Source organism: Pocillopora damicornis, chromosome 8 (genome assembly GCF_964200805.1).
Source record: "Pocillopora damicornis chromosome 8, jaPocDami1.2, whole genome shotgun sequence".
Classification (NCBI taxonomy): Eukaryota; Metazoa; Cnidaria; class Anthozoa; order Scleractinia; family Pocilloporidae; genus Pocillopora; species Pocillopora damicornis.
In genome coordinates this window covers 9,517,961-9,658,917 of record NC_142677.1, presented here as the reverse complement: position 1 = coordinate 9,658,917, position 140,957 = coordinate 9,517,961, and the positions used below count along the sequence as shown (strand labels likewise).

Here is a 140,957-nt window from a genome sequence, read left to right as displayed (position 1 = left end):
TGACACTGGATTGTGTTGTGCAATTGTGACTTGACCTCTGGTGTGAGGCCTGGGTCTGAGACATGGATGCTACATATTTTCTTCCAATCCAGGTTGACACGAGAGAGCCAATTCCTTCCAAAGAGTGATGGTCCAGAGCCTTTAACTACAAGGAGTGGCACAGTGACACGCTGACTTTGATACTTGAGTTGCACTAAGAACTGACCAGAGACTTGGACTGGGTCCCCTGTGTAGGTGTGCAGGCGTGTATCAGAGGGTTGGAGCTTGGTCTCCTTGAAATGCCTGTTGTAAGTCTCCTGGGAGATAATTGAAACTCCAGTGCCGGTGTCCAATTCCATTAAGATTTGGGTTCCGTTCAATTCAACGGGTACTTCTATGCCATGGTTCTGTGCATTGATGCTGAAGATCGAGAGAGAGAATGGATTTGAAGTGGGGTCGAGTTGTGACTCTTCTGGCTCTGCAACCGTGTGGATCTTCTGAGATTTAGACTTGCATGCGTCTGTGATATGACCCGATCGCCCACAGGAATGGCAGGTATAGTTCCTGTATTTGCACTGGGAACGTGCGTGGCCTGTTTTGCCGCAACTAAGACATTCAGAAGTGCTGTTGTTTTGATTCTGGTTAAGTGGCTTTTTGCCTCGGCCCTTGCACGGAGGCCTGCGTGTTCTACGCGGACGATATGTCTGACGGCCAACAGAATCGAGCTTGTTTACCGGAGTGGCGTCTTTTCGAGAGAATGCAGCGACATCTGTCTCGGCAGCCTCAGCGCCGAGCGCCTTTTTGAGAGCTTCGTCAAAGTTGTGTTCTTCGGTTAACAACTTTTTCTGTATTTCCTTGTTGCGAAGTCCACAGACCAAGCGATCACGTAGAGCTTCATTTAGATGTGTGCCGAAGTTGCAGGTAGAAGCGAGGTGTTTGAGCTTAGCGGTGAAAGTGGAAACGCTTTCTCCTTCGAGTTGAATGCAGTTGTGAAACCGGTATCGTTCTGCGATAAGAAGTTTCTTCGGAGCAAAGTGGTCCTTGAGAATGGTTGCGAGATCACCGTAAGTTTTCTCGGAAGGAGCTTCTGGTGAGCACAGGTCCGAAAGGACGTCGTAAGCTTTGGAACCGATGACAGAGATCAGGGTTGCTCTGCGTTTGAATCGTTCGCCTGTATCCGCTGGAACGCCGTTCGCGATAAAATATTGCTCCAAACGCTCCAAATAACGATTAATATTGGTGGAGGTTGGATCGAACTCTTCTATTTTGCCTAAGTTTGGCATGATCCCATCCTCGTCGCCAGATATGTTATGTTTTTGGGGTTTAGAAGAGTGTACACGCACACAAGATGGCGAGTCAACAGCAAGATTATATTGTTAAGAGCACATGGTAACATTACCGCTGCATACTACGCGGGCTCACAACAACGGACAGTCAATACCAAACATCTCCATACTATAACATAACTGAGGCCACCTGACAAAATTTTCTACAAATTAAAAGACTAAGTATCATGGAGGTTGACAGTAATTTTCCAACAAATGACTACAATTCTGTTGCCTTGTATTGTACAGCTTGATTACAAGGATAATTTGTTGGAAACTATTGTTAACCTCCTTGATTTTTATTCGTTAAATTTGTGGAGAATTTTGTCTGGTGGCCTCGGTTGGAGTAGCCACACTGTAAATAAAAGAATACAATACAAGCTTATGTGTATATAAAAAAGTTAAATTAACCATAATTTCATTTATCACTAAGCTTAATTATATAAAATATAGTTTGGTCATTCACACTTTATAAGTTTATGCACCTATCAATGTTAAGCTCCTGGGGGGGTGGGGGAGGTGGGGGGGGCATAAGCAGGGGATTTGAACTCAGATTAGTTTTTCTGTTCAAATGCCAAGCCCTAGGGAAGTCACCCTGGGTCAAAAAAGTGCAAATTCCTCACTCCAGGAGCATTATTGTTGGTCAAAAGAACTCAACGAATGATCAAAAGTCCCTACCACGGGCAGACTTGTGAAGTCAAATCCCCCTCCTATGCCCGGCCTCCCTCCCCCCCTTACCCCAGCGGCTTAACATTGATAGGTGCATTATGTGTCAGGAATGACAGGACCAAAACAAGCAACAGAACACCACAATTACAAATCCGAATAAAAGGTAAAGAGGCACTTCGGCAAATTATTAGATCATATTTACACACCAACCTTTGTCTTCAGCCGGGTTATTCTCCTGTTAATTGTGTTCAGCTCTGTTTTCATTGCTCTAGACTGTTCCACGGCCTTCTGCCCCACATCCTTACATGCCTTCATGAAGTTGCGAGATCGAACCTATTACTCTTCGACGGAGGCATCGCTTATCCGCTTATCCAGCCCGACTATAACCTTGACATTTCTTCCTGGGTGTTATGGTTTGCTTGCAAAGGTAAGACATGAGGTATCTCTCACATTGTCTTCAAAATATTGAGTGCGCTTTCAGTCCTATATCTTTGATACAAAGAGAAATTCAGCAAAACAAAAATCATACGAATTTTACCTGGTCTTCAACACATCTTTGTGTGTTCCTTATATCAGCTTTCACTTCGTCTGTTAAAAACCTATCCAAGTACAATTATCTAGTTCACTTCTTTTTCTTTGAATTTTTCCGATAGCAGGCCAAAAATACTCGAGTTTGGTATCGAAAGAAAGCTCTCGAGTTCAGCTGTCGACCGAACCACGTTTTGAGACCTCATATGTATCCCAGAATGCATTAAGAGCCGTGATTTTATGCAAAAATAATCTAAGCCCCAGTCTTCTTGCGGCAATTTTGGCTTCGGGCGCCATATTTAAAGACAATTTGATGCCTTTTTTGACCACCCGCTGACCCAGCGTGAAGCAGGGTATTCAACAATGCTGAGCATCTTTTGATTCAAGGATAGGCCATATTGTGCATTTGAAGATACTGATAACTGTTCCCACATAATATCTAGTACACTGAAATCACCTGCAAGTACAACACATGGGCATCCATTGGATTAAAGAGAGAGAGCAAAGATTGTTCATGCTCATCAAGGGGCCCTTCTTGGCATCCTGGTGGTCAATAAATAGATGCTAAATAGGGAGGTTTTTGCTTGACAAATTCTATTTTAACCCAGATGGCTTCAGTTTAATTGTCAAGGTTTGGTTGGTGTGTTGCCAGAATAGAATTATGGACAGTGATAAAAACTTCTCCACCAGGATTGTTGCTTGTTCTGTTGATCTTATAATCCTGTGGGAAAACTTCATTGCGGGAAATTGAAGAGTCCAACTTTGAGTCACAGCCCAGAATAATATGAAGTTTCTCAGAGTCAATGAGAGTTTTTAGAAGACCACTTTTGTGTTGACTTCTAATGCTATTACAATTTAGACTCAGAATAGTCTGATAGTTTTAAGATTATTTTTGTTGGAACGTCTCTCCTTATTAGGTTTATCATTTGAGGGTTCAGTAAAAGTTGACTGTTGTAATAATGAAAATTCCTGCAATAATGAATCCAGTAATGAAAAGGAATTGAATAGATCAAGTGATGTTTCAATTAACGAGTTGGAAAAAACTGGGTAGCCCACAGTCCACACATACCCATGTACAAGGCGAGCTAGCAAGGATACGGTACATTTTGTTTGATACCACACATCACAATTATCACACTGGTTCGCCCTCACAGTCTGAATAGAGGGGATCTTCCTCTTGAGTGTCATCATCAGAGGGCATGTCTTTAAATTGGCTTTAAACGACTTAAAAGCCTCTGTAATGGCATTAGTCATATTTGCTGATTTTTTAACAAATCCTTCTTGAATGGCAGTTAAAAAGGCAGTTGAAGGACCTTTGTCATATGAAGGAGAAGCGCCAGTTGTGGTGCCATTTTCCACAACATTGACTTCAATGTGCTTGGACATACATTTAGATTTAGAGCTATGGCTAGCTTTCCTTTTCCTTCTTATAGGTGGAATCTTCATTGTTGTCTGGCATTCTGACGAACTGCTGTGTAGAAAATTACTGCTTATAATTTTCATCAGAACATAAAATAATGTCTGTTTGCTATTTAAGGCGGCAATACACTGAGTTTGTGCAGGCGCAATGCTATTGCATGTGAGCTCTCAGTGCAGTGACGGAATAGAATCACACCTACTTTTTAGATCATTCATACTGTTGGAGGTTTTGTCACAGATAAAATGCATTGCACATACTGTGTGTCATGAGTTGGTTAGCTTCATTAGGAATAATCTTAGGGCTTGAAGAGCCAAAATGTATTAGGGGCTTGGGACATAAGCTGAAGTTACTGGGGGTGAATTTTAAAAAAACAACTGTACAAGTGTCTTGTTGACCGCAGATCATGCTTTGAATGGCTGAACAATAAGTTAGTGCTAATTAATGTCAAAATAAGCTCAGTTATGGAAATGAGAGTCAACAAGACTCAATATCTTTTAATTTATTAACACAAAACACACAAGTACTTTTTCCATGCTGATTGTTTTACTCATGGTGGGACTGTTGGTTGCCATATTGGATGATTATTGCATTTGAGCTGAAGCAAAGGGGCAGAGCCAACCCATTTAAAGTGTGCCTTCGTGTCTAAATGTCATTGACAAGTAAGCATTGTTGGATGCTAAACAACTCTTTTCATATGCTGGGAATCTACAAGTAGGAAAAAAATAATAAAAGGAAATGTATGATCAATCGCAAAGTGTTGTCATGAACAGTAACTAACCGTAACACAAAAGTTTACATTATTAGCTTAACATTAAGACCAAAATAGCAAGAAACTGAACAAGATAAGGAGGTTTCAACTCAGTGCATCATGGCACCCTTCAAGGATGCCTGCCACTGCACATGCACTAAAAAACTTAAAAGTCCCATATGGGTACCTAGGAGAAGGTTGGGCGTTGAGCAGCCACAACATGGCTCCCCAGAATGTTAGTTACATTTTCTCCAAAATAAAAATTATAAATGTCATCACCACAGTGCCTTACTCCTTTCTTAACGTAAGCATTCTTTAAATGTTCTGGCTCCTTCTTGGGAACCCTGGTATCTGTTGTGCTTCTACGAGCAGTATGAGCTTGCTGACATGTCTTTCCAATTTGGAGTAGTTACTTGTTAGCATAGCTACAGATCGGAATTGATCTTGATCATCAGTATGTGTAAATAACACTTTAGTCATTGGCCATCTGTTCCTTGGAGATTGATCTTCTTTCAATAGCACATCATCTCTAACTTTATAATTTCAAGGTTGGGTCCACTTAGCTCTTGCTTGTGACTACTGGAGATATGCTTTACTCCACCTTGACCAAAACTCTTGTGCTAAATGCTGTGTGCATCTCTATTTCTTGCTACAGTTAAGGTCCTCTCTCTTAAACTCTCCAGCTGGAGGCAGCACAAGCCTTGTCTTTCCTGTCAGCAGAATACTTGGTGATAAAGGCAGTCCCAAAAGAGGGTCATTGAGTGTTTCCACAGTCCAGGGCCTGTTGTTGATTGAGGACTCAGCTTCAGACAGGAACGTCCTCAGGGATACTTTATGAAACAGTTGCCATGTTCCTTCATAAGACTGTTCATGATATTTCTTATAGACCTGATTTGCCTTTCCCAGATACCTCTGAATTGGCTGGAAGATACTGGGTTTTTGATCTAGGCAATATTGGCTTTAAGAAGGTCTGCCTTGATCTTTTTATCATCCATTTCTTCTATAGCCCTGTTAAGTTCGGTTTCTGCGCTAGTGAAATTTGTTCCTCTGTTGCAGTGGATTTCTTGGACAGGTCCTCTTTCTTTGACAGATGAATCTTCTCAGTGCTTGAAAGAATCGGTTGGAGGGAATCTGCTACCTCTATATGTACTGCTCTGCTTGCCATGCAAGTGAACAATGCTCCATTTCTCTTCACAACAGATCTTCCGTATTGAACATGCCAAGAACCAAAGAAATCAATACCACAATAGGTAAATGGGGGTGCTGGCTCCACATGCAACTTTGGTTAGTCAGCCATCTTTTGTTCTCCCATGGTACCTTGGAGATAAGGATATGTGACTCATTTTTTCTGATTTTTTCATTTGGAAATAAACCATCTCACCATTGTGCTTCTGCTGATAATCCAATAGCCAATGGCACAAATTTTGTTCAAGGTGATCCCTCTTCCACTTTGGTGCGTTCTTCCACGTGTGTGCCTGATAACCAGTGAAGCGACATTGCTTGACTTTGGCAGGATGACTGGGGTCTTAAGAACCTCTGACAAGTCAGCCTTTAGTATTTGTCCACCAACTCTTATGATGCCATCTTTGTCTAGAAATGGATTCAGTTTCCTTAACACAGTCTTTTTTTCTTAGTCCAATGCATGACTACCATAATGGGCATTTGCTTGAATGTTTTGGAGACTTAATTTCTGAAGGGAAAGCATCTCTTTGCAATTGCCTTATTATCTCTGCTTCAGCTTCCTCTAAGTCGGCAACACTGGGTCCTGCATCAGCAGAGTTGTCAGTTGGCCTACTTTAAGTTCTCTGAGGAAGTCAGGAACCTTAATCCATTCTGATTTTCTACAAAGTCTTTCAGTGACATGCCCCTTGAACCTTTGTCTATAGTATTCGAAGTAGAGTCCACATAGTGCCTCAGTGCTGGGGTAGCGTCATCATGAATGAGTTGAACTCTATTAGCTAAATAGATATGAAAATGACTGGATTCATTGCTTATAAATCCTAGAACAGCCTTACTGTCCATCCAATAGTCCTCATTGTTTCCATATTCCAACTCATTCTTCAAAATATCACCAATCTCAACAGATAGAGTGGCAGTCGCCAATTCCAGCCTCGGGATGCTGACCGTCATCTTTGGTGTCATACCAGCCTTTCCCATAACAAACGAAATGTGCACATTGCCCTTTTCTTCCTTGAGCCTTAAATGCGAGCATTGACCATAGCCATACATTGAAGCATCGGACATGCAATAAAGTTGTACTGAAACAATTGTTCCAAACTCTGATGGCTTAAAACATCTTGGTGTTTTCAAGTTTTCAAGTAAGCAAAGTTCGTTCCTCCATTTTTCTCATGTGCTGCAGATCACGTCGTTGACTGGTTCATCCCAGCTATTAGACTGCCAAATATCTTGCAATATCTTCTTTCTGACAAGTTCCATGGGTGATGAGACCTAAGGGGTCACAAATTGAGCTGACTGTTGAGAGGATTCCTTTACGCATATAAGGCTTGTCCTTAAGCTTGATCCTGAAGTTGAGAGTATCAGTTTTGATGCACCAAATAACTCATAGCACTCTTTCAATGGGTTACTTATCTATCTTGACCCAATTTTAGGCTGTTTACCTTCTCTGCCCAGCATTCTTGAGGAATTGAGCAAATGGTGTTTTCCGTGTTTCCAACAAACTTAGTTAAGTGCTTGCTGTGTTAAGAACATCGTCCTCATAGAAATTCCTTCCAAGGGTGTCAGCTGTTCTAATGCCATACTCATCTTTGTGGTCATCAACTATCAGCTGTATGTCTGAGAGTATAGTTAGCGCATGGAGGGGACGACACTGTGCCAAATAAATGCACAGTCATACAATACTCTACTGCTTTCTTTTTCATGTCTCCATCTGGCCACCATGGAAACCAGAGAAAACTTTGATCTTTCTTTCTCACATTTACTTGAAAAAACATTTTTTTTTATGTCTGCCATAAAGGTGTACTTCTCCTGTTGGAATCTGGTTAGAACACGAACCAAGTTACTGGTAAGATCTGGTCCTTGACGCAATGTTTTATTCAAGGAGTGTCCTTTGAATGTTGCCGAGCAATTGAACACCACCCATACTTTAGTTGGTTTTTGTGGGTGTTAAATTGTGTGGTGCAGTAAGTACCAAGTTCTTCCATCCTGACCTTTGAATTCTCCCACCTTATGAGCATAACCTTTGGAGACGATTTCAGACACAAAGCTGCAGTAATCTGTGTAATATCTGGCATTGGATACCGGGCACTTTTTTAGGCTGTTCAGGCATTTCTCTCGCTTGCAGTTGTTTGGCAGCTGAAGGTCCTGATGTTTAAATGGGAGGGGCATCTCATAGTGCATGTATTCAAAATGGACAACACCATTTTCCATTGTTTGGTAGAACTTGATATCATCAGGTGACAATGCTGTCCCTTTTTCCTTCTTGGAGAAGTCCAAATCAGACTTTTCCTTGACTGCCTGTGGTGTAATCTGTTCCTTAACCATTCTTTGTGGGACCACATATCATTAGAAGGCTGTTGATCAAGATGAATTCTGTTGCACATATTGCTGTCACCCCTTTGGGAAGAGAACAGAGGGCCATTAATGTCCCATCCAAGGAGCGAGTGTACTACATATGGATCCGATTCTTCACTTTAAATAATTTCTCTATTGAGATTCCATTTCCATATTCAGAAACCTTTCACCTTATCTGAGCCATGGAGTTGATCTCTCAATGCTGTATCTGTGGGAGGAGTGTTGAGCAGTGATATAACTAGAAATAATTCTGTATCCATTGAAGACGAATGCGAATGTGACACTTCAAATTTGACCTCTTCAGAATAAGATGTAGATGCCTTGTTTAAGTTTTCCTTATCCGTAGTCAACCTTGAGAACCATAAATCCATTGCAAATCCACAGATGAATTGAGTGAACCACAGTTATCCGTGCAGAGTAAACCACAATCCAGAGAAAAACATCTGTGAGGTCGAGTTGAAACTGTTGCCATGAACAGTGACTAATCATTTTCAATATGAAACATTTAATCCACAAAGGCTTTGAGATAACTCATGCAAAATTTTGCATTATCAGCTTAATATTAAGACCAAAAAATTGGAAAAACTGAACACCATACTGAGGTTTTAACCTGGTGGCCTCATGGCGCCACTCGAGGATGCCAGCCACCACGCATGCACAAAAAAGCTTAAATGTCTCATATGGGTACCCATGCAACAGCTGGGCATCAGCCAGCTGCAACACAAAGTGAAGGTTTCTTTGCTTATACTGTATTGTTCATAAGGGGTTCCTTACTCGTGCATGATGTAATGACAACAGAGATGGGTTTAGTTGTTGTCAATGAATTACTGGAATTAGAAATGTATTAATGGATTGTTAATGTATGGAATTTCAAAGGAGTTAAAACAATTTCTGTTTTGTACTTATAGTTAGAGCTTTTTGTGCTAACAGCTAAAATTTTTCACTTAGTATCACTCTCCATGGAGTGAGAGTTTCCTATTTTCATCATTGCTAGTTGATGTAAAATACTTTTGTGTAGATTAGAGTAAATGAATTTTTCCATTTTTTGGTATTCAGTTTCAGTTACCGTAAATGTTTTAGTTCAAGGGTTAATTGCAAATGATAGACCTCCAAAATGTTACTCTGCTGAATGACACTAATACAATCTGGATTAAGAATGAAGCCTTTAGAATCCAGAGGAGCATGAACAAGATATGGCATAATAATTTGAACCAAAGAAAGCAAGCCTTTTGGAACATGCTGAAAAATAAGAACACTCGTGTCATTTATGTTGATTGGTTTTACAGGGACAATTTCCCAGCAAGCCAGAGGAGCAAAAAGATTTTCATTGGAAAAGATGAAGGCATAAGCCAAACTTCACCATGTGGTAGCAGAACGCAACAAGGCAAAATTCAAAGAAAAGGACAGCAAAATGCTTAATGAGATATAGACAATCTCTTCTGTCCACATTCGCCAACAACTCCAAGAGCTTTGGAGGAGTGACTGTAAAAAGCAAGAGGAAAAATCCCAAAACATGTGGGAAGTAAAGAAAAGTTGGTTTGAGAAATTCAAATGCAACAGAGAAAATATCACCAACTTGGAGGATACGGCACCTAACCCGTCAACAAACCAAGCTCAGAGACGCAGAAAGTCCAAGCAACCGTCAAACAAATGGCGAAACAATAGCTGCCCCAGAAAGAACAACCAATACTTCAATAACACAAGTGGCAGAAACAGAGATACCACTAATAGTTGAAATAGTGGCAACAGAGTCTCACAACAACCAAGAAAGAGGAACCAACAGTGAAACTCATTTCAAAGTAGCTGTCAACAGAGAAGTCGACCACAGGAAAGGAACTCTAACCATAACACTGGAAACAACCGCAGGATTCATAACAGTAATCGCACCAGTAGGAATAATGACAGGAGCACTGGCAGGTCAAATTACAACCAGAGGCCTTTTTTGGGGCAGGGGCGGTACAGCAATCAGAATCAAACATGACTTTGGAGATGTTTAGGGAAATGACAACTGAGGAGTGTTTCTGCAATTTAAAGATAGTGAATCTGTCTTCTAAAGAACTTACAGAAGGGCAGATCAAACTTTTATTGAAGGGTCTCAAGTTTACACCAACTCTGAAAAAAGACATGAGTGAAATCAGTGCCAATATACAGAATTTCTCCACGAACTTATGGAAAAAGGAATTTTTTGAAGATAAATCAGACACTTCAGACACCGATAAAAGTCTGGCAAAAAATATAAGTAACTTCTGCCATTACCCTAGGCAAATATATAGATTTCCTCACAAAATTTCCACTTGAAGAATTACAAGTGAGACATTAAACATTCCAATTTAACCAAAGAGGAGCAGAATGCCCTACAGGAACTCAGAGGGGGTTCTGAAATACTTATATTCAAAGCTGACAAAGGAGGAGCAGTCGTTGTTATGGACCACACACACTATACTAATTAAATACTTGAAATGCTGAATGACTCACTAACATATGAGGAAACTACCGCTAACAAGGACAAAAATGTTATGAAACTTATAAAGGAGTTGGCAAGTAATCACAGTCACAACCTTATGGAGAAAGAGGTGAACTACCTGTGCCACTTTGATTTTAAAACTAGTGGTTTCGATGGCCTTCCAAAGATTCATAAAAGTAAGATCATTTGTCAGGAAGCTAAAGTCTAAAAGAGACCATACATTACAGTTTTTAGGCCAGCAGATCTCAAATTTAGGCCCATAGTAGCTGGTCCTAGATGTCCAACGAGTAGACTCAGTAACTTTGTGGAGATCCTTATCAAGCTGTTTACTTTCCATATCCGAAGTTATCTGAGGGACGCTATCAATTTCCTCAATTATTTACCAAAGACAGTAACTGAAAGTACAATATTAGTCTCATTTGACGTGACCAGCTTGTACACAAACATCAACCATGAACTCGTCGTTAAAGGCCATGGAATACTGGACCAATAAACATCCATTTCAAACTCACATTTCAGCAAAGAAGATTCCTTCAAAAGAAAGGTACTGCAATGGGAACGAAAATGGCTCGCAGTTATGCAACCCTTGTTCTCGGATATTTGGAGAATGAATTATACAGCCAGGTCTCTAATAAAATGGGAGAAGAAATAAGTCATTATGTGTACGCAAACTGGATAAGATTCTTGGATGACTGTTACATAAACTGGCCTTACGGTGAAGATAAATTAAAAGAGCTTCATGATATTCTTAACAGCCTGGATGACGGCATTCAACTTTCTGCTGAAACTAGCTGCAAAGAACTTCCATTCCTTGATGTGATGATAAGAAAAGACAATACTCACTTAACAACTGATATTTATTATAAACTGATGGATTCATTCCAATACCTCCCATCTACATCCAGCCATCCAAGACACATAAAAAATAACATACCATACAACCTGGCTCGAAGGATATGTTTGATTGTTGAGGACCAGGACATAAGGAAACATCGTCTCCATGATCTCAAACAAATCCTGCTGAGAAAACAATATCCAGCTGAGATCATTGATTACAGTGTAAACAAGGCCCTCACCCAAACAACGGAAGAGGTAAGAAGGGTGAGAGCGCAAGCTTCCAAAAATAACCTCCTTTTTCTGGTAACAACTTACAATCCCAACAATCCACAAGTATTTCAGCTGGTCAGGAAAACACTTCTCATGTTGAACCAAAACTCCTTAAAATCCATTATGAGCAAGACTAAAATAATTCACTGTCAGCAACAACCCAGAAACCTAAAACAGATGCTAACAAACTCCTATTTCTCCAAGCAAAAGGACACTATTTCAGAAGTTAAAATCTGCGAAACAAATTGTTGTGGAACATGCCCCTATTTAAAACAGGGTAAAGAATTCACCTTCACCACCATGAATGAAACATTTTGGATGAAACACTCGATGAACTTCACCTCAATGAACTTGATTTATGTAATAACATAAGCAGGATGTGGACATAATTATATAAGAGAAACGGGTGATGTCCTGAGAAATAGAGTGAAAGTTCATAAACAACAAATTAGAGACCCACACACATGTATGCTGGGAGTCAGCAAGCATATTGATAAATGTGCTGCAGGATTGACCCCTCAGCTCGCTATCTTTCTGTTTTACAAGATTCTCAGCCCCTCTGAGGTCACGAGAAATAACAAAAAGAGGTTTTTTATTTCGAAATATCAACCCGTTCTTAATTATCATTATTATTGTAATTACAATTAGATCAGTGACGTAACAAGTCAATACCACTTTGCTTTGCCTGAAGAGCTGCAACAAGGGTGAAATGCATAGCGCAAAAGCAAAGTAAAAGTTAAAAGAAGACTTTCGTTTTTCATTGGTTTTAGTATATATATATGTATAGCATTTATTTGCCACATTGCAGAATTAACAGAATTAAAGGGCTATGAATTAACAATCAACTAATAATTAACACTACTACTACTATAGAGACAATAAAAATATCATAATTATTTACATAATCACATATTTACTATTGAATGAAATAAAGGAACCTGAATGCTAGGTCTTGCATTATTATTGTAATTACTGTTGCAATATGTACGTGATTACATGCGCCATCAATGTCTAACTAGACTGAGATCGAGTTACATCTGTATTGTCTTACAACGCTGTATGCTACCGAATGGTTGATAAAAACAGATCTTGAAACAATTACAATTAGATCAGTGACGTAACAAGTCAATAAACACACTTTGCTATGCCTGAAGAGCCGCAACAGTGGTGAAACGCATAGCACAAAAGCAAAGTAAAAGTTAAAAGAAGACTTTCGTTTTTCATTGGTTTTAGTATATATATATATATATATATATATATATATATATAAATATTTTGAGAGGAAAAAAGGACGTAACTACATTTCCCGACAAGCCTGTTTCGTGAATCGCTTCACTCTTCAGGGGTTTAATTAATTAAGACGAAGGAGTTAATACGCGCACGGACGAGCGCACGGACGAGCGCGAGCAAAGCAGCGAGGACGATGTTACACCATCAGCTAGTTTCATCGAAACAGCGAATCCAGCGAGGAACCCTCAAATAACGGAAAAACCAACAGATCTTGGATGGAAAGTGTACTCCCTAAAAGAAAGAAACATGAGGATGAAACTACACGTTGAATTCCTGAAAACATGCATAGAGGAAGATATTATTCCGAAAGGATTAACCATTGATTTGCGATCGACGACAGGCCGACAAGATGAAACCTTCCAAAACAAATGGAAAGAAATACTAAGCAATTGCTCACGGCAGCTCGCGGAATGTCTCGTGGAACACTACGAGAGGCAGCTGGCACAAAATATTGCCGTGATAGCCGACACTTTCGAGTCACTCGAGAAGATTGAGGACTGGACGGACAGGGACAAGCAACAAGTAGAACAAGAAATAGAATCAATTATTGACACGAAAGAAAAACAGCTAAAGGAGAAAAAAGAAAAGAAGCTGGAAACTGCCCGTAAGAACAAACAACCGGTGCAAGAGGCAGAACATCAACCACTTGATCGGGGCACTGAAACATATGCAGAAGTAGTCAAGAAACACATTCGTCAGAAACTGACCCCAAATAAGTCAGACCCCACAAGAAGAAAAATACCACCTGAAGAACGTGGCCAAAGAAGGTACTATGAAAGATCATCAAGGGACAGAGAGTGGGGCTACAGACGCTACCAACAACAATCACTAGATTACAACCAGCATGAAGGAGGTAAGCGCCAATCACAACGGCGGTATTTTTTAAGCGGTCGCCCACCCGCCAGGAACAGATACAAAGATTGAGATTGAAACCAAACCGAAAAGATATCAACGGAAATTTGACATTGGAACGGAAATGGACAATGAGTAAAGTCAAACCCAAAGAAATGACACGTGAGAAATCCACACAGATAGAGAATATTTTAAATAGACGAACAGTAAACTTATCTGGCATTCAACTTACGCAGTCGGAAACAAACCTTCTACGTAAGGGACTTAACTTTTGCCCAACACCACCGCCACCAGGAAAATATGAAATCAGTAAGGACATTGATGCCTTTGCCCGTAGACTAACCCTTAAGGAATATCACACTCCTGAGAATATAGAAGACGTAATAGACGGCCCTGGATACCAACCATCGATTCTTCAAAAATTGAACCAGAAGGAGCGCAAGGTGTATACTGGACCTTCAAGGGAACCATACCTTAATACATATATTGACAAATTAAGGCAAGAAATCAGTGATGAGACTTTGCACAATCTACGATCTCCACGTAATAATCTAACCAAACGTGAGAGAGCAGCTTTGTTTAGACTAAGCAACAACACGGACATAATCATCAAGCCCGCAGATAAAGGCGGAGCTACGGTCATCATGAATGCAAAGGACTATGTAAAGGAGGCTAAACGCCAACTAGACAATGAAGAATATTACAAGAGAGTAGGAAGAGATCTCACTCTTGAACACGAACAGCTCATAAACCAGTGCTTAGATACACTTATTGACCCTATGCAGAACGAAAAGAGACTGGGAGCGATCAACTTGAAAACGAGGCTAGTTGGGCCTTGTTTACTCGTGTTAGAAATATGGCCGCTCATGGCTCTGTAAGTAGCCGTCTTTCTCAGAGTCTTACGGAGGAAGATATCCCCGGAGCATCGCTTCAGGGAAGAAATCCGACTGCTCTTAAAACAGATGAACTTCGCTTTTGGTTAAAATGTCGTGGCGATCCAACAAAGGGATTAAAAACAAAGGCACAATTGACGAAAAGGTAAGTACAGTATTTGTCAGTCGTTCGTGATACTTTTTAGAATTAAAAGAGACTTTGATATTGTAAATGGAGATCAAAAGATTTAGGAGTTATTTTTCTCGATAAAATGTTTCAAAAATGTAATGATTAATAGTTTTTCTACTTTTCATTTTGAAGAGTTCTTGAATATGTTGCGTCTGGTCGTGATAAAGATGTTGTGGATCCCGATAAAAATCTGATATACACGCGTCGAAAGGCGAGACAAGAACAACTCGCTCAAAGTGATGCGATGCCTGAGGAAAGTACTGTTAAATTTCCATCAGCGGGATGGTCCACAAGTTTGCAACGAATGCCGTTATTCACAAGGGCAGAGATGAATTTACATATTTCTAAATCTGGAAAAAACTTTGACAGAAATAAACAGAACCATGCTGTTCCAACAAGCATGAAAAAGGCAAAAACATTTCTTGATGATGAATACCTGAAAGACTTAACTTGCGCAAGTGATGACCAATATTTCTATTTCAAATGCTTGTGTTACCATAGCTTTAAAAAAAAATGAGCCACCCCATAAATTACAAGTTGCACTTTGTTTAGTGAGTGGAGTTGTTAAATATGCTTTGTGTACATGTGTAGCAGGATCTGTTGGTTTTTGCAATCATGTGCTTGCTGTTATGATGAAACTCTGTCAGTTCAGCTTGTATTGTATACGTCCCAGAATTGAGGATCAGATGTGATCCTCTTTATACTCATGCCTTTGTTAGTATAGATAACAAAGTCACACCAACTTGCTCCTGTAATACCTAGTTGACCCTGTATCTGAAAGTAGTACTGGTGCCCCCTTTTTAGCCTCGGCTTTCCATTTACATTTTCTGCATAAAAAGTTTCATCGGCACATGCTTCTAAAGGACTCACATGAAATTTAGAGTAGGGATATTTAACCTCTACCAGCCCAAAAGGCTTGCTACAGCCTCGGTCAATGACCTTGCCATCTGGTGATGCTGCTAAAAAGGGAGAGGCCATACTGACAACAAGGCCACTTTTGAACACTGAAACTGGGTTCCTTGTTGAAAACATATATTTTTCATATTCTCTTAAGGCTACAGGCTCATAGGTTTTCCCATGTGCAGTTTGTTTAGCAGTGAATGGTTTGGGATGAAGCAGATTATTTACTAGATTGTTATGATTCCTTTGCCTTTTACAATTGTGTGGAAATTAGATGCTGTATACCGAAATTTCCTTTCAGCCTGCCATTCCTGTGAGGCTGCTTGTTCACTTGTTTTCTTCTCTATGGTATTAAGCTTTGCCTCATCAACAATCAAATGATCCAGGAGTACTTCCTGGTTGCTGCTTAAATCATCTGGCTTTTCATACTGCTCAGATTGTTGCAAAGGGAATGGAGGATATACGGAAATAGCATTTTGTTCATCCGATTACAGTCCACTCTAGGCACTGAGTCAATATTACAGAAAACTTGAAAATTAGACTCTGTGAACTGTAACTGGTAACTTGCATATGAGCCACTAGGACATTTTCCAAATTTTGTTTCCTGTAAGTTGGTACCACCAATGGAAATTTAACAGTACTTTCCTCACGCATCGCATCACTTTGAGCGAGTTGTTCTTGTCTCGCCTTTCGACGCGCATATATCAGATTTTTATCGGGATCCACAACATCTTTATCACGACCAGACGCAACATATTCAAGAACTCTTCAAAATGAAAAGTAGAAAAACTATTAATCATTACATTTTTGAAACATTTCATCGAGAAAAATAACTCCTAAATCTTTTGATCTCCATTTACGATATCAAAGTCTCTTTTAATTCTAAAAAGTATCACGAACGACTGACAAATACTGTACTTACCTTTTCGTCAATTGTGCCTTTGTTTTTAACCCCTTTGCTGGATCGCCACGACATTTTAACCAAAAGCGAAGTTCATCTGTTTTAAGAGCAGTCGGATTTCTTCCCTGAAGCGATGCTCCGGGGATATCTTCCTCCGTAAGACTCTGAGAAAGACGGCTACTTACAAAACCATGAGTGGCCATATTTCTAAGACGATTAAACAAGGCCCAACTAACCTCGTTTTCAAGTTGATCGCTCCCAGTCTCTTTTCGTTCTGCATAGGGTCAATGGACGACGGAGAATTAGAAGAAGAAGTAGCTAAACTCTTAAGACCAGCACAATCAAGGACTCCTATATTCTATATGCTCCCCAAAATACACAAAGTTAACAATCCAGGTAGACCAGTAGTATCCTCCGTGAACAGCCACACGGAGAAGCTATCAGCTTATGTGGACGAATTTTTGAGACCTATAGCAGAAAAGCTACCGTCATACATACAAGATACCACACACTTCATTAAGCGAATACGGAGTTTGGGCAAGTTACCCGAAAAGTGTTACTTAGCAACTCTGGACGTATCAAGCCTATATACGAATATAGACACAGACGAAGGACTCACTATTGTGGAGGAAGAGCTAGGCAAAACGAACCAGAACAAGCCATCACCGATGACATTATCGTGTCTCCTCGAGAAGGTTCTTAAGCTTAACAACTTTACCTTTGGCAATGAACACTACATTCAAATCAAAGGAACAGCCATGGGAACCAGAGTCGCTCCCAACTTTGCAAACGTATACATGGGTAGACTTGAAGAAAGATTCGTGTACCAAACAGAGTGGATGGACCATATCATACTCTGGGTACGCTTTATAGATGATATATTCCTTATCTGGAAAAGTGATAAAGACTCTTTGATTAATTTCATAAATTGCCTTAACAGTGTAGCACCCTCAATCAAGTTTACACACGAAATCTCTGCACATTCAGTGAATTTCCTTGATACGACCGTTCTAAAGGACGATCAAGGCAACATCAGTACAGATGTTTATCAGAAACCAACTGATACTCATCCATACCTCCATTGGACATCAGCACATCCACCTCATCTGAAACGGAGCATCCCATACAGTCAAGCCTTGAGGTTGAGGCGAATATGCTCTTCAACAGACACATTGAAGAAACGAATCCTGGAATATTCGGATTTCTTTGTAGCGTGTGGTTATGCACAACGCAAAGTTCTCCACGAAATGCAGAAAGTGCTAACATTGACTCAAGAGGAATGTTTACAGACCAAAGAACGTGAACCAACAGATCGAATTCCTCTGGTTACTACATTCAACCCCCATACCACATTTATTGCAGAAATTGCTAAACGAAATTGGAACTTTCTCAAATCAAAAGAAAGATTATCATTCATCTTCAACAAGCCACCTTTAGTAGCCTACCGACGACCGAAAAGTCTACGAGACAGACTTGTTCGTTCAAGATTTGTAAATGAAACACCTCAGAATTTGATACCAAAGGGATGTAGAGCATGTGAAAGAACGAAGTGTAGTTGGTGTAAAAAGATCAACCAGACCACAACTTTCACCAGTCCCAATAACAACAAGACCTATACCATATTTCATACAGTGGACTGCCAATCGTCATGGATCATTTACATAATCGAGTGCAACATTTGCAAACTTCAATACACTGGCAAAAGCGAAACTGCATTTAACCTACGGTTAAACAATCACAGAAACCATATTAAAAAGGGAGTGAGTAGCTGCGAACTCACGGAACACTTTTTACATAACAAACGAACTCACGACTTTAACAATAATGTTACCATAACCATTATAGAGCAAACCCGAAAAGATCATTTAGAGACTGACAAAAAGAAAGAAGTCCTTAGAGAAAGAGAGATTTTTTGGCAAAGAACATTAAACTCCTTTCAGCCATATGGACTAAACAAAAGAACTGGATAAAGCTTTTACGCGAAAACCTTTATAAAGTTTTAGGTACATAAATTGTTTATAACATACGTTATAAAGGTTTTAAAACTGTTAACCAATTAGAAACACTAATTGTTTACGAGAGATTTTACTCAGCATTTAATTAAGCAACATGCACTGTACTACGTCACACAATTAACCAATTACGACTCTGTAACAATTGCATGTTAAGGCCCCTGAGGAAGGCAAATGCCGAAACGCGTCGGGTCTTGAATAAAGCGTTGAAAACGGAAGCACACTCTCCATTGTGCAAATTATATATATATATATATACCATTTATTTGCCACATTGCAGAATTAACAGAATTAAAGGGCTATGAATTAACAATCAACAAATAATTAACACTACTACTACTATAGAGACAATAAAACTATCATAATTATTTACATATTCACATATTTACTATTGAATGAAGTAAAGGAACCTGAATGTTGGGTCTTGCAACAACTCCTATCAGCATAAATAATATTTCTATTGTTGTTGCTGGCCTGCAAGTTGTAACTATGATGACTAGATGCTGTTCTTGGCTTGAGGAAATTAATGGTGTGGTCCTTTTGACTCATCTTCTAAACATATTTACAGCAGAGCTGAGTTGGATTTCCTTTCAAGCTGCTAAGGTTGGTAGTATTAAGGGCATCTAAGTAACTATGGATGGATAGATAATATGTAGTGCCCTTTTTTTTTAATTGACTCCTGGCTGCTTATATGAAAGACATTCAGGAATATCTTGCCAGACTTGTATGCCATATTCTAGTATAGATCTTATTGTTGTCAAGTAAACTTTGACAATTCCCTCTCTATTGACACCCACTTTTTTAAGAATCTTCAGGGAATACAGGTGTTTCAAACCTTTTTTCGACATGTAATCAATATGCTTGTTCCACTTTAAATCAATACTGATTGTAACACCGAGTAATTTATAAGTTGTTACACATTCAACCATGTTGTTACCTAGGGTAACTGGTCTTGTAGCAAAATTATCAATTTGCATGAAGTTAATTAACATTTCTTTTCATTTTTCTGGTTTAATTTCATATTAAATTTGATTAAAAAAAAACTTGTAAATATCATTGACAGCTACATTTAGTAAGCTGATACCATTTCTTGGCTGGATTTCTAATGCTGTGGTATCATCAACGAATTTAATCCTCAAATGCCATTCACACAAAAGATTGTTGGTCATTACCGAGTATTGGATACAGTATTGGCTATCAAGCTATTTGGTACAGTCATGGACTGGAACTTCGAGGAGTGAATTCTTTTGAGGCCATAGAGCATTGTTCTTTGTTCCTGTGAGGGTTTGCATATCAGTCTTATTGTTCTGTCTATAAACTGGAAGAAATTTTGTAGTGCTGCATTTTTATCGGAAATAGCAACTGTGTAGGTGTTGGATTAATGTGGATTTGGTGAAAAAAGGAAAAGAGGAAAAGGAAACTCCTTTCAGACCATCTCCCACTGAGATGTTATTTGAAACTTACCCAGATCAGCTAGAAGTGATTGAGTACATGTTAGTGTGCCACTGGTCAACAGAAATGATGTCATAGAGTCAGAAAGGAAATGAAATGAAGAGAGTAGTAGATGTTTAAACATTTTATTGATTTTTTTAATGGACATAAGAGAGAAGATCAAGGGATTCAAGACACACTTGCTCATTTACATTTATCAACTACAACAAAATGTTATTCTTTTTCTTCTCGTTTTTATTACAAGAATGATTATTTTTTGATGCTTGAGAAATTTTTGATGTCTTTGGGTGGCAGCTTCTAAAGCCTTTTGGCACCTTATATGATGACTTTTGATACAGCTCCAGCTTCTATGGCTTCTCCACCCTTTATGAGAGCTGGAGTAAGAGCTGCTAATGGGAAAAGACCATCTTTTTACCTTCAGGTTCTTAGGGTTTGTTTTTTACAGCGATTGGTGTCATTTTCTCTTCATGTTGCTTGATGTGCATGAGGGAACAAGTTTGGATGAGGGTTTACGCACATCTCTATATGTAAGTACCTCACTCACTCACTCCATCATTTTTTAGATAAACCCTAATCACATGGATTTTAGAAAAATGAAAATTGTCAAATGGTGTCGGGAAATTGAGATCAATGTGTTTTGAAGGCGGAAGAGTTAAGTTATGAAGACATACTTCTGTCTCAAGCTCTATTGAATGAATCACTTCCAGCTATATTTCTAGTTTTCTCTTCATGACCTCAAGTCCTGTATCCTTTTGAAGTTCAAAATTGATGTGACAACTGACACTCTGCTTTCAAGAGTTTGACATCAGAGATGCAATACTCTTCCATTTCTTGATGTGAATGAACATTTACATCTTGTCTCGTTTGATCATGGCACCAGGTCTCAAATTCTTGTCACTTGTCATGATAAATACCATTAGGATTAAAGTGTCGCACTATGGTATGGGTCCTCCATAACCGTGATGTTCACATGAGTTAAACAAGTGAGGGAGAAATTACCTACCTGAGTTCCATGAGACCAAAGGCTTTAGGAAATGACATGGTAGGACCTAATGTCACAGATACAGTTGATTCTCATCTGCACAATGTTGTCTATAAAGCTCTTATTATACAAACATTGCTTCCTTTCAGATTGTAAAACAGTAGTGCGACACACTATGCAAATCCATCATCGTTCACAGCTACTTCATCTAAGAAGTCAAAATATTACTTGGAACTGTCTTCCCCATAAAATACTTGTGTCTTCATCCTCCTCTTCATTGCCAACACACAAGAGTAGGATGATGTTCTCTTCATCTTGTATGATTTTATAATCAGCATACAGGAAAAGCAGTGGATCTAAAAACACCAAATCTCTCTCCAATTCTAGAGTGTTTCGTCTCTAAAATGTTCTGATCTGATTCTTATTTCTTTTTAAGTTCTGATATGTTTTTTTCTCTTCTGCTGTTTGAATGTTACACTTGTCACATTCAATGTTGACATATTCTTCACAAACTCTACATTTGGCCAAGGATCTTTGATCTCCTCCATTTTCCATTTTCTTGTTGTTTTCAACTACCTTGAAACATTTTGCTTGCCTAAACTGGGTGCCATTTCACTCAGTGCCGAGCTTGACATACTTCTTTATTGTACGTAACCTAGCTGCCTATAAATATCTCCATCTCAATAGCTGGGTATTAGTAAGTCTTGCTTCACTAGCTTTATATCAGAAGCTTTGTAATGGTTGTTCTTTGTCATTAGCTCATATCAGTATCATCTGCATCAGAAGTTCTATATTAAGGAATTGGACTGTGCCTATCATGCATATATCAATTCTAAATGCACTTGGGAAGTTTGTCGAGTGACTCTTATGCTGCTATCATGCTCTCCAAACTTCCCATGAACCAATTATTTTATAACATAGCATGTAGACAAAAGTTGTGTTTAAAAAAAGAGATTATTACAGCTATCTCAGGTCTACCTCGTGTTATACCCAAAACTATGAATAAATGAGAAGGCAAAACCGACCAAAAAATATTTCGTGACCAAATCTTTCTCTAAAAAATGGTAAATTTTCTGGTCAGAAGGGAAAAATGAATAAATTTGTTCCGTGTACCAAACCATGAGGTAGACTCACCATGCCTGAATTGTTGTTAACTAGAATTGACAACCAGTAAATGGCGAGGCTCTGTGTTGAAATTTCTGAGAATTGTACGATTTCAAAACATTCAACAACACTTTTAGGATATATCAACACTTCAATTAATATTTGCTGTTTAATGAAGATTACCCAACATCGCAAAGCCTCAGTTGAAGTCAGAAAGCTTAGTTTTGTTTCCAGCCACAATTTATATTGTGTTTGGGAATGAAATATCATGAACTCCAAAACTAATTTCCTTACTAGAAAGAGCTACATGCTTATTTTACCATGGTATCTCCCAAGGAAATAGATAGGCCTTACATGCTTGCTATGTTATAATAGTAGCTCTATATTACTAGCTCCATATCAATACCTCAGTATCTACAGCTCTTTATCAGGAGCTCCATATTGGTCACTCTAATGTAGGAGATCCATATCGGTAACTCTATTGTAGGAACTCCATGTTAGAGGCTCCTAATCAGTAGCTCTGTATTAGTAGCTTGGAATCAGTGGTTTGCTACCAGTAAAACCATATTAATGTACTCTGTAGCTCCATATATGTAGCTCCATACCATTAGCTTCCTACCAGTAGCTCCATATCAGCAGCACTGTATTAATAGCTTCATATCAATAGCTCCATCACGGTAGCTCTGTACTATAAGCTTTGAATCACAATTGATCAATTAAACTCTTTAGTGGCGAGCTCATTGGTGGAGAGTTGACTGCATACCCTTCTCATTAGTAGCTTGGTATCAGTAGCTCCAAATTCATATCAGTCAGTTGGCCACTGTTGCTCCCTATCAGCATTCCTGTCCTAGCTTGGCATCAGTAACTCTATATTAGAAGGTCCGTATTGTTAACTCCATATTAGTGGCTTTTACTAATTTCTTCTGAATCAGGAGCTTGGTATCAGTAGCCCTGTTTCACTAGCTCCATATCAGTTGCTCCAATATTGTAGCTCTGTATTACAAGCCCCCTATCATCAGCTCTGTATCAGAAGCACCTGCAGCAGCACCTCCTGCATCAGTAGCTCCATCATGGCTTGGCACAAGTAACTCTGTATCAGAAGCTCGACATTAGAAATTTCATATTAGTACTTCCATAATAGTAACTCGGTATTAGGAGTGCCCTAACAGTAGCCTCATATTATAAACCCTGTATCAGTAGCTCTTGATCAGTAACTCCATCTCAGTGGCTCCATATCAATTGCAGTCTGTTAAGTAGTATGCAATATACAGTATATAGTATGGTATATAGTAGCTTCATATCTGTACCAGTGGTAGATGCAGTGGCTCTGTACTAGCAGAGCAGTCATAGCTCAGCATCATCAACTCGGTATTAGTAGGTCCTCATCTGTAGCTTGTTATCAGTAGCTCCATAAGACTAGCTCCCCATTAATAGCTTCTGTGTTAGTAGCTCAGTACCATTAGCTCCTGTATTGGTAGCTTCATGTCAATAGCTCCACAAAAGTAACTCTATGTCAGTAGTAAAAAATCAGTAGTTCAAGTGTCAGTAGCTCCGTATCATTAGCTCCTGTATTAGCAGCTCAGTATCAGTAGTTCCTCAGTTAGTAGCTCCTGTATCAATAGCTTCTGATTGAAAATCCTTATTAGTAGCTCTTTATTAGTCACTTCATGAGAGAGGCTCTGTATTAGTAACTCCTTATCATTTTCTTTACATCAGTAGCTCTGAATCAAAAGCTCCTATCAGTAGCTCCATATAAAAAGCTCCGTTTCGGGTGCTCTGTATCAGTAGCTCAGTGTCAGGCACTTCATATCAGTAGCTTCTGTGATAGTAGCCCTATACCACTTGCACCTGTATCAGTAGCTTCATATCAGTAGCTCCATAAAAGTAATTCTGTATTAGAAGTTAGCTATCAGTAGCTTGGTGTCAGTTACTCTGTATCAGTAGCTTTGTGTCGGTAGCTGCATATCATTAGCTCCTGTACTAATGGCTCTACATCAGTAGTTCCTCAATCAGTAGCTCCTTTTCAGCAGCTCCTTATTAGTAGCTTCATATCAGTCACTCCATGAGAGAGGCTCTATATTTGTAACTCCTTATCATTACCTTTGTATCAGAAGCTCTTATCAGTAGCTCCATATCAGTAGCTCCTGTATTAATAGCTCTGTAACAGTAGCTCCATGCTAGGAGCCCTGTAACAGTAGCTCTGTAACAGTAGCTCCTGTATTTGTACCTTGGTACTAGTAGCTCGGTATCAGTGGCTCCTGTATTAGGAACTCCAAATTAGTAGCCTCACATCAGTGGCTTTCTATCAGTATTTTAGTGTCGGTATCTCCTGATCAGTAGGTCCAGACAAGGAACTATGTCTCAGTAGCTTTCTATTAGTAGTTTTCTGTCATTAGCTCCTGTATCATTAGTTCCTTTATCATTAGCCAGTATCCATAGCTCCTTATGTATAGGTTCATCTAATTAGCTCTGTATCACCCGCCCTTTATTACTATCCAGGTAGTAGTAGCTTTATATCAGTAACTGTGATAGAAGGAGCTTTTTATCAATAGGTCCTGTATTAGTAGCTTTGTAGTAGCTCTTTTTTAACAGCTTGCAGTTAGTAACTATGTAGCTTTTACTCCAAATTAGCGGCTTTTCATTAAAAGCTTTCTATTAGAAGTTTAAGTATGATTTACTAGCTCAGTATTGGTTACTTCTTATCAGTAGCTGTGTATAAGGAGCTCTATATCAGTAACTCCTTTATCAATCATTTTGTAGCAGAACCTCAACATTAGTAACTCCGTAGCAGTAACAGTAACTCCATGTCAGGAGCCCTGCAACAGTAGCTCCTGTATTTGTACCTTGGTACTAGTAGCCCTGTAGCAGTGGCTCCTGTATTAGGAACTCCAAATTAGTAACCTCACATCAGTGTTTCTCTATCAGTATTTTGATGTCAGTATCTCCTGATCAGTTGCTCCATGCAAGGAACTCTGTCTCAGTAGCTAACAATTAGTAGTTCTGTGTCATTAGCTCCTGTATCATTAGTTCCTTTATCATTAGCTCAGTATCCGTAGCTCCTTATGTATAGGTTCATCTAATTAGCTCTGTATCACTAGCCCTTTCTTTACTATGCAGGTTGTAGTAGCTTCATATCAGTAGCTGTTGTACAAGGAGCTTTTTATCAATAGGTCCTGTATTAGTAGCTTTGTAGTAGCTCTTTTTTAACAGCTTGCAGTTAGTAACTATGTAGCTTTTACTCCAAATTAGCGGCTTTTCATTAAAAGCTTTCTATTAGAAGTTTAAGTATGATTTACTAGCTCAGTATTGGTTACTTCTTATCAGTAGCTGTGTATAAGGAGCTCTATATCAGTAACTCCTTTATCAATCATTTTGTAGCAGAACCTCAACATTAGTAACTTCGTAGCAGTAACAGTAACTCCATGTCAGGAGCCCTGCAACAGTAGCTCCTGTATTTGTACCTTGGTACTAGTAGCCCTGTAGCAGTGGCTCCTGTATTAGGAACTCCAAATTAGTAACCTCACATCAGTGTTTCTCTATCAGTATTTTGATGTCAGTATCTCCTGATCAGTTGCTCCATGCAAGGAACTCTGTCTCAGTAGCTTTCTATTAGTAGTTTTCTGTCATTAGCTCCTGTATCATTAGTTCCTTTATCATTAGCCAGTATCCATAGCTCCTTATGTATAGGTTCATCTAATTAGCTCTGTATCACCCGCCCTTTATTACTATCCAGGTAGTAGTAGCTTTATATCAGTAACTGTGATAGAAGGAGCTTTTTATCAATAGGTCCTGTATTAGTAGCTTTGTAGTAGCTCTTTTTTAACAGCTTGCAGTTAGTAACTATGTAGCTTTTACTCCAAATTAGCGGCTTTTCATTAAAAGCTTTCTATTAGAAGTTTAAGTATGATTTACTAGCTCAGTATTGGTTACTTCTTATCAGTAGCTGTGTATAAGGAGCTCTATATCAGTAACTCCTTTATCAATCATTTTGTAGCAGAACCTCAACATTAGTAACTCCGTAGCAGTAACAGTAACTCCATGTCAGGAGCCCTGCAACAGTAGCTCCTGTATTTGTACCTTGGTACTAGTAGCCCTGTAGCAGTGGCTCCTGTATTAGGAACTCCAAATTAGTAACCTCACATCAGTGTTTCTCTATCAGTATTTTGATGTCAGTATCTCCTGATCAGTTGCTCCATGCAAGGAACTCTGTCTCAGTAGCTAACAATTAGTAGTTCTGTGTCATTAGCTCCTGTATCATTAGTTCCTTTATCATTAGCTCAGTATCCGTAGCTCCTTATGTATAGGTTCATCTAATTAGCTCTGTATCACAAGCCCTTTCTTTACTATGTAGGTTGTAGTAGCTTCGTATCAGTAGCTGTTGTACAAGGAGCTTTTTATCAATAGGTCCTGTATTAGTAGCTTTGTAGTAGCTCCTTTTTAACAGCTTGCAGTTGGTAACTCTGTAGCTTTAGCTCCAAATTAGTGGCCTTTTACTAAAAGCTTTCTATTAGAAGTTTAAGTATGATTTATTAGCTCAGTATTGGTTACTTCTTGTCAGTAGCTCCATATCAGTGACTCCTTTATCAATCGTTTGTATCAGAACCTCAACATTTGTAACTCTGTGTTAGTACCTTGTATCAGTAGCCTTGTATCAGTAGCCTTGCATCAGTAGCTCCCTATCAATAGATTCCTACGTGAGGATTAGTATCAATAGCTTTGTATCAATAGGTCTGTATCATTAGGTCTGTATCATTTGCTTTATATCTGTAGCCTTGTATCAGTAGCTCTCTGTCAGTAGGTCTGTATGAGAAGCTCCTTACGGAAAGATCCTTCTGAGAAGATATGCTCTATATCAGAAGTTCTGTATTAGTAGCCGCTTATCACTATGTTGGTATCAATACCCCCACATCAGTAGGAACGTTATTAATAGCTTAATAATAGTAGCTCCATATCAGTATCTGTATGAGTACCTGTGTATCAGTAGCTCTGTATCAGTTGCTCCATATCTGTAGCCTTCTATCAGCAGCTCCCTGTGACTAGCTGCATACCAATAGCTCCCTGTCAGAAGCTTTGTATCAGTAGTTCTACCTAAGTTGTTCATTATCAGTAGATTTATGCTCTACATCAAATATCAGTAGCTGCAAATCACTACCTTCTTAGCAGTACCTCTATATCAGTAAGAACTTTGTAAATAATAGTAGCTCCATTTCAGTATCTCCCTATAAGTAGCTTGGTATCACTAGCTCTGTATCACAAGCTCCGTATCTGTAGCTCTGTATCAGTAACTCTACATAGGATCTCCACATTAGCAGCTCCTGTATCAGCAGCTTCTGTTACAGGACCTCCAAATTAATAGCTCTCCATATTTTTGGAGCTTCTTATTAGTCATGGCATGTAGGAAACATCAAGTCAGTAGCTACCCGTTAGTAGCGCTGTGTCATTAGCTTCATATTACTAGATCTATATTGGTGGCACATCCGTACTCATAGCTGGGTATCAGTAGCCCCTTACCTTTAACTGCATATCTTTACCTCTGTATTAGTAGCCCCTCATCAGTAGTTCCATATCAGATGGTCTGTACCAGTAGTTCAATAGTAGTAGCTCCATATCTTAAGCTCCATATCATTAGATCCATATCTGTTGCTTGGTATCATTAGCTTTATATCAGAGGCTCTATATCAGTAATTCCATATCAGTAGCTCATAATTAATATCTCATGTATTGGTATCTCTTTATCACTAACTCCTGTATCAGTAGCTTCATTTAAGTAGGTTTGTGTAAGTAGCTCGATAATAGTAGCTCTGCATTAGTAGCTCCATATAAGTAGCTTGACACCAATAGCTCGGCATTGGTTGCTTCATCTTATTAGCTTGAGACCAGTAGCTTCTGTATCAGTAGCTCTGTATCACAAGCTCTGTATCAGTGGCTCCTATTAGTAGCTCCACAACAGTAGCTCCACATCAGTAGCTCTGTATTAGGTACTTAACATCATTAGCTTTATATCTGTGGCTTGGTATCATTAGTTCTATATCGGAAGCTCTGCATTAGTAATTCCATATCAGTAGCTCAGTTAATAGCTCATATGTTGGTATCTCTGTATCAGTAACTCCTCTATCGGTAGCTCTCTATAAGTGGGTTTGTATGAGTTACTCTGTATTATTAGCTCCTATTACTAGCTTAACACCAGTAGCTTCTGTATTAGTAGCTCTGTATCAGTTCCTCAGTATCAGTAGCTCTGTGTCAGTAGGTCTGTTCAAGTAGATCCTCGATTGGTAGCTGGATGTTAGTAGCTTTGTACTAGTAGCTCCACATCATTAGTTCCATATCAGTAGCTCCAGTATCATTAGTTTTGTATCAGTAGCTCCATATTATTAGCTCCATGTCTGTTGCTTGGTATCAGTAGCTTTATGTGAGAAGCTCTGTATCAGTAATTGTACAAGTAGCTGCGTATCAGTAGCTCCATGTAAGTAGTTCCGTATCAGTAGCTTTGTACGAGCAGCTCCTGTATCAGTAGCCCTTGCATTGGTATTTCTGGTTGGTTAACTCTGTATTAGTTGCAGGTTTTCAGTACCTCAGTTACTGTACTTCCTTATCAGTAGTCTCAGTATTAGTAGTCTGTATGAGTAGCTTCTGCATCTGTAATTCCTCTATCAATAGTTCCATTTTATAAGTTTGTGTATTAGTAGCTCAATAGCTCTGTTCTAATACTTCGGTAGTAGTAGCCTCACATAAGTGGCTTCTTAGTAGTAGCTTTGTATCAGTACCTCTGACTTTGCTTCTCCGTTTTAGTAGCTCTTTTCTAGTTGCTCTGAACCAGTGGCTCCATATCAGTAGCTCTCTCGTAGTCTTCATCTCAGTATAGCTGGATTATTTCCTCCATATTGGTAGCTCCTTATCAGTTGGTCCATATAAGTAACTCAATGTCAGTAGCTCCATATTACGATCAATAGCTCAGTATGAGTAGCTCTGTATTGGCTGCCTACACTAGTAGCTCTATATCTGAGGCTGTGTAGCAGTACCACTGTATTAGTTGTTACTGAGCAGCTCCATATTACTAACAGTGGCACAGTATCAGCAGATAAATATCAGTAGCTCTGCACTAGTAGTGCCACATTAGTAACCCAAGTTTTTTTAACAGCCTTCTAGCTCTGTATTACTTAATCTGGAAAAGAAGCTCCACATTGGTAGTGTGGTATAAGTAGCTCAGTATCATTGACAAATGTCTCAGGAGCCCCTGTATCAGTAGCTCTTTAGAAGTAGCTTCATATCAGAAGCTCTGTATCAGTAATTCAGAATCAGTGGCTCCTAATTAATAGCTCCTGTATTGGTAGCTCTGTATCAGTAACTCCTGTATCAGTAGCTTCATAAAAGTAGATCCATAGAAGTAGCTGGATAAGAGCAGCTACATGATACTAACAGTTTCTCTATCAATAGCTCCATATTAGTAGCTCTGTATCAGTAACTCCATATTAGTAGCTTGGTATCAGTAGCTCCATATCAGTTGCTCCGTGGCAATAACTTTGTATTAGTAGCTTCTATTTTTAGGGTGTAAACTCAACAAAGAAACAAAACAGAACTTTTTCCCTACTTTAAATCAGAACAAAACTATTGTATAATCAAAGTCGTCTTCAAGTGTTCATTACACTCCGCGCCCAAGGATTCTAATCGTTGCTACTCAAATACATTGGCGTTTACTGTTGGTCTGAACAGACTGGGTGGCTCAGGAGTAGAACTAGCTCCTTGATCGGCTGTAGGTAGGTTTTCCTTTCTCTGTCTCTGACCATATCTACTTTGACTTTCCTGACCCTGCTATTGTCGCTTCTTAGATTGATCGCATCTGAGGAGTTTGGCATGGCCGCATAGTGCGAAGAACCTCCTAAATGAACAGATAAAGGTGCTGAAATCTGTGGCCTCTAAGACTTCAATGTGAATGGTTCTGCTGCTGAGGCACGTGAACACTAGGCCCCACCGCTTAGCGTTCACTTCTCTTCCTCTTGTCTTACGTGTTGGCACCATCCAGGGGCCAAAGATGTCAAATCCAATGTTAGTCAAGGGGGGACAGACTTAGGTCCTCTCAGCTTCTTGCAGAGTATGCAGGCTCCAATCACTTTCGTCACTGTGTCATGACCTTTAATGAGCCAGAATCCTACTTGTCTGATCGCACCTTGTGTAATCTGTTTCTCTTGGTGGTGTGCCTTGTGATGATAGTGCTTAGCCACTAGCTGTGAAACATGGTGGTTTTCGGTAGCGTGATTGGATGTTTCTCTCCGTACTCTATCTCTGCTCTCTTTAATCTGCCTCAGATGTGGGGGATCCCATGGCTGTCCAGAAATGGGTTGAGATGGTACAATTGTGAACCTTTGAGTGCTTTCATGGCACTGCTTTAGATTTGTCTCGGAAGCTGGGGTTCTTTTCTGGTGTCTCTTGTTAGCTTGCTAAAGGTGGCTTTTTGTGTGCTGGGGATTATGACTTGCAGGGCTCGATCCCATTCTTGGACTGTCAGTGGTCTGAGTATACCAGTGTCATGTAACATGTGTATCAGGAAAAGATAGCTTTTCATTTCTTCAAGGACAATACCAGTAAACTAGCTGGGCCAGATGAATTTTTAGCTCTCTCCAAGGTGAATTACATCCAGCAAAGTTAGGAGGGGATAGTTCCATGGGTAGGGTTCCATCCATCACCATTGCGTCCAGTGTTAGCAGTTATTTCTTGTTACACTCTTCAGTATTGGTTACAAGGACAAAAAGGACAAATCTGTCGCACTTTAAGCCCACATTGAGACACTTGTTGCAAGCTTGTAATGAGGGAATATATGACAGGTGGCCTCTTTCTTTACCGTTTGAACAGACCTTACTTTCAAACTGTCATTGCAATTGCCACAGCATAATGAGTTTTGACAGGATACAATGTGGTTGGTTACAGGCTGGTGCTTTAAACATTGCTCCAATGTCTGTAGTAAATCCGACTTTAAAATGGTTAGATGAATTTGTTGAAGGATCACAGAGGTTACAATCTGAAAATGTTTGGAATTCTTTCAATAATCTTCTTTCAGTTCCGAAGAAAGTTCCGAGTTATTCCACCTAGGTACTCAATGATATAAAAAACTGGCACACACCTCTATTCCACACTAAGTCTGATACAGAATGTGGATTGACTGAAGCAAATGCAGCCGTGTTGTTGATAGATTTAAAATATAAACAATCTTTTGGAACCTTTCCTTCTTTTAGAAGATGATTCAATCTAATAGCAACTGGATGGGCATTGTCTAAGCAGCTGAGAAGATAAATTGTAACAGGCATGATTATTTCAAAGCTGGTTTATTGCAAGGAACTTACTTCCTTGGTTATTGAAATTCATCTTTTTGTCTTGTCAAGTATGGTCGCCATCTTGTAGCAAAATTAAAGGATGAATATTTATTTCAAAATCAGCAAATTGATACTAAATTCAGTGATTTTCTCTCAACATCAATGCCATCAACTTGGCACTTTCAATGCTGTTTTTAACTCTTAAATCAAGAGAGAAAATCATCCCCAAAAAAGTCTCTTATGCTTCATTATTAAGACTATCTAACCACTTTAAAGATCAACAAACAAAAATTTGCATCAACAAATTGGGTGAAATCTACCTCATACTAGCAAGACGGACTGGAAACTACTATCTTGAAGCAAGATGGCGGACCGTATCAAAGAGAGTGAACAAAACGGTGTAAAAACATGGGTAAACAGCCAATGGATTTTATTTTTTACCAATTTAGAGGAGCTGTTGAGTGCATACGAACAAAAAAAAATTCAACAAATGACACTGTTTTAAGGAAAGTTTAAGTATTAGTTTGGAAAGTGCTGTGCAAGCTTTGCAAAATTTACCCGTGTTTGTGTAGGGAAGCAGTTCTCTGGTAGTAGTCACATGTTTTGCCCAAAGCAGGGCAAGAAGAACCACAAAATGTGCACTTTCTTTATAGTGAGCCTGAACCTCAGTTGGCATGAAGGATTTTTTCTGTCTGCTGCTGCCAGCTTGAATTTCATTCCCGGTTGGATTTTCCATGTTTTGCTCCTTTGGCCCATCACTTTAATGTGTTCTTTTGAAGCCTCGGATGCTCTTGCAATAGAAATAGCTTTTTCCAGTGTAAGCTTCTCTTCCCTCAGTAATCGTTCCTTCACTTGTAGATCTGGTATACTAAACACGAACTTGTCTTGCACCATGTCATCAACCAGCAATGAGTACTCGCAAGATTTCACCTTGTTTTTCAAAAGTGTGACGAACTGATCCACGGTTTCAGAATCTTTCCGTGTTTTCTGCCAAAACTGATGTCCCTCGAAGACTATGTTCTTCCTGGGGTTACAATGTTAATTTTTTGAAAGACTTCTTTAGAAGTGACTAGTAAAATATGAATGTTGGCCTTCTTAGTGCTCAACACGCATTCTCTTAAGGTCGTGCAACATTAAACTAAATAATTATTCAGCAGAACAGCTGGAAATATATGAAAGAGAAAGAATACTTTAAGATGCCAGACTGCCTGTAAATATTTCAACAGTGACATTTAATTATTTTTCATTTCTTGAAAATGGGGTATAGAATTAAGTTGAATAATAACCTGGATGTCTCTTTTTCTTTCAAGGTTAGTCAACATCCACAAAACTTATGCAGATAAAAGAAAAGACAAATTTTCATCACCATGACAAGTTACTGATATGTGATGTACACATTGGTGATGTACACATTTTTCTCTGATAAAATTAATAAAACTCTAGGAGGAGATTTCTTACAGAGGCCCGAAGCATTTGGTGAAGCTGTGTTCACCACTTGCATCCTGGTTACAAGAATACTGAAAATACAGACAATTTAGCACAGTGCTCAGGCTGTTGTGAATGATGAACCATTGATAACAGTTCTCCAAAATTATACAGCTTTTGACAACAAGTCAAAAGCTGTATAATTTTGGAGATTCTTTGGAAGCTTAAGCACAAGAAGACATGTTGATGAGAAAATACTGTCACCACTATTATAACAATATACTGATATGCGATTGGGCAAAGTGGACTTTAAAACTTCAGATGTGCCTGTGACAAACCTAAGAAATTTCTTCAAATCATCTACAGATAGAGTTGTTATGAAAGTCTTTAGCATTTGGTACACACAGTCATCACTTCCGTCCTTGTCAGATGAATCTTGAAAATACAGGCCGCTGATTACAAAATCATTTGTAAGTCCACCCTGATGAACAAACAATTATTCAAATAATCCTGGATTATGTTCCATCTCTGCTAAAATGCCTAGGGTGGAGAGACCTTTTCTGAACTGATCAAGGATAGACTTTCTTTTTACAAGAATGCCATGAAACATAAGTGACTGTCAGGCTGCAAATGTACACATAAGTAATTGTCAGGCTGCAAATGTAAAGGAATTTCACAGTAAGCTGGAAGATACTACAAGATAAGATAAAGATAAACACTTGAGCTACTTGGGTGTATGTTTAGATCTACCTATTGTCAAAGGCAATAAGGATACATGAATATCATTGAAGGAACAAATTCTTTTTTGTTCTGATATACATTAACGTTAATATGATATAGTTAGGATGACTTACAGCGACAACTCTGGTTTCCCCAGCCTCATACATTAGTTGCACAAACTCTGATTCAAATGCAGTTGCTGCTAGCTCCGTGTCAGATACATCTGATATCTACAAGAGAAAGAGAAAGGAATTTTTGTGGTCATCCTTAAAAAAAAATTCTAAGGGTTGCTGAAAGGACAGGGAAAGTTGAAAAGCAACTTTTATACAGCAAAACGTGGAACTATTGCATAATTGTAAAATATTCAATTTTAACAATCTGTTGTTGCTCTGTCGTAGTTCGCGGTTCGCTCAATCATTCGAGACAGGATAAAGGCTCATTTTCCAAACAAAAAACATTTATAAACAACAACATTACCACGACATCTTGAAGGCGTGCTCATACAGTTTTATCCGTAACACATTAGGGACTTTAAGAACTGAGAACGCGGTGGTCTGGAAAACGTGAGGACCGAGAGTGGGGCTGGGGCGAGCACCGCGTTCTAAGCGCGGGAAATATGTAGTTAAGATCAACAACGCGATCATTTAGACTAATAGTTATGGTCTGGAAAACAGTGAAAACGCTTTTCGCCTTTCCCTATAAGAATGACTCAAAACTCATTTAAGACTTTACAGGAAGCTTTGCTCCTTTCTCTGGAAGAAAAGCTAATAGATGACGAAGAATTTGCCGTGCTGTATGAAGAATTCACTCCCCAAAACCTTCCGTTTCGCCACTGGGATTATGAAAAATTTTCCCTCGAAAACAAAGACCCCGCAGAGTGTAAGGCAGACTTCAGATTTGAAAAGAGTGACATCTCATTGTTGGTGGATGTTTTACAGATGCCTGATACCTTCACATGCCCCGAATGGTACAGAAGGACTTTGTGTTATACTAAAGCGTTTTAGCTATCCATGTAGGTTGTCTGATATGATTTCTACTTTTGGTCGATCAGTACCCGAGCTCAGCATGATTAGCAACGAAGTTACTGAATGGATGTACAATGCTCATGGCCACAGGATTACCGAATGGAATCATTTCATTATGTCTCCTAACCTACTGCAAACTTACTCTGTAGCAATTCATGACAAAGGTGCCGCCTTGGACAACTGTTTCGGCTTTGTTGATGGAACAGTTCGTCCCATATCAAAACCAGGAGTCAATCAAAGAGCTGTTTATAATGGCCACAAGCGTGTTCACGCTCTTAAATTTCAATCCTTGGCCCTACCAAATGGATTGATTGGCAATCTGTTTGGACCAGTAGGTAACGGTATATTCATTCATTTTTTATAGTGGGATAGTGCCGTAGCTGTTTTCACTTGGATAGACATTTTTTATCACTTATGTGAAGTTAAAAGTTAGATTGATTTCTTTTCTCAAAAGGTTAAGCTAACGTTTCTTGATGACTTCCTCCCGGTCTCTCAAATCAGAGGTATTTTCAGTAGCTCCCACTCCCAATTTTTATTAGAGGAACTAGTTTTCCTGTCACCACAGACCAATAAATTCTAAACTCTGACTTACAGGCCATAAGTACCTGGACTGCAAGAATAATAGCCAGCCAATCCTATGTTGTTTTTGGCCTACTCACTTACTAAGCTAATCAATGGTCTACAGAGGTAACAGTTTGTCAGCCAGCCAATGTGTAACTGATTGTGGTTCAAAAATTATTTTTTTTGCCCTTGTTCAGAGGGACGAATGCATGATGCAAGAATGCTGGACACATCTGGCCTTTATGTTGACCTGGCACAGTTCGCCTTTTCTCCTGCTGGACAAGAGATGTGTATCTACGGGGATCTGGCCTATCCTCTACGTACCCATCTGCAGTGCCCCTTCAGACATGGGGTGTTAACAAGACAAATGGAAGAGTTTAATGCATCTATGAGTTCTGTACGCACAAGTGTGGAATGGTTGTTTGGAGACCTTATAAATTATTTCAAGTTTCTCGACTACAAAAAAAATCTCAAAATTGGCCTTAGTCATGTAGGAAAAATGTACATTGTTTGTGCACTTTTGCGGAATGCTTTAACATGTCTTTACTGCAATACGACTGCTGACTACTTTGGCCTTGATCCACCACCACTAATCGATTACTTTAGCTAAAATACTGTAACAAAAACATCTGTCAATGCCTAAGTTTGCATAAAATCTTGCATAAAATCCTGATTGAACAGTCTGTGGGAATGTTACGACAAGCAGATCTAAACAAAGGGGTGGCAAATAACACTTTGAGTTCAACATTTTGTGAAAATGTAAATCTTAAACATGTAAACATCGAGAAATAAAAATTTAATGTCTACTTGTTAAGCATTTTACTCATGACGCCCATGACCTGCTGCATTATGAGCATTTGTTGCTGCTGGAATTGTTGCTGTTGCTGTTGATTTTGCAGTTGTTGCTGCTGGAACTGTTGCTGTTGTTGCTGGAACTGTTGCTGTTGTTGCTGGTGCATTAGCTTCAGCATATCAGCCTGTTGTTGTTGCACTTGAAGTTGTTGTTCCTGTCTTCCCTTTTCCAGCTCAAGTTCCTTTTCTCTAATTTCTGCAGACTTCTGTGCTCTTTCCTTTATAAACTCCATGGCATCTCCAGTTTTTCTTCTTGTTCGTTTTGGTTTGTCCTCACCCTCTTTGGCTCCCTCTGAAGCCCTTTTTTGGCTTTGGGAAAGCCTTTCCATAGCTTTCATTCTTGCATCTTCTGCTTTACCTTTGTCAGCTTTATCCTTACTACATGTATCTGTGGGAGAACTCTCTTCAAGTGCAATAATTTGCTGTATTAGGTCATCTAATTCACTTGGCTCATCTGGGGATATTCCTGATGCTCTTTCTTCAGCTCTGATTTTTTTCTTGTACTTGTTTACCAAGACATTAATGTGGTCCCGGATGGCTCTGTGGTCAACATTAAATTGTGGGGAATCACATTTGTTTAGAACATCTACAATTTTCTTCCAAGTTTCACTGCGCTGGGGAGTCCCCTTTTTGTATACATAGGGATTTTGAAACACTACTTCTCTGCACAGTATAATATTGTACTGTTCAGTCCAGTACATTACATTGCTATGTGAAAATAAAAACAAAGAAAATATTAGAATAAAATTCACTCCAAAAAAACCCTTTCTTTTGAATTGAAACTAAATGTTATTAATCTCAAAGCTAATTTTATGCTTGTTCAAAAAAGTGAGATTTTTCTTTAATGACATCTAAAGCTCACAAATCTAAAGAGCGGCCTTGCTGAGTGAGGGAGACCTCACCCATAACTTTACACTTTCAGGATTAACAGCAGTGGAATAATGCATTCAAAGCCTGACCAAAGATTCACATTATCAAAACTTCATATGAGATAGGCAACAACATCTAACCTCAAATGAAATCTCTTTTTAGTTCTGATTTTTCTTGGTTTGTTTTCAGTTCAGAGTATTATCTAAAACTTGGCTCGTTAGTAACGATTTCAAAGAAATAAAAAAATGGAAATAACACAATGGCAGAAATGTCAGTCTTACCTTTTGAAATGCTACGCTTTATGACAGTGGTCAAGGTAAAGAACTAATTAAACTTATGTTTCCTCTTATAGTCAGTATAGCGGGCGATTTTTGAAAGTTAGCTTTAATAGACTCTGTCTAGTTGAGTTTTAATCACACTCAATATCAGGAAATTCAACTTCAGATCATCATGAATTATCAAGCCTGGATCTGGTAGAGACTCAACTGATAAACAGAAAAGTCTTAGATAAATTAATTATGAAGGTAAAATCGATCATCCGTTGATGGAACAACCGATAAAGCTTTATTCTGATATTTCACATCGGAGCTCTTTGGATTAATCAAAACAAAACGAAGACCAAGTAGTATGATAAGACGCCTGATAACTAAATTGTATCATGCATGAGAATAGCCGCATGAATGTAGTAATAAATTCCTTTAACTGTGAAAGAAAATGAGACTTTGGGAAATATTTCAAGGATAATTAGATGACTTACTTTGAAGATCTGCTAGACGCCATTCACTTCACCACGAGCTTGCTCACCTTGAGGGAAGAAAACGTTTTAAACCATTCAACTTTGGTCCTTTAGTTTCAAAAATGATGCCTAACCCATGAAGAGGCAATAAATTTTAAATTCCAATTGACAGAATAGTTGTGATAGACGGTTAATTATAGTGTTTTGCTTTAAACAACTCACGTTTTCCAGACAACGCCAAATCCCTTCAGGCCGCGTTCTCGAGTTCGGGAGAAAACGCCACGCGCATGCGCTCTTCATCCGAAATTGGAAAAATCACTTCCGGTCGCGTCTCCGACCCACCGCGTCCTCGGTTCTTAAAGTCCCTATTGCGAATATAGTCGTGATGCGATGTCACGACATATGTAACGACATCCGTATCACATAATTTATAGAAGTCTACATCAAATACTGTAACATAAAAATAACACTGTAGATTCAAAATCGTGGAATGTGAGATAAATGGTAAGCAATATTACAGACACATTTTGCTATTATTAATTTTTTTCCATTTTTTTTCCCATAAAGGTCAATTTATGTACATCAAACAATACAGCAATCAATAACTATTTCAAGATAACATTAACACAAATAAAGGAAACAAAGCACAAATTATGTAATCTTAATTGTGACTTGATCTTGAGGGTCTGCTCTCAACTTCTCTCTCATCCCTCTTGGAGGCATTTTTTATTCTCAATCTCTCAAGTACTTTAGCGCAGTTCTCTCCATTTACAGCTTAGGGCCCTCTGTCATCTGATCACCAATTTCCCTCTCTGATGCTGAGCCAGCAAGGTCTCTTGCAGTTGAAGCTGTTGAAAAGTGGCACTTCCAGTCGCTGTAGCTATCTTAAAATCTGTCGATGCTAAAAGTCCCTAATGGAATTTACCAATTCCTGTTAATCAGAAGCTGAAGATTGATCTTCCTGTAGTTCTAAGGGTGTTGATTGACTTTCTTTGTTCACTAGACTATTGAAACAATTGACGTCTAAGTCATCATAATGGTCGGTGACATCGGCATTCACTTCTGTACTTTTGAGCATAGGACGCGACTCAAGTCAGATACATTGTTTGTGCACACTAAGACTGACTAATGTTGCTGAGATTTTCAAAAGGAGAGTGTTACTTAGAGACTCTTTGTATTCCACAGCTGCCAGAACACTAGCATGATATTGCAACAAGTGCAACTTTGATTCAACTTGATAAGTAATTCATGCAAGCAAAAGGTGAACACGATTGGATGCATGACAATGAAATCTTTGTGTAGCAGCATAGCTACTGATTTGTTCCTAAAACCACAAGAAAATAATCTTTTACGTTAACATCCAATGTTATAACATAGCTAGTAAATTTTCCTAATCAAATTCAATTGCACAAGTGTGCTTCCTATTCCTATTGTGCACGCTCATGACGTCAGCAAGCAAATCCCTCTAGGGAAAAATTTTCCATCGGGTTGAAAATGTTATAAAATGATTGGTTCATGTGTCAGCTGTGCGTTCATCGAGATATGAAGCACTTGGGAAGTTTGGAGAGCACTCAAGAAGCTAGAGTTGCTCTCGGCTACGCCTTGAGCAACTCTTACACATCTTTTGTGCTCTCCAAACTTCCCGCATGCTTCATATCTCGATGAACGCACGCTGACGTATGAACCAATTGTTAATTATTACCCTGTTGTCAGTGATCATTGACCCAGTTTCATGAACTTCTTTAAATTAGTGTGTGACTGACTTGCTAGTGAGGGGCAAGGAGTCAGGCAGAAAGATAGGGAAATGCCTTGATTTATCTAATATTCCCTTTTGATTTCTTTGCACATTAAACTGTAAAAAGTTTCTTACTTAAATGTACTTGATGTTGGGCTCACTTGATCCAGAATGTAGTCTATTTCTTTATTTCTTCAGTTGTAAGGGGTGCAAGAACTCTCTGTTTCTGGGCAGTTGTCATGTTTTGGAGGAATCTCACAATCCTGGCACCCACTTGCAACACATGCCACTGCTTGTGTTTGTTGAGCAGCTCACTGAAGGTGTCGCTCTTCTCTGTTTTCTCTGCCACTATGGCAAACAACTTGGACATTTGTTTTACTTCTTCTGCTTTTGATTCCTTAAGTGGATTTTGTTACAAGGTCTGGTGGCCAGTCCTGTGGTTGTGATAACCAGCTTGGTCCCTGCCGCCAAAGAGCTCTCAATCTGTTAACATCTCCTCCCCAACTCCACACATCTGGGAGTCTCTTGGATTCTCTTCTGTTGGTACATGCCTACAGTTGATTTGTTTTACTTGGATATTCCTCACCCAATATCTTACTAGCTGCTTGCATTTTCTGTTTCCATGGATCCAGTGCAGTGTTACTGAGGTATCCAGCCAACCATAAACAGTTCTCACATGAAAACCCTCCAGGACTTCTTTGATGTTTTGTGCTAGGTATGTAGCCATTTTTCCAGCCAATAGTTCTAAAAGGGGAATTGTAAGTTCTTTCTTTGGGAGCCATGACTTTGCCATTACAAGGCCTTGATTTGTGCCTGATGGTTGCTCCAATAATGCGCAAACCGTGGCTGAAACTCCTTCCCTGCTTGCATCTCTGAATGTTTGAAAGTCAGTTGTTAGGATCTTGTGCTCCACTACGTGCATTCACTAGCTCTGAAAGTCATTGTTCCCATTTCCTCCATTTGGCTGGTAAGTCACATGGTAGGGGGTTATTCTATGCAATACATGTGTCACAGGCATCTCTGTAAAGCTTTTTTTCCAGAGAGGGTCACAGGAAGAAGACAAGTTAGACTGTAATCCTCGATAAAGTAATCAAGACCCGCGAATGTTGGTAAGCGATAACTTGTTTTGTGATCATGTTATCTAGCAACACGAAATTTATCGCTCGTTTTTACCTTTCTTTTGGCTCTTTTAATTGTCACATGTTTGTTTCCAAAATTGAGATTATTCTTACGCTATGATCACAATACTTAGGTAATTTCTTCACGTAATGATTTCAGTTGACCGCTTTGATATAATAACGCCCCAAGGAATAGGAAAAAGAATAAAGGAAGAAAAGATCCTATATTGGTTTGGTGTTTATTGCATGCGTGTCTATCAACCTGGGAATCGAGTTTCCACTCTAGCTTGAAAAGAAACATTTACAGATGTTTTTTAATAACTGCAGCTAGGGGGAATGGAGACAATGCTAAACCAAAGGGTACTCGAAAGAATTGCAAGGTTTCTACTGGCTTGCTTGTCAGATCTTTTCACCAACAAAAGTATAAGGCATCTCGGTCTCCTCTTCACGTGCAAATTGGCAAAAATGCTTGCTTCAAATCGCTAGTTTTTGCTAGGGGATAGAACCACGTTCGAAAGCTGGTTCTGTAGCAGAGGGCTAATTTCAAGACACTTGTTGAGTCTGGGGACCCTTGCATTTTCTCCTATGGAAGTATCATAGACAATATGCATCTTTGTAGACTCTGTGTTCGTACGACCTCTTTTTGAGGAATTTAGAGCTCTCTCTGCTTGTTGAATTTTGCACAACATTTGTTTGAACATTCATGATGAAACTGTTGTGGATATCCACATTGGTGGACAGTACCCTGTTCTCCCACTACCATGATGCAAACCATGAAGGCACAAGGTTACCAAGTAGAATAGGAGAACCTTTTTTAGTGTTCTATTTTTTATTGCCAACATTAACAGTGTGTGCTATTAATAAAAAAAAACTTTTTCCCCTTTACATTCGAGAACATTTGAAATTCAATGGAAAACATAGTTAGAACTTTTAACCACTTGGGTTTTTTGTTGAATGCCATCAAAATGATTAAGTACCTTGACCTCAGAATTTTTATTTAGTTGTAAATTGACTGATCTGTGTAGAATTTCTCTCCATATGTATTATTATTTTGTACTTTAACTTGATTTATTAACATGTTACACGCTGTGTTTGTTCATGTATTGAATCCAATTAAAACTAAATATGGTATTGTGAACTTTCACTTAGAAAATACAGCATGAAAAGCTTCAACTGTAACTGATGTCTAGAAATATTTCACCTGACTATACACACTGTCTGTATAGACAAAGCGTATATACACACTGTCTGTATAGACAACAAACCCGCATTCTGCAACTTTCTTAGGTGTTATCCTTGGTTAACAGGCAAGCACTTCAATAATGTTGTCAAAAAATGGGAAGGTTCTTTGATCATTTCTGCTTTTCCTCTTATGATCCTTGATCCTTTTATATTCATGTTCCAAATTTTTATTGTGTGCTTTGTATTGGGGTGCATTATGAATGCAGCAAAGATTTTTGCCCAGCAAGCAGCTTATTTAACTGCTTTGAGATATGTTCCCAAACAGTAGAATTGTTTCTCTTACTGATAAGGAAATATTCCTTCTACTCAGCTTGTGCGTGTGACAAACAGAGCACAAAAATGTAGTTTCATTTTAAATTTTGTTGCATTTAGTAAAGACTAGCAAATATTGTAAATAAATTATTGTGGGAGGACTGAAAGAACGGCCTCCTCAAAGGGGTGAAAATTCTATCATGCTTGATGACAATCACAGAGTGTCAGGGAGAATATTCCAGTCAGACTCTAAATATTATTCAGATGCTAATTAAAACACCTTTTACTTCGCTGCCTGCTTTCCCTGGGAGCATGATTTGTAGCTCTAATTGCCACTGTTTATCTGTGGTTATGCAAAATTTTCAGTTTTTTTTCAAATTCCCTTTGACATCCTGTGGAGCTTTACTTCATAATCCCCAAGCCTATATTTTGTTGCCAGTTCATTCAAGACTAGACCACCAGATGCTTCTTTAAAGACTACAGTCTGCAAATCACCTTTGATAGATATTCAGCTTCTATGATGTTCAAATGCTGTACCGGAATGAATAATAATAATAACAATAGTAATACTAATAATAATGTCTTTATACAGGGAGCTCACATCACTGGAAAGTGGTATTAAGTGAGGCCCTGTGACACAAAATAAAATTCATCATAAATAGATAACAAGTTGAAAATATAAAAACTGTGAAATACACTGAATATGTTTTAAAAAATTGCTTAATTGTGGAGGCTAAAAAATCTTGACACTGAGTTAACTAAATATATAGTTTTTCACTCTGCTTAAAAATAAGCAAAGAGTTGATTTCTTTCAAAGAAGTGCCTAAAAGATTCTATTCTTTTGAGCATATGTATTGAAGTCTTTGTTTTCCATAGTTTCTTTTAACAAGAGGAAGGCGGAAATTGTTCTTTCTTCCTGTATTATAACTGTGGATGTCAGAATTTCTAAAAACGTTAAAGCTATATTCCACAAGCCCATGAATGTATTTATGTATAAAGTGCTGTTGGAGCAGTGTTGGCCAGCCAAGAGTTCTTAAAGTATCAGTGGATGAAGCATAGCTTGGCAAATCGAGGATAACTTTTGCAGCTTTATTTTGCAGTATTTGCAAATACTGTTTTAGATTGAAACAATCCCACTGAGTTTTAGAAGATGATAGAAGCCTTTAATAACAGCAGACATTATGATTCTCCCTGTGGCCAGAGGCATTTGACCTTTAATTAAGGATCAAGCAACAGATAGTATTAGAGTCAAATTGTTAGTGATTAATGTTAACAGACTTAGTAGAAAACTCACTGGGATGGTTTTGGTCTAACACAATCTCACTTGGGCGTAATAACGTAGGCTTTTTATTTGGTGGGGCAGTTTTATTTCATTTTATTTATGTTTATTTAAACTTGCGGGTTTCCAAATACAACTGAAACCATTTTTATGAATTCCCTAATATACCTTAAAGGATGTTGTGATCAGTGGAATCAAAAGCTTCCTTTAGATCTACAAAAATAACTGCATTGATTTTCTCAGCGTCTAGATAACATGGCCAGGAGTCAGTTGCCTCAAGGAAAGCTGTAGCAGTTGAGTGAATAATACCAAAATCCAACTGATATTTGCTTAGTATATCGTGCTCCTCTAAAAACGCATATAAATGTTCATAGACTATTTTCTCCAATACCTTGACCACAACTGGGATAATGAAGATTGGACAGTAATTGTTCACGTCATCTAGATCACCTTGCTTGGACATGGGTGTGACTAACAGATCATCAGTCTTGGGAATTTACCTTATTGACTTACTACTGAGGTTCTCTTCTTTCTTGAGAATTAGGGCCATGTGATGTAACCCCTTGTGGTATAGATTAGAAGAGCCTTTAATTTTTGAGTCTCATTAAAAAAAAAGTTGAGGCCTATTTTGTAAAACGACCATTACCTCAAATATTATGATCAGTGTTAGGAAATATGATTTAAAGGCTACTTTTTGTAACTGGGGAAAAGGACTGTGTGATTTATTGATTTATTTGGCAAACAAAACACATCCACCTCTTGTTTGTGTTACAGATCACAAACCAAGGAATGTTACTGCAAGTTGTATGTTACCATTCAGTGCATTTGTTACACTAGACATACTTAGCTTTGTCATCTGGAAGTTGACGTGTGCAATCGATTTGAAGAGTCTCACTTAAAACTGGGACAATAACAAGTGCCACTCTTTTCTCTGTTGTTGGAAACTCCATTATCTCTAGTACTTCAAGACAGTTTACCAGATGATTACACATGGCTCTCTGGTCATATCTTGTCATGGTGGAGTTTTTACCAGAGCATAAGGTGGTTGCAAAGAGTCCACAACAATTTGAACTTTACTGTTTTTGGACTCTCTGGTATTTTTCCCTTGTGAAGCAACATTCTACATGCCTGCTGAACAGCTTTATTGCTGGTTTTCCGAACAGGCTGGTGGAGACTCTCACGACAGCAACAGGACAGGATAGTGTGCTACTAATGCACAACTACTGTGAGCCAACATGAATTATCTGCCAAATTCACTTGTGGAAGGAGTGACCAAATCGCCAAGTATAGCTGGATCTCCCAAACCATTGTTCAGTGGAAAACTTAGTTCAAGAGGTTTTGTGAAGCCTCTACCTCCGAGTCATTAAGCCATCTTCTAGGGTCCAAGATTAGTTTTTTCTTGCTCTCAGCATAAAGTTTGATGCTATTTTCTGAAGTTTCATCTCTGTGATCTGTCCATACAGCAGGTTCTGGAGAGTTCTCATCTATGATAACTGTATTGTCCTTGGTGGTGGAGGACTAACTTTGGGCAAATGATCCTCTTCGACTTCAGTCTTTAAGTCTGCTTCGGTTAATTTGTATTTTACGTTACATTTGAGTTCTATATCGTGTCCTTTTTTCAAGCGGCTTGCTCCTTGAGTGATTTTGCCTTTATCAGTTGGAAGAGGTCCAGGTATTTGAAGACAATTAGATGATTCTTTGGCTGATCTCTCTGTGTTTTTCTGAGTACAGGGTTTACTCTAACTGAATCTTCAGACTTATCATTTGCCATAGTGGCATCTTCGTTGCTATTTTGGAATGGTGAACTTGGTCGTTTACTTTATTTTGGGATTAGATTGCGATCTTCTGGAAATAAGTTTCTTACTATTTCTATCTCCAGAAACTCCTTTTGCTGCTTAGGATTTTCAGAAGACTCAAAGGGGTCCACATGCCAGCCCTATTTCAGGTTGTTTGCTATCTGTCCAACTCTTCCTTCCTATCTTCCTATTTACTCTTAGGTGTAAAAACTTTGTACCACGCATCCAACATTGCTGTTTGGCTTTGAACTTCAAACTGACCTTCAACTTTGCAGATGACATGATGAGAGGGGATTGATTTTGCTAAATTTACCTTTTCCAAACAGTGCTGTACTATATGGCGTGGTCTTTTGTGTAGGTAGGATGGCATCCCTAGATGAATCCTTTTGTAATTGTTTGACAACCTTGTTTTCCTCAATGTGCCTCTAATTGTAAAATTTTATTGAGTGTCAGGTAACTTATTTTCTATGATCATTTATAATTACAGTGAAGAAGGGACCCTTCTTTAATTAAGAACAGAGGTGTTCTTTTGAGTAAGTTAGAGGTCATATTAAGGATATTTTACAGGTGGGGGTGAAACAATGACAATTTTTCCTAGTATAGAAAGTGTGCTAATTTTAAAGGACCTAGAATTGCGTACCAGCTCTGTGTCCAGGTAAAGGATCCCCAGGTACAAAAGGGGGAGCTTTTATGGTACTATAATATTTCACCACAGTATTGCCAATTATTTTCCAGATACTGTGAAACTGTCACCAAAATCATTGTTGGTTGGAACAGAACTTACTTCATATATTTGTCTGGCAGGAATTGTGCAATCAGAATTTTTACCATGGTAGTAATGTTGGCACTTCTGTTTCCCTTTAGATATTCATACTTGAAGGATTTATTTTTCTTTTCCACTTCATCGGTAGTGTAGATCGCAACGGCTTACATTCTTTTTCGTTTATTGTTCTTGTGCAAGAGTGCTAATTGTAGTAAAATTTTGTGTGCGCTTTCTTTGTGTCATTGTGTAACGTTGCGTAATGTAGTGCGTATTTAACCGTATTGTTCATCGTAGTTTGGGGCAGTTTGGCGTGTGTTTCGTCGAGTGTGGTTTGGTATATTTGTTCTTTCGCTTCATGCTGTTTGTTCGCCACTAGGCAGGACCTTTAACATCGCAACAAATGTAAGTTTTGTATCATGTAGTTTTCTTCGTTGTTCTCGTTGTAGCTTTCCTTGTGTATTTAGTCTAGTTTATATTGTAATAGTTTTCGTTCGCTGTTTTATTTGCAGTTTTAGCCGTACCGTGTACCGTTCGCGTTTAAAATTGTTAGAATTAGTTAATGTAAATCGCCAGTGGTAGTTACAGGTAGTGCTCACAGAACAAATTGACAATCCTTTGTACACCATCTGGGCTGCACAAAATTAATTTGCACTTAGTGCAAATGGTATCTATTCCTAGTATAGGAAACTGGCTTCTACAAGCGTCTACAGGCTTCTACAGGGATTAACATATCTTTTTAAACTTTACAATCGTGTGCGTCATCTCAGCATTTTTTCTTCGCTGCTTATCAGTTGCTTGCCTATCAGTGCCCTAAAGGCAATCATTCACACACTTTTCAGTGATAATAAAAGGAATTCTTGGTTGGGACACCTTAAAAAAATACCTCTTTTCCTTTCATTTCCACATTCTCTGTGACAAATCAAAAGGACATTGGAGAGAAATTCATTCATTCAGTCATTCATTTATTAATTTGGTCTGGTAGTCAGTTAATCAAAAAGTCTGTGCGGAAGGCACGTACTGTAGGTATTGACTTGGATCAGATATGAAATAGGGTATTGAAAACCACATATATACCCCCGTTACTCTTCATGCTAGCCACCACATTTTAGCTAATGTAGTTCTACGATGCTTTCATTCTATTCTAGTCCATTTTTTCAAATTTTTTTTCAGGAAAAAATCATCTATAGTAAGTAAATTACTCATCTGTCTCTCATAATAAAAATAGAGAGATTTAATTTGCAATATTCATGGAGTGCCACAATAGGAAGTTTTTGGATCCCTTCTCCTCTATTGGTCTCCCCATAACCCCTCCACCCAACATCCCCTCACCGAGCACACGAACACTAAAACAAGGAATGACCTAAAATGACCTAAAATGAGTTAAAATGACCAAAAACGAGGCGTTGACAAAATCTGGATCAGACCGGATCGGATCCGTGATCCGGTCCTTGATCCGATCCGTGATGCAATCCGTGATCCACTCCGGACCGATCTGGTCCGATTCAGATTTTGTCGACGTCACAAACTCAAGGTCGTTTTAGGTCGTTTAAGGTCATTTTAGAAATCACTCAAGGTCATTTAAGGTCATTGTAGGTCAATTCCTTGTTTTAGTAACTACCTGTTTCTACTACGTGTTCGTGCTGTAGCTTCTCGGCTGATTTTACGTCGGGCACCAAAGTAGTAGTAGCAGTAGCAGTAGCAGAAGTAGAAGAAGTAGAAGAGGTAGAAGAGGTAGAAGAGGTAGAAGAGGTAGAAGAGGTAGAAGTAGAAGAAGTAGAAGAAGTAGAAGAAGAAGAAGAAGTAGAAGAAATAAAAGAAATAGAAGAAGGAGAGGAGAAGAAGGAGGAGTAGAAGTAGAAGTAGAAGTAGAAGTAAAAAAAGAAGAAGAAGAAGAAGTAGAAGAAGTAGAAGAAGAAGTAGAAGTAGAAGAAGAAGAAGAAGTAGAAGAAATAGAAGAAGGAGAGGAGAAGAAGGAGGAGTAGAAGTAGAAGTAGAAGTAGAAGTAAAAAAAGAAGAAGAAGAAGAAGTAGAAGAAGAAGTAGAAGAAGAAGTAGAAGAAATAGAAGAAATAGAAGAAGGAGAGGAGAAGAAGGAGGAGTAGAAGTAGAAGTAGAAGTAGAAGTAAAAAAAGAAGAAGAAGAAGAAGTAGAAGAAGAAGAAGTAGAAGTAGAAGAAGAAGAAGTAGAAGAAGTAGAAGTAGAAGTAGAAGAAGAAGTAGAAGAAGAAGTAGAAGTAGAAGTAGAAGAAGAAGAAGTAGAAGAAGAAGTAGAAGAAGAAGTAGAAGAAGAAGTAGAAGAAGAAGTAGAAGTAGAAGAAGAAGAAGTAGAAGTAGAAGTAGAAGAAGAAGTAGAAGTAGAAGTAGAAGAAGAAGTAGAAAAAGAAGTAGAAGAAGAAGTAGAAGAAGAAGTAGAAGAAGAAGAAGAAGTAGAAGAAGAAGTAGAAGAAGAAGTAGAAGAAGAAGTAAAAGAAGAAGTAGAAGAAGAAGTAGAAGAAGAAGAAGTAGAAGAAGAAGTAGAAGAAGAAGAAGTAGAAGAAGAAGAAGAAGTAGAAGAAGAAGTAGAAGAAGAAGTAGAAGAAGAAGAAGAAGAAGTAGAAGAAGAAGTAGAAGAAGAAGAAGATCTTTAATTAAACTCGGTTAAGAATCTTCAGGTATACTAATAGTATTTTAATTACAATCATTTACAAGTTTGCCGAGTGGGAATCGAATGTTTCAAGTGCGCGGTTGATTTCCTTCTTAAACTGCCCAATTGATCTAATCGCCTTAATATTCTCAGGAAGAGAATTCCACAGATTCCACAGTAAGCCACCGCTAGAGCCAAAGCTACGTTTCAAATAGTCAGTACGCGGCTTGGGTAAGTTTAACTTACGGAAAGAATCACGCAAGTCATAGTCTGTGTGTTGCTCACTGAATAAATCATGCAAGTACACTGGGGCTAACCCGTTGAGGGATTTAAGAGGCTGTCTCTCTTATTTCCACCCGGTCAATTTTGCGTCAAAAATAATTTTGCCTGAAACTCTGTTAACAGAAAGACTTTACCTAGGAAAGAACTAAATTAGATTTGGTTTGATTCGAAATAATTTTCTGACTGCATTACGGGCCATAATTATTTCCCAGTCCGTAGGGACCGTCGCAACGTCTCTAAAATTGAAAAATAGGCATATTTTGTAACGTTGTAAAATATTTGATTCGCATAGTTAAGCCACAGAATTTATATCAGATTGCTTAAAAACCTTTCTAGTTTGCCAAGAAAGTTAGAATTTGCCCTCTCAACAAATTTGAAAAGGCGAATTTTAGCATATTCTGACCACTAGAAATCGCCATCGGCCGATGGCCGTAAATAACCTTGATTAAGACGCTAAGTTTTGGGATTTGGGACCTGGTTGACGATTCTATCCTACACAGCCGTTAAGTTTAGACCTTTATAGGCAAAAATATGCAAAAACCCCTGTACGTTTTCGATTTTTTAAAAGTTATGACCGTTTGAATCAGCACATGTACGAGCATTCGCGATTTTTTCGCCTACACCAAAATCGAACCACTGGAGCAGATTTCGTCATAAATACAGCTTACCCGCTTTGCAGCCCGGCTTCATGGCTCACTTCAGAATTTTTCTAATAACCAAACTGGTGAAATCCATGATAACTTCAACAAATAGCTAGGTATTGCCTTCGAAAAGTAGGCGGCATCCATCGTGATTAGTGGTATCAAAACAATTGCCGGAATTGGCCACATTTCGCGGTGAATCACCCATTTAACATCGCTGCAGAGCTGAATTTTTTCCAAAATCAGAATACAAACTCTCCATGTCTGGAAGCTGAGGGAGAAATGAAGGTTTTAGGCTTCTGAAGTGAAGAATTAATCGCTTAAATTTAGATCCAGTTCGATGTTATACTGTTCTCACAAAGGTCCGCACAAAAGAGAAGACCGCTGATAGCTTGTGCCGTACGTTGTGCCATGTGGTTTTGTTTTGTATCCCAAAGTAATATTTGGGCAGAAAAATTTTGGATGAAAAGAATAAATGCTTTTACCTGGAGTTTGATATCATATAATGAATAAATCAATTTCAAATATCCTGAGCTTGCTTCTCTCGGTTCCGCGTCGATTGTGTCCACAGAACAGCAACCTGTCAATAGCCGGAGAAATCGGCTACCAACGTGTTAAAAACTTGACACATGCTTCGTATGAATAGATGTTATAAGTTTTGCTTTTGGTAAATTTTCAATCGATTTCATCAAAACATTTCACCGACTACTAGATATTATAATATATTACACTATAACAACGCCGTCAGAAATTGATATCGGAAGTAAAGGTAGTTTGTATCTGTAGAGCATATTCTACACTTTCAGCCACCGTATAAGACATTGTCTACATAAGTCTACTGAGAAACACACTGACAATCACTAATCACGTCCGACAGTTTGTGTATGAGGATCTGTTTTTTGTATCTCAATTTTACAGGGATCTCAAAATGACTACAGATGGCTCTCAACAAAACCACATTGAATTTCTGAAGTGTGTTATTGTGGTAACGTTCACAGAGGTCCTACGTATCGTAGCAGATTGGATGTGAGACTTTGATCTCTTTGTTAACTTTGTCTACCAGATCTTATCTCTCGGAATTTTCCTGGACGCATTGGATATCTTCCTCCTCATCCAGTGATATCCCGATCACACCCTGATCTTTTCGCCGCATTGCTGCTAGCCGGGAGAAAAAGCTCTAAACTTGGTTCTTTGTCAGCTACTGTTCTCTAGTGAACAAACGTGCATTTGATTCATTTTTCGCATTTCGCATGTACACTGCAACTTGGGCGGGGTCGGCCTTTCGCCCAGTTCTTTCTCCAAGTGTAAACCGTGCCGTTAGGTATTCTTTTACCTTCTCTGAAAATCTAACGCTGCCCCTTGGTTTGCTCACGGCCCATCCTGTTCGTAAAGACAAGTGGGGCGAATTATCCACGGGAGAAGTGAGTGGTGTACTAGAATCTAACGAACAGCTCGAACACTCGATACCAGCGGTATCTATCGACGAGAACTTAAGGGCCCAGTCCCTTTTGATTGCATCATACTGGCTTTAACCTGCTGACTGTATGCTTTCCAACGTCCAGGTGCAGCTCCAGCTGCGAAAAGGTTTCGAACACTTCAACACATCCAAACACAGAGCATTCAAACAATGGCGTTCTACTCTCTGTTTCCTTGCTGCCCTTTGAACGACGCTTGACCAAACGTTTTTCAGGAGGATCATAAAACCCTTGAGATTCTATGGTTTGAAGGGACGTTTGACCTTGGTGCTTGATATAAATTACGTCATATGGAATGTACTTCCCTTTACCGATGCCATAACATTTCCAAACTCTCAGATATCTCCATATTCGAATCGAAGTTGTGGAAGCTACTAAAATGCTCGATCTTATTTATACAGAGTGTTCTTTGATTCGTCTACTATTCTTACTGCAGCTGTTGTTCCCTTCACTGGGTGTTTCGTCAATGCGTATCCTCTGTCCAATGAAAGCTTTAACAACCTCGCTGAAGACTCGCTACAGACTGAAGCCTCTCTGGTTTCGAAAAAGCACTTGCATGCCATATTACACTTGCAGGCCTTCCAAAAAAAAAATAAAGGGTTAGCGGGTTCGCCCGCAATGATTAATGCGGACCTTTGTTATGCGCGATAGTGCAATCGTTCAGCTTTAAATTCCAAAACGCCAAACTTTGACACATAGACTTACAAGGGGAGTTCTATGACTGATTCTTGAAGAGAATACAGCTGCAATCCAAAGTTTCAACGGGACATTAAGCGCGAAACATGGCTTTAGTTTTCGAGTTTAGTTCGCAACAACGAGTCAAAGAAGAGTATCGACAGATGCCGACCGCTTAATTTTGGAGGTATTTGCTTGAGTTATCATAAAGTCCAGTTCACCAGTTTGGGAAGGGAGGAATATCTGAAATTTCACATAAACCCATGATTTCTCTGGCTATTGACAGGTTGCTGTTCTGTGGACACAATCGACGCGGAACCGAGAGAAGCAAGCTCAGGATATTTGAAATTGATTTATTCATTATATGATATCAAACTCCAGGTAAAAGCATTTATTCTTTTCATCCAAAATTTTTCTGCCCAAATATTACTTTGGGATACAAAACAAAACCATATGGCACAACGTACGGCACAAGCTATCAGCGGTCTTCTCTTTTGTGCGGACCTTTGTGAGAACAGTATAACATCGAACTGGATCTAAATTTAAGCGATTAATTCTTCACTTCAGAAGCCTAAAACCTTCATTTCTCCCTCAGCTTCCAGACATGGAGAGTTTATATTCTGATTTTGGAAAAAATTCAGCTCTGCAGCGATGTTAAATGGGTGATTCACCGCGAAATGTGGCCAATTCCGGCAATTGTTTTGATACCACGAATCACGATGGATGCCGCCTACTTTTCGAAGGCATTACCTAGCTATTTGTTGAAGTTATCATGGATTTCACCAATTTGGTTATTAGAAAAATTCTGAAGTGAGCCATGAAGCCGGGCTGCAAAGCGGGTAAGCTGTATTTATGACGAAATCTGCTCCAGTGGTTCGATTTTGGTGTAGGCGGAAAAATCGCGAATGCTCGTACATGTGCTGATTCAAACGGTCATAACTTTTAAAAAATCGAAAACGTACAGGGGTTTTTGCATATTTTTGCCTATAAAGGTCTAAACTTAACGGCTGTGTAGGATAGAATCGTCAACCAGGTCCCAAATCCCAAAACTTAGCGTCTTAATCAAGGTTATTTACGGCCATCGGCCGATGGCGATTTCTAGTGGTCAGAATATGCTAAAATTCGCCTTTTCAAATTTGTCGAGAGGGCAAATTCTAACTTTCTTGGCAAACTAGAAAGGTTTTTAAGCAATCTGATATAAATTCTGTGGCTTAACTATGCGAATCAAATATTTTACAACGTTACAAAATATGCCTATTTTTCAATTTTAGAAACGTTGCGACGGTCCCTACGGACTGGGAAATAATTATGGCCCGTAATGCAGTCAGAAAATTATTTCGAATCAAACCAAATCTAATTTAGTTCTTTCCTAGGTAAAGTCTTTCTGTTAACAGAGTTTCAGGCAAAATTATTTTTGACGCAAAATTGACCGGGTGGAAATAAGAGAGACAGCCTCTTAAACATCATTATAGCTTTCTGCTTTCTTCTTCTTAATGATAGCTGGTCCCACTTCAAAGTTTCAAGAAGCAGGCTTGAGTTTACCTCACAGTTGGCTTGCAGAATAACCCTAGCTGCTCGGGTTTGCAATTTTTGTAGTTTCTCACATAGATAAGAACTCAATCCATCCCAAACGGGGGCACAGTAATCGAAATGAGGTTGGATTAAAGCGTTATATATTTGTACTGCAGTGGACTGAGAAACGAGGGACCTAATGCACCGCAGAGCACCTATTGCCGAGGATATCTTTCTGCATAGTTCTTTGATATGATTAGACCATGAAAGTCGGTCATCAATAATTAAACCTAATGATTTGGCATGATCAACCCTGCAAATTGGATGGCCATCTAATTGGATATTAATCTCACTACAATTTTCTGCCAGAAACTTTTGACGAGTTCTAATCACCATAAACTCAGTTTTCGCGATGTTTAGACTAAGCTTATTGGCTTTTAGCCAGCTGTAAAGATTGTTAAGTTCAGAATTTGTTGTTCGAGTTCGGCTAGCGCTTGGGGTCTTAAGAGAAAATATTGTGTCCGTGGGTTGCAGATAGAATTCTGGGTCAATGGTTGACGGTTTTATTTCACTTGCCAAATTTGATCCAATAGTTGCAAAAAAAATCGTTAAAGACTTCTGCCATTTCAGCCGCAGAAGAAATAGGTTCGTTGTTTACCTTAATTTCGGAAATATTTCGTACTCTGCCATATTTGCGTGAACTTAGGTCGTCAATCAGCTTCCATGTTTTTCGAAGATTCATTTTATTCACTTCCAAGTTATGCGTAAAATACTGTTTCTTTGCCGATTTAATGGCATTGTTTACTTCGTTTCGAGCTTGCTTATATCGCTCCCAAGCCGTCGCGCTGTTTTCTTGAATAGCAACTTTCTTCATATAATTCCGTTTATAAATTTTGCGAGTCAGTTCATATGTAATCCACGGGGAGTGTTTATGGGAGACCCGTTTATTTTGAAGTGGGCATGCTTATCAACTACTTCCATAAATAAATTTTTCCAAACATCCCACATCACTTCGGATTTGTCTCTGAAAAAATTTTATGCCATAGCTAATGCGCAACATCGTCGAGGAAATGGTGGTGGTTGAAATTTTTAAAAGCGCGTGTCTCAATCGTGCGATGACTACCAGTTCGCTCGTAGCAGATTTTAAGAGTCATGAAGACCAGAGAATGATCGCTGATACCGAGATGAACTACACCAGCTTTTGATATTTTTTCGGGCGAACTAGCTATACAAAGGTCAATCAACGTAATCGAAGTGGGTGTAATTCTAGTCGGTTCAGAGATCAATTGACTTAGTCCATATATATCAAGTATGTTCGTTAAAGTGGATGAGTTATGATTTGATCCGTCATGCATATTACAGTTTAGATCACCCCACTCACTCTCCTCTCTTGGGGAGAGTTTGGAGGTTTATACCAATACAATAGTCAAACAAAAGTCACTACCTTTCTTCATTTTTCATTACTGCGAAGGTCGCTTTCATATTCAGTTTTATATCGTTCTTGTTGAAACATTTAATGAAAACAGACTTGTTCAATTGTACTGACAATAAAAGGTCTGGAAAGGGTCTGATAATTTGGATGAAAACACATTCAAGACGGTCATCACATAAATCGTTATGGATCTGGTAATTTATGTTACTCCGTAAATATATGCAAACACCACCACCACTTCGGCCATAAACAGAGCGATCTTTCCTAACAACCTCAAATCCTGGCAAGTATATTTCATTATCATTGACCGAACTATCAATCTTCGTTTCCGTGATAGCCAGTACATCAATTTTGGAGTCGAGTACAAAAAATTTGAGATCATCCAAATGTGCAAGTAAACTATTAATATTTAATGCCGCCATAACAAAACCCAGGCCAAATGGATTGATAGTGGATGGGTCGCCCTTATTGTTAGTGTACTAACGATTTATTCGCGGAGGCAAGGACTCATCCGTTTCCCAGTCGGCAATACCCTAATCACCTCTTAAGTAATTAATAAAATTTGTCGCAAGTCGGGCAGTTCCTTTAGTGTTGAGGTGTAGACCACTCCTGTTTAGGTCATGTTCAGGAGAGATATTTGAATGGTCGACATACCCCCATCCATTTTGATTGCAAAAAGTTTTAAGTATCTTGTGGACACCTGACACTTTAACTGCGAGGACTTCATCATCAGTAAAGGTCTCAGAGATGTTTTTAGATGACATGGTTCCAAGGACCTATTTACATGGAGATGGGGTACCCCAGGGTAGATGAGGTAACCCGCCCAGCCATATAATTTCATTTTATTTTGATCACGTTTACATGATAGGTGGGGTGACCCGCCTAGGCGGTTTGCCCAGTTTGCCAGGTAGGGTAACCCTGTCAGCCGGGGTGACATTTTGTCATGTAAACGTGTCAGGGTAGGGTAACCCGCCTAGCCGGGCTCGCGTTCATGGCAAAAAGCTCAAAAGCGAAACTTGTATGTTCTAAAACTTTGTACATTTCTTAGCCGTCTCATGGCAGAAATCATCAGAAACCGCAACGGAGTGTAAAATGTTCACATTTAGGAATATTTAGCGTCGTAAATCGACCATATTTGGTTTCCCAAACTATTCCGTATAACGTATTAAGTCAACGGTTCCTCGCGAAACTTAACACCGCGTAACACAACGCGTGACGCTTTCATGAATAAATACATGTGTCTGAGAATTAATCTTTCGTCTTTTTCGAGATGTGAGCTTGGGACGTCTCTGCTCAAACTCCTTAATTGCAAGCGCAAAAACAACCTCATGAAACCTCACCCAGCACCCCGGGGTTGTAAGATTGCATGTAAACGCGTTTTAATTTTCGACCACGGCTAGGCGGGCTACCTCACCTACTTGGGGTCCCCCACCTCCATGTAAACAGGCTCTAAGATACAAGAAGAAGCTGATATCAAGATAGAAGTAATCTTGAGGAATCTTGTACTGACTTAGTTTTCGTGTCTGGATTGCGTAATTATTTTGCTTGTGATCCACCTGACTTCCGTTTTCGGCCCCAGGAGTTTGGGTACTCTCGTGCATCCCTAATAGGGGATACATCAGCGGAACCCTACCTTGATTATATTTATTAGCCCTTGGGAAAGAACCCACGTTTGATAGACAAGAAAGATGAGTTGAAAACTGTCTGTCACATTTTTATCTGTTATTTGCGTGAAATTCATTTAGCTTCATACGCGCACGTTATTGATATAGTTACCATCCATATCATGCTCATTTGACACATTCGCAAGTTTTACCCATAATATAGTATTCTGCCCTGGGTATTTTATTCATGTTAGGTAATAAGGTATGGGGAATCGCCCTGGCTTGGGAAAAGCCCAAACCAGACGGAAAGTCAGGAGGATGCACTCCAAAAACCCGGTTTCGTCACGGGGTGGGAGGGCGGTCGCTAGATCTAGTCATAACGGTGGCCTAGAGTAGAGTGTAAGGGTTGTGCCCGACGTGGCCTTTTACAGTTATAGTTTTTATATCCCCAGGGTATTTTATTAGTCTATGCTACTAGGAGTTGACACGTGATGAGGTGAAGTCTGTCAAAATGAACACAACTCATCACCACGAACACATGGAATATTTACTATGAATATTTACTATTTACTATGAAAATTATCACATGCTTAAATACACACCAATTGATGCGACTGTATGTATGTAACATGAGATTGTACACCCTGCGTGTATATGCTACATAAGATATAACGATGCCCAAGGCATTTGATGCGCGATCTTATTGGTGTGATCTACCACAGAAAACGGCTGCGATAAGACTAAGCTACCGACTGCATATTTGTCTCACCCCAATGCGGGGATCTGATTAGTATAAAAATATAATAATAAAATATTGTCCTACAGCTAGCCATGGGAAGCGTGTGTTTGTCGCAATATAATAAGTCGACTGTTTTTAAGGAGTCTCTAAAAAACAGGAACCAGAGGACTAGAGCGAGACAATCAAAGGTCGAGTTTCTTTTGATGTTACGTTCAAGAAATGCTTGTCAAAGTATTTCGATGTCGACTAGATGGTTATATAAAGCTGTTCTCTGTAAATCAATGGTTGCCAATATATATATTTTTTTAATTTAGCGAACAGTTGACTGGTGAATTTAAAGTAGGTAATGTGTACTAGTTACTTAGGAGACCAATAGAAATTAAGAATCAAAAGCCTCGTTGTGTTCTGGGATTATTAAACTGTAGGAAAAGTTTGTTATGGTCCAGTTTATTAAAACTGTATCAATTTCGTGATTTCAAAGGCATCCGAGCCTACGTGTAGCCGAGGGGAGGGTACGGGTACACTTAGGCTAAAGACAACCTGGAAATGGGTTTTATAAAGGTCATAATGAAAGAGAGAACGGTAAAATGGGCCAGCCAATCTATTTTAGGAGTATTCCTCCGAATAACTCGTCGTTCATAAATAAAGACTAATTCAAGTGCGCGCGTAGATATGGAATTTCTTTTCGAGTGTTCAACTCGATAGCTCACGAGTGAGCGCAGCGAACGAGTGAGATGTCGAGTTAAACACGAGAAGAGAAATTCCATATCTACAAGCAACCGTCTATTATTTTGTTTATTATATAAGTACAATAGCCCTTTGCTGACGAGGAAAGTCGACGTTATTAACGGATGAAAATAAAAGGAACGACAACCCTGAATAAACATTCGTTGAAACATTACAAAACCAATGGACGTAATTTTCAATTTACAAAATTAAAAAATCGTACAAAATCAGCCTGTGGCAAATCTTTCAGCAGTCGATTTTCGTTCTTAGTTGCGAGAATTGCCATTACTAAAGCCACTGAATACGTAACTTTTGGTTTTTCTGGTCGCATTTTGATTTTCTTCTCCTTCTAGGAAAGTTGGAACGTCACTCTCTGTAAGCGATAAGGATTTTTCAGTGTTTTAGCAGCCATAATCCAAGGAAATTCCGACAAACAACCATGTAAGATTGGGCTTGGTAAAGGCTTTGCCGTTCATTCATAAACCTAACCGAGTAGCGCGAAAGGCGAGAGACGTCTCAGAAGCTGATTGGCGATATCAATCACACGTGGAAAATATCGCATTTTTTCTCGTGTGATGTTGCGGCTTTTCTCTGTGCTGGAAATCCTTCTACATCGTATTTATTCGAATAAACGCTGAATTTTGGAACAGAAATATTAATAAACGCTGGCCTTGAATAGACGCCACACCATGATGCAGTGTTTATTAGAATAATAGACTAAAAAAAAAAAAAAGCGATCACTGCTTCGATCGCAGTTGGAAATTTTGAATGACCCAGACACAAATTTCTTTGAATATACCAGTTCTGATGTTGAGAAAGCAAATCAGACATTAGATCTTCATTCACGTTATGTATTACAGTAGAATTAACATGCAAATTGTGGAATTGAGAACAGTATAAAAAAATGACTTCTTATACAGGTACTATAACATGTCTGTGTTTTTTCAAATTAAAAAGGTCAGTTACCACATCATTGTTTGCAAGAAATAAATTGGATTTTGAATAAACGCCGCCCTCGTGTAAACGCCGCACGCGAATCACGAAATATTTAATAAACGCCGTGACGTTTAAATGCAGACAGATAGCGAGGATCACCACGTGAAACAGAAATCAGTTGATGCCTATGAGATTGAAATTCAGGGGACACAGAATGTTTTGCCGCAAAAAATACTTTGGGGGTCATGTATGGTAACACGCTATAACAATGGCTGTTCACACTTTGGCCTGGAGGCTAATTTAGCCAAATTTGGACAGTTTCCAAGTAATTTAATTTCAAAAATATATTTTCGTTATCTGATTCATTTTACCATAACTTAAAGTTGCTAGTTCTTCTAGTTTCCGAAAAAGATTTGGGGGGAAGGGTAGTAGTAGCTGTTATGGAATGTGTGGAATTCAGGAGGATAATGGGTGTGGTCATTTTCCCTTAAACTCCTCTATTGCTCAAATCCATATAAAACCTTGGAAGTAGCCCGGCTAGAGAACCTACTCCAAAGGGAGAGATTGTGAGAACAAGTCTGTTTTCATTAAATGTTTCAACAAGAACGATATAAAAATGAATATGAAAGCGACCTTCGCAGTAATGAAATATGAAGAAAGGTAGTGACTTTTGTTTGACTTGTTGGGAGTATTACGTCCACAGTGGCCTTTGATTTATAGCCTGCAAAAAGTAATCAGAGATTGGAATGAGGAGAACTTTAGTACATAACATTTGTTTCTAACGTCTTTTTTTTTTATTTCTTGCATTCCTTGTATTTCAACGTACACGGAAGGTCCACAGATGGAACAAGACAAACAATTAAGAAGCAAAATATGAAAGAAGTTTAAAGGAGGGTAGTACTCATGTTGACGGGACAGGATGTTTAAGAGGATTGCATTTTATCACCAAGACCTGTAAGGAGGACTAAGAGGCGAATGCAGACATCCAGGATTACACTACTTTCTTCTACCAGGAAAGCCGTAAGATCTTGCAAGGTATGCACGTTGATGAATTGAATTGTGTTTGATAATGACCAATGGCGGATCTAGAGCTCAAGGTCTGGATCTGCCACTGGTGACTCTACAGGCGTTAGTGCGAAATAGCTTTGAGAAGCAGAGTAATGCTCTGCTCGTGCTTATCTCGAAAGAAACAGAGAATTGGTTCCAAACGCAGCATATTGTATGCTTGTAATTATGATAATTTCTTTGGACTGTTGCGTTGTGTTCTCTTCATATCAGCTAACATTTTTCCTTTTTCGGTAGGTACATCGCAAGCTTGACATCCTTAGGATTGCACTAGAAGACATAGAAGATGCTTTGTAGGGACATGAATTGATTTTAGGAACAAGACTTTGAATAAAATATTTTGTTATCGTTCACGACAGTAATGATTTATTTTGTCTATCAGTAGCTTCCCCCTACCCCCTCCGCTACTCATGAAAAATTATCTCGGCGCTGTATTTGCTGGATTTTTGTTGAGGTGCTACAAAAAAGTTATCAATGGCCAATTTACGTTATCAACTCAGTTGATGATACTTAATTATCCTGTTATACTCTCCCACCGACACGGCACCAGAGTTTCTTTAGAAATCAGGGTGGGGTTAGGTTAAACGTTAGGTTAAACGTTAGGTGAGGGTTGGGCATAGGATTAAGCTCAGAATTAGGCTTAATTTTAGGGGCTTGAGGTTAATTTTAGGGCTTGAGGTTAGGGTTAGGGACGGGATTTAGATTTAGGTTTTTGGCTTGAGGTCTTAACCTCAAGCCAAAAACCTAAATCTAAATCCCATCCCTAACCCTAACCCTAACCTCAAGTCCTAAAATTAAGCCTAATTCTGAGCTTAATCCTATGCCTATGCTATGAGAAGGATAAGGTTCTACTTTCTTAACCCAATAAGACAAATGGGTACTGGCTAGTTAGCCAGTACCCATTTGTCCTCTTGAAGCCCTTCGAAATAGTAATCTTGAAGTAGAGTGGTATCCTATGCTGAGAAAGTACTACTTCTCATCTCTTCAAACTACAAAAACAGGGATATGCTTCGGTTGAATAGGCTTCTTGGCTCGTTTGATGACTTCCCTTTTTAAGACTATAACAGCTCATATTGAGGTGATCCACTGTGCATCCTGTACTGTGCACAAAAGTAACGTAATCAGGCGAATAAGCGAGCGCGCATTCCGAGTAACGCGATATTTTTTTTTCAATAAATGGACCAAGTAAAGAGGTACGATGGTCGTGAACAAGCACGGCGACCTATATTTTTACTGCATAATTTTGGTGTACAAATCATTCCTTTTAAATTAGAGAAATTGAAAAAAAGTTCATGGAAGGGATAAAAAGAGCGAAGAGCCTGCACGAAGCCAGATAATTGACGATGCAAATTAAAGAATCACCTTAAGGAGGCTCCATAGGGTTTCTTGACCGCGCGAAACCTGGGTGCGAACATAGCACACGACAACATGCAAAACATGGCGGCTCGTCGCACGATTGCTCCTTAAGGACCATTGGAGCTGCATTGCTGGATCACTGCGCTGATTTAATGATCGGATATTTAAAGCATCTTTAATGGTGGTTGGGCAGAGATTTTGTCCATCAAAACTATAACAAAATTCTCGAACGTGTTTGGCTATCACCAGCTCAATTTGAGCACTAATAGGACAGTGCACGCGTCATGCTTGTAATGAATAATGGTAATAGGAACAAGTAGAGTCCAATTCGGTCTGCAGTCATACGAATGATAAACAAATCGAACAACCGCGAAGTGGGGGTCCGATTTATCATTAATGAGTATGATTACAGACAGAATTGGGCAACACAAAATTAGTCATAACTGTCACAATTTCCGAAAACAAAATACATTGAGGACAAATAAGTGCGGTAGAGACAATGTCTACGTAAAAAATTCCTCAACTTTGAAAACTCAACAATTTTTTTAGGATAAGTTGTTGTTGCTATGGCTATTGTGATCAATTCTGTGATTGGTGGATTTGAATGAAAAGACTACGTATGATTGGCTGCTTCAACTATCCAATTACAGGTGTCCGATTTCAGCCAACTGTCCAATTACACTGTCCGATTACAACTCCAGCATGATTAGTGAAAAATGAAGCAGCTCACGCACCAGTCACATTTGAAGAAATTGTAATGGTTATGATGAGACAGTGTAGGACAGTTAACACGTCATGCCTGTAAGTGAACAGAACACGTCATGTACGCGCGCTGGTGTTTCGCATTTCGCCGAGTTCTTGTTTTTATTTTTATGAAAACGTACAAACTATGTCTGGTTTCTTTCTCAAATTTTGTCATAGTTTTGATTAATTGTTAACCGGACTTCGTGTCGTCCAATTCTGTTGATAATCATTCTCGTAATTATCTAATCGGACTCCCCCTTCGCGGTCGTCCGATTTCGTTTATCACTCGTATGATTACAGACCGCATTAAACCCCACTCGGTCCTATTATCATTGTAAATTGTACTGTAAGACAATAAGCTTTTCAACATTTTATACAGGATAAACAGTAAATACTACAATGTTAAAAACACACGTTTTCTTGTATGAAATATTTGCAAAAGAACGTTTTTAAATAATTATGTGTAATAGAATCCTACATAATATAAATTACTGTAGCGATTCGTCAAAATATAAAATATTTTCCTTGCATAAAAATTCCCTTAAGTTGTTTTGGATAGGTTATCTTAAAAAAAAAAAACGCTCCAAATGTGGCCGTTAAAGATAACTTTTGTAAAATAGACCAAGTATCCTTTAAATAAACCTAGTCGATGTAGTTCCTGTCAAATACATCTACTGAATTAGTATAAATCTACAAGCGTTCTATCATATATTCTGCAATCCGATTGGCTTACCCACTCGCTATCTTCTTATAAAAAATCGCACCATAAGTATAGAAATCTCGAGCTCATAATATAACTGAAAAATATCTTCAACTTAACTGAATGTTTTTGCCGAACTTAATAAAGTAACTGGAATCTGAAACGTACATACATAAGAGCCGGATATTCAACAAGTACGCTACTTAGGCCTCAATTACAGACACTCAGTGGACCTTGAGATATCGTTTTGAGTGATTTGCATGAAATGAATGTAAATCCACTGTTAGTCGTAAGCCTTCTTGAAACTTTTCCTAGCATCAACTTATAGTTGAACCCTATAGCTCAAGTGAAGATGGATCAGAATGCAGTTTTGTTAAACACCCAAATATTGAATGGATAAGCAACCTTATAGGCTTAAAAAGAAAAAATGCAGGATTTCTTACACTCGTGTTTACTCAAATCAAAACTAATCATTTGAGCGGTTCAAGTTAAAAATGCGTTTAAGCCACACTCGCTCTTTAGTCCCTTTTGCTAAAATCTCTTCGTGAGCAAGTTTTTATTTGATAGAAAAAAAATTCTCCGCTTTTCTGTACGTGTACGCTTGGTATTCACAGATACCACTCAAAAGGCATAGGTTGTTAAAAGGTTATCAGGAAAACCAAAAATTGAAAATAAAAGGCGAAATGTGTGAAGTAAATTCCTTTACACAAGCAACAACATCATTTGCGCTTCACACTTGTCTTTAGTAATGGAATATAAGCTGAACACTGTGAGGGAATTCACCACCTCCTCCACAAACCACAAACACTCTGCCATCATCAGTAACAGCCATGTCCGTGATTCCAGACAGTGTACTGTAGTAAGACTCCAAAGAACCATTAGGCATATAACAACGCACCAGCTTGTACAGCCCACTGTATGCAAGCACTTTGCTATCTGCTGCATCTAATGCAATCACAAGCGGATAGAAGGCGCGTTCGTTTGGATCTTTTTTCAGCATACATTCACCAAATGCCCTCAAGTACTTGCCTTCGTGGTCAAAAACACTTACCATGCAACGATTGTTCTTCTTGTCAACATCTGACACGAAAAACTCGTTGTTGAGTGCAACAGCTTTTGAAGGATACAGTAGTTTTCCTGAGAGGCTTGTCCCAAAACAAAGGAGTTCCTCTCCGCTGGTGTTGAACACCTTAATACATGACTCGTGGCCCTGCATTACAGGTGTGCACGTGACCAAAATTTGCTCTTCGTTCACGGTAGTGAGGCGCGTGAACCAATGAGAGTTAGAAGTCAATTTAACGAGACAGCGTGTGAATCTACCCGAGCTATCAAATACTTGAATCCGCGCTGGATTACCAAACAAACACCCATCAGCAACGGCGATCAAATTCCTCGTTAGAAATGTTACACCAGTTGGCGACTCAAGGTTTCCGTCTTTTGATCCCCGTCTACCAACACAAGCCACAAATTCTCCTTGTTTGGTGTATATTAACACAGCGTGATTTCCTTGATCACTAAGTGCGATATGACCTTCATCGTTTATTGCCACTGCAAATGGCTGGAACTTTCGTTTCAAGGGCTGTGGTATATTAAGAGAATGAAACCTTGTGCCAGGTTTAAGAACCTCTAGGCTCCCCAAGTCATCCGAGTCAGGTGAACTGATTAACGTGTTTGAAGATGTTAATTGTCCCTTCAAGCCTACACTTCCAAACATGTTTCCACTAACACACTGAAGAACTTCTTTGTTTCCCATAAATTCGAACGAATTTTTCGTCTTTTCTGTCTCAGCGGCGGAATGCAAATGGCTCAACTTGGTACACGCTACATTTGCATCTCTGATTCTGTTTAACAAATGCTCTTTATCGTTTGCTACGTCTAACGCACCTCGTAATTTCAAGGAACCCTCGATGTGAGTCAATAACGTCTCTGTTTGCAAGGTGAGAAAACACGCCGGATGTTTCTTCTCTTCTTTCTCGACTAAATTATCGACTTCAGCGCACAAGGCTTCTTCTTGCTTTCGCAGAACTTCGACGAGATTCTCAAAATCTTCGCGAATCTTGCGCTTGATTAGTTCTCCTTGTTGTTCCATATCGGTGCGAGCCTCCTCATAGATTTTCCGCACGATTACAAGTTTTTCACTGCAGTCTTTCATTGCTTTCCTGATCTCTTGAATAACTTTCTTGGCTGGCGAATCTCGAATTAAACGCGCTAAATAATCATTTGTTGGAAAACCATCAACTCCGCGGTCAGGAATCGGACAAACAGCACGACAGATTGGACAGCGAAAATTCAGCGTATGGTGATGTAGCAGTTCTTTCAGACATTTCTTACAAATGTTGTGAAGGCAAGGTAAAACCTTTGGTTCAACATACTCCTCCAAACAAATAGAACAGTTTGCCTCTTTACTGAAAATGTGGTCGATATTACTCACTGGCGAAGCCATGTTTCATTCTAAACCGGCGACTAAGCGAAAGATTCTGTGAAGAGTAGTCGCTGATCTGCTCGAAGCTTTGTATTTGTTTGTTTTATAACCACGCGGCGCATATTCAATAAATGACAACAAAAGAACGGATTTACATATTAAGTATGCGAATGAACATAAAGAGGCCAAGGGGAAAAAAATGGCAACCCTTCAGGTTGTTTCATGCATTTCTGGAACTGCAAAAATTTCCGTTGAAAGCGGCATAATTGATAAAAACGAAATGCTGTGGTTCAAAATCTTGAATTGAAATCTTTATCACGAGACTAACCAGTGTTGACTTCCATGCCTGATCAGCACATAAATTCTTCCTATGTTTAAGGCACGAGGTCAAGCGGATAGGTCATGAGGATTGAGAAAAACATAAAATAAAAGATGCACATTTTGTTAGGACAACAAATTCTTAAAACTCTCAGGTAAAGAAATGTTTGCTCTTTAGTCAGGAGAATTAACTTTTAAATCCTGAGAGAGAACGGTTCAGACAATGATTGCCTTATCAGCCATGTTCAGAATAACTTTTTCAAAAGTACAAGTTGGTGTTTTTTCTAAAACCTTCACTGGTACATCTCATGCCGGAAGCATAGACTTTTAAGTCTGTTTGCTATTTGAAAAACAGCAAAAATGTCAATCACCCAAGTCGTTATGGTTCTCAAAAATGGCGTTGCTTAGGCTCTTTGTAATTTAGTTTTGAATTGCAGATGTGTTCCTTTATCTTCAAGTCCTAAATTGCATTTATTTGAAAATTTTACCCCAAGACAAGTAATCATATCTGATTGGCACGATATAAATGAAACACTCTCAATTTTTATTATTCCCAGAGACTATAATTTTCAGTTTTAACAACACATTCCTTCAAGCGTAAATTCTACAAACTAAACCTACGTTTTCTCACAACCTAGCATTAATGATCTGAACAAACTCAGGCTTAAGAGAGGCTCCTCCAACAAGGAAACCATCTACATCACCTTCCTTAGCCAGTTCTTTACAATTCTTGGCGTTCACGGAACCTGTGCAAATATTGACACAAATAAAACATTTGAGCAACCAGGCTCTATCTTCTTCAGCACAAATACACACACACACCATACTCGCCGACATTTTTGAGGTTTCGAGTCCGGACCTTTCATTTTAAATCAAAGCAGTTTCGTTCCATCAAAAAAAAAGGTTTCGTTTCAATTAACAGTTTAAACATATTTTATTGATAGCTCTTGAGATAGAAATACAGTTGCAAACATTAAGCCTAATGTTGTACGAGCAAACATCAAGCGCACTGCTGCACAAGGCAAACGAGTTTTCCGTGTTGGACATCTCTGAGGTCCTACGTCTATTCATATAGACGCCGGACCTCAGAGATGTAGTCCAACACGGAAAACTCGCAGATTTGACCAAAAACGCCTGCTTACTATTTAAACATTTGTTTCTACAGGATCATACATAGAATTACAAGGCACTGTTAGAAATAGCCGTGGCTTTAGGACTGATAGGTTACAAAGGGCTTTATAGACTATTGATCAAGCAAAAACACTGACAACCTCAAGATCATTGCAGCATAACTTATCAATTATGAGTTGAAGGATTTTTCCTGAGGTCTTTCTTACAAGAAAATATTCGCATGTTTTGTGTACGGTTCAATAAAAAATTTAGAAAGCCTACCTCCATAAATAATTCTAGTTGAACTAGCGACAGCAGCTGAAACGTTATCAGTAAGCCAACCTCTCAGTTGATGATGGACTTCTTGAGCCTATGAGTTATCAAGTTACAAATTCTTATTCTAAACCAATATCCCGTGAAAAAAAAAGGTAAGGTTCCACACAATTCGGTCTATTCAGACCTTCAATTTTTCGTCCACAGCGCCTGTTAGTTAGCCCATACTAAAAATGCCAAGAATTACTGACACCTGTAATAGGAGGTGTAGAACATAGCAGCTATTACGTCTTCACAATTACAGAACATAGTTCAGTTCCACCTTCACCTTCACCTTCACACCATACTAGGCGGTTAAAATTTCCTCACCTGTTGAGGTGTGGCCGTAACTCCAGTGCCAATGGCCCAAACTGGTTCATAAGCAATGACCACTTTATTCCAGTCTGAGACGTTATCTGTGGTAAAGCAAGTATAAATTGGAATGAGGGATCATCTTGTCGGCAGGCTCTTTCTCTCACGAGAAAGCCAACTACTATCCAGGAATACAAACAGTTGGAAATTTTATAGCCTCTTTCTGGCCAAGCAATTTGATAACTAAGACATTTTCTGACAATCCATTCTTTGATTTCAAAGAAACTTTAAAGACAGGTGGCCTCTAGGGTTTTGGCATTATCATTTGGGTACCCATACTTCCCTAAAATAAAAATTGAATGGATCCCCACCCCCTATGGTTTAATGGTGCGTGCACTAGACTCCGGGTTGAGAGGTCTGGGTTTGAGACCTGGCCGGGTTGATGCATTGTGTTTTTGGGCAAAACACTTTGCTCTCACAATGCCCCTCCCCACCCAAGAGTATCAATGGGTACAGGCTGATTGTTAGGGAAACCTAATGGACCTTGTGATGGACTAGTATCCCATCCAGGGCTGGGAAGTAATGCTCCTTGTTGCTTCATGCGACATGGTAACCGGGTTAAGCTACAGCTGGGTGGACCACTTGGCTTGAGCACGGACTTTATCTTTACCCTATGAATAGGTTCTTCTCTTTAGATTGAATTCAAGAAAATGAATGATCCTTTTTAAATTTAAAAACATGTTTCAACAGTTCTTCTGTCATCTTCAGTTCTGAATAATACAAAATACAAAGTTGAATTTATAGTGTGTAACAAATTGCTGATTGGACAAACAAACAATAGTAACAGAACTATGTATGCATTTACAAGAAAAGTTTTAAATTAACATGATAAAGTTGGTGATTAAGTGGAGGTTTCTACCATTACTTTGTACTTTGCCTTATTCAGAACTAAAGATGACAGAAGAACTGTCAAAACATGCTTTCAAATTTAAAGTCTATCCAGACCCTTTAGATTGAATTTCCAAATAGGAGAGATGAGTAAAACAATCAGAAGTTTTGTAAGATAGTCACCCAGAGAAGTATTATTACAATGGTAACAGTAAAAGTTTAGATTATCACACACCAGCAATGGCTTTAAGCTGCCTTGACACAACTTCCATGGTTTTTCCAGCTTCTCTCTCCAACAAAAGTTCTCCAATACAGGCTATCACATTTAATCCTTCTGATAGTGCATGACCAACCTTCTCGCCAATAAGCTAAAGAAAACACAGTTACACACAAAAATAACTAGATGTTAGCTTGTAAATATTTGATCCTTTTGGAACTATTGTTCATGCCAACATTGTTTTCTTGCATCATGTTTAAATGCTTTTTACTAAACTTTAGCCTGTTACATCATCACCAGAAAATGTTGCCTGTTTAGAATGCACCAAATTAAGAAGTGCATGTGATCAGAAAATTACCAAACTTGGTAGCAAAGATGCTATTTTTCTACCCTCAGTTTGCATCAACAAGGCCATCAAATTGGGAACGAAATGGAACACATGTAAAGAAAAAAATATGCCTATCACGGTGTGAAAAGAACATCGTTGTGATAACAAAAACAGAATGGGAAACCAGAAATTCTTTAAGGGTTTTGGGTTGGTTCTGTTTTACATTTTGCAACATATGGGCAAGTTTTGTGAAGTAATTGATGGAAAATGGACAAAACAGCTGTTTTTTTTATTACTGCTTGTTTGTTTGTTCAGTTATGTTCACACTCTAGAGTTTGTTCCCTTGGAAAAAGTTATCAAGAGAGACTCTCCTTGTTTCTCTTGAGACCAGAAATTAAGTGTGCAGTGCTTAACCAAATATTATTCCCTGCAAGCACATTCCATACAACTACCAAAGATAATTTCCTTATCTCTCACCTTATCACTCTCTTGGAAAATCTTTCTCCTTTCAGAATGTCCTATGATCACCCAGTTACAGCCAATGTCTTTGATCATTGCAGGGCTAAAATGGATATTTAATATCTGGTTACTTTTACAAACATTAGATATGAAATATGTACTTTCCACCCCAATACATTATACAAATTGTATATCTAATATGATAAACTTTATGAATGATGAAATTATAGCAGTTATTAGGACTGTATGGTATGCAGTTCACTATGTCAAGGCCTGAAAGGTGAAAAATGTATTGTAATCTCATGAACAGCCAATAAATTTATCCCAGTTCTTATATAAAGTATAGGAAAATCATCAAATGATGATTTATTGGTAGATGTTTAGTGTATTAAAAAAGTGAACACTAAGGAGGCCAGAGCTGACTCAGACCTGAGCTGAACATGTCAACTGACTTAATTTACAGTAAACCCTTTCACTCCCATGATCTCTTTAGTAATTCTCCCCACTATCTGCCATACACTGCTTATAATTTTCGTTTATAGAATTTGGTATTGAATCAAATGATAGTCCTCTAATTGATATTTTTCTAAATTCTCATCACTTGTTCACTTGAGATTGTGTTCATATTTTAAGGAGAAATTCTGTCTTGGTCACTACTGGGAGTGAAAGGGTTAAGAGTTTGTTTGGCCATCTTAAACTTAAGTCTGAGTCATCAAGTGACTAAGAGTAAAATAGAACCCCACTTACTTAAACTGGGTTCAATCCAACTCCCTTAAACAAAACAGTTAACAAATAGATTGCATGTTGCAGCGCATCTGTGGTACAAACAAAAAAGTGGCACACAAGGCACAGATTGTTTCACCAATGTTCTTGTCACATTTTGAAATATTTTGTGATCTATTACCCACAGAATCTATTTGTGATACATAATAAAGAAACAAAAAACTGTCAATGATGAAATCATCTATATGTTTGTTTTCCAATGGATTTTGAATAAAAAACCAATCAAAATGCACTGCAATTCAGCATATTACAAAATTTCTCCTGGATTAGAACCCCTTTTTATAAAATTTTCTCATATCAACTATTAAAAGGACAATTAGAATTCAACACCAACTCTGATAACTCAAACTCTTTTCTGCTTCTCTTGTGACTTTGAGTTAGTGGTACTACTGTGTTACAAATCACCCTTCATAGGACACTAGTTCATCACAGGTTAACCAAGCTTTTAGTGGGTTCTCCTGGTAATTCACTGGTACTCAAATACATCACTATATATAGAGAGGTATTGTTTAAGGCCAGGGCTTAAACAAAAACCTTCCAATCAGCAGTCCAGTACACTCACCAACAGGCCACTTTACTATCTCCTGTCTAAATGTCACTTTGGTCATGTGATCCTATGTCAGCTTGCAGAAAGCAATTTTATTGGTTAACCATTTGGTGACTCAAACAGCTGACTTATAGCTTACGAACTTAGGATTTCTTCTCTAAGGTTTAATACTCTTCTTTAATACCTGATTTCTCCTGTGAAAGCTCCACTGGCCACTTTGTAACAATTCTGAGCTGAAACACTAATGCCTGCCTTGACTGCTTTACAGACATAATCCAGATAAATAGAAGGAGGAGAAACTACAACATCTGTTTAGACAACCACAATATAATACCTGTTAGTAGTGTGCTTTTTTGTAGTACACAAGCTTAAGGTATCAATATCAAATTAATCTTAAAACAATAATCTCAAAACAAATATCTTGGGACATTTTTTAATCATAATAAAAATTACTTCTAGCTTCCCTTCAGGAAATCCTATTTTTGTCTGCAAACTCCTGGAGGGGAATGAAGACAACCCATTCAAAAGGGCGGAAAGTTTGACACTTAAATAACTCCAAGTTTTTTACTGTTTCAAAAGTAAATACGGCCACAAAATATAACAAACAAACAATTTCGTGGTCATGTGGGGTTTATCAACACATCAACTAAGTCGCATGAACTCCTATGCGAGACGTCTTTAAATTAGATTTCAACATACAGAGAAAAATTTGCAACTGCATTATTTGATTTACAAAACTCGACTACTCATTACTGACTACTTGTGATGAAAAACATTACGACAGCTAAATACTTTTGTAACAAGACAATGTATATATTGGCCCTAACAGCAGTGGTATGAAACAAACCAGTGGAAGGAGAAAGATCATTTGACGCCAAGTTCTTTAAAATTTCATCTATTTTTCCTTTACTTCCGTTCATCTTCCAGTTGCCACCCACAAAAAATTTCCTCTCCATTGTGAATTCCTCCACAGCAGTACAGATCAACTGAGGACAGAAGTTGACACTTCACCTAACGAACGATGGGACGAGCCGCAGAGAGGTCGAGGATCGCCCAGCGAAGGAAAAATGAGTGTGGACCTCGGACCGACTGAGTCTGCAGGCATATAAGTCAGTGTTGTGTAGTACAGTCATTTTTTGCTTCATGTAAGTCATAAGATTTCCTTAAACAAACCCTCGTGAGGGCATGGAGCCAAATTTTTTCCTTTTCTGTTATCACGTTTAAGGATTACTTGAAAATGAAAAATGTGTTTCTATTTGGGAAACTTCATTAAGGGAAACAAATGAAGCAAGCACTATCAACATGTCCCGTGAATGTCGTGTGCCGTTAATGTACTAGTAACATAATCACTCGTGACTGAAAACCTCACTTTGCTTTGTTACTGGTCTAGAAAAGTCGCACCTCTTCCTCGACCAATCAGATGCAAAACCTAACCACGACCCGGTCACGTTTGCGTTTCCCTGGTCTCTACGATAAGGTGTTTTTGTAATAATTCATTTGCAAGGCTCTGGTAAAATTGTCTGGGGACTACATATCGGTACCAAATCTGAAACAATAAATGTGATAAAAGAAAATTAGTAAGGTCTAGATTTTTTCAAGCTAAGGAAAACATACATGGAACAAGCTATAGCATTATCCACACTTACAGACTTTGCTCTCTACCATTTTTTTACCCTTCTTCTTCATACCTAACGACTCTCCATCTAACTTTTTCCCACCTTCATAAACCATACATCAAAGACAATACCTGGATACTGCATCACAAAAGGTACACTAAGAGTAGTTGTTGTCAATAGCAATGTCGAGTATTCGTAGAGGGAAGCATTTATTAAAAGAGGGACACTCATGAAAAGTGAGACAAGAGAGAATACATCTCACATAGCGCTTGGGGGTTCAGTTTAAAACTTACTCTAGGAACGCAAGCTATCATGAACGTTTTTAACACGTTGGAATGCAGGACAAAATGAATGGCCTGCCTTTAGTAAAAGATCAATAAATGCTTTACGAATTCGTAGGAGTCAGTTGCAGTACTTTGATAGTATATGAAATTCGAGCCAAGTGGGGTTATCGTCCTTATTAACCTTCTTTGTAATACAAAAGCAGATTCCGCAATTTGGCTATTAAAATCAAGAACTTTGTCTCCCCGAGCGAGATCAATAATTTTTTCTGTTCCATTAACACTGATCCCCTTTATAAACCCATTGACACTGTCACTATCCCGGAATCAAGCGAGATGCCTGTTTTAACGGTCTCCAGTGTTACCAGGAGTCTACTGAAATTAAAAAGAACTGCCTCTGGTCCAGATGGAATCCCGTACTGGTTTTGGAAAGAGTTTGCGTACGACCTCGCTCCTGTTGTTACCCATATTTTCAACTGTTCTTTGGAAAATCACATTGTGCCTGATCTTTGGAAATTGGCCGACATAACTCCCTTGCCTAAAGAGCCCAACTTTAAAAATTGCACACAGTTGCGGCCTATTTCGCTGACTAATGTAATAATGAGGGTTTTTGAACGTCTTGTATACAGACAAGAATTATCTCAATATATGAAGAACTTCATTAGCTTCGACCAGTTTGCATACCGCAAAGGCCACAATACGACAATGGCCTTAATTAAGTGTCAATATGCTTGGCTGAAATGGCTTGAGTCGGGTTTTGATTGTGTTAGAATCTTCTCTTTTGATTTCAGCAAAGCTTTTGATTCGGTCCCTCATGATATCCTCTGCTCTAAGTTGAAAACACTTGATATAAATCCATACGTGACCAATTGGATTATTAGTTTTTTACAGAACAGGAAACAAAGAGTTGTTGTTGATGCCATTGTCACGGACTATGTAAATATCAATAGAGGTGTCCCTCAGGGGACAGTTTTAGGCCCTATACTATTTTCTATTATGGTCAATGATATTAAGGCCATTCTACCAAATCAGAATTTACTTGTGAAATATGCTGATGATTTAACATTAAGTATTCCAGTAAAATCGCTGGCTAATAACGGCAATTTAGCAGCTGAGGAGGTCCGATCGATCGTCGCATGGACATCTGCTAATCGTATGCAACTAAACTTCAAGAAAACGTGGGAGATGCTTCTTAGAGGCAAATCCACTAAGGCCTTACCTGCTCCTCTGGTTTCTATAGAGCGTAAACCATGTCTGAAGTTGTTGGGTGTAACTTTTCAATCCGATCCGTGTAACTGGGATTTACATTTTGATAATATTATATCGAAAGCCAGTAGTCGTCTGTACATCTTACGTGTTTGTAAATTCTATGGACTGCCGCTGGATCATCTTCATCTTCTCTTTATCAGTCTTATTCTACCTATATTTACATATGCTGTAGAAGTATGGGGCTGCGCGTATTATCATAAGTATCTGAGTCGCATAGACAGGCTGTTCAAGAGAGCTTTTAAGCTTGGCTACTGTAAAGAGCTTTTTTCGATTGAAAATATTATTATTCTAAAAGATAAGAAGTTGTGGGCCAAGATCACCGACAGCGATTTTCCAACAGCTTTAGATGACCTTTTGCCACCAGAGCGAACAATGGATACGCTACGTAAGAGGCGCCATAATTATATTCTCCCGCTTGTCAGAACTGAACGTTTCAAAAGGACCTTTATTAATAGATGTTTGTTCTCTTATTAGTTATTCAGTTAGTAATTTAGTTAGTTTATTAGTTTTATACTTGCTGATTTCATATCATTGTAACTAAACACGTTTGTTGTTTAGAGTGCTTAATAAAGACTTATTATTATTATTATTATTGTTATTCTCCTGATCATCAAATCGATGTTACGTGAGAAGTTACAAAATAAACAAACAATACAGTGGAAACATGAGAAAATATAACAATTTGTTTGATGTTTATTCCTTGTAAACGACGACATTGCACAGAAAATAATTTTAACAGTATATTGGACTTGAAGTCCTTCCAAAAAAAGTTACGAGAGCGATACCTTACTTTCATTTGGCAATGTGACCTACTTACCTTAATTTAGAGCGTATGTACGGTACATCATCAACTATGACAAGTTAACATTCCTTTCTAATCATTTTAAATTCACCAGTAACTTACAACAAGTAATTATAAGATGTTTGGTGATTCAAAATTAGTAAACTAAAATGAAAATAAACTTCATTTCAAGTCTATACTTCGTTCAGTTCAAGTATATATATTACGATTCGAATTAAATACCGCTGAAAATGCATGTATCCAAGGGATATTAAAAAAAGTTTGAACTATGATACAATTAATAAGCAAGAATTTGAAACTCAGTGATAAAATTGTCAACCGGTTGACTTTTTGTCTATTCACTTTATCCACAGTACAACTTCCTCGCATACCCACGCTTCAAATAATTATTCTGTATTCTACTAACCATTTCAATTTCATAATTGAAGTTAAACTGGGCCTACCATTAAACAGAGCAGGGAAATCAAAGTCCAAAACTGTACACCTAGGATCAATTTTTCTAGAAGCATTTATGCGCTTTCATAAAGTTAAAACGATTATATTTAATTCCCAAAAATATAAAATTGTAGGCTAGTAAAAAAAAGGCAAAAATTATACTGCTATAAAAATATTGTACTAAAATATGTATCTTATCTAACAACATTCTGGTTTTCACTATTTACAAAATAGAGATGAATTTTGGAAATACAATTGAGACTAAACTTCAAAATTTTGAACAATACAAAGGTAATTAAATCTTAAGTGTTCCACCAATTAAATGTTGAGAAGCTGCCAACAGTCTATACCGCTGACGTAAATTGCGGGCCCGGACATGATCATTCAGTATTTCTTCAGTATGATTGGCTGGAAACCAGCCCTGAGTTCCGTCACACAACCTCTCTCCATGATACCACCCTGGCAGAGAACGCAAACATGTTATAAGGTAAACTGCCAATGACATTAACCAGGCGCAGCAAAAGGAAACAAAAGGAAACTTAGTTCTGGAAAAGGGAAATTTACTTACCATCCGGGAGTTTTTTCAAGACATTGATGACGTCACCTTCGTAAAGAGAGAGCTCGTCGGGTTGTTGAGCAGTGTAGTTGTGAAGAGCGTTCACCTGGGGGCAGTCTGTAAACAAATTTAGTAACTAGCTTATTGCTTGGGTCTTAGATAATGCGAAAAGTTTTACTGTAATTTTCATCATGAGATTGTTTCTACAAGAAGAAAATGCATCCCAATTGACATTTTTTTAGTGATCACGCCGCCTCTCTCCCTTACGGTGTATGAATGTTATTGTGAGAAATCATATGGTGACTGGTGATAACAAGTGTATTTACCCCAATCAGCATAAACAGTTTCTCCTTCTTGTTCGGCTACAGGGGGCTTGAAGGCTTCCATCCAACGAGTCTTGTCAGTTCTATGAGAAAGAATTGAACAATCAGAAGATAAAATAGAATTGAATGCAAACGAATGGAAAATATTGCCCTTGGGAAATATAACAGTAAGTCTAACGTTATAAAGAATGAGCGGGAATGATATAGGCAGGTTGTGTACGATACCGTGCTTTAACATTTAAACACAAGGAAAATGGTTGCGTGGATGACTTTTTTTGGTAGGTTTACTGAACGCTCACTCAAATTCTGAATGACTCATTCGAAAAATAAAACAGACCCCTCTCCATTCCCTTACCAAGACAGTGTTTTTCAGGAAATTTTTCTCATCCAGGAAATTACAACAGAATATCGACAAACACCACTAGATGTGAACAACTTACTCAGTGTTTCCAACAAGAAGAAACTCTTTAGTTTTCCCCTCGGAGTTTTCCAATAAAACCAAAGAGAACATGTGATCAACATTCACGCTACAATCCTGCGGGGCCTCATCAACTTGGGTCATGGTGCGTGTGGCGTAATCCTGGATTAAGAAACGATTATCGCTAGAAGACAAAAACAAAAAACATAGCGTGACCAACAAGGCTTTAAATAAAAGGAAGACGTTTAAATAACATATCGCATACGTAGGAAAAGGACAAAAACTTGAGTGCGCGGGAGGACTGAGACCCCAGCCACAAGTTGCAATTACTTTCGTTGCAAATCCATTCTCAAATAGGGCTTCTTTGCAAAATAAAAAAATAAAACTGACAGTTTTAGGACAAACATTTCAGAAAAAGAACTCCAAATCACTTTTCAAATGAAATAATAAAAACTATGTATAATCAGGTTAGTACCTCTTCTTCTTCGCCAAGAGCAGCAGATCATTGAACAGAAACATGTACAACGGTCTTAACTTGGGTCTCAATAACTTCAATGGACTTTTAGAGTCCTCCACCACTTGAAGTAGGTCACCTCGTCTGAGCAAATAACGCGATGACGTGGCGAGGGCGAGGGGCTAAAGATAAACAAAAACAGAAACAGATTGTATCACACTCTCATCTCCATGCTACCTCGCTTTAAAAATTCAACACTTCTTATAACAATTAACTGACAAGACTGTACTGATAACAAATCATCGATGAAAAAGGTCTTTGGTAAATTTCAGTTGCGTGGAAGTAAATATCGTACACAAGATATGGTACTTACGTGTTAGTAAAGAAGGATTGGTTGCGTTTTCTCACCTTTGTTTTAAACTCTATCTGTGTTTGTATAACACAAATTTCTTCCATCCGTTCCATTTTTCTTGCTCCCTCGTTACAGTTGTTCACAATCTGAAAAAGATCAAAACTCGCTAATAAACTCTTGAGCCGATGCCGAAGTCTTTCATTAACCTGTTGACCATGAAAAAAGAATGGCGAAAAAGGAATTCTTTGGATGTTGAATAACAGCATAGCGAAAACAGATAATAAAATTCACCTTATTGATAGCAGCTAATGCTCGGTCTGACTTGCTAAACTCATCACTACCCGGTTCACATCGCGTACAAATCGCCTGGAAGAGAGGGATGTAGTTAGTAGAGTGCTATGACAGTCACTCAGCAGCAACTTGCTCGTCAGCCCAGGTGGAGGAGGGGAACGGGTGACCAATCCTGAATCTTGTTAACTTAGGATAGCTGAAGCTACTAACCCTCTCCTGGGAAATAAGATTTATTACTGATACCCTAAAATCATTAAAACCGCCATTCAGACAGCTGGGGCGTGGAATGATTCCGAAGAGACAACGCCTGTGAATACCACACGCCTGTGAAAAATAAAGTCGTATCCAGCAAGGCTGCATGCAGTACGTTAACATGTTCTGATGTGGGTCATGTGATGTTTGATCATAACGGTTGATACTTACATTTACGAGCAAGGGAAGCCGTGTTATTCTCTGCATGGGAAGAACTAAAAACGACTGTAGCGTCAAACCCTGCGCTTGATTACTTGATTGGAGTTTCGAAACTGCCTCAAGAAATTTCACATTTTTCCTGCAACAACAACAACAGCACCATTAAGTCGATGAAAACGATAGCTGGGGGAAGATGAGTCATTAAAAATCCCATTAAAAAGCACACGAAAATTTCAGTTTTTCAGACATCCAGTTAATTTAAACCGCATATCAACAAGTGTCGATAAATGGAGAACAGATCATGATACTTACCTCAGATTTTTTAATGCTCTGTCCTGATAGATCTGGTTGGAACAGTATTTTACGTAGACTTCGAAATATCTTGTGGCCTGTGTATGGAAATATTTCATACGATAAGCGTGCTGAACAAATTATTTTCAGACAGTCGAAACAGGTAAATTCTGAAACTTTGTTTTAAATCTTGAGAAGCGGACGGCTCATTTCACTTACATGCTCTTCGATGATGTCACTGATAGACGATATAACCACAGCCTCTTTTTGACGTGCTCGGAGGGCCTGGAGGAAACTAAGATATTGAGTATTTGTTAGCTGGAAAACTCACTGTAACCCTGGATTCAGCCTCATTGTGATTTATTCTCAGGTTTCTCCCGCGTAGGAGAAAGTTGGTTCCCGAAGAATTGTTCAGAACCTTTCCAATATCTTAATGATTATTGTCAACTTGAAGCGGAGTAGCCCGAGACGCACATGGACTTAGGGATTTGCACTTTTTTCATGCCTCAGCCGCCGTAGCGTTTACAAGAAGTTAGAAAGTACTAAAAAATAACTACACTATGAATCACGAAGGGCACCACTTCAGTAACTGTCTAAATGTCATACCCTGAGTCCAAACTTACCTCTCACTGACCGCTTTAATGGAACTGATGTTTGAAAATAGCACATGTGACTGGCCTCGTTCTAGAACACACAGAGAGGAGCCAGAGGACAACTCTTCTGAGTTTATGAAGTGTGATCTAAGAATGTTGAGGCTCTTGAGATAACTTGCCTCTGAAGTGATAACCTCAAACATAGCCTACAAAAAAAAAAAACATTGGGCACTTAATGGTAAGTACAAATGGGAGTAATACAACGACTAAAAATTTGTTAGAGGAGGACTTCCGCCTTGCACAAGTATCTTGCGGAGCAGGTAGTACAGTATTTCAACGGGCTCAAAGACAAAAATATTTACAGTTGTACCTAAGTATGTTGGAAACGTTTCTCAATACAACAACTTTGTCTCCGTAATGGACTCAAATAACGCCACTAAAGCCCTTACTTCAATAATTTTTAACTGGATAATCAATTGTGAAACAGAACGGTTCGTTTCACCCAAGCAGGTTCATTTTCCAAGTATTGATATATACCACTCTCCTCTTCATACATATAAAGTAGAGTCCTACTGAACCCAACCCGTCTTTCTAACACTTCTACAGATTGCGTTTATTAGCGCAGTGAAACAAACCTCTTGGCGTTTACGTTCTTCTGATTTCATGCTGTCTAAAATTCCGCTTGCTTTAACCTGATGGAAAAGTAAAAAAAAAAAAAAGAGAAAGAGAGAAATATTATCAAAGTGACTGGAATAACCATTGCTTTACTAGGACAAGGAAAAAAATTAATCTAAACTAACACTGATCTAGCATTTGAACATTTTCCATGTAACAGAGAAATGCAACAGTGAAATCAGAGTCCAGGAGAAAAAAAGAAGACATAGCTCAACCAAAAGCAAAACGGAAGTATTTCCTTTTAAGGGTGTTCCTCAGTGGCGGTTCAAACGTCCCTATCAATCCCTTTTTAGTTAAAAGAACTGAGAAATTGTTATTTGTTAATAGAACAAATTTCAAAGGACAAGTCCATTCCAAGCTAGTTTATGACCCACTTTCTTACTGGAAAATCTTACCTACACCCATGATCCTTAACACATCTATGAAGACAACCATGTCCAAGTGATCTAGGAGTTAAATCTAGTTATCACTAAATTTCTAATCTGACATAGCCTGCAAAGCAGGCGTAATTTTGGCCAGCAATTGCAAAGTACTCTCTTGGTGAAAATTGTGACAGCCATCTTTGATTTTTATGGCAGTTGAAGAGTGGGATGAGAAATAAATTTTTACCAAACGGGTGAGTGAAAGTCAATCAAAATGGCCATTTGGATAAACAATCACAAATTTATAACGTTAAGGCGCCCTAATAAGACGCCCACGTTGCTGGCTACATGTAAACTTGATGATGAAGTGGTCATGAAACAAACCTGTGGTAGTTCACACCATAGCATCCTCATGTTTCTCATTGTTCCTTTTGTTAGTTCCTCTACTTCATCATTTACTGACAAATCACTCACATCACTACTCAGTCTACGACGGCTGAGGTTTCTTTCACGTCGGAGAGTGCGCCTGTTGTAAACTTGGTACAGGGGCTCTGTAAAACAACAACGTAGTGTAACCTACTTACATTGGGCTACTCCTACCACCAAGACAGAGGAGTTTCCAAACAAAACTTGAGAATCGTGTATGACTATGCATTTCATATTTTTTAACGAAGATTTTCCTTTAATCATTTAACAAAATGCAAATGTAGCTCATATCAAAACAAGAGCCAAGAACATACATGCATGGTAACAAAGCACATCATTCACTAACCCTCAGAAAGACTGTCTTTCTCCTCGTCTAAAACAGAAATTATAAGACTTATTATCACAAATAACAATTGTTATTATTATGAGGGTGGATCAGGAGTTGTTAAGTTTACCACAATAAAAAAAGCAACCCCACTTCGTTCAAAGGATCAGTCTTTTCTCACAATATGATTAATATGCTCACATTATAGCTACAATACATACAATGATAACAGCTCTGTAAGAACTTAATCAACCTTGCCTTCAAACTTGTTCTAAATAAATTCTGCTCTTAGACAAATCACTAGTAACTTTTGATAATAATTTTACTTAACCCTGTAGCTATCAGAGCTGATTAGCATTTAACTTCTCCCTATCTCCCAATAATATAAATTCATTTTAAGCAAATGAAGATCATCGCAGTATATACTCAACTTAAGCAGTTGAGAAATAAGGCCTGAAAAAAATTCAGGCCTGAACGGGAATCGAACCCATGACCTCTGCGAATACCGGTGCAGCGCTCTAACCAACTGAGCTATCAAGCCAACTGGGAGCTGGTCAATTGTGAGTTCGTTATATACCCGTAGATGGAGAAGGTGTGATAAGAATACATGAAAGTCATATATTTGTACTGCGGAAAATACATTTTAAGCAAATGAAGATCATCGCAGTATATACTCAACTTAAGCAGTTGACCAGCTCACAATTGACCAGCTCCCAGTTGGCTTGATAGCTCAGTTGGTTAGAGCGCTGCACCGGTATTCGCAGAGGTCATGGGTTCGATTCCTGTTCAGGCCTGAATTTTTTTCAGGCCTTATTTCTCAACTGCTTAAGTTGAGTATATACTGCGATGATCTTCATTTGCTTAAAATGTATTTTCCGCAGTACAAATATATGACTTTCATGTATTCTTATCACACCTTCTCCATCTACGGGTATATAACGAACTCACAATTGACCAGCTCCCAGTTGGCTTGATAGCTCAGTTGGTTAGAGCGCTGCACCGGTATTCGCAGAGGTCATGGGTTCGATTCCCGTTCAGGCCTGAATTTTTTTCAGGCCTTATTTCTCAACTGCTTAAGTTGAGTATATACTGCGATGATCTTCATTTGCTTAAAATGTATTTTCCGCAGTACAAATATATGACTTTCATGTATTCTTATCACACAATATAAATTCATTAACCAGTGAACACACAATAATTATACTCAAACTTAACTGCAGGCACAAGTTGTTACCTTGATCCAACACCAAATTTTCTGTAACTAATTTACAAGGAAACTTGTAGCAGCTAGAGAGGAATAATTAACCATCTTGGGAGTTGAAGGGTTAACTAGTCATCTTGTAGTGTACACATCTCTAATGCTGCAACATTAAGTATTTTCAAATATCTGTACCTGAAGAAAACGGGTCCCTTGGAGACTTGACAGAAGGCTGGAAAATAAGAGCAAGAGAGTTATTCTAACTGAATATTTTCAAGAGAAAGTTAGTGGCCACTTTTTCAACATTGCAATGTTTGTGTGTTACCTCCACATAAATTCCTTCTACTTCATGATATTCATCTCCATCTGAAGGTGGCTCAGGAGGACGAAGGTTTTCAGGTGGAACACAGTATTCATGTGATGAATCTGACGAAAATGAGTTCTCTGAAGATGCTATAAGTTGATAAACAAATAAGGAATTTAGAAAGTAACCAGAAATACATCAGTTGCTGCAGTAAAAGGTGTGCCTTTCAAAAGCAGTAAGGATATCATTTTGTTATCATCTTACGAAAACGAAAAAAAAACATAAACAAGAAGAGAGGGCCTCAAGGAAGTAAATTGAGGGTCAAAGAGAAAGAAACTGAATATGAAGTGGGGCCATTCTAAGAAAATTGCTGATTGATTGTGGATCCATTTCATTGATAATTGACAGTGAATCCATTTCCGACATATTTCACCGTACTATTTAAATAATTATGTACTTTTATCAATAAAAGGAAATATATACCATCATCATCGTCGGTATCATGGGGATCTAGTTGTTCATCACTTTGTTCCAAGGGTGGCTCCAAGTATTCATGACCATCACTGTTAGACGAGTCTGTCTCTGTGTCATCTGTACTCACATCTGTTACATGAAACATGTTCAAATGTCACAACACTGTTGGTTCATAAGTAAATCATGGCATAATAGACTCAATTTCCTGAAACAAAGTGTTCAAGACTGCTTGTCTGGATATAGAGCTGAACACATAAAGGCACCTACACAGTAAAACAGAGTCAGTCTGAATATACAGCAGTTTATATGAACCTGTACTTAGTACCCATAGAGCCATTGTTAATCATCACAAAATAATTTATAGCTAAAAGTTCCTGTTACAGTATTCAACTTCTAAGTGTCCATCTTAGAAATACAGCTGATAATAACTCATAAATGTGTGTATTTTGGAATTCCTGATATCAAAACCACAAGAAAAGAAGGATGATGACATAAACCAAGCACATTGTATCACCAGTTTTCACTTTCCCTTCCAGCCACCTGTGTGCCTACAGCCCTATGGTCACTGAAACAATGGTAAGGGTTTGCTTTTTAGGGCTGATGAACACAGCACCAAATGTTAACTTTTTTATTTCCCTTATCATGGTACAAATATGTCAGCTTACCAGCAGTCAATCCATTCAGTGTCTGCTTCCTTTTTAAACTGCTCATAAGCCCAGCAACAGTTTGCTCATCAGCAACCTCGTAAGATGCCAATGTACTCTCCTCAGAAATATCCCGCATAAACTCATTGACAACATTTTCATCAGGTGTGACATATGCACCACTGTCTGCCACAAATGAGGGTGGGTTGGGTGGAATACATTCTGATACCACATGCCCGGGTGGCGTCCCTCCAATGGAAGTATGGTTATAGGCATAGGAGTACTCAGATTGATCTAGTAAGAGATATGCAAAGATACATACAAGCTGTGACTATTAAAGATTTACAATTTCTTCTCTAAAATAAAACTCAGATTTTTCTCAAGCAACATTGGGAAATAAGTACACGTATGCAGGGTTTGAGTCAGGCTGTGCCATTGCGACAACCCCACACTGCAATTGAAATTGTCCCTTAAAAAAAACGGCCAAGGGGACAATTTGTCCCCTTCAAAATTTAGGGAAAAAACTCAAAAAGAAGCACATACTAAGAGTTTTATTTCAGTACAGAAATTGCAAGCTGAAACAGAATGTGGAAAATATATTTTATCACACGTTTAAAGTTCATTCTTAAGTCACATTTCAGTCATGCTTTACTGCACACATATGTCTCATGCTCAACCAAGCATGGTGAATGTACCTGGCACTCTTTACTGCCCTTTTCACAAACATGCGAACTCTAAAGTTCAAAAGCTGCCTTTACAATGTTGCATTTTTCGCTGCTGTCAATCATAATTATGATCACAAGCAACGAACCTTGAAACACAGAAACACACCAAATGGATTGAAATCCACCAATCACAAATCACAAACAATCACCTTTTTGAACCCGTTAAAGTTGTTTCCTAAGAGGTCCATTAAGACGACTGACAGCAGCAAAAAATGCAATTGTCAAAAATTAATTTGTCTGTCCCCCTAAAAATAAAAATGTCCCCCAAAATTTTTGCTAGGGGAACAAATTGTCCCTCAGTGATCAAATCCTAGCTCAAACCCTGTGTATGAGGAAAGAAATGAGAGCAAGAGGATGTAGTGGCCTTCACATGGGCTTCTCTCCATAATGGGGCTGGTTTACAAATTTCAGCAGAAAGGCTGAAATTATTGGTTATACACTTTGTTTATATATATGTGTTGCAGAGAGTGCTTGGTTAGAACTTTGAAAAGACATTTGAATGTGAATGATAACACAAAGTAACAATGACAAAAGATGAACACAAAGGGTAACAATATATCATTACCTTCAGCTAATGTAACTCTTGGTATGTCTCCTACTGATACAGTCTTGCCCAAAGTGGGCTTGAAAGCATCTCTCTCTGTCTGTTGATACGCAGACATTGGTCGTGGGCGTGGCATGGCAGGCAATGGTGGCACTTTCAGTATTGCTGGTTTTTCCATAATAGGATTAACTCCTGGTGGAAGAGGTGGAGGCCGCCTACTGGCTTGTGCAAGTTCAGCTGAAGGAACATGAGGGCTTAGACGCCGTGAAAGAGGACGAGAAGCTAATCTTTTTTTGCGTTGTTCAGGTAAAGATGATTTCCTAGCAGGGCCTTCAAATGATATTCCAAAAGTTAGTCAAACTGTCTCAGCTCATGTTTTTAAAAAACTGATAATAACTGATGATATTGATAACAAGGAACCATCTGAACAAAGAAACAAACCAGGTATCTTGTTTACAGCTTCATCTGAGGGATAATTTTCCTCCTCTTCAAGATTCTCCAGTGTTTGTGACCTCACTCTTGCAACAGCCTCTGCTGATGGAGGAATGGGTCGCTCTGGACGAGGCTTCTTTGATTCCTTTCCTATTTGCCAGATGTAAAACATAGATTTCAATAGGTTGTAGGTTAAAAAGCAATAGTTTCATTCCAACCATAGTCTCAAGCTGTAGGCATTGTGGACCCCACTTCTGTAAAATCCTCTCACAATTCAGTTTACTCCTTTTATGAATTAGGTCACAAAGGAAAACTGTGCTAATTGATGCAAACTTTCCCATGCATTAGGACAAAACTAGAATCAGGTGTGTAAAAAGCATACTATGCTTTTTACTGAATGGAGATGCTATCATAGAAAAATACTATAATCACAAATAAAAGTGAAAAACTGTTAGTATCCCCACCATGTTGAGGAGATGTGACGTGACTTTGTGATTTTGGCAGTGAAGTTCCAGGTCTAGAGGACAGTACAGGTTTTCCCACTTCACTGACCTTTGCCATTACTGTCGCAGATTTCAATTTTGACTTGTCTGGGGATGCACCTGATGTGATGTTACGAGGTGAAGGGCGTGGTGAGGACAATGGAGAAGCAACAGGTGAAGGAAATACAGCCCCTCCTGTTCTGCTGCCATTGTCATCTCGGAAAGGAAATACAGGTATTGTTGATAACTTTTGAGCAAGAGCAGCAACAGAGTTTTGTGATTGGTCAGTTTTAGGTGACAAAGATAACTCAAGGGGAGGTTTTTGTGGTAAGTGTGGTTTACTTGCTGACAGTTCACCCATTACAGGCTTTTGACCAGTAGTACCTATTCCTTTAGGAAAAGAAGGAAGAGGCTTTTTTGGTGGCAAAGGCTTTGACTTCTCACCGGCACTTGAAATTTCAAAATTTCTAGTATTTTTTATATTCTCTTCAACAGCTTTCAGTTGTCTTGTGTCATTTGGTTGAGGAGGATGCTGTGGGGAGATTACACTTGCCACACCACTAGTTTTATAAGGGAGGCGGGGTGACATTTTGTTAGCAATGTTGCTGATTTTACGTTGGACAGGTGGAGATACTTTAATGTCTCTGTTGCTAACTTTGTGAAGTACAGGTGGGGAGGACTTCCCAGCTGACCTACTTGGGTCATCAGGCCTGGAAATTGAATACAAGATTTATTAATACCTCTTAAAGAAACAAATTGTGTGTTTTATTTTCTGATCACTTCTTGGAAAATTCAAGAAAACTTTTATGCAGATGTTAAATTTTTAAGTACATACATGTAAATATCTTATCATTAATTCCTCTTATAGCAATCAAAATATAGTTAACAACCACAACACTAAGTGAAGGTTGGGTGCCTAAAACATCCAGGAGCTTCCATTGTTAGCAGCCAGTTCCCAGATGGAGGCTTCTCCCATGGCTGGCAAATCCTGGCAACCCAGCCATGAGCCCCCTCACAGGAAAGGGAAACAGGCACCCGTCACACTGAATAAAGTGTGGAAAGAGGTAGGGAAGGGGTGGGGAAAACTGCCTGGAAGATGAGGTGGCTCTCCTCACAACACTGCAAGTTCACACTCAAACCACATTCAAGAACACCTCAAGCGAAGAGCACATGGAATTCCAATGCATGCGCATATGTGAAAAACTGCTGACTACTAGAGAACGCTGATGTTCTTTGTTGTTAACTCCATTAAATTGCATTGACTACATTTATTGTACACAATCTCAGAGATAAAATATAAGTACAAATTAGAGGACAGTTTTTTTATTATTTCTAATATATAAATAAAGGTACCACAAACTTGAAAATAAACTGTAAAAAAGGTAAAACTGCAAGTTTCCTTACAGAGGAAGATTTTTCGTAATTTTTTAGTTTTATTCAGATGCACCTCAACCTTTTAACCCCTAGCCCCTAAGAGTGACTAGCACCTAGTAAGTTTTCCTTACAATATCACCCCTGAATCATCCATTCAGGCCACAAGAATAAAGGAAATGATCACCATCTAAAGAAGCTCTTGATTCTTAAACAACATCTCCTAGTCATCATCTTAAGAAATAAGTCGGGAATGGTAAGGAGAATATTGCATACTGATGTTAGGGTTTAAGGGGTTCACTCTTGTCAACTGACCTTGAGGCAGTAGCTTTGCTTTCTTTACTTTGTTCTGCAGTTGGTAATTCCTCATAAGCATCATCTGAGCTTGACTCATCACTACCTTGCCTTGGTCTTAAAGGTTGATACCACTGTTCGTCTGTGGAGTCAACTTTTTCAGGTCCATTTTCAACATGTTTTGTGTCAGTGCTGTTTGTGATACCAGCAGAAGTCATTACCTTATTGGACACTAAATTGTCTTTACTTTTCTCTGTTACTGAATGTTGTTTTGTTGAACATCCTTTAACGACTGGTAACTCATCATTATTGTTGTTTGATGGAACATCTTGATTTGTTTCCAGTGGTTTTTCAGCTGGTGCATTCGGCGGTGGCCGTCTCGGCTTTGGAGGTAACACAGGCTTAGGAGCTGTAATTGCAGGTTTTCCATTCATGTCTGTACTGCTGAGTCCTTTGGTTTGGTTTCGTGGACGGGGCACAGGACGAGGCCTGGGAGAGGGAGGCTGGACAAGTGAAAGTTTTCCTCCAGCCTCTAGTGTTCCACCATTGTTTTCTTCTTCCATCCCTGATAAAAGACCATAATAGTGTTGGTGAACATATTATGTACAAAATGTTACTCATCTATCCTATAACAAGTTTCACTTTGGTGAAAAAAGAGGGACAAAAAGTGGAAGTTAACTGATAATCCAAAAAATATTTCAACTCCTGAATTCAAGTCCCATACATTACCTTCCCTTAATGTGCAAAACAAATGATTAAAATAACAAAATTATTGACATAAAATATATAATTTAAATCATAGGTAACACATAAAGTCCTCACTAAACATTACCTTGCAATGCAAATAACATCAGTTCCCATTCCAGTCAAAAAAGTAAAATGCTTAGAGGGTCTCAATATAACATACAGAGGCTACCACTTTTCCTTGGTCCCCTAGTACTTCATTGTCCCTGGGTTATGCTGTACCTTAGAGTGTTCAATAGAATGAACATGCCAGACAAGTATGTTCACTTAGTAGAAATAATTCTGAAAACCTTAGTCTTGACTTGTTGAAAACTTTGTCTCTTTCTATTTAGAGAAAGACCATGAATGATCCCACATCTTAGCATTCTTGAAACAAGGGGAACTCAACTCTTCAAATAACAATTAGGATTCATTACTTTATAAAGCTCTTCTATAAGCAACAATTTTTATGTTGATGTCAATTTCACAATTTTTCTCTCACAGTTTTAAGCAGTGTTACCAATTCTCAGTAAACCACTTACTCACATAATTCACACTTCAGTATTGTTATGTGACAAATTAGTCTTCAAATAGCTGCCACCTATTCATTTCTCTACATGGTACCAGGAATGCCAATTTCAGAGAACATTTAACTCATGTCTATACACCTCAAAGATTTCATTTACTCTTTGATTCATTCTAAAATTCTACACTGAAGCTTTTTCATCAGAACCACAAGAAATGGCCAAAACAAATACATGTGGACTGAGCCATTTATTGGTCAATGTTGGACAAAACAAGCATTGTTAAAGCTATGAGCTAACAATCTGTAAAGAACCAACCGCTTTTATTCCCACATTGTAAATGTGAATTGACATAGAAAATTGCACTGTCAGTAATGATTAAGTTGTCAAGACTACTGAACTATTGATACATACTGTCTATGATCTCTGTTTTTTACGCTGGCAAGCTAATATAACTTGTGACATTATAGCCTAGCACAGCCTTGTTTGCTGTGAGTCTTTGCCGACAGGTGACTTTGATGCTTTGAATCTTGTGAAAGTTAAAATAATTGTCACTTTCTGGGAACGAACGAAACTGAATGCCGGCTTCTCGTGTCCACACTATACCTAAGTATACTTCACAATATCTGTAATTGATCTTTTGGTCGCAAATTTACATGGTTAACGACAAAGTCGTAAATGTTATTTTGGGCGACTAGAGACTAAAATAAACTTACAACAAAAGTCATTTAATAAGGAAAGTTCTTAGAGGTGTTACTCGTTTGTAGATAACCCTTCAATATGTTATCGATAGGCACCCAAATCCTATTTCACAGAAGCTCATTTACATTCAATGCAAGACAAAAATGAAAGTAAACTCATACCAATTTATCATTCTTGTCATACTGTGCATCACAAAGGAAGAAGCCTAAACGTAACATTTTCGTGTCCAATTGCCAGCTGATTACAACTGAGGTAAACAATACGTTCTCTGAACCACTCAAGATAGAGATTGGAAGATCTCGCTAGTAGCTCAAGTAAGGTGATGCTCACTTTGAAACATTAATTATATTCAAAGCCTAAGGAGGCCGATATCACGAGCGAATTGACAAATACTCTTGTTAAATGATGAAAACAACAAACAGGACCGACTACCCCAAAACAAAACAATTCGATGAATCGTCGAAGGCAAAAATATTTTCAAACTTACTTGTCACAGTCCCTCAAGGCGTAACGACTGATAAAACAACATCCATTACGGCTGAAGCAAATGTTTTCTCGGCGGTTGAGGTATAAAAAACAGCATTATAGATGTTTTAAAGTATCGGAAGTGAAACGCTAAGATATTTCACTAACAGCAGAGCTTTGGCTTCTTTGGTAGCAACCGAATGCGCAATGCAAAAATTATGGAGGCAGAGTATGCGCATTTCCGCAAAAATTATGGGAGACTGGGAAGGAAAGTGTTTTCCTACTCACCCGAATCGAACGGCAAAACCGCGAAAAGAACCATTTCCTCTGCAGTAAGTACTATATATCCTTTCTTTCTGAAAGCCTAACACTAGATGCAATGAATTTTATAATGAATCATTATTGCAATCAAGGCGGACAAGGACAAGGCAGCGCAAGTTGATTTTAGCTTCCGTTCTGTCTGTTTCCTGCTCTAAGAGTTTTAAAATCATTCGTTCCATTTGTCAAATCATCTTTCGCAAACGCCTGTGCGTCTTTGATCCCGGTCATAACCAAACACGGGCCCAAATCAACACTATAGCTTAAGGATTAGACGCGCGACATCAGATATCTAGCTCGTTTAAAGGCCCCGAGACACCAAAAATAACGATTACTGTTACCGGAAGTCACGGGTTCATTGCCACCGGAAGCAGTGAGTAGACATTCAGCCACTAGGTGTTTTAAAGTCAACATAGTGGTTACGTCATTAGCGGATGGACTTGACGTTTTTCCTTTTTTTGCACATTAGTGTCTGGTTGTTTACGTCATGATTAGAATGAAGCCTCAGAGGGAAACTCCAACACTGGCTTGTGATCACTTCCGACCGATTTTTCTTTGGCAAATACTGAAGTAAAGAAAAACAGATGTTTTAACATCTCTTTAAAAAAAAAAGATTTCATATGCTATACTGAATCACATCGTTAATGGTAAGTAAATTCACAAAACAGTTGGTTCTTACTCAGAGTAGGATTTAAGATAAAACTCAAAATTTTGACTAATATCAAAAGTAGCCAATTCATCCATGCATGAGGTTTTGCAAATCTATAGTTTATAAAGTTTTCTGGTGTTTATTTCATTTTAAAATAATCTTTCTATTATAAGCTGAATGATACATACATTTAATTAATTCTTACTTATGATCTATAGGAGGATAGACGCTAAGATGACGTTACAATTACCAAATTTTTCTGCTTCTTTATTGTATAAAAAATATATTCTAAGTTGCGGTAAGTCTGTTCCTTAAAAGAAAACAGAAGATATCAAAAGTGGGAAGAAAATCACTGACACACTCGGTTGCGCCTCGGGTATCACATCTTGACGTCACGTACAACAGCGTGGAATCTGTTTGCCTTAACTGAAATCAATTTCTCTCATTTTTCTTTCCTTGGAAAATCTCACATTAAGCTGACAGTGGTGTTAGATTTTAGTCTTCGTTTCAAAGAAGGGCTTCGGGAACTGCTGAGATTTGCGTATTAAAATTCTTTGATCGGTGCACTTTTTTTAGCAACGATTCCTTTGTTCAACTTCCTGACACCAAAAATTCGTATAGCGGGCGATACACGAGTCATGAATGTGGTTCTGATAAAATTTTGGAACAAAATTGAAAAACGACTGCTGGTTTCACGAGGGTTAACCTTTGTGAGATAGGAGGGGATGAGAATATAATTAAAACAAATTTTTCGGACGTCAACATCCCATGTTAGCAAGAGCCAGAGATCCAAATACGATTTTTAACCATGAAGCTAATCCGCACAGATAAAAAAACAAGAATTTGTTTCGTGAGAAAGAAAATCGAAGACAATGGAGAAATATTCGCGGTCCCTCGATATCACTTGAATCACAAATAAGTTTGCTGCAATTTTTCTGTTGTAAAAAATTATTAAAACAAATTATTTTGCTTACTACCAATGGAGTGTTTAGCAACTCCGTGTGTGTTGTTTTTGTCGCTACATTGTTAATAAAATGATGAAAGAAAAGGCAACACTTCTCAGTAAACGTACTTCGATAAACCTCAAGCAATAATGTAAGCCTAAACGGATGTTTTTATGATGCACATTCGAAAAGGAGAATTTCATTGGAAGGCAAGATTACGTAGTCATAAGAGGCCTTGGACACAATTAAGCTTGTGACGTTTCTAAGTTTTGCGGTTAATAATATTTAAAATAGTACAAGGAAAAAAATCCTACCACGTTTTTTTGAGCTGCTAGAAGGTAGACTGTATACTCTGACAAAATATAAAGGGATTTTGATTTTTCAAGATGTTTCACCTACAGAGGAAACCCGCCTTTTGGCCATCTAGTTATAACGGCCACATTTTCGCCCTGCCAAAACAGCTATACATTTTTTAATATTAAAAAAAATCCTTGTTAATTGTGACACATAACACTTTTTTTGCACAAACTATTCATAATGTAGATGGAAAGAGGTGCACCCTAAATAACTCTCCAGGTTCATAGCTCTTTTATTCATCAGTCCAAAAATAATGAAATGAGAGGTCTCTGCTTTCATAAAAATAACAATTAATGACAAAAATCTCTCAAATAATACGGTGCAAAACCAAACTTCAGTCACATCTCTTTATTGTGTCTCCCACGGTTCGTGATCTACCTATTTGATAATCATTAATCAGCAGTTAGATGTTTTAGTTACCCCGGCATGAAAGTCACAAAATTGCTCGTAGGTTAACATTACGGCGGTAATAGGTCTCATAAGCAGCAATAAGCCGCCGGCAACCCCTGTCATTGTTGTGATATTTCCAAGAGTTACAGTAAAGAGGGAATACTTGATAACTTATAAATTTCGAAATTAATTAATCCACAACATTGAAATCAAGCCTTACGCAAAACACAATTATTTCTTCCAGGGGACTCAGTAGTTACACTACTTAATCAGCATGGGGCCTGCCAGTTTTTCAGCTACACCATCATCACCTCGCACTGCACGGACAAGTTCAATGCCGAACTCAAAGGCTGTTCCTGGTCCTCTACTAGTTACCAAGTTTCCATCTCTGACCACCCGGTCTTCAGAGTAGCTATAACCTGACAAATCAAATGACGACTTCATTAGTCTTTTTTAACAGTGTGAAAAACCAACTGAGAAGTTACAAGTGAGTTTGTCATACCTGAATAACAAGACTTATGATTACGTGTGCACATGTTGTATTTTAATTTTTTCCTTGTCTTAAATTGAAAAACACCAGCTGCACTTTTATACATAACCTGGTATACATTGCATATTACTAGTAACTAGCACTAATAAATGAATTATTTACCGTCCAATTTATCTTTCACAGATGGATGTGATGTTACAGTCTTCCCTTTTCCAATTCCATGGGCATGAAGAGCTGTTGGAGCTGAAGAGGCAAATACAACATAGTTTATCTGGAGTTTTTACTCCACATACTTTTTTAATTGTCTGAGATTACTTATTTTGGAAGGGGTGCGGGGGGGGGGGGGTGGTAAACAAAAAAAGAAGGTAAAGTCTGCTTTAGACCCTGATGACCCTCAAGAAGCTGGAGTTTGTCCTAGTTTCTGTGGCATGAGGTGACAAGGAGTACAGCTACTCCTAATCTATTGCAAGCTGCTCCCCCTGACATTTTGTTTGCCTTTCCCAAGAGGCAGTTTGCTGTACCTTGGATGGAATGGAAGGGGGGGGGGGGGGGAAGAAGAGGAAGTAGCATTGCAGTGCTGCCAGTAACCAATTTAGGCCATAGCATCTTTACTCACACAGAAAAGTGAAAAGTTCTTTTAAATTTCTTGATGTACATATTTTTGGGGTAGTAAGCCATGTTTATGCATTTATTTATACCAGGAGCCCATTATCCAGGAGCTTCCATCTTCCATACTTACCTTCTGAGTCAACCCTGTCCCATATATTTTTATTTTTAGAAGCACCTCCCATGGGGTTTTTCATGGGTGTTTACATACTAGCCAATCATTTTTTTAGGGTGTAGTGCAAACATCAGCATGTTTTCGCAGGAAATTAAAGCACCCCCCCATGTATCTCAGCTCTAAAAATAAAAAGATACAGGACAGGGTTGACTCAAGGGTACAATTGGTATGGTGGCTCCAGGTAATGGGTTCCTGTTTATACCCATCCTGTTGATTGTTTTGATAAAAATTACCTGCACATATGGCTCCAATAATTCTTCCACTTTGTTCCTGATCTTGAAGGATTTCTTTAACTTTAGAAGACTACCAAACAAGATCATCATCACCTGATAATTACTGTGTATATGCATGGCACTCAAGTGAGGGGTTATGCTATACAAATGCTGTTTAATATGTAATCCAAGTAATATTGATCAAATTGAAAGTATCTAAATGTGATTTAACACAACCAACCAAACACCTAACAGGTGAAAATACCATATTTCTGTAGGAGGGCTCTAAATCAAGCAGGTGCTTATTTAGCTAGCACAGTGATAGGACAAAAATCACAAGAACTAATAACCCAAATAAGGAAACTCTACAAGCACATGGAGATAGAAATGACTGGAACAGAAATAAAACCATTCTTCTCCACTGACTCTGCTGTATTAAAGGTTAAAAAGTTATAAATAAATTGGCAATAGAAACAGGTTTTCCTTGTATCCTTACTATTTCAAAAAGTAAGGGAGGAACAGAGGGTGGTCATTTGAGGGGGCTCTTGTGAGAAATTATGGCCTAGGGGATGGGTGTTTATTTAGGGGAGCCAGGGCCCATTAGAGAAAGGATGCTTCTTGCTTATTCAGTTTTCCTTCTGAACAGGACAACCTCCAGAATCAAAAACTGTACACAGCTATAGCTGCTTTCATTCAAATCATGATTCTTGAAATAATTCATTGAAGGCCAAGAAATGTCTGAAAATGATCACTTCACTAAGCATTTATTCTTTTACAAATACTCAAAGTATTAGGTAAATTATAAATCCTGTTACTTCCCATAGTGTGGTCAACACATAGTCCAATTTATTGCTCAATATATTTTTTCATAAATATTTGTATTCCAACATGTTACACTCTGAAGGACAGGAATGACCCTGATTTTACATCAAATGTATGGACTATTATCTAACATTATAAAATAATTCAAATAGTATGCGCGCTCTGATTGGCATGGCATTGGCATTGGCATTTGGCATTTGGCATTGGCATTGGCATTGGCATTTTACATGAGCATATGTAAACACGGTTTTCATTCCTATTTCATTAGTTATTTTATAAAAGAAATGTAAAATGGTTTCTGTGTTTACATAGCTAGATGTAAACACTTGGGAGGTTGGGAGAACACTCGATAAGCTGGAAACCACTCCGCTTCGCGTTGTGGTTTCCTACGCTTATCTCGTGTTCTCCCAACCTCCTGCGTGTTTACATCAAGCTATGTAAACACGGAAACCATTTTACATTTCTTCATTAAAGTATCAGTATCAATCTGTTGCAATGGCTATACCTCCAATATCATTTGATCATGACAAGAATAAAGGAGATAACTATCATTTAAACATTCTGTATATGCAATACTAAAGAGATGAATGTATGAGTACCTTCGCCAGATTGTTAGATCCTCCTAGTCCTCCAGGCAGAATTACAGCATCAAATGGACCCTAACAGGGTTAATACAATATAGGTTAGCAAAACACTGGTTAGGCCATTGCAAGTCTCTATGTTGACTGATGATCATTTGTCACATTCAGTGAATTACATCTTATATCATTTGATGAGCAAAATCTAGTGAGAGTATCAAAAAACTCTTGATATACAAGGTTGGAAAATGTTGCAAAAAATAACTGGCAGCTGGTGATATTAACTGTGTACTTTGTGGCTTGGCTGCATTCTCCTAACTGTTAGTTTTCCTAATTCATAAGTAACAGATGGTAAACCAGCCATCCAGCCCCTCCAAATAAAAAGCTTCTTCCTTCAAAGTTCTCGGACAACCTATGGATAAGAAGGCTGTACAACAATTATTGGTTCGATATATTAAATTTCACATGGCAACCAGGTGGATAATCAGACAAAATTTGATGCCACTACAGTTTAAAGATTTGATGAATGTAACCAAGAAATTACAATTCATAGACCCAATGTTTCGACACTCCTTTCTAGTGCCTTCATAAGGGGTCATCTAATTGCTGCAACAAGAGGTCCTTTTATAAGCTCACTAATTAGCTGCCCTTTTATCTGACAAGGTGTAAATAGGTGTCAGGTAGTGAGCCACCCTCATCATGATTTATCAGAGCATGGTTGGAGTTGATATGTCAGGCTTTCAAGCAAAGGTGCTGGTGGTAACATCAATAATTAGTGGTGATAACTTTAGACCTATCCCACCCAATTGTATGGTTGGTTTGATATGTGTACTCCAACAAAGCTGAATTTTCATTTTTCTGCAAAAGAAGACCACTTTTTGATGCTCTCTCAAACGTACCATGATCACAGTCATTGCAAGGAATAGAATAAATAGCATCAGATCACCCCTGATGAAGGCACTAGACAGGAGTGTTGAAATGTTGGGTCTATGAATTGTAACTTCTAGGTTACTAAATCTTTAAACCAGAGAAGCATCAAACCATGTCTTAAAATTAGTACCCTGCCTACCTACTGAGGGTTCGGATAGTTTTTCCTAATTTCTTTCATTTCTCTTTTCATTTGATCTCTTTCAAAGTTATCCCAATACAATGACAATAACAACTTACAAAAACATTAAAGCTAACATTTATACCTGTTTAACTGCATCCTCCAGACTCATGTCTGGTTTAACAACCACAGAGCGACTGCAAACAACTGAATCTGCACCAGTCAGACCTCCAATTACTGTTTTAACCTGCATAAGACATTGTTTTTTCCAATATAAATTGTGTAACTTCATTTCTTCTCGAAGAGGACTTTGAGAAACAGCTAAGTGCTGCTTTCATTCTGTTTTTCATGTCATCTAACAATTGATTTTTAATAAAACTTTGGGTTCTTAAAGTAATCTTCACCTCACCTCTGCTGGACTTAAATCAAACAGTAAAAACATTATTTTAAATTAACTCTGTATTCACTGTCTCACATTTCCAGAAAACAGCAAGGAAATCTAAGATGTAAATAACATATGTGGGTGAGGCTTATAGTCAAGGCTATCAGTTTCTACTTAAACTGTTGAAGCTGCTCTATTGGGCATGAGGAACAAGTTTTGGATATTAACTAGTACGTATTAATAGAGAAAGATTTGTCACAACAACTATGTTTTTACATGTATGGTTCTTGTATCTGTGCTGAATATAAGGGCAAATTCAACAAATTCTTGACAACTACACTGTCCTAATGGTCTGACAAAGGGTACAAACTTGAGAGGCCTGGTGGTCTACTACTTCTGTCATAACAGCTGCAAATGCAACAATATCGGAATCGTTGCTTCACTTAACAGTTCTATAAATCACTACCTCCCAGCCTCACCCCAGGATCCCTTAGCCCGGGAATTTTCGAAATTGTCGCCAAAATGGTTTAAATAAACCAACAAGTTCAAAGCTCGATGGCTCACTTTTCCGCGTCGAAGAACATCTGCAGTAATGACAGCTTCCATTTCTTCTGCACCTTCGGCCAAAATAAGCAGAGCGCTACCCTTCAAATTCGCCATGTTGGATGAGCACAGGTAACTAGAACCCAGTCCTCTAATTCTCAGGGAAAACAAACGACTTGGAAGCATAGCATAAACTTTCTAAAATAGGTCTCATAAAAAAGGTCTCGTCTCGAGCTTAGTCTGCGAAAAGTTATCTCCCCAGAATTAAATTTGCATGTTCGTGTCTGTGGCCTGAAAATTATTCGAGAAGTCAAACATTACCTCGTACGCCAATCAAAAGAAACATTAGAATAGTAACGTGAGGAATTGTGGGACACAACACGGTGGTAAAATTCCGGGATTGTTTTGTTTCTAAGAGGACGTAAATAATTCCTATGCAACCAAAATATTTTAGCGCGATTGTGTGAGAAATATATATTATACATGCAAGTTCTATACATGCAACACATACGCTTTCTGTGGTCAGAAATGCAGGATTTGTCGACATTTTGATCAAAGAAGCAGTCTGTAGATCAATCTTCAGCTTGAGCCATTCAAGTCAGACGACAGATCAAATACGTCAGTGGAAAATGTGGTATTACTTTGTGGCTCATTGTGCTTACCATTTTACAAGGTGGTTTCCTAAAGACGCGCGAGGAAAAGTGTAAGTAATAAGGAACTGAGGGATCATTTTTTTTTGACATCTTATGGCAGTAGTTACACTCGATAGCTCGTCTTTTAAGTTAAAACCGAAGTCAAGCTGTGCAATGGCACGAAGACCTTGCACTTAGCTGGCTGATCACACATCCTGCGGAAAAATCATGAATGTTTTCCTATCCAAGCTTTTAGGGAGTCCAAACTTTGCGACACTTCAAAGAAAAATGTCATAGATACATGCCTGTAGGTGTACATATGTTATAATAAGCTTGATGACGAGTGAATGCATGCTCCTAAAAAACTTATTACATTTATATACTCAGCAAGATATCTCACTCCTGATTGGTCCATGACAAAGGCATTAACAGTTTTTAAAGTACAATATAGTACTTCCTTGTAGCATGCTTAAAATTTAAGCTTCTAAAAATATATGAGATATGTTAATTGTTAATCTCTGAAATACCACTGAAAACATCAAACATGGTCTGTCTGTCTGTAACAATATCTGTAATAATGACTGCACAATCAAGCCACATTTTTTTCAGTTAATGGTTTGAACCCAGGGGTAACATGTGACAGTGTATTCTGATTGCCTGGGTGAGTGTGGTGAGTGTAGTCCTGAGAAGGACTGTTGTCAGTAGAAGTGACTGATATTTGGACGACCAGATCAAAATTAATCATCAGAGTAATGTAAAGAGTCTTGTCAGTCAAATATACTGATTGTAGTTGGTGTAAACTGATTGGTCAGTTCAGCTGTGATGTTATTGGTTATAAGACTCAAGCAGTGTAGTGATTGGTCAGTTTCGTTTACTCCTTAAGTTAGGTTGTTATGTTCCATTCAATTGTGGTGTCAATGAGGAGAAAAAGTCGTTTGTATGGTGCTGGTTGTAGTTGACACCTGTGGAGGGGAATCTGTTCTTTATTAGTAGACCAGCTTTCCAGTGTCAATCATTGAAAATAGTTAGTGCTGACAAGGTTAGGCATCGCATAGAGTCTCAGTCAAGTGTGGGGTTCATAAGTTGATGACCAATGATCCACATTTATTTGTTTGGAAAATAAAGTTTGGTTGAGAAATATTACCTAATATCATTTGCTCTGTTCTATTATGAACCATTTAGTGCTCAAGAAGTTAGGAGAAACGTCTGACATGTCTTTTGTTTCCCCATTAAAAGAGCAGCTGTGTCTTAAGTTATTTATTGTGGGAAATATGAAGACAAAAAGGTGTAGTAGTCAGTTAATCCCTGACTGACAAGAGCATGTGCACCTTTAAAACAAACTCGGTAATTAAAATAATTTGAATATTGAATGAATCATGGTTAAAATATTTGACTAAATTATGATCAAAACTTCCTCTCTCAACAGGAGAATCACTGTGATACTTTTTGCTCTTTCATTTATTATACCACAGCTTTATGTGGTTCAAGTGTAAGTATCAGACTCACACAAAGTTCTGAGTTAATCATCTGCTATGTGCTCATCATTGTTACTGGTATAGTTTGTCACTAATTTTCTGTTATTTGGAAATTTTCTGTCTTACAATGCAATAGTAGTTCATGCCTATTATTTGAATAAAGAAAGATGATGGACATTTGACATGTCATGCAAAATATGACTTTTAAGTGCACGTTTATCTCTTGGCCATGGCAAATGTTTTAAAAGTCTTCCTGTGGTCAGAGAAATACAGTGCGGCAAAAAAAAAATTACAACTGATTATTACCTTCTTATATCTGTATCTTTCATGAACATTTGGTAAACACTGTGTTACTGGATGCACAGCTTTGTAACATACATGTGCATGACAGGGCAAATGACAAAAGCAGAGCAACATTATCAGCTTATCCTGGTACTATGTAAACTAAATTTTGGACTTATTGTTCATCTCAACTTACTTACAACTTCAAAATTATCATTTTGTACAGTGTTTCATGTACCTTGTTGTCTCTGAATGTCAAGATGCAAGCCCTGTTGAGATTGATAATGACTAATTGTGCATTCATTTTTAAAATCAGTTTATTCACTTTACTTGTGGTGCTGATAATCTGTCTTCTGGTTGATGTAAATATTTTTTTTGCATCATGTTAGAGAGCAAACTGGTAATGGATTCTGTGATGAGCCTCTGTTAAACATCACTGTAGCAGGAATTGTTTTCACATTTGCTATGATAGGTGAGGAAATGTCAAACCTTTTGGTATATTCACAAAAGGTGTAGATTAAAAGTGAATATCTATCTTGTCCTTTTGAGAATGATTTGAGTCAGATTATTTCAGTATGAAAGAGATGAGGATTCAAGAGTTACATGCAAGGGTAATTTCTCTAGTTCAAATTTAAAAAATGATATGAATGAAAGAACTTGTAGCTGCAGAAACTGTAGAAAAAGGATGAGCAAACTAGAATTTTTCTTCCATGTCTTCAGTGCTTCCCACTTGAGGTTTATTATCATCTGAACTACAAGTCTTATGTTGTGAGCGAGACAATGTTTCATCTGATCTTTTTCCCCACAAACATATCTAATCACCAATATTATATACTGGATATTAAATCATTTAACTGCAGATAAGATCAGTTTGTTACTTGAAACCATCCACAAGTCAAATTATGACTTTATTTCATATACAATGTTAGTTGTTTAAACTAAATATAATACAGAAGACAGCGTAACGTTTTTTAGTGTTTGATACTTATTTATGTTTTTCAGCCTTCACATTTCTCTTTGCCATAATGGAACCAGTTCCTTGGCAGCTTAAAATTGCCTTTCATTTCTTTGGATTTGGTTCTCTAATCCTTGGCATGGTCCTGTTTGCCTCAACTTTAGCCACATTAGATTGTGTGAGTATTGAAATCAGAAGAAATTTTGACTTTTAACCCAAAGTTTTTACCTTATAAGTAATCTTTTGCTTATAAATATATTTTAATAAGGAAGTCAAATGAGGAGAATATACATTCACCATGTAGCATTTAGTTCCAAGTTGGTTTACTTGTTATCATTTAAGTGTGCAGTGGCAAGGAGGAAAAAATTTTTTAGGGTGGAAATTGTAGCAATTTACAAGGCTTTATATACATGCATCCTTTTGGATTTGGATAAATCATTGTGTCATATTAATTATTGTTTATATTACACATCCTAGAACTGTATGTTATTATTACCAATGTGGATTTAATCTGTTTGTTTTTCAGAAGGAGTTTTCACCTGAGTTGTATTATTTGTGTCTTTCATTAGGAATATTCTCAGTTCTTTCAACTGGTAGGCAAATGAAAATATACTTGTACATTTATGGTTTTATTTTGCACATCAAGTCTTTGGGTGGACTAACTCTAATTAGCCCCTGTATGGTGTCTTATTTTTAATTAAAAATGCTTTGACTGAAACAGGTTGGGGGAAGAATTGAAGGCTACCAGAATTATTGACTTGATTGAATGTCTGTTTATTCTGGCAGAGGTGACAACAGCAGATTTGTTTTTATAAAAAATATAGTTACAAAGGTGGGGCCAATTAGATTAAGCTCATTGAAAAGAGGTGATATACAAAATAGGTTTTAAATTGTTGCCTGCAGAGATGCATTGCTCAGCCACAAGGCACATCTGATGAGTAACATTTCAAAGTGCCCCACTTGAGAGAGCATAATAATGCAGACAGCTATCTTGTCATAATTTAAACTGAATGAAGTGTTTTACTTGTACTTTTTGGTAGGATTTCTCATCATCATGCTGCCATTCTGGTTGGTAAACTACCTTTGGCCTGACTCTGTTCTCAACCGACGAGAGAGACGTGGTGTTTGCTATGAACCTGTCAAATGTTGCACTTGTCTGTGGCATATTTAGGATGTAAACTGTACATGATGTAACTGATTCTGAACTGCCCAAAATCAAAGTTTACTTTGAGCTTTTGAAACAAAGACAATAATTTATATGCAGTGTGTTTCTCATTCAGAGTTTGCACTGATGCACAAACATTTTACCTTGAAATTCTGGTTTTCAATGAGTGATCATGTTCTAGACAAACTCTTGTCTCCAGAATGATTTTGAAGCTTTAAGTGTGACTGATATTTAATTGAATATAAATATTTATGTCTTCCAAGTACACTGAAAATTATCAAGCGTCCACATGCTGTAAATATCTTAAAATTAGCTTGAGATGCAATGTATCGCTGTATGGACTTTGACTGTAATATTTTGTTATTTAGACATATTTTCATGAAAAGGAGTTTTGTTCAAATATGGGTTGGCCGGAGCCAAGGACCACAGTTCTAATTACTCAGCATAGGGTTCTGTTGGAGCCTCCCAATATTTTAAGTTCTGGATCACATTTCCATAGCGGTATTGTACATTACACGGATACATGTAGTTTTATATAATAAGCTCAGTTATACACGCATTCTGATTGGTTCTCACTTATGATCTATTGGAGGACAGACGTATAGATGACGTCATCATTAAAACGTTTTTAATTCTTTATTACATAAAACAAATAGATTCCAAGTTGCAGTGCGTTTGTTCAGTAATAGATCACAGATGACGTCAAAATGTGGTAAGAACAAAAAAGTGGCACACTCCTTACCGACTTATATCATTTTTATAAACTGCTGCAAATGAAAGTGTCCCAAAAATAAGTGGTAACTTCAAAAACTGATTATATTGCTGAAAGTGCTCTTAGAAAATAAGCTTTGAGCTGTTTGCAGAGATGGAAAGATGTAGCATAATCATTGGCTTACCGACTGTATCGTTTTCTACTGACGTAAATATACCATTCGACGTCGAATTTCTTATTGTTGTAGATATCTCGTGCGTTATTTCTACAAGTACAGTGGAAATGAACTTGTGGTATGTTAGTATGATCGTGATTGGATTGTAGAGATTTACAGGTCGTAATGTAATCAGGGAAAACGAAAATTGGATCAATGTATCAAGTTTTCATTGTAGAATGTACATTGCTTTCTGTTGTTTCAATAAAGCTTCAGACGTATTTTCGCCATCAAGAATGCAGGAAATCGTGTGAGAGATGAGTCGGAAAGAAAAATGAAAAGCTGCACTCGACTGGTTATCTCACGCTCATTTCCTTTCCGCCTGCACTCACTGGGTTCTGCGGAGACAACATTAAGAGACTCTGCAAAGGAGTGAGATCTTGGCTCTCCTTCGGAATATCAGTTCTTTCTAAAAGACTTCTTCGCAAAATTGTTGTACTGTTTCAGCGAAGATCTGGTAAAACTTAAACAGTGGGAACTATAAAACTTGTAAACGATGGTCACGAACTTGCAAAGAAAATAGAGTTCAAGAAGGCGGACTCGAGGTATTGTCGTTAAGGTACTCTAGGAAAAATCGACTTAATGCACGAAAGGAAGTGTTAAATTTTGGTGAAATCATAACGAAAGGCGAATATTTTCTGGGTGTGAGTCCTGGGCGTAAGCTTAAACCGATCTGAGGTACCAAGAGATGTGTTTTCCATTGAATTCTCAGTCGTTATAATTGACCTAAGTGAAAGTAATTGCGTATTCCATATTTCAGATATCTCGGAGAAAGACGTCAATACGTCACCGGAAAGGCAGTTATCTCGGTTTCTAAATAACTGCTTCAAATACATCCACTGGAAGAGAAAGTCAGTATGCGCTGATCAAAACTAATGATAACCAACGATGACTTTGCCGTGAACTCAACAGTACTAACTCACTCAAAGTAGTAGTAGAAACTATTCGTGAATGAACGCAATCATCAGAGAGTGGTCATACATCCGTCGGATTATCTGGATGAACTTGAGGCAATATTCCTTTTAATTCCCAAAAACAAGTTAAATTAATAACCAAACACTTGAGAGAATAGGCTGTTGGCCTTTAGAAGCTTATTCCCTAATGCCCGTAAACTACGGTTAAAAATCACTCAAGTGAGACCAGAGAATCTCCGGACGAAAAAAAATTTTTGCGTAGGGTCCGTAGGGGTAAATGTCCACAAACGTAACCGAGAACGTGTAAATACTGCAGTTGAGGATGTAACTTCCTTTGGATTGCCAAATTTGTCTGGACTACAAGATACAAATAGAAGATGGAGAGTTGCATGTTTCATCGTTCTTTGATGTTCCTGTAACTCAAAAACGAGTTCGGTGCCCGCCATTTTTTATCAATGCATTGCAATCAGCATATCAACATTCATCTTTTAACCATGTTTTTCAATTAATTCTTTCACATGCGGTTGAGAGCCGTTACATTGTCTAAAATTAAGGTGGTTCTGTGCTGTAGGAACAGTTTTTTAAAACAACTTTGGATGAAGATATCGGGGTCATCAAAATCGTTTTTCGAAGTCCATTCAACTAAAGCAAGAGGCTGTAGTGTTGCTTATTTAACCTCAGTTACTAAAAACACGATAACTTACAAGGAAACAAACAAAACATTCTGAAAGCCACGCTCCATTAAAACATTGAAGCTGAAAAAAGAAAAAAAGGAAAACAAGAGGCTTGGGCGCCATTTCGAGGATTTATAGTATCTCCTTGAACCTTGACCTCCAAAAGAACTTGAAGGTCAAAGTTCAGGTCATCATGGCTTCAACTATGCTCAAGTTGAGGGTGTATAAATCTAACTCGATACCGCAGTTTCCGACGAGTCGGCGACAAGGCATACTAAGGTCATTGGGCTGACAAGTTGAAAACATACAGCTCAGTAAAGAGACCTTTTCCAAATCCAAAAGGATAAATAGGACTTGCATGAACTAAGCGGGTAGTTTCTTTTATGACATTGTTTCAGGAGTAATTCCACTTTTTTTTTTGGATAAAATTTTTCGCTCTAGTTCATTCAGGTTTCTTCTTTTATAACTGATTTAAAGTGTTGTAACGGTTTTCCACCCTGATAATTATCAAGCAATTTGTGCGGATTACCAAGGTGCTTGGAAATTCTCTAACGAGGGAAAACTTTGACCAGACTTGAATCCGTGTAATCTCGCTGTGGTCTTACAACAAATATTTGCGACGTATCAAAAGTTTTCTCAATTTTGGAGTTCAATTTTTTCAACAACTAGCCAGCTAAATATCATTGAGGTTTGTGCGATTGCGTGTGATCGGAACACCTACTCTTGCGTAGGCTCTCTCTCTGCCTTGATCCGAATCCCGAGCAGTGCACTTTCGCTTCTGGGACATGGTAGGCAATGGGAATTGTTTGTTATCTTTGCAAAGATTGATCCACTGAATCTTAACGTAAGAGTCTTATCGATACATCGACTATTGGATGGAATGAGAAGGAAAACTTCCCAGCACGGGTTATTGTTTTCCAGATTGCATATGAATAATTATATTTTGATCTCTATATCAATTGCAATTTCTCGAAGTTTAACACTCCACAGCAAACGACATTTTGAGCTAACTCATCACAAGAACAACAACAAAAATACGGCAGCACTCGCTAAACTTCAGGTAAACTAATTATATTTTCTCTACATCAATTGTAATTACTTGAAGTTTATCAAAGGTTTATAATTCCTTCGCAATGACACCTAAGCAAATCTTGAGTTTTGAATATTTTCAAAGAATTATCCGGAATACTGACTAGTGGACTCTGGTCGACTTGGTCAATAACGCCTGCAAAAGAAGAGAGAATTTTATAGCTGTTAATTAAGGACTGACAAAACTCACGCAACAAATTCTAAATACTTTCAGTGGTCGTCAGAGTGTTGTTTACTGCACAGTTTTTTATTTTACAAACCCTTTTACAGTTTCCCCCACCTACACATTTCTTTGTCAGATGAAAGATTTTCCCTTCGGATTTTCCTAGATTTCAATCAATATCCGCCATTGTACTCTGATCGGAAATAGCTCTTCCGATTCCATTGAATACCAGTAATTACAACAATAAAACTGAGTTCATTCATTCAAAGGAAACACAAGCTGTTTGCCACGAATTCGCACTCCGCCGGCGTGAATCCCGTACATCTTGAGTTGATCACGCGATACTACTCATTTATTAATCTATATATCTTTCACTGCCTCTTATTCTTTTGTTTGTTTGTTTGTTTGTTTGTTTTAATTTTTTTCCAGATTTCTGTGGGTTCTCTAATATAGTGGAGAGAAATATCAAAATAAAACCGCATTTTATACTTGGGCGACATAGATAAGTACTGTGCCATCGATTAAGGTACCGATTCTATGTAAGAAATCTCTCTACCATTCCTCTCCCTTAGAAATATTTCACCACGAGATACTTCCACCTTTTCCAAGCTGATATGAGGTAAGACTTCACAAAACAGCTAGGAATTTGAAAACGCTAAACATTCTAATCAATTGTCTTTAAAAATACAACACGACGTGAATTTTCTTTTAGGGCTCAAAAACCAAGTACTGCTATGTACTCATAAGTTAGTGTATTACCTGATACAACTTAACGTGAAGAACAGTTCCGAAACCTGACCCAGCGAAGTCTTTTACACATTTGGTTATAGCTTCGCTTAGGAAACTTTCTTCTCCGTAATTCTCTGAGGTCGAAAGAGGTTTCGTGATTCAGTTCTTGACTTACTGAAGCTTCTTGCTCGAGGCATAAAGCCAATAGAACAAAAGAAGCGAGGAAACAAAGGACGATAAATTTATATTGGAACATCTTCTGTTTGGCCTCGGGTGTAACGAAACTTGTTCGACTACGCTGATGATTTGAGTAACTCCTGCAGTCCCATTAAATAGCTTGTTTCAGGACAGCCTGTGAAAACACAGCTGCCAAGTGCTATTTATTTTTTTTCTTCTTCAAACACTGTCATTGGAAAACGAAAGCGTCTTTTCAAGATGAAAAGCACTAAAACGGTTAAAATAACTAATTTATAATTTACTCGGTAGATCCGACCGTCAATTAATAGCAACATTGTTAAAACACAAGTTTCCTTTAATTTAAAAGGTTTTACCACTCGTTTTTTACAAGTGGCAGGCCGGATATTGTCATGTGTTCAATTTTTACCTGAAATTATCCCATACGGCGCTAAAGTGGTTCTTAAATTTACATTGACTTCTTACTATTTTTTTTATCGTGTGTAGTGATCTCCATTTCGTAGCTGTAGGAAAGAACAACGTCTGGGCTCCAGTTGCTCAAATTGCTATCAGCGGATTAGTTTTCATAAATGCTCTGCGCTATCCGCCGAATAAAGATTTATATCAAGGATAGGGTTATCCACCCTTCGAATATCCAGGGCCTGATGGATAATCGAATAGCGAACAGTAGGAGTTCTATAGGACACATTTCTAGAGCAAGTTGTGACTCAAGTGGTGAAGTAAGTTTATTACTTTGTCAGGTAATATCCTTCCCAAGCCACCCCCTCGATTAAGTGATAGCGTGGGGTTGACCTGACCTGGGGAGACTTAAAAAGGTTTCGCCATTTTAAACACTCAGTAGTTCTGTGGTGGATAGATTATACTAGAAATATTGCTAAATTTACTTTGTGTGAACAAGAGCCTGGAAGATCCCTTAAGCTAGCCAACTTTTGTATTACTTCCTGTCTCTTAATGACTCAAAAACCTAAGCGAAAAACTATCGAATTGTTCGTAGCAAAGAAGTCTAACCGTCCACCAGCTGTAATTTGATAACATATGCGCTGGAATAGCAAACTTCCGCACACAGGTGCAAAATTAAAACCACAAGGCATAAGACTGCAAATCTAAAGAACCCAAAAAATCACCATGTTCTATAAACTCAAATCACCTTTTTTTTCACTGCACTTGTAAAAGCTTTCTAAATAGTCCGTGTTCGTGTATCTGTGTATCTATTATTATTGTTTGTTACACTGCTGCACTAAGTTACCTCGAACTTTAATGATCTTAAATCACTTTTATTTCGAGGAAATTAATCTTTTTACAAAGTGTTCCGGATGATTATTTCCGCTCACGAAAATTAGACATAGCAAGGTGGTTTAGGAAAGTTTGGCAAGATTTACTTAGGGCGCCGGCCTGAAAGCAACTCAAGTTTCTTGATTGCTGTACAAATACCGATTCCAAAAGGGTCCTTATCCGATCGGGACAGTTTAAAGTATGAATATGGCGAAACAAATTTACAGGGTCGTCCAAACGACTCTGGTGCCATTTTGACACGAACACTGCCTTTGGTGAAGTGTTGTTCTTTGTCTGTCAGTTCTTAACCGTCTCCCTCGGTGTCTATTGAGTGGCGTCAGTCTCAGTTTTCACCCGTCTCCTTCCCATTTCTTTCGTAATACATTATGACATCCATTTAAGTGTTATTCAGACATGATTCAATTCAAAACCGCTTTTAATAGCAGAAAACCATAATTCATTAGTTTAACGAAACAGAAGAACATCAAAGCTCACCGCAATAAAGGCAAAAGCAAAAAAAGTACGAGTACGTAAGTAGAACGATTCTTTACTGGTGAATAATAATCAGTAGCCTTAATTGGTTTCAATCCTCGTCTTAGAACCAGACCTGCTGCCCCAGTAAAATTTAGTGAAATAAAACATAATATGTGATGTGGTAATAATTCTGCTGTTGAAGCAGAAAAAGTTAACCTCCAGGATTGCGTGTTTTACAGAACTAAACCAGAATATGATACAAATATCACGATTCCTTTTGTCCCTCATTTCCATTTTAAAAACAATTATATCGAATTGACTAAGTTGTAGGAAGTACCAGTTATCAAATGAACTATCGTAGTAAGAAGGCTGTAATGATGTCCACCCGAATTGATCTACTTATAGAAAATCCAGTCCTTTTCAGAAGTTTAGCAAAAGCAGATTGAAGGTTTGGGGGGAGGGGAGGTTAGGTAGTCCAACGTTGTTGACAGAGAGTCATGTTTTAAAGTTATTTACATCGTAAAAATATAATTTGAAATTTATGTCGCAGTTCGCTCTAAGGTGGAACGTGTTCCTAAATTAATCAAAATGGCTACTGAGTCAAGAGAGACGTGAGGCACAGACCCGCATATTCATGTCACGTAGTGTTGGACTGTACGTCACCTAACTTAGCCATGACAATATGTTTGATTCAGGGTCGTGTTCTACACCTACTGATGTCAAAATTCGACTCCTGTGACGAGGGAAAGAATAATTTTATATTTTCTACTCTTTTCGACGCTTTGTGATTGGTCAAGAAACTCGCCCTACTTCCCCAGCCAGTCAAATGCAAGTCTAAAATAGAGCGAAAATTATCCCCTTCATTCCCTATGACTGCTGTAAGTTTTACGTCTCCTCAGAGCGTGCTTTTCAGCGGATTTCTGTCCAGTTACGAGTGGGCCGAAAACTCGAGAAAAATTATTAGTTTCGCTTCCAAAATGCACCGCGCAGTAAAACTGAATATCTCAACTGTTTTCTCGAGATAACCAAATAGATATCTGTGCATATTATCAAAGTGTCGGCTTAGAATCTGTAGACACATGGAGAAGAAGTTAACCAGTCCATTGAATAAATCTTAAGCGGAAGATAAGCCTGTATCGCTCACAAAGAAATCAGAAACTGAAATAGATTGTAACAATTTATTTTTTAATCAGTAACGTCTGGATTACTAGGAGAAAAGTTAGCTTAACATAAGATTGAGAAATGGCAACCTTACTTCTTAGTTGTTTCACACTCATTTTATCGCTTTACATAATTATCATTATTTGAGACAGCATTCTATTTTACATTTAAGCATATATTATTCAATTCATACTCTACTACTCATGTGTTATATTTCTCCAAATGTTCTATATCCATACTTCTTTGCGGCAGAAAAAGTCTTTAGTTATTCATAGTAGTCAGCATCTTGAAGTACGCTGTTGTCTGTACTGTCTGAACGAGCCTGTTGTAAAATAATATAAAAGCACGTTAGTATTAATAGTAATCCCGGCATGTTTAATCGTTCCAAATATCTAAAAAAGTTCCTAACACCAAATGTTATTGTGACCGTTTTGCTCTCACTTCTTAATTCATGGCAGGAAGGTCTGCGGTTTGCGATAACTGCACCTACGTTACTTTTTATCTAATTGGTATGCTTCGCAATGTTCGCGAAATTTCTCATCCCACGCAGAGCATTCACGATAAATAAATTTCAAGTTTTTCTTGTTAACCAAAGAAGACCTACTTGTCTGCTGTCATAGCTGCGTTTCTTTCCATTGAAGCAGTTCGAGTTTCTTCGAGTCCAAACAAGACAGTTTGGATCAAACATGCTCCTCAGCTGCTGCCGTTGACGCCACTCCTTAACTCTGTCAGCAACGTAGTCTTGAGATTCATCTTCGAAGTCTTTAAACTTCTCATACTCTTCTCCTCGAGATGTAGCCAAGAATAAAAGTACCGTGGCCAGAGGCAGCACAAAAAGTGTCTTCATTTTACTTGTGTGTATTTTGTTATACGACTCAGTGGGAATTGAGGCGTGTGAGGCGGCCGCGGATCTAAAATGAGGACGGTGATTTGCCGAAGAAGTTTTATAACTGATTCGTTGTTTTAACCCCGCCCTAAACGACCATAGGGGCTTTGAACACCTTAATGTGGCAGTTCTAATAACGACTAGTGCTCTGAGTAATTAAATTCAATCAAAAGCTTTGTGGTTTTTTTCTTTTTTTTTTTTTTGAATAGAAAATCGCTGTGGCCAAACAGTTTCGACTTCCTTTATTCTTTGCAGTTTTTCGACTAATTGGAAATTTAATCCAAGCAGATGCTGCACAGATTTCATTGAAGACGCCTTTTCTTCTTTATTCACCGTTTGGGAGGTTTCTAAGTTGTTTTTCAACCAGACGTTTCGTCTATTTTGATGATTTTCAGGAAACGAAACGAACCATAATAAATTCAAGCTTCCTTTTTCGGTTTTTTTCGATAAGTTAATTTAACATCTGTTTATAAGATGAGCGAGTAATTAGTGACCAAAGTGAATTGACATTGTACGACCTCCCTGAATAGCAATATTCTCTCCGCTTGATACAAAGTAAACACTTTGAATTTGTATTTCTTTCTTTTATTAACCTAAGCACTCTGAAGAAATGTTTTGCTTTTATAAATTGCCGCAAGCAATATAATTAAATCGGCTACAGCCAAAAGGACGTTTTTTCGCTTTTGAAGACCGAAAAGCAACCCTCTGTGTAGCAATTCTAGTTTCTTTTTGAAATACATATACTATGCGTCTCGTGCAGGGAAGTTTTGAATCAGCCGAACACATCTGTGGATATGGATTCGGCAATGGCTCCTTGTTTTTAACTTTCTAAACCAAATTCAAAACCTTTCGTACATTAAAATTCCCTATTTCATTCACACAAACGGTTCTGTCATCCTAAACACACTAAGAAGAACTATCTTTAGAAAGTTGGCTCAACTGTAACTCAGTTTGCGAACAAAATGCACTGAAAATAAGCAAACATCTAACAAAGGCTTACTGGGACAAAAATTGACATTAATTATTCTGCCTAATGACTTAAACCTACAGGAACACACCAGAAAGATATAGACTGTTTCTCCAGATGTTTCTCCTTCATGACAAGGTCATCTAAACAAGTTCAGGTTGCTTATTGTTCGAACGGCAAGGTACGTTAATACCAGCGAAATGGTGGCTCTGTGTAATACACCGCTCAGGTGAAGTCAGCTCAAAACTGTCTATTTGAAGTGAAACTTTAGCTGCACCGTGGAGTTTTCTGTCTTAAAAAATGTTCTACTAGACAGGATATTATCTTTAATTAGTATATACCACATAGATGAACATTACTTTTCGCGTGCGCTGATTGGCGATTTTCGAAGTGGTCAGCAAGAACTGCTCACCTCCGAAGAAACAAAATTGCGCGTCAAGAGTTTGATTTCCAACTATTTTACAGTATATTGACAGAAATAAACTCATTCCTTCGGTTTTTGCGATACATATATACTAAAACAATTGTTCACGTCAGTGTCGGGGAAAGCGGTGGATATTTACCAAGTCGCGAACCCACGACTATTCACCTCCACGTCGGGGAATAATTTTTTATTGTACCAAGTTTATTTGGTGAGTGAAAACCTCAACATAATTACAACGAAAACCTTAATTTTTGTCTTACAGAGACAAAAATGAATAACCTTTCCATAAGGGTTGACATTCTGGTAAACAGAAATGGAGTTTTTACAACAAAGAGCTGAGATTTACAGGTTTGATTGTCACACTACACTGAGAGCCCGTTAGGGCCCAATCACATTCTCTAGATATACTTTCGCGTACCACCTGGTAAAAAAAAAAGGAAAAAAGTAACGACCGATATCATCTACAGAATTTAAAATTCAACCTCACTGTAAGAGAACATGCTCATGAAAGCAGCGCTGATTTAAAAATATTGCACTTGGTCAGAAAAGAAAGCAAACGGTGACAATGCAAGCATATTTAGTGTCAGTGGGTGATCTTTTAACGTAGAACTTCCTTTTTCAGAACTTTAATTGCTTTCCACCCTCGCTTCGAGGCATTTTCTTGATGAATTATTTTAATTGCTTTAACCGAAGAATGACATGGAGTTTTCTTCGTCATCAAAAGATTTCTATCATAGCTACTTGGCTGCAATGGATAACAAATCTTCAATTGGTTTTTTCGAGGAAGATTGAAAACACACAAAAAAAATATTTGCTTTGTGTAGTGGCGGAGATTTCGCAGCTGTTTCTGCCATGTCCATCACGGATGATCTTTGTCACAAGGGGAAATAGTCAAATAGTTGTATCAACAACAGAACCTGTTACCAACTGGGCACGGTCTAAACTGAACATGAACTTCAGACTAAAGCTTAATCAACCGAAGAAAATCGGTACACCTTGAGATTATGGTCTTGTGTTATGTATTTTCTTTTTAGAGAGCAAAGATACAACCTCTACTGCCCATGTAATAAGTGCAGTTAGACCATAATGAAGTGTACTAAGGTAGTTAATGACAAACATCCTTTCATTCATGAAAAACTTAACTGTTCCGCTTAAACCGAAGAGCTTTGGAAAATAATCAACGTTAATCGCGAATGAATAGAGTTAACGGGCTACGAAAACGACCAAAGACAAAATTTGGCCTTTCCATAAACTTCGCAACATAGAAGTGAAAACGACGGTCAACCGTGAACATCTGTTCTCAAAATCCCACTTAAGCAGAGAGATTGATTTCTCAAGGAAAAAGAAATGACTCAATGTAGCTATTGATCACAGAGGTGGGACACCGCAATTTTTACTAAATTTTCGGTTGTAATTGAATTTCCTCATTTGAATTCTACCTCAATCGACAATACGGAGCCTTTATTGTCTCTATAATTAGCTGAATCATAGATATTGGCTTGTACAAAGCAGCTTGTCAACTCATAATCGGTTTGAAACAGTTAGAATAAATAATGTGAAGTTGAGAAAACGGAGCACTTTTTTACTTTGAATCAAAGTTCTACGCCCAATTTGAGAAAGTTTTGAGAACATCGATCAAGCATACGCTTTGGAATTACTCTAAATCGTTTCGATCTTTATATATATATTTTATTTTATCAATGCCTTTTATGACAGAAAAATTGAGTAAAATTTATTAGAAAGGTCGAGATTTATGTGCCTAACAATGACGTGTAAAGGATCCGATGGCTTTACTCTGCACGGCCTTTAATTGATGGTCTACATGAAACGCGACATATTTGCCTCTCTTCATAGCTGGCGTGTTTTAAGTTCAGAGGCAAACTCGTCCATTTTACAAATAGTCTAAAGCTTCAGATTGAAAATATTAGTCTTTTTTCCAGAAAATCAGCTGAAAAAGGCAACGATATCGCATATATTGTATGAGGCTAAAACCTGCGATTTAAAGTAAGAAATGAATCGGAGGAATTTGCGCTCCCCTCCCCTTACGGGTACGAGCTCCAGAGAGGGGCACAGTAGAAGCCAATAGAATGTGAAATGTTCTGGATCCTTCCATCCTTCAGAAAATTGTGTACTGGTACCTGCTGGCTCATGGCAAATGATTTGCATCACAACCGATGGAGATTAAGAGTGCAAGTTAACCAAACGAAATTGAGCATTCAAGGGATTTTCTTTCACGTTCTTATCACGGATGAAAAGCGTGGAAATGAGAACTTGGACGATACCCCTTGCAATATTACCAGGCGATTATGATTAACCTTTAAATCAAGAGAAAAAAATGGCAAAATTGCTCAGTGTGGAATCTTTCCCCCTGTATATTTACAATCGGGTGTTATGAATTAAATTAGGTTGTATTTCTCAAATAGCACTTAAAAGACTGAGAAGACGAGCTGTTCTTGCTTAGTAGAAGCATTGATTCCATTGAGCCGGTCGTAAGTACAGACCGACGTCAAATTTCAAACTGAGGCTTATATAGTAAAAACAAAGTAATATGGAGATTTGAAAGTTTTATCTCCAATGACTATATTCAAATGAGGGAAAGGAGAGAGATGTTGTAAAAAGGATATTTCTTACATTGCTCTCGGTTTTCCTAATTGACATTAGGGTCTTCATCTGAAGACTGTTTAGGGTAGTTCGCATTGAAAACTTGGCTAGCGATTTATATAAGACCCTCATTTAACAAAAAAATGGTTTTGTTTAACCCTCATTTTAAAGTTGACACATAGGGTAGCACGTGTCCGAAGTTGTATTTTTGTTGTATAGAAAGATATGTTACGTAATTACACCAATTTTGATTGTTTAAAAGAAGTGGACATTTTGAAAGTGTCCAAAAATGGCATTACTATCACCACTTGTGGATGATTTTCAGAAAGATCGGTGTCAGCTTGTCATTAAAATGCTACTTCGAAAATTAAAGCCTGAATAACTGAGTCAGGAGAAAAAGACTTTGGGAAAACCAACAAAAATAAACAATCCGTCAAAGCCATAGAGTAAAATGCATTTCTTTTCGCACGCGTCTTTTTCTCTCGTTTGTGGGAGAGTCAATAGATAAAGTTGATACTAGAAAATAAATCAGTATTTCTCTAAAAGTTATTTCTCCCTCTTAAGTATCCATTTGTGCTCCATTGTGTGATATTCGAAATTTTGTAGGAGCTAGGTCTATCATTTATCACATTCGATCTGTCATTCTATCATGTCAGAAGAAGACTCAACCGATGACACAATGTTGTAATAGAAATGGGTCTCGCCCAGTTGATTAAAATCGAGATATGGATTGTCTTTCATCATTAATTCTTCTAGTGATACCATCATTTGTTCAAATGTGGGTCTTTTTCTGGGATCCTCTTGCCAGCAATTCAACATGAGTGAATATCTAATGGAGGAGAAACGACAATATGTCACAAACAGTGAGAGGGGACAAGGAAGGGTTCAATCAGATGCGAAATCAGTATAAACAGTATAAACACCCGCTTCCCTTCCCCTCCTGAATCTTTTTTAGTTAAACCTACGCTCTCAACATGATACTTATACATCCTAGAAAATTTGAGTAAAAAATTGTACACTGGAAAATCTGGTTAAATACATACAATTCCTCTGAGCAGCTCTGAGGTCTTTCCAAACGATATCCAGTTTTGAGGAGACTGCTTAATTCGCTGTTTTTGATGCCTGGATACGGTGTACCACCTGAAAGCAAACATGGTATAGTGAGGATTTGCTCGATGAACTCGTTTCCTCTTTTTTCGTGGAAGAAATAGGAATATAACTGAGCCATGGAAATTTTCGGGTTACCCATTTCTTTTGTGTTCTAAACATCAAAATCATAGGTAAAGAGTTCTCATTTTCTTTGCACCTACACGACGCATATTCTGATTATTATAAGCCGGGCTGATGGAGTGAACTAATTAGCTCGGCTCTGAGGGAAAACTCAGAACGATATAAATATCAATCAAAACGAAGTGTGGTGTGCAAAGAGAAAATGTCATTTAAACGTGTTCTTCTCACCTAATGTGGATATTTCCCAAAGAAGAATGCCATAGGACCAACTAAAATATACAAAAACAACATGCATGAGATCAAGGAAATAATAGACACTTTATCGTATATTTAAAATTTTCAACTTTTCACCTGGTAGAAGTCCATGTTAATTTGGAGCATGTGGTCAGGACGTAGAAAGTATAAAATAATTGGAACTAGTGTATATTAAACTTATTTTCATGTTTAATGCAGAAGTCTCCTTCAGCTCAGTGTTAGAATATCCAAAGTCAAAGTTGGATCATAATTGACACCAGGTGTCGGGAATATTCAGAAGTAGGCACAATTATGACTGTCTTAATGATCAGATATAAGCCGATTATCCCCAACCAAATTAGAGAGAATATACTGAAATTTTTTTTAGCGATGTCAAATTAAGAACAACTTTCCTTCAAAGATTAAAAAGGCCGGTCCAATTCACTTTCTCAAGGAAAAAAAAGGTGAGAATTACTACCTTTCGCTCTCTTCATTAGGAGTGAAATTTGTAACTGAAATAGGAGATGTGACATCTATTTTAATTTTTGATGAAGCAAGAAAGTTTTGATAGAGGCTTTCTCCGTCAGGCATGAAGAGGTTTGGCAGAGCTCCCCATAAGTAATATTCAATCTTAATCATGATCGTTGCATACCTAAGAAAATGTCTTTGGGCAAGAAGAGATTGATTTGACGTGATTGACCTACAAACGTCGTTTTCCTTCTTTTACCAATGAAAGCATTTATAACGTTGATTCTGCCCAACTAATTATGCAGATTAAATCTATTTGTTTGTTACAGAAAAAAAGCTCACACATCGCTCCTTGTGGTGTAGATGCTATCTTTTAGCGCTTCAGGTGCCATCCATTTCACTGGAAGCTTTTTCTGCCTTTCCACCTTGTACAAATCAGAGTGGCGCATCAAGCCGAAATCAGCAATTTTGACAAGTTTATCTTCTCCAACGAGAATGTTACGAGCCGCCAAATCTCGATGAATGAATCCCATAGCTGATAGGTAACTCTGTAGGGATAGAAAAGGAAGATTAGCAGCACTGAAACAAACCGCCATTAACTGAAAAAGGTCTGCAAAGGTGTACAGAGATAGCTGAATAGTTAACCTAGACAATCTGGTAAGTGACTGTAAGCCAATCCTCTATACTTAACTTAGTATGAAAGCAGCAAAAACAACAGATCTCCATTCAATATAGATGGTCTTGACATAGCACAGCTGATACTGCACCAAACTGATATCTATGTGAAACATCATGGAGATCGATCGAATTGTTAGTTTGTTTTCTTTTTTTCCTGGATGGGGGTGGTGGGGAAGGTAAATTTGTCCCGCATGTATTGACTATTCCTTATTGCTCACCATCCCTCGAGCTATCTGCCATGCAAAGCTAAGCATATCTTTAGCAATCGTATCTGATGCTTCGTAAGTGGTATCATTAGAACTGCTTTCTTGGAAGTCGTCAACCACGCTGTTTACATTTATGGGTGCATCACAAGGCTGATGACACTCCTGCCTTAAGAGAGGTTTCAATTCCAAACCACTATCTTCTCTCTCCTTTTGGTCCAAGCCAATTTTCTCACTTGGTAACTCTTTTATATTTCCTAAAATTTCCTCTTTCAAATATTTTGGTTCAAAATCTCCCTTGTCATCATTTGTATATCGGATTTCATCGTTTTCTTTTTCATCCTGTGTTATTTCTTTTGGATCACTCTTATATCGTTCTTCTTCTGCGTGTATTTTCTCCAAGTTACTCGAGGTTTTCCCAACAGATGGCTCTTCTTGTGATACTTTAGTTTCATTAGAAACATTTGATGTCAGACGTTCAGTGCTTTGAAGCTGTGGGAACTTCACGGGGTCTATCTTTCGATATAAGGAAAATAAGAAATGATTCACAATAATGCTGGTAACAATTATGATATAATTAATTTAATTCATTATATTTACGATCCATTTTCAGTAGTATCTCCGATAAGAAGGAAAACCCTAATAGGATGTTGAGACATTCAAGTTCGTTTTCAGCAATCCTAACATGACAAAAATATACTCTGTATTTGCTTATTAATTTAACCCCTAAAAATTTTCAAGCGCAATAACAAAGACACATTTTATTTTCAATCAAGATGATCACTCGTCAAGGATCACCCCACGTCAGGTTGTTATAGTACTGAAAGCTAATTTTCAAAATGGCTATCGAGCGATTGTTAATGTTTCTGAAAGACAAAATAAAAAAAAATACAATTCCTCTGATTATCACATAAGTAATCATAGTGAGTCAACTAATAGGAAAAATGGTAAGTAAAGATACAGTCCCATTTAAATGAACAAACAGTTAAGAACAAACATGAAGGGATCATATTTGGAAGTTAGCACAGCTGGGTAGTGATGGTTTATCTCTTTTGTCCTCCTTACTTGATATCTCTTCTCCCTGAGCCAGGTTAGCAAATCTCCATTTGGAACATACTCCAACAACAGAAGGAAAGGTTCAGATCTGGTCCAGAAACCAATCATGCGAAGGACATTCACATGGCAGCCGATCTGCTTCATGAGATCAATTTCCTCCAAAAAAAGCTCTTTATCTTGTTCGTTTGCCAATGCTATAGAAAAGTAATTTCAATGATTAAAAATCATTGATTCTAATTATTTCCATTGTTTATCAGCCGTGCATGTCATTCACTTCGACTCACGTTTAAAGAAACGCTACAAAAACCATGTAAAGTTGGTGATAGATTTCGATTTACCTCGCCCATTGAACATCTACATTTCTGATTACTTGCTTCTCAAGTAATACTGTATAAATTTGATAAAAATTCATGTAGCTTGAAAATTTGTAAACCACCTAATTTTCCCCTTTGCCATGTAATCGTGAACAAAACTGAAACAAAGGAAATGAACGTGAAAACTTATAAGAAAAACGTAAACAAAGAAAACATGTATACCTAAAAAGGAATAAAAGGAAAAATTGTAGAAAAAATGTAAGCTTCAATGATCCAAAGCAAAGCAAAGTTTCCTAACCACTCAGAACTTTAACAGCAATAACTTTTCCCTCCTTGAATGGCACGCGCTTCTCTCGAATGCCGTGATAGAAAACTTCCACTCCTGGGGATTCCCTTAGCACTCCTTTATGAACTTTTCCAAATGCTCCTCGGCCCAGTTCTTCGAGCAAAGTCACCTGCTCAGGCCAAACTTCCAAATATTGAAGAGTTGTGATGTCTGACTTGGACCTGAATAGATGCACTGATATCAGTCGAATGCACTGATTCATTCACGACAGACATGAGTATTTAAAGCCATAAGAGTGAAATATTTTATAATTGTAACTGACTAGGTCATTTATAATAGTTTAAGTCAAACACTTTTCAAAACAGGAGGAAGCAAAAAAAGGCAAAAACAAAACAAACAAACGAAGAAAAAAGTTGGACTTCAAGGCTAAAAAGACGCAGCTGACCTCCCGTGAAATAGCAATGTCGAGAACGTGTTTTCTAACTTATGTGCCTTGAAATTTATTTCCTCACCTTTTTTTCCTCGCAGTGTTTAGTCTTCTGATCTTTTTTCTTCTGTGGCAGCTGAACATCACTAAAATTATTAGGAACACGGAGATACATCCCAAGATAATACCAATTATCGGCCAGCCCATAAAACCTGCAAGTTGGGAAGATCGTTAGATAGTGAATAGCTATTTGTTTTGTAATTTACCTCTGAGGTGATAATTATTAAAAAATTAAAAATAACCGGTAGAGGTCTAATATAAGAAAGTTCAGGCAGTTTCCTATTTCTCCCTTAATGAGTAAGATCTATCGAGTTCGTAGTTAGAACTCTTTAGTATCAGTGGAACGAGACACAAGTGCTCAACGGTGTACACCACCACCTAAGTAATCGTTCCCTTCTACCCAGAGGCTATTCCTGTTGTTAGAGCTCCATGAGCTCCACTTGCGACTAAGAACTTGCAGGCAAGAAAGATCAGTACAACGGGAAGAAGATGGTTCAAGCCAAAGTCTGTGATTTGAAGAACAATTGGATGGAAAAAGAAAGCTACAGGTTGCTGCAGATACAAGATATGTTAAGAAGTTTCTCAGTGAACTCAAGGCTGTGTAGGTTTCAACCGCTAGAGGAGTCTGTCTTCTCATTGACCTTGATGCACAGACCTTGATCGAAGAACCAGAAGATATCATTGAGAGATGGGCATAGCATTTCAATTTTTAACTCAACTATTTGTGGAAAGATTTGCGACGCTGGCATTGATAAACTACTCCAAAGTTCAGTAATCATGGAGCTTGACTACATGCCAACAGTTGCTAAAACAACCAAGGCAATTCACCAACTTTCAAGCGACAAAATTCTGGGTGAGGACGGTATCTCACCAGAATTGAACAAGCATGGTGGAGACGCACTTGTGGCTGCGCTTTCCCGGCTTTTCAAACATCTATGGCTTAAGGAAAAGGTCCCACAAGAATTCAAAGATACTTGATCATTCAACAGTACGAGAACAAAGGAGACAGACCGGTATGTGACAACCATCCAAGCATATCCTTTCTCAGCGTGGTTGTAAGATTCCCCGCCAGTGTGATCGTCAACTGCCTAATGACACAGCTTGATGGCACCTTTCTGTAATGACCAGTAGTGAACTTAACACAACTGCAAACTAATTTATTCACTGTTAAAAAAAAAAACCGTATACAAGTCACGATGGAGGTATGCAGTCAGTTAGGAAAGTTAGGCACCTACAAATCGTAATTTAGCATACTTCCAAAAAGCCGATGTGGCCTTAGGTCGAGGCACCCCTTACATGCACTTTGCATAGAAGAAAACCTCGACCTGTACATGGTGCTCGTTGCCCCTTGCCAGAGAGTTTGACTCTATAAGCCGTGAGGGACTCTGGAAACTCCTCTGAAGATTGGATGTCCACCAAGAGTAGTGAAGATTATCTGCTCATTTTATGATGGCATGATGGCACTTGAATCCGATTTGTTTTTTCCACTTTTGTTTGGCATAGTCCTCTCTATGATGTTCTAGGACGCCCTCAGGGACTGTTGCAAAGATGTCGCGATGAGATTTAGGGCAGACGGCGGCATTTTCTGCCTACAACGCTTCAAAGCTAAGTCGAAGGTCTCACTAATGTTCCTGCCTGAGTCACTCTTTGCAGATGACTGGGCACCCTTGGCTTACTCTGAAGAAGATCTACGAGACATATTAAATGAGTTTGTCACGGCAGCCATTCGTTACGGCCTCACAATGAGCATTATAATAAAGTTCGGATATAACGCGCGCTGTCACTGGCTGAAAGAGCGTGCTCTATCAGAGTATAAAACGTAGAGATGAACTAAAAAAAGTCATGCCATCTTCCAAATTGTACTATGTCCGACTAGTTTCTATGAGAGTACGGAGCATGCTGACGGCACTGTATTGTTCGCTTTGGAAATAAAGTTTGTTTTGAAAATTAAAAGTAATGCATGGGGAATTTAACGGATTCGTGATCATAAAACAAATAGAGAAGCCTTGATTGTACCCTGCTATGTTTAAAGCAATTAGGAAGCGGCAAGAGCACTCAAGAAGTCGGGAGAAACACTTCTTTCTTGCTCTAGCTGCTTCCTGCGTGGTTAACAACGGAACAGAGCACAGTCAAGGCTTCTCTATTTGTTAGTTAAAGAGCCCTAAGCAATGTTTAGATAAGCGATGAAAACCTTTAAGTCGAACAAACGTCTGCTTCCTGGGTGGCTTCCTTTCTCAGAATGCAGACGTTAATAAAAGTCACGTCACGTATTTACAAAGCAAGTGCTGTTTCGGGAAGATTGGACTATCGACTCTGGTCAGACCATGGAATTCAGCTAACCACAAAGGTCGGTATCTACAGAACAGTAGTTCCGACAAAATTGCTGTATACGTGTGAGGCTTGGACATGATATCACTAACACCTCAGACAACTTGATCAGTTTCGTCTCAGATACTTTTGCAAGATCTTTGGCATGTCCTAGAAGGACATGGTACCCAACACCACCGTAATCCCTTTGGGAGGACCCCTCTGTAAAGCACTTTTAGTAAAGTGGGTATCCTCAATAAAGATTTACGTTACCCGCAATTTAGGGGAATCGAAGTACTCCTCATGAAGAGCCAGCTCCGCCGGATGGGCAGGACATCTTATCCGTATGGAAGATAACCGTATTCCAAATGCTATTTCCTATGGAGAAGTATTCAGCGGTTGACGATCTCGTGAAAGCCAATACAAGAGGTATAAGGATGTTCTAAAATCCAGCCTTAAAAACATGCGACCTTCTCACCAACACCTGGCCATTAGCCGTCCAGGGTAGCTATCGACCTGCCATGCTGCTGTTAAGAATTTTGAACTCCATCTCATCAAGCATCTCCAGCATCTCCGTGACCTACCACATCCTGTTGTTGATTACTTCTGCCCAGAATGTTAAAGAGTCTGCCGCTCTCGAATTGGCCTGATCGGCCATTGTAGATAGCACTCCAGTGATCATCAGTAACCATAAGAAAGAGGATTTGTCGAAATCGACTGCTCAGTCCATCCAGAGATGATGGATGGATGGATGGAACATGGATGAGAAATGTGCCTTCGTTTATTGGTAGTAACAGTGTTCATATTTGAGGTAAATGATGAAAAACTTGAACTTTAAGGGAAACACTCACACAGTGGTTCATCGCTCTTCTTTTGTTGTTGTCTTTTTTTAAGATTGTGTTTTTCGAACGCTTTTTCATCTTCTTCAAATCTCCTTTCAAGCCCCGTTGGTTAAAAAGTTTCAAATAGATTTAACTTCATTGCCATATTCTATATACTTGTTTGTATTTTTAATGTCGTCAATTGAATTACTGATGTCAATTTATGCTTTTAAACATGTCGATAAGCGGCACAGTTATCTTGAGCAATCAAGAATCGTGCATTTTAAGTATGATTTACAAATTGATGTTGTTGCTGTCTCTGTTCTTCCCAATCTTTGCAAGGATAAACTTGATACAAAGCAGATTGTAAAGACTCTTACCTGTCTTACCTGGATCGATTTGGGTCTTTTTTCGCCAAGTAGCTGAGAAGTTGCTTTGACCCACATCATTCCAAGCAGACACTGCAAACTCATACTGTGTGTCGCACCGTAATGACCACTGATGGCTAGTTACTGACACTTCACTAATTTCAATCTTATTCCAAGAGGATTTTTCGTGTCTGTAGTAAATAGAGTACTTGGTGAGCGGACATGAGGCATCTTCACTGACAGTCCATGTAAGATTGACTACACAGGTAGACATTTCCAGCTTTGTGATAACAGGGGGAATTGGTTTGTCTGTTAAAAATAAAGAAAGCAGAAAGACAAGCAACCTGAGAGAAGAACTCAGAAGTAAAGGTTTTTCACCAAAAAGACATCGTCAGTGAATTACTCGTCCATAAACTAAAAAGAAGAGTATTTAGCAGCAGATAAAGGCAACTTTAAGCAAAGAACCAGACGGGGATACAAGCGCGATTTCCAATACATGAAAGTTTTTAAAGATACTCAAGAATAGGGATAATGCCACTGATAATTTTTTTAACTCTCTACTTACTGCTGCTAATTTATTCAATTTTTTCCAGTAACAAATCTCTTTCATCCGAAACAAACATTCTCACCGTCACGAAAATTCTAAAAGCATTGTTAACTGTCTTACGTTCAGCGTATATGGCCTCTATCACCTTACTGACATTTTTAAGATCTGATACTGATAAGATGAAAACGAAATTGAATATTTATCACATAATCTAAGCAAGGCAGTCACGTGTAACGCACGATTTCCCCTAAGGCTCCATATGTCCATTACCTCCACCAGTGGTTAGTTTCCAGACCCTGCTGTCCTTCAGAGACGACTCTCCGTTTGAATTCCACGCTGTCATTGCAATCTGGTATGCTGTCCGACAGAAAAGCTGAAGATGGTACGTGGTTGAGTTCTTTGGTAGCATTCGAGGCGATGTTGACGTCCAATTGATAGCGCTGTTTTTATAGTATATGCTGTAAGCGTGCACTGGGCACTGTCCCTGTAGAGGGGGCATCCACTTCACCAACACAATGGAACTCTTTACTTGATTTGTGTATTTGTCTATAACTGGGAAACCTGTCACGTGGATTGCAAATATTAGTAGAAAAAGTTGTTTTGTGATTTTGTGGATAGATGAAGACTTGCGGTAAGTGCTTAATAGTAACTACTCTGGACCTTTCCTGTGATCGAGAATATACAATAGAACATTTGTAACCTAGTACACACCTCTAAGAGCGTCGACATTATCATCAGTCACTGAAGAGTTTAGAAAATACAGATCCATCACCGATCCGTATAACTGAAAAGTTCTGTTGCGCCAACCATCAGGCAAGTTTCCTATGGTACATGTCGGTGCTCCGGAGAAATAATCAATTCTTTGCCAAAGTGATGCATCTTTCTGCTTCTTTCCGTTGATGTAGAGGATGAGGTTACGATCTTCTTCCCTGAATGTTATAGCAAGGTGTGTCCAAGTGTTATATGCGATTTTTCCGTTGCTTTTTAAGAGGTCGCTGCGATCGGTGTATAGAATCACTGTCAAGCGGATCACTTGGTCCTGAACGTACAAGTAGAAACCATTTTTTTTGTTTCTTTTGTCCGCATAAAACGTTTGATTGGTCAAGCCATCCGGAGCAAACTTAAACCAAAGGGAGAAGGTAAAACTTTCATCATCGAGGGCCAAACAAGGAGCTTTTACGGAGGTGGCATTGGTTCCTCTGTGGAAACTAAGCGACCTGCTTTCGGAGCATCGATCATTCGTAAATTCCGAGTCTTTGTACCTGAAAAATAACTCAACTTTATGAACCTGGAAAAAGAACCTTTAAGTTAAAGTGTTAGTGTCAGGAACTCTCTCTCTCTTGCTTTCCATCACTTAATATATTGTCAAAGTTAAACCAACGGCGTTGCTCTAATATGTGTTTCCAGGCCAGCTCTGATAATTACACACCTGGCTGCATCTATTGCATTCTAGAAACTGAGAGCTCAGATATCCAAGCGGTCGTTCTTGACAATAAAACAGGCAGACGTAATTCGCCTTATCATTTAAAAGAAATTAGATTTTCGACTTTCTTAGGCGATTAGTTGAGTATCGAAACAAAGAAGCTAGTTTCGAAAAGTTGAAATCAACTGATTTTCCTAACTTCTCACCGACACGAAGGATATGTCAAAGAATCCAAACATTTGACTGAAAAGAACCTCCTAGAAATTAGAAAAGTTCTCATTGACTAATAAAAGAGCAAAGGAGTAAAAATCTTTTTTTAAAATGGGAAGCCAGGATGGATTTCCAGCAATTGCTGTAAAGCATAGCGGTTGCAGCGAGTGCAGTAAATTAACAACTCGAAGTATACGTAGGGTAATTAATAATCATCAACTGAGTTGATAACGTAAATTGGCCACCGCGGTAAAGAGTTTAAAACTCCTGTTATACTCTCCCACCGACGCAGTTTGAAACTCCTGTTATACTCCCCCACCGACGCAGTTTAAAACTCCTGTTATACTCCCCCACGGACGCAGTTTAAAACTCCTGTTATACTCCCCCACCGACGCAGTTTAAAACTCCTGTTATACTCCCCCACCGACGCAGTTTAAAACTCCTGTTATATTCTCCCACCGACGCAGTTTGAAACTCCTGTTATACTCCCCCACCGACGCAGTTTAAAACTCCTGTTATACTCCCCCACCGACGCAGTTTAAAACTCCTGTTATACTCCCCCACCGACGCAGTTTAAAACTCCTGTTATATTCTCCCATCGACGCAGTTTGAAACTCCTGTTATACTCTCCCAGCGACACAGTTTAAAACTCCTGTTATACTCCCCCACCGACGCAGTTTAAAACTCCTGTTATACTCCCCCACCGACGCAGTTTAAAACTCCTGTTATACTCTCCCACCGACACAGCTCCACAGTTTCTTTAAAAACTTACTCCCATTGAACTACAGTGTCAAGAGAGTCGAAAGCTAATTTTGGAAGGACATTTATTTTATTAAATTAACCCTCTTATAGAGAACCTAGAGGCGCATTACTTGCGCAAAATCGCGGTGTGGGTTAGACCTCGTGTAAGCAATCGGCAGATTGGGTTTATATTTACTAATAACATCAATGATACTCACCCAATGTCTTCTTCACTTCCATTTAAAGGCCAGTAAACATAATCAAAAGAGCCTGAAAATCACAAAAGGGGAAACAACGTTTGACTTTCGATTGTTTTGGTTAAAGAAGACAAGTATCCGTATGCTTTGAGTTTTCAGAACGTCAAATCCAAGGATACCAAGAATCATTTGTTTTACTTTAGCTGGTGGATGAGAATTGAACTGATAACCGTTACTAAAACACCAAAGTACATGCATTTAGATAAACAAAAAGTGAGATTTGAAGTACCAACGAATGATTAATAAAACTAACTCACCGACTTTCGAAACGGCAAGAACACAACAGTAGTTCTGTTAATGATAGAAATCAATTGCAATTAGCTATTAAAACATTTACTAGATATCTTTTAATTTCTCTCATCAAACTTATGATAGCGTAAACACATCTTGGAGAAGTAAAATAATTAACAAAATGCATCCGAAGAAAGAAAAAATTTCAAAGTCTCTTAAAATATTCCCAAGTGTTCTGCCAGTGATGAAGCTTCCATCACCTGGCTACATGTCGTCCATAAATCGTCGAGAATATCTAAGTAGATAACAAAATGCTCTCATGGACCGTGCTAGTAATCTTACTTGTTTGTTAAATCAGTTTTGATGAAAATTTTCCAACGTCTGGGAAATGTTGGGAGATTGTGAGAAGTGACCTTTTGGAAGAGCGACTGCTTTAAGCACCCTAATGTGATCGTGATATAACTTACATGTCTACATGAGTACAATAATCAACACACATGGAATTGGCAATGTCAAGGATTTCCTTCGATGATTGTGCCTATGAAATATCAAAGTCCCAATGCGTTTCCAAGGATTTATGGTAATACAACCAAATAATAAACTTGGACATCCATTGGGTTACATCCGCCATTTCAGTCCTGGTGTAAAGCCAAATTTTTAAATTGCAAATGAGAAATTCTATCATTTCTGTTTCCTTTATCAGCTTCTCGAAAAGTAACACTCAGTTCTACCAACGAACAGCTTTTAGGTAGATTAAAATTTCAGCTACTAAGAGCTGCTCCAAGTGATGGGTTTGAAGCTTGATTTTATCAACATTTATTTTTATAATTACTCAATAGAGATGTGCATAACTTCGAAGATCATTCTCGGTTTCAAGCGACAACAAAGTTGCTAATGACTAGTCGAGTCTTCTTTAATAGGATGCAAAGGAGGGTCTTTGCTGTAGGTTTGCTGCAGAGCGACACATTATCTTTAAAGTCGATTTACACTGTTTATATTTATATATTTGAATGATTTTTGTTTTTGCGTATAATTACCTACAAAACGTCATCAAAATAGCCATAAGGCCGGTGGTATTTGAAACTTTCAAAGTTGTGACGTAATAATCTTTAAAAGCTTTGCCTATATTTAATTATCTAGCACTTAACTTACCACAAGAATGATGTATAAGGGCACCTTGTTTTCATAATAACACCTGCAGAAAAAGGAATCAATTTGAATCTTATTTTCAAAGTCGGAGTATCGTTTTCCACAAATATACATGAAAGTTTCCATTCAAAATGCGAATTTTTAATAACAGACGAAAGCCGTTATTTTACTCAGAAATCGTATTCCGAAAAAGCATGAACTTCAGTCATAAGAGTTAAATGTTGTTTGCTCAAGTACACAAATTTCGGCATGAACCACGATGTCGCCATGGGTGAAGTTAAAAATTGTGAAATACAAATATCTTGAGGTGAATGTATTTTTCACAAAATTACCTGATCGCCATGTTTCCACTTTGACCCTGCCTGGTGTCAGTTTGTTATGAGGTATTTCCCGTCGACAAAGTATGGATCGGCGATTAAATTGTAGATATGATGTATTCAGTAAAACACAAAAAAAGATCCTAAAACTGCTGAAGATGCATGATGCTCCTAAAAGAAGGAATTAGAACATGAGGAAATTTGCTTAGATAGCGAAGTACAACATACTTGCTTCTCCCTGATTTTGGTGGAAACTAACCCTAATAGATAAAGAAGTGAACCTACCAGAAAGCTCAGTTTTCTACTACATGAATCTTGACGGAAATTTGAGACCTTCCGAATTTCATTTGCATTTGCCGAACATTTTTACGCAAACAACTGCCAACTATAGCATGCACTAAGATGTCAGCGTAATATTCTAAACGAGGTGTTTTTAACATTAAAAAAAATTAGTAACACTACTACTAATAATAAAAAAATATAATTGCCCAAAAAAAACTTATAAGACAAGAGGGTTGCTACTTTTCAGTATGCCATAATATTCCACAGGAAAGAAAAGGAACAGAAATGAGTTTATACTGAACAAACAAATTTCTAGTAACATGACCGGTCTCTGATTAAAATTATAAACACTTTTAAGAATCACATATTTTGCATCGGTCAAACTTCGATGGTAACAGTCGTATGCCACCGCTATCGAATGGACAAACACATTAGCTCAGTTAGTAATGAATTAGGTCGATCAGACGCCTATATCTCCTCTATCCGTCTAAATGGAGGGTATTTGTCTCTAACTAAAATATCATAAATGGCGTAAGAAGTTTCCTACTCCGTTCTGATCTCCATTTCATTATCTCAGTTTTAAGCACAAAAGACTATAATAAAGACAACAGTCAAGCAAACTGTTATCAAACTTCTGCAAACCGTAGTATTAATTAATAAGGTCGACTTGTTGAAAGAAAAAACATAGATTTTCTTTATTGGCAGCTACTGGTAAAAGAAGATTTAGAGGTGAGTTCTTTGGGTACAAGTTTTGAATACATTTATTTAAAAATCATCTGATAAAGAAGTAATTTTAATCACAAAGGGAAAGATAAAAAGCATTTACCTCGATTTTATCGCGTCAAATTCAAAAGCAAGCTGAACCGGCATACACCCACAAAGAGAGCTAATTTTCTGAGGAAGTTTTAACCGAGCTTCTAAATCAAGTAAGTCATTGTGAAACATCTGCTACCTGTTATGACTCATCCCAGCTTTTAGGCGCATAGATAAATAATTGAAATTACTTCCTCTTACCAGTCTTGATATCGAGACTGCAGTTTTAAATTTCCTCACGTCTTTCTTGCGCCTTCCCAGACCAACTCTTTTGACTTACGTAACTTTACCTACCGCTAAAACAAAGTGCTTGATATGAAAAAGAAAAAAAAATCTAGGTTCTCGGGTTATCCGTAGTTCAAACATGAAACACCCTAAGGCGTTGTTACCGTTATAAATCCTTTGCTTCCCTAAAAGTAATCACTGTTATAGTTTCAACTATCATGATCAAGAAAACGAAAATTACCTTGACAAATGTTATGATAGCCTTCATTCAGAAAGCCTGAAGCTCTCACCACAAGTGCAACCACAAAAATTGTCCACTAACGAAAAATATAGCTAAGTAGGCGAGCTTTGAGGGTTGAGGGATCTGATGCTTAAACGCTGAAATAATAGTGAAATTTTCTTTTCCTTTTGAGCATATACTGAGAGAAATATGAGATCGAATGTACTACGCTAACGTAAATTCAGGTCCAACTTATCAAACAACTCTAATAAAGAAGTTGTAGTAGTTCTCAGAGCACAATTTAAAGCTTGTAAAGAGTTTCAGCGGAGTCAGTTCTAATGTCGATCCTGAAATGCAGTTAAACATCAACGAAGGTAATACTGCATTTCAAATACTCAATCAACGACTGCGTTATAGCTGCCTTAGTCATCATTGACTGCGCAAAAAAAGTAGAACAATGAGAGCAGCAAAACCAAAATAGAGTGAAACCACATAATAAGTGAGGACCTTAAATGGATCGGTAAAATTTTGATTTATACCTTTCCTTCTCCTGCTGCGAATAAGCATTTGTGCGTATCTTGCGTGTGTTAACCCTCTGAAGTTTTTTTAATTTGTGGCCACAAACTATATGCGTGACTGGATTGTAAATTAAATTTCACGGCACTAAGGGACCGGTCATTATTTATCGCCTGGGGGGGGTCGGAGTATTTAGGGGGGGATCACATGGCTTTTTGAAGACCTTTAGGGGGGATCAGCCGTAATTGACAAGCATAATGGGGGGGATCAGACCAAAAAAAAAGGAATTTTAGGTCGCGCCGGGACCCCAGGTGATTGCATTTGTAAATACTTTGGTAGGATTTGCCGCTGGGCGACAGCGGGCAAGGTGAAGCCGAAAGGACAAACTCGGCAATTTCTGATGCTCTTGTGGATGGCGCAACTCTAGAGTGGGAAAAATATAGGAGATTTGAGGATCTTTCAGAAGAGGAAATCAAACAACTGTCTCTCCAGTCATACGAAGAGTACGAAAAGAAACGGATGGAGAAAAATGCCTGGTATGTCTGTAGTCAGGTAGCCGAGAGAATTGATGATGCCCCTGTCCTTAAAGATTACATCAAGAGCAAAGTAAGCGAGTCCCCTGATGAATTATTCTTTTTCAATTCTGTTTACCTCGACAACTATCGGGGTGCATCAGAACGAAACAAAGAGCAAGCGCCCGGTGCAGCATACTTCCGAAAGATCGAATCGTTTATGGAAGACCACTATATTCGTGGAGAACTTTTTATGGAATTCTGTCGTGATGCCTGTAAAGAGTCAAGAGAAGAAAGTTCCAATCTCTGTTCCTGGTGTTCTAACAATAGATGGGTCGGTCCAGAAACGGAAAGAATTCCGCAACCTGTACCAGATTCAAACAATCCTGGACATTTCATGGATATCTATCAGACGGAATCGACGGGCAGGACACCAGATGATTACCTTCCAAGAAAATGTATTAAAGATCTGTACGAGGAACATTCTGACAGTATCAGAAACGATCAGGATACAATGAAGAGCTTCTGCTCAAAATATAATGTGGAAGAGAAGCACGTCATTGCATATGTTAGTCATTTGAAGGATATTGAGATCCGAAAGGACATCAGAACAAGAGCAGCTCAGGAGCGAAGAAGGCAAGAGGCCGAACGAACGTACAAGGACTTTCAATGGGATAACCTCATCGAGGGTGGCAAAGTTGAAAAGTTGGGGGTAAGAGAACTAGACCTGTATCTCAACAAGCATGGTTTGACGACTGTGGGTCGGAAACTTGACAAAGTGAAGGCCATTCGATGTCACTATTACCGACAGAATAAAGAGACTGTGATAACAGAAGAACTGTCGAGTGATGAAGATGACGTGGAATCCGAGGATGAAGAATCCGAAAGTGGAGAGGCAGAGAGCGACGATGACTATGTTTTCGTGGATTTGGATGAACAGCCTGAGATTGGCACTTCCTCGACAATTCAGTTCGTATCTGACGAGCAAATATTTACCGTTGTGGTTCAAGGTCCATGAGACGTAAGTACCACTATTAAAATATCACTTGCATATTCAAAAAGTTATTTGGCGGTGGCTGGGAGAAAAGGGGGGGGGGGATCATGAAACTTTCCACTACCGATAAGGGGGGATCTCTAAAAAACTAGATACTCTACGGGGGGATCAGGTAAATGCTCCGATGTGACAACAAAAATACTCCGACCCCCCCCAGGCGATAAATAATGACCGGTCCCTAAATGATTGGTCAACCCATGAAATAGCTTGCTCGGCTTCCGTTCTCGCTGTAATCATGTGATTAACCTTTCCTTCCCAGAAACTAAAGCGGATAACATGAGCGACAACTAAATTCCTTTTCAGCGATATTGGCAAAATTTCCCCATAGCCCCATACTTCGTTCATTATGTATCCATAGATGGGGCTTTATTATTCAGTGTATGACCAATAAGATGTGCATGCATAAGGAACTATGGGGCTGTGCGGAGATTTTTCCGCGATATTCTCGGAGGTTTGAAAGACTCTCTCACCTTTAGCATCATTATGACGAAATTTCCGCAAATAGATATGTAACTGAATTTAATTAGTCTACAATCTCGCCTTCATTTCCCATTACTTTCAGCAAAATCAATATAACCTTGAAAGGCAATATTCCTCAGTAGAGTTAATAAGGCGCTTTCTGACAGAAAACTGAGGGGACGTGCTTAAAGTAAACCACGCGAGTGTTTTAAAGCTGTGAGAGTTTGTGAGTCTGTTTGTTGTTTTGGCATGTAAAAATGTTGTCATGTATGAAATCTGTTAACATAAAATGGTTTCCTCCGTCAGTTACTCAGTTACCACCCAGCGAAAAAAAATCTGTAATGGCGGTACATGAAGCTCCATGATAAGCTTGAAGTCGTAAAACTTAAACTGAAGACTCTGGCTTGTCTTAGTAAGTTTGTGACTTCCTCACTCAGTGAGACAAATTAGACCCTGCATATTTAAATGAAGCCGTCTTTTATCGCTCTCTACTTCCGGTTCCACACAAAAATTCGCTGTTAAAAACTGTACACAAATTTTACGCCTACCATTAGCTGGAACTCAGGTATTAGAAACATATTCTCGGTAATATTATACGTAGAGTATTTCGTGTAGTATTCAGGTCCACTCGCAGAATTTGTCAGTCGGTCAGCTCACGTCAAAAGCCAAAGCACGTGACTTAAAGGGCATGTAAACCCAAAAATAAATGTTTTTCTTATACTATGTAAAAAGTTGCGTAGAAAACGAATTTGAAATTTGTTATGTCCAATTCGACTTATTTAAGGAGAAAATCGGCATTTTCAACCGAAATTCCATTTCCGGTAAAAACAACAGCGAGAAGTCGTGACGTAAGCGGTGGAACTAAAATATTGCGCAACAAATATTTTACAGTAGAACCAGTGTGGGAGCTCGTGTAAGTAGCAGTAGTTCGGAAGATGTTTTTCCAGAAGATAGCGACTCGAATGCCTTAAGCTTAGTATATGACAGCGAAGGGGATAATCCAGAATCTTTAGGAGAGTCTGGGCCACGTCCTTAACAATATGAGCCGCGTATGGTTCACCTAAGCGAACCGCATGAAGACAGTACAAAACATGTTGATGGTATTTAATTTACTGTGTGATTTATTTGTATTTGACATGAAAATCCAATAAAGCAAGGGTACAATCTAAAAGAATGCAACAGAAAGTTTTTAAACCTGAGCTTCAGATAAGTTGTATCACTGAGCATCCAGGTTTTCAGTCAATTTGCCTCGGTGTCTGGGTGCTGGAGACGGCCTATTACGCTTACAGGCAGCAGTAAGGCAGAGATAATCACACCGGCGAGTAAGCTAAATGTTTTCTGTTTCATCTGTTTTGTTTTACATTTTGAGATCGATTTACTTGAGTTGTTTCTGTCGTTGATTTGATAATACAATACTACAGCAAGCTGTTTTTCGCTTCTTTCCTGGCAAGAAATTTCGCTAAATTGCATACAGATAGCTTATTCGTTGGTGTTGGGATTATCTCGGCAATCATTTCAAAGTTGCTGTGACATCTTGTGCGGTAAACAATATTCGCAACACTTTTCCATCGGATTTTGGATCGTCTTACATTGGATTAAAACCGCCAAACCTTTGAGAGAAACAAAGGTACATGTTAATGCAGATCTTAGTTATTCATGTCTTACAGCACTGGCGGTTGTGCCCGTTCTTTATGACATATAAGCGTTTTGCTTTCCTTCAGCTCCGAAGCATTTTTATCGATAAACAAGTTGTAACGTGTATATTTCCTTCTGTGGCCTTCTTAACCAACCCTGTTTGTGTTTGCTTCGATTTGAAATACTGAAAAGGTAGTTTTGCAAGCTGAAATCGGAATCTTTTAAGTTCTACTCAAAATGATAAATATTGTCCTACTGACCTTTGAATGTACTTTCACAGCTGTGAAAACCGTGACACAAATTCTTCTGCTGTTTCTCTATAGAGTTTCTTAAAGGAAGCAAGTGGGGCTGGCATGGATTCCCTTATAGAACATAAAGCTGGTTGATTATGGGATCCTGTATAGAATTTTTTATATCGAATCAACAAAATTCCAGGTAATGTTATTACAGACCGACATCAACGAATTCTCTTTCTTTGATACGTGTTTCGAATTCAGGCAAAGGTTAAGACAGATCACGCAGTGTCTTTTATGGGCTCAGCGCTGGCTCCCCAACAACTGGCTTCCCGATAATCTTTCATTAGATGAGAAAAAAGATGTTTTTAGAGAACCAATAAAGCTGTTGTTGTTAAATTAGCGAAAGGCTTCCACGTAAATCGATTTTGTACTTTCTCTGTTAACCTCTTTTGAAGAGCTCAACTTCTTTCTCAGTTCGGTTGGCCCTTCCGAATCCTCGTCTTCTATTGACTGTATGGGTCGTTTTTATACTTCCGAATAATTTGCTTCTGACAGGGCCTGAATCGTCGGTACAGCACTAGGAAGAAAAATGACTACTACAAACAACGGAATGTTCGAACGGCTCGACGAAATCGGCTATTTTCACTTAAACAAACAAATTTCACAAATTGTCCCTTCAAATTTCCGTCATTCGGAAATATTTGCATTGTATGCCCAGTTTTGTTTGAATCAGCACAAAACTGGACGACACAACGCTTTACCATCGTGAAAAAAAATGAATATATTGAAGCAAATTGTAAGTAAAAAAATCATGACGAGACCGGCAAACAACTGCTGTGGAAAAGACTCCTTCGTGTCTCACGCGATTATAAAACGAAACTTTGGAGGTTCCAAGATGGCGAATGTTTCGAATTTGGAAGAGCTTTTACAAAGTGAAAATGGACTTTTGAGAAAAAACAAATGGTACCTTTGGTGTACTTGATATATTTACTAAACATCTATTTGAAAAGAAAATGAACTTTTTATGGGTTTACATGCCCTTTAGGATTGTTTTGCCGTCTCGGCGGTCGAAAGTGAAACGGATTTTTGGTCATTTCAAATTGAAACTTTTAGCGCCGAGAATTTGATATTGGCGCCTGTTGGATGTAAGTTGGTATAGCCGGCTTCTATCTAACGCGTCGTCACGGAGTGAAATAAATAATTTCCATTTGCCACGAAAATATGCTTGGAAGTTAAGCAATCAGTTAATTTCCACCTTCACTTGGCGCTAAATCGTACATTTGGGAACCAGGTGCAGGACAATTTACAAATCGACAATGGTTTAGCGTGGTCTGTACTTTTGTCGACAACGGTATTCGTTATCACAATGGTCAAGATGTTGTAGAAAAATTTTGACACTGTGATGATAAAGAGTACAGATCAAGCTAAACCACTGTCAATTTGTTTTTTTATCTCAATATCGACGTCAAAATTTTCGAGTGAATTCATGTTTGAGAGCTAATAACGGCATTACTTAACACTTTCACGCGAGCAGCCGATCAGATTGCGGTATTACAACCAATTGTGGTTTTTTTTTTCTTGGCGGTGTTCCGGCTTTAATAGACATCCTCATGTTTTCCACTTACATAGACAGCACCTAATACTGTATGAATAATGTCATCCTCGCAAATAAAATGTATTCAGTAAAACTCTTTATCATGCACATGCTTTGACTGAGCCCGATAACATGCCAAAACCCATCAACGCTTGTTACAATGGAAGGTCAAAGGCACACAGTGCTAGGCAGTATGTAAAACAGCTGATGAAAGCGCATTGTTCCTGTGGTATCTTTAGGAGAAGCAAGGTTGAAAAGAGGTTGGGCGTAATATAAGGCCAGGACTACATAAAAATTCTGATATTACTTCCAGCGCTTTTTAATATCTAACTTCCTCTTTGTTTTCAGTTCAACCTATAAGAACCGATAGGAAATTGTCATTCTGTGATCAGTGAAAATTATTAGTTTTTCCAGACTGATTTTGTGGCAAATCTTTAGTCTTTGTTGTTCATGGGTCAAAATCGACCGAGTTCGCGGCACAAGCAGGATTCAATTCATTCCCAAGTATGAAATAAGACCAAAACTCTCTGCCGAACGATTTAATTGCCCATTTTAAGGCTCTTGACTTGAATCGAGACTTGAATTCAGTCGCAAATAAGATAAAATGAAAATAATGTATTTGAGTGGTTGTTCGTCCTAGTGTCCCATTCTGCTTGGGAAAAAAATGCAATCAGGAGTAAGCACGAGAGCAATTTGTGAATAAATCAGTTTGTTGAGAACCAATTACATTGCAAAGATCACACATCCACACACGCAAGAGCAAAATGAGAGTAGAAAACAGTCAACAAAATTCACAGTCTTATAATTTTATTTTTAAACTTTCACACGTGAATTGTATACTCAATACATCAGTTAGACTGTAAATGATACAACGTTCTCTAATTTACAGAACGAATTTACAACAGCGGTAGTTGTATCGAACCTTCGCATCATTATAGTCTGCCCATCTTATCAGGTGAAAACTGGCCAAGAAATAGTCGGAGGGGCACTTAACATTTTGCCTGTCGAGATACATTATGGGGGCATTGGACTTCGCATCCCAGTTGGTGTTTCTTTCGTGACATCGGACTTTAGATCGGTCCACTCTGTTTTCCAGCCTGGTGAGACTTGACTCCAACGAGGAAAGCCTTCTTCGTAGATGCTACACATTCATTGATTAAAACAGAAATCGAATCGCCAATCAGTTCATCGCGCGTTCCAGGTTGCAAAGTAATATATGTTTTTTTTTAACGTTCATCATGGTTCTTATTGGTGTTACCTTGTATATCCCAGAGTCTTTTGCAGGGTCCTCGCTTTCTGATCCACTATGCACCTTTCTTGTTTCGTCCTTAAACTTCAGACGCTCGGCAATATCCTGAATAGATAACAAGACAATATTTGTTCAACGATGTCTTACTTCGACTGACGCACCGTAAATGAATACATGCAGCAGTTCTCATAATCAGCCACGTAACAAAAGTTCCATAAATAAACAATCAAACTTCATTTCCTGATTTTCAAAAGCCCACTTAAATCACATGCACTTCTTTAGCGTGTATTAATTCTTGTTCCCTTGCTCACAGTTGTGATTCCTTTGTTTCTTTAGAGGGTAGAAGCTTGTTTTGTCCACAACTCGTGTCAAGTTGATACTTAATTAAATTTTGCAAAGTCATTCAAACGATTGGTTCAATTTCCTTCACATTTATGCCCTCAATAGGTTGTTTGATTATCGGTCAAACTATGCTTGACTTCATAAGGGGCTAGCACCCGGTTTCTTGTCTTAATTCTTTGTAGTACATGTTGTGGTGCCAGATTTTTGCAAGAAGCTCTCTTTCTATATTGGTGAAAAATGTTCTTTTTCGTTTTGTTTTTCTTCTAATGGTACCTCGAAGAAATGACTTGTCATTTTTTTCAGATATTTTTATGTTTGTCACCTCAGGCAAAGTAAAATAGTGGCTCTGTTATACAGCTCGTGGTAGGCCAAAGAAATTTATGAGTAGAGCAAAACGGCAGATTTTCCAGTGGCGCGTCAACGCTACAAAAAATGTACTTTGTAGCGTAGGAGATCTAACTTACTAACTGAACAAAAAAGATAAAAAGAAAACAGCTTTGAAATTTTTGAGCTATTGAAATCGCAGAAATTACTTGCTTTCCATTGTGGTTAATCTTCGACACCTTGTGCACAAACTGCAAAGGGAAGTAGATCGTTTTTGTTGTGAAGAGAGTTGATAGAATATTTCAAAGTTAATTGAAGATTTTAGGCAATACTGCAATGCCGTATTGGAACTCCATCTCGTGTCATTTATGGTATACCTGCGTTCTCTGCATCAGTCGTTCTTCCCTGATGGCGGTCAGCTCAGGGTTATCCTAAAAAAAAAGGAAAAGAAAGCCCGGCAACGAAATGAAAGTCTTTTTTAGTCAGCAGTCATGAAAAATCGCATCAAATATCATCAGCGTTAATGCCTACATTTATAAAAGTATTTACAAAAGACGCGAAGCCTCTATTATTAAAATTCTTACCATTATTTCTTTCGTTTCTCGCAGAGGTGAAGCGTGACTCAAGTAAGACATGTAAGACATCAGGGCACAACGCAGAAAAATTCTACCGATGGCACGCGCTAAAATCTTCATGATCTGGACAACAAACTGGTTTTGCAACTCCCAAGGAATTCAACAGTTCTTCACTCCTTCCAATACAACTAGATTCGCAACAAAGACACGGTTATATCTGTAATCAGCAATGTTTTCTTTTAACATGTTATGATTTTCTTGTTCCTAAACTATTAGCATATTTGCATCAACGTCATCATTACCTTTTGCCTTCAAGGTGAAGTTTTAAGTATTTCTTTTAATTTCACCTGTAAGTGATATATTTTTCTAAAAAAAATATATATAATAATGGCTTACGGTCGATGAAGTCAACCTTTTGAAGGGCTTGCGGGCGTGATACAAAAGTTTGCAGATTATGCATGTATTAGATCGCCGCTTGTTTCAGCCGAACTAATGAACTGCTCTGATCCTGTTTTTTTTTTTTTTTTAAGGTTGAATAGAGCGTGGAATGTATAAACTACTGGAATCTGTCACTGATGGGATAAGAAGAAATTTGTTTTTTAAATTGATCACTATTTGTAATTTGGCGGCTCCACAGTGTTTGGGTAAAAACAATGTTATGATTCCTTTTCTATCAGTTCCGGGTTATCAATGGACCGATAACAGTTGTTTTTCACTTTGCATATCTTTGTTTTGGTTTATAATGATTCCAAGACACCAACTGATTGTTTCGTTTTAAATTCGTGGTTGAGTCTTATCGTTGAATCTTGACTTAACTCTCGTTGTAAGCTCGCTCCACCAACTAAGAAACTGTCATGACACCATAAACCGTTCATAATTTCTTAAAAAACTGAAACCAGTTTTTCCGAATCGACCGGCTTTCGATTGGAACCAGTGGGTCTACAAATAATTATCATCGAGCCACAGTCCTCGGTGTTTCATATTGATCATATAGTAATGTTCAAGAAGGAAACTACTATTAATGCATCGTGCAAATGTTGAGTGTACGTAGCTTGTAAAGGAAGACTTTAGCGGATTCACAGCGGATTCACTTTTGAAAAAAAGGATCGTGCTCGAAACGCTGAGCTAAGAAGTTTGTAAACCGGAATCATTACGAACCTTCTCTTTCCAGTGTATCGAAAGAAATAGGACAGGGCAGAAAGCTGTGATCACGAGCCTAAAACAAAACCAAACTAGACCCTGTAAGCAGGGTAACTGGGATACCTGGATAGTACTGGATCCTTGGAATCAACTGTAGTGATACTACGGGTGTCGGATTAGTATACTGAAATAGTAAGCTCAAGTCCGGCTAAGGGCATACACCTATTTCAAAACATAGGCATGCTATGCATGCAAGAGTTATTTTTTGTAGGGTGGGTGGATTACTTGTGGTCTACATTCTTACAAAAGGAAAGAAGAGTATTAACGTGGAAAAGAACGAAAATGTCGAATTACCTCACACACAGGTATTTTGTGGTAGATTATGTGTGTTGTGCGAATAAGTGTAACCAAAAATAAACTGTATTGATGCCACAGATACCTGTTAGTACAAAATACAGACAGCAGACCGGATACAAAATATAGACTGGAGACTGCATAGTGGGTACAAAATGCAGACAGAGGATCTGAAGAGTTTTTACGTCTGGTAAATAATAACATGTCATCTTACAGCTTTCCGAGCGTCACGCGATCGCTTTTCCTCGATCAGCCCTCACGATTATTTGCACAATTGTGGAAAATTCCTGGCCCATTTCTTGATGAAAATCGATCGTAATATAATTTCAAGCCTTCAATATACTCTTCTTACTTTGTGCGCGAGTTGGTTTGTGTGATGTCTGTACAGATTTTACCAACGTGATAAAAGTAGATGATGTGAATAACAGTGATGGTAAAGCAAGCTTAAAACGGCAGAAATCACCAGAAACTACAATGGATACGCAGTTCGCGACTCAATCCGGTCCAAAATTACCGCTCAATAACATCTTTTAGTGTGGATTGGCCGCGAACAATACGACTTATGTATGCGTCTGAAAGTACTTCGAGCGTTTGCGCTATATTGCTTCAGGTGATCGTAATCCAAACACGTTGAAATACAAAACGACCGACAAAAGAGTTTTCAAAGCAAAAATCTCGTGCTCGTCATGTGACCCGGACCTGTCCGTGCATGACAACGTCAATCATCATCAAGATAACACGTGATCTGCATGTGAACACCTTCACCCTCATTGGATCACAGTTAGTTGTCATGGTGTTGAGGGCCCAATGACCACTGGGTACTATTGCGCAATTTTTCCATTTTGTGGCGGAGGAAAAAAAAAAAAAAAAAAAACTAGACCCTGTGAGCAGGGTAACTGGGATACCTGGATGGTACTGGATCTTTGGAATCAAGTGTAGTGATACTACGGGTGTCGGACTAGTATACTGAAATAGTGCGCTCAAGTCTGGCCAAGGGCATACACCTATTTCAAAACATGGGCATGCTATGCGTGCAAGAGTTCCTTTTTTGTAGGGTGGGTGGATTACTTGAAACATTGTGAGTGATGTCTACATTCTTACAAAAGGAGAGAAGAATATTAATGTGGGAAAGAACGAAAATGTCGAATTCCCTCACTCACAGGTATTTTGTGGGAGATTATGTGTGTTTTGCGAATAAATGTAACCAAAAATAAACTGTATTGGTGCCACGGATACCTGTTAGTAAAAAATGCAGACAGCAGACTGCAGACCGGATACAAAATAAAGACTGCAGACTGCAAAATGGGTACAAAATGCAGACTAAGAATCTGAAGAGTTTTTACGTCTGGTATATAATAACATGTCATCTTACAGCTTACCGAGCGTCACGCAATCGCTTTTCTGCAATCCGCCTTCACGATTATTTGCACTATTGTGGAATATTCCTGGCCCATTTCTTGATGAAAATCGATCGCAATATTATTTCAAGCCTTCAATATAGTCTTCTTACTTTGCGCGCGAGTTGGTTGGTGTGATGTCTGTACAGATTTTATCAACGTAATAAAAGTAGATGATGTGAACAACAGTGATGGTAAAGCAAGCTTAAAACGGCAGAAATCGCCAGAAAATACAACGGATACACAGGGTATGAGTAAGTTTTATTGATTTTATGAGAAAAATGTTCATATTTCGAAATATGTATCGTTGAAAATCGACCATACTTCGTTCCCTATACTATTCCTTATAACGTGCAGTTCCTCTCGTAACTTAACACCGAGTCACACAGCGCGTGACGCGTTCATGAATTAATCGTTGGCTTTTACTCGAGACGTGAGCTTGGGCCACTTGTGACAAGACAATTGCGTAAACAATATTTAACACAACAACATTATACACAAAAAAAACACTGGGTTTTGGATCACGTATTTATTAAAAAAGAATATCAATACAACTACAATGAAAACAAACATAAGATTCACCTTTCTGATCGTGAAATTAATACCATTCGTACTGTTATCGTAGCTACGTTCCTTGCCATCAAGTGAATCCAACATGTCGTCTTTCTTCACAAGCAGTTTGCATCCCATATAGTTATGTTCTTCAGTCTCGCGGTAGTAGCGTTGTTCAATAGATTGCATAGAGTATATGCAGTTTGGTTTCAGATTTCAGATTTTGCTTTTTACAACAAGTGAACGTTTTTCAACTAAGACATTGGCATACTTAGCATACAAGGCATTCAAGGCCATCATGGCTTTCAAGCGTTCGCGACTCAATCCGTTCCAAAATTACGGCTCAATAACATCTTTCAGTGTGGATTAGCCGCGATTAATACGACTTGTATATGCTTCTGTAAGTATTTTGCGCGTTTGCGCTATAATGCTCCAGGAGATCGCAATCCAAATACGTTGAAATGCAAAACAACTGACTAAAGAGTTTCCTGAGCAAAATCTCGTGTTCGTCATGTGACCCGGCCCTGTCTGTGCATGACAACGTCAATCATCATCAAGATAACACGCGTGATCAGCATGTGAACACCTCATTCGATCACAGTTAGTTGTCATGGTGTCGAGGGATAACACGCGTGATCAGTATGTGAACACCTCATTGGATCACAGTTAGTTGTCATGGTGT

The 140,957-nt window shown here is 38.3% G+C and overlaps 12 protein-coding genes, 2 long non-coding RNA genes and 2 pseudogenes across 32 annotated transcripts; 3 read left to right on the top strand and 13 right to left on the bottom strand.

Moving 5' to 3' along the window:
• Window positions 1-6,460: 6,460 nt before the first annotated feature.
• Window positions 6,461-6,913, bottom strand: LOC149041297 (uncharacterized). The gene has a single exon (XM_089180845.1). It carries the CDS (start codon window positions 6,911-6,913, stop codon window positions 6,461-6,463), a length of 453 nt encoding a protein of 150 aa, XP_089036971.1.
• Window positions 6,914-15,510: 8,597 nt separating this feature from the next.
• On the bottom strand, window positions 15,511-16,979 carry LOC149041296 (uncharacterized; annotated as a pseudogene). The gene is made up of 3 exons (XR_016179317.1): window positions 16,798-16,979; window positions 16,563-16,641; window positions 15,511-16,503 (listed from the first exon to the last, which is right to left on the bottom strand). The product of XR_016179317.1 is annotated as an uncharacterized LOC149041296 (transcript).
• Window positions 16,980-17,070: 91 nt separating this feature from the next.
• On the top strand, window positions 17,071-18,857 carry LOC149041295 (uncharacterized). Its single transcript, XM_089180230.1, has one exon. The coding sequence runs from the start codon at window positions 17,139-17,141 to the stop codon at window positions 18,744-18,746; it is 1,608 nt and encodes a 535-aa protein (XP_089036356.1). The 5' UTR covers window positions 17,071-17,138; the 3' UTR covers window positions 18,747-18,857.
• A 15,449-nt stretch (window positions 18,858-34,306) lies between these two features.
• Window positions 34,307-35,972, top strand: LOC149041294 (uncharacterized). Its single transcript, XM_089213761.1, has 2 exons — window positions 34,307-35,136; window positions 35,560-35,972. The coding sequence occupies exons 1-2, from the start codon at window positions 34,548-34,550 to the stop codon at window positions 35,970-35,972; spliced, it is 1,002 nt and encodes a 333-aa protein (XP_089069887.1). The 5' UTR covers window positions 34,307-34,547.
• Window positions 35,973-36,165: 193 nt separating this feature from the next.
• LOC149041293 (uncharacterized) lies at window positions 36,166-38,182 on the bottom strand. Its single transcript, XM_089180844.1, has 3 exons — window positions 38,043-38,182; window positions 37,842-37,888; window positions 36,166-36,922 (listed from the first exon to the last, which is right to left on the bottom strand). The coding sequence occupies exons 2-3, from the start codon at window positions 37,862-37,864 to the stop codon at window positions 36,166-36,168; spliced, it is 780 nt and encodes a 259-aa protein (XP_089036970.1). The 5' UTR covers window positions 37,865-37,888; window positions 38,043-38,182.
• A 1,851-nt stretch (window positions 38,183-40,033) lies between these two features.
• LOC149041292 (uncharacterized) lies at window positions 40,034-40,477 on the bottom strand. Its single transcript, XM_089180843.1, has one exon. The coding sequence runs from the start codon at window positions 40,475-40,477 to the stop codon at window positions 40,034-40,036; it is 444 nt and encodes a 147-aa protein (XP_089036969.1).
• A 3,691-nt stretch (window positions 40,478-44,168) lies between these two features.
• Window positions 44,169-45,524, bottom strand: LOC149041291 (uncharacterized; annotated as a pseudogene).
• Window positions 45,525-62,228: 16,704 nt separating this feature from the next.
• LOC113669144 (uncharacterized) lies at window positions 62,229-65,091 on the bottom strand. The gene has a single exon (XM_027185150.2). It carries the CDS (start codon window positions 64,954-64,956, stop codon window positions 63,256-63,258), a length of 1,701 nt encoding a protein of 566 aa, XP_027040951.2. The 5' UTR covers window positions 64,957-65,091; the 3' UTR covers window positions 62,229-63,255.
• A 685-nt stretch (window positions 65,092-65,776) lies between these two features.
• LOC113669145 (triosephosphate isomerase) lies at window positions 65,777-71,485 on the bottom strand. Its single transcript, XM_027185151.2, has 7 exons — window positions 71,057-71,485; window positions 70,394-70,517; window positions 68,898-68,982; window positions 68,111-68,243; window positions 67,006-67,091; window positions 66,646-66,733; window positions 65,777-65,999 (listed from the first exon to the last, which is right to left on the bottom strand). The coding sequence occupies exons 1-7, from the start codon at window positions 71,163-71,165 to the stop codon at window positions 65,881-65,883; spliced, it is 744 nt and encodes a 247-aa protein (XP_027040952.2). The 5' UTR covers window positions 71,166-71,485; the 3' UTR covers window positions 65,777-65,880.
• Window positions 71,486-74,048: 2,563 nt separating this feature from the next.
• Window positions 74,049-89,609, bottom strand: LOC113669146 (uncharacterized). 4 transcript variants are annotated; one of them, XM_027185152.2, is made up of 23 exons: window positions 89,260-89,609; window positions 86,579-87,122; window positions 84,875-85,602; window positions 84,420-84,560; window positions 84,000-84,308; window positions 82,731-83,003; window positions 82,075-82,194; window positions 81,613-81,740; window positions 81,483-81,519; window positions 80,111-80,137; window positions 79,723-79,889; window positions 78,937-78,993; window positions 78,332-78,507; window positions 77,928-78,003; window positions 77,730-77,806; window positions 77,430-77,556; window positions 77,007-77,081; window positions 76,772-76,861; window positions 76,385-76,545; window positions 75,932-76,093; window positions 75,495-75,574; window positions 75,181-75,285; window positions 74,049-75,071 (listed from the first exon to the last, which is right to left on the bottom strand). In XM_027185152.2, the coding sequence occupies exons 1-23, from the start codon at window positions 89,291-89,293 to the stop codon at window positions 74,908-74,910; spliced, it is 3,858 nt and encodes a 1,285-aa protein (XP_027040953.2). In that variant the 5' UTR covers window positions 89,294-89,609; the 3' UTR covers window positions 74,049-74,907. The 4 variants fall into 4 exon arrangements, with proteins under 4 accessions (XP_027040953.2, XP_089036351.1, XP_089036352.1 ...); XM_089180225.1 differs by having other exon boundaries at window positions 88,994-89,601; XM_089180226.1 differs by lacking the exon at window positions 89,260-89,609 and adding an exon at window positions 88,668-88,839.
• Window positions 89,610-91,447: 1,838 nt separating this feature from the next.
• Window positions 91,448-96,837, bottom strand: LOC113669128 (protein/nucleic acid deglycase DJ-1). Of its 3 annotated transcripts, none has more exons than XM_089180229.1 (7): window positions 96,507-96,818; window positions 96,219-96,329; window positions 95,706-95,807; window positions 94,534-94,593; window positions 93,134-93,226; window positions 92,282-92,362; window positions 91,448-92,048 (listed from the first exon to the last, which is right to left on the bottom strand). In XM_089180229.1, the coding sequence occupies exons 1-6, from the start codon at window positions 96,669-96,671 to the stop codon at window positions 92,315-92,317; spliced, it is 579 nt and encodes a 192-aa protein (XP_089036355.1). In that variant the 5' UTR covers window positions 96,672-96,818; the 3' UTR covers window positions 91,448-92,048; window positions 92,282-92,314. The 3 variants fall into 3 exon arrangements, with proteins under 3 accessions (XP_089036355.1, XP_089036354.1, XP_027040927.2); XM_089180228.1 differs by having other exon boundaries at window positions 93,134-93,203; window positions 96,507-96,805; XM_027185126.2 differs by lacking the exon at window positions 96,219-96,329 and having other exon boundaries at window positions 91,573-92,048; window positions 93,134-93,203; window positions 96,507-96,837.
• Window positions 96,838-96,845: 8 nt separating this feature from the next.
• On the top strand, window positions 96,846-102,154 carry LOC113669126 (uncharacterized). 2 transcript variants are annotated; one of them, XM_027185124.2, is made up of 6 exons: window positions 96,846-97,188; window positions 98,544-98,606; window positions 99,264-99,346; window positions 99,877-100,007; window positions 100,356-100,422; window positions 100,870-102,154. In XM_027185124.2, exons 1-6 carry the CDS (start codon window positions 97,115-97,117, stop codon window positions 100,998-101,000), a joined length of 549 nt encoding a protein of 182 aa, XP_027040925.1. In that variant the 5' UTR covers window positions 96,846-97,114; the 3' UTR covers window positions 101,001-102,154. The 2 variants fall into 2 exon arrangements, with proteins under 2 accessions (XP_027040925.1, XP_027040926.1); XM_027185125.2 differs by having other exon boundaries at window positions 96,851-97,188; window positions 100,359-100,422.
• Window positions 102,155-104,563: 2,409 nt separating this feature from the next.
• Window positions 104,564-105,843, bottom strand: LOC113669141 (uncharacterized). Its single transcript, XR_003446065.2, has 2 exons — window positions 105,520-105,843; window positions 104,564-104,733 (listed from the first exon to the last, which is right to left on the bottom strand). It is a non-coding gene; the product is annotated as an uncharacterized LOC113669141 (long non-coding RNA).
• Window positions 105,844-108,594: 2,751 nt separating this feature from the next.
• Window positions 108,595-109,808, bottom strand: LOC149041290 (uncharacterized). The gene is made up of 2 exons (XR_016179107.1): window positions 109,196-109,808; window positions 108,595-108,913 (listed from the first exon to the last, which is right to left on the bottom strand). It is a non-coding gene; the product is annotated as an uncharacterized LOC149041290 (long non-coding RNA).
• A 2,743-nt stretch (window positions 109,809-112,551) lies between these two features.
• Window positions 112,552-131,709, bottom strand: LOC113669136 (uncharacterized). 12 transcript variants are annotated; one of them, XM_089180212.1, is made up of 17 exons: window positions 128,876-129,003; window positions 128,093-128,187; window positions 126,812-126,967; window positions 126,483-126,525; window positions 125,357-125,390; window positions 125,061-125,112; window positions 123,180-123,730; window positions 122,739-123,029; window positions 121,934-122,230; window positions 118,451-118,577; window positions 117,951-118,159; window positions 117,348-117,532; window positions 116,298-116,798; window positions 115,744-115,949; window positions 114,928-114,968; window positions 114,513-114,609; window positions 112,552-114,298 (listed from the first exon to the last, which is right to left on the bottom strand). In XM_089180212.1, the coding sequence occupies exons 3-17, from the start codon at window positions 126,820-126,822 to the stop codon at window positions 114,109-114,111; spliced, it is 2,835 nt and encodes a 944-aa protein (XP_089036338.1). In that variant the 5' UTR covers window positions 126,823-126,967; window positions 128,093-128,187; window positions 128,876-129,003; the 3' UTR covers window positions 112,552-114,108. The 12 variants fall into 12 exon arrangements, with proteins under 12 accessions (XP_089036338.1, XP_089036345.1, XP_089036339.1 ...); XM_089180219.1 differs by having other exon boundaries at window positions 121,943-122,230; XM_089180213.1 differs by having other exon boundaries at window positions 128,093-128,200; window positions 128,876-128,999.
• A 3,423-nt stretch (window positions 131,710-135,132) lies between these two features.
• LOC113674548 (uncharacterized) lies at window positions 135,133-137,125 on the bottom strand. The gene is made up of 4 exons (XM_089180842.1): window positions 136,842-137,125; window positions 136,635-136,688; window positions 135,601-135,717; window positions 135,133-135,483 (listed from the first exon to the last, which is right to left on the bottom strand). The coding sequence occupies exons 1-4, from the start codon at window positions 136,950-136,952 to the stop codon at window positions 135,226-135,228; spliced, it is 540 nt and encodes a 179-aa protein (XP_089036968.1). The 5' UTR covers window positions 136,953-137,125; the 3' UTR covers window positions 135,133-135,225.
• Between the last annotated feature and the right edge of the window lie 3,832 nt (window positions 137,126-140,957).

What these genes read in the sequence shown, in the direction of transcription:
- LOC149041297 (XM_089180845.1), bottom strand. Translation starts at nt 6,913, where the DNA reads ATGTCCGATGCTTCAATGTATGGCTATGGTCAATGCTCGCATTTAAGG.
- LOC149041295 (XM_089180230.1), top strand. Translation starts at nt 17,139, where the DNA reads ATGCTCCCCAAAATACACAAAGTTAACAATCCAGGTAGACCAGTAGTA.
- LOC149041294 (XM_089213761.1), top strand. Translation starts at nt 34,548, where the DNA reads ATGACGAAGAATTTGCCGTGCTGTATGAAGAATTCACTCCCCAAAACC. An exon ending in CAATCTGTTTGGACCAGTAG is followed by an intron (nt 35,137 to 35,559) that starts GTAACGGTATAT and finishes GCCCTTGTTCAG; the next exon opens with AGGGACGAATGCATGATGCA.
- LOC149041293 (XM_089180844.1), bottom strand. Translation starts at nt 37,864, where the DNA reads ATGGCGTCTAGCAGATCTTCAAA. An exon ending in GCGTCTAGCAGATCTTCAAA is followed by an intron (nt 36,923 to 37,841) that starts GTAAGTCATCTA and finishes ATTTTCACATAG; the next exon opens with CAATGTAATGTACTGGACTG.
- LOC149041292 (XM_089180843.1), bottom strand. Translation starts at nt 40,477, where the DNA reads ATGCACGTAGTGGAGCACAAGATCCTAACAACTGACTTTCAAACATTC.
- LOC113669144 (XM_027185150.2), bottom strand. Translation starts at nt 64,956, where the DNA reads ATGGCTTCGCCAGTGAGTAATATCGACCACATTTTCAGTAAAGAGGCA.
- LOC113669145 (XM_027185151.2), bottom strand. Translation starts at nt 71,165, where the DNA reads ATGGAGAGGAAATTTTTTGTGGGTGGCAACTGGAAGATGAACGGAAGT. An exon ending in TTTTCCAAGAGAGTGATAAG is followed by an intron (nt 68,244 to 68,897) that starts GTGAGAGATAAG and finishes TGTTTTCTTTAG; the next exon opens with CTTATTGGCGAGAAGGTTGG. An exon ending in GCAGCTTAAAGCCATTGCTG is followed by an intron (nt 67,092 to 68,110) that starts GTGTGTGATAAT and finishes GCTTTACCACAG; the next exon opens with ATAACGTCTCAGACTGGAAT.
- LOC113669146 (XM_027185152.2), bottom strand. Translation starts at nt 89,293, where the DNA reads ATGGTTCTTTTCGCGGTTTTGCCGTTCGATTCGG. An exon ending in TGATACCGACGATGATGATG is followed by an intron (nt 81,741 to 82,074) that starts GTATATATTTCC and finishes ATCAACTTATAG; the next exon opens with CATCTTCAGAGAACTCATTT. An exon ending in AAGGGACCCGTTTTCTTCAG is followed by an intron (nt 80,138 to 81,482) that starts GTACAGATATTT and finishes TTTCTGTTTTAG; the next exon opens with ACGAGGAGAAAGACAGTCTT.
- LOC113669128 (XM_089180228.1), bottom strand. Translation starts at nt 96,671, where the DNA reads ATGCTTCCAAGTCGTTTGTTTTCCCTGAGAATTAGAGGACTGGGTTCT. An exon ending in TATTGGAGCCATATGTGCAG is followed by an intron (nt 92,363 to 93,133) that starts GTAATTTTTATC and finishes TTGCCTCTTCAG; the next exon opens with CTCCAACAGCTCTTCATGCC. An exon ending in TGTGAAAGATAAATTGGACG is followed by an intron (nt 92,049 to 92,281) that starts GTAAATAATTCA and finishes TTGATTTGTCAG; the next exon opens with GTTATAGCTACTCTGAAGAC.
- LOC113669126 (XM_027185124.2), top strand. Translation starts at nt 97,115, where the DNA reads ATGTGGTATTACTTTGTGGCTCATTGTGCTTACCATTTTACAAGGTGG. An exon ending in AAAGACGCGCGAGGAAAAGT is followed by an intron (nt 97,189 to 98,543) that starts GTAAGTAATAAG and finishes CTCTCTCAACAG; the next exon opens with GAGAATCACTGTGATACTTT. An exon ending in ATTCTCAGTTCTTTCAACTG is followed by an intron (nt 100,423 to 100,869) that starts GTAGGCAAATGA and finishes ACTTTTTGGTAG; the next exon opens with GATTTCTCATCATCATGCTG.
- LOC113669136 (XM_089180217.1), bottom strand. An exon ending in TAATGTCGACGCTCTTAGAG is followed by an intron (nt 123,030 to 123,179) that starts GTGTGTACTAGG and finishes TCCACGTGACAG; the next exon opens with GTTTCCCAGTTATAGACAAA. An exon ending in TACACCACAAGGAGCGATGT is followed by an intron (nt 114,969 to 115,743) that starts GTGAGCTTTTTT and finishes TGTATATTTTAG; the next exon opens with TTGGTCCTATGGCATTCTTC.
- LOC113674548 (XM_089180842.1), bottom strand. Translation starts at nt 136,952, where the DNA reads ATGAAGATTTTAGCGCGTGCCATCGGTAGAATTTTTCTGCGTTGTGCC. An exon ending in GAGAAACGAAAGAAATAATG is followed by an intron (nt 136,689 to 136,841) that starts GTAAGAATTTTA and finishes CTTTTTTTTTAG; the next exon opens with GATAACCCTGAGCTGACCGC. An exon ending in AAGACTCTGGGATATACAAG is followed by an intron (nt 135,484 to 135,600) that starts GTAACACCAATA and finishes ATGAATGTGTAG; the next exon opens with CATCTACGAAGAAGGCTTTC.